A 120,290-nucleotide genomic window follows, 5' to 3' on the forward strand; every position below is an offset into this window, starting at 1 on the left:
AAATCTGGGCTCTGCAGCACCCTGAAGGACAGATGCTGAGGGGTGGGGTAGAAGACAGAAGGAATCCCAGAGTTGGAGGTCGCTGGCCTTACATGAGTGTCCTTGGTGCCAAACTGCCTGACATTCTGAAGCTGAGCTCTCTGCCCTGGAAATTTTAATCCCAGTGCAGGTGTCTGGTACCCCCAGGGTGAGATAAAGACAAGGAGCAGAGCTAGCCTGAGCCCAGGAAAGTCCTGCCCATCCATCCACCTCCCCAAGTAGAGTAGTGGAGCTGCAGCCCCAGAGAGGTACCTTTGATATGAGTGCTGTCCAGCATGGGCACCAAAGCCTCCACCTGCTCCAGAAGCGCAACCTGGGAGAGGATAAACTGCTCCTCTGAGGCATAAACAGAAAAAGCAGTGGCAGTGAGGCGAGCCTGGGCACAGCCACTCCCATGCAAGGGGCCGATGAGATGGCTGAGCCTGGAGCTTGGGGCAGCTAGTCTGCCCACTGCCCCCTTCGCTATGTGCACATTCCCCCAATCTGCCTCCACCTCTCTTGGATGCCTCTGGTCTGACCTATCTTGAGCCCAAGGAGCCTCTAAGTTCCTCCAAATCCTACCTTTCTCCAAGTTTTAACTCTGAGGCCCCTTCCTCTAGCTTCCTATCAACAAACTCAGAGCCCCTCCTAGGCCACAGGAAACAAAGTACTTCAGACTTGGGTACCCACATGCAAGGGCTCCTGGGAAGGTCTGAAAGAGGAGACGTGGAAAACTACCAGGCAGGTTCTGCTCAGTGGATCTGAGAGGCACAGACAATTACAAGTTCCTGGAGAGCTGGGACACTAACAGGACAGTCCAGTGAGGAAAGCAGGACTGGAATGACCCTGTGCACAGGGGGTTTCAGTGGCTGCAGAGTGGGAAGGGCATTCAAGAAGGGAGGACTGTTATGTCAAACATTTGGAGGCAAGAATGCTTGTCAATTAGTCGAGGAAAAAGAATTCATTTGGATGAACTGGAGCAAGGAGAGCACAGGAAACAGCTAGATGGGAGGGTAGATCTGGAAGTCTATAGAAGGCTTGGAATGGCATGCTAAGGAATTAGGAATTTATCCTAATAGGGAGAGAGACACACACACACTGAGGTTCCAAACTAAACAAAATGGCATGTTGGAAATGTGCTTTGGGAAGATGATACTGAACCACATGCAAGAAGGGGAAGACTAGGGTCAAGAAGAGGACTTAGGAGACTGCAACTATTCATGTACAAGGGGATGAACACTGAGGCAGTGGCGACAGGGAGGCATGGAGAGGCTGGACTTAAGAATCAGTGCAGGAGGGACCTCCCTGGTAGCGCAGTGGTTAAGGATCCACTTGCCAACTCAGGGGACACGGGTTCGAGCCCTGGTCTGGGAGACCATGCCGCAAAGCAACTAAGCCCGTGCGCCACAACTACTGAGCCTGCGTGCCACAACTATTGAAGCCCGTGCGCCTAGAGCCAATGCTCCGCAACAAGAGAAGCCACCGCAACTAGAGAAAGTGCACGCGCAGCAATGAAAACCCAACGCAGCCAAAAATAAATTAATTAATTAATTAAAGAAAATAATAATCGGAGCAGGAGAAGACCTCCTGAACTTGGTGTCTAAGCCACAGCAGTGGCTCAGGTATGTTCTGGTTCGCCATTGTATACCTCACACCTAGGATAGTCTGGATCACAGTAGATGATCACTTTTGAATGCATGAATAAACACAGGTGCTTGGCAAACCATACCTCGTGGAGTGGCTAACTAACTGATAAGCAGACATTGCTAAGACAATAGTTCCTGCCTAGAATTCTGAAATCCCAGCGCTTTCTCACATGAAAGAAAGATGTTGAAACTCATGCCTATAACCTCGCCTCTCCCAAATGCAATGCTCTCTGCCCCTACCCTTTCTTAGAAGCTCCTATGTCTACTGAGCAGAAGTAAGGAAGGTTCCGAAGGAAAATCCTAGAGGCAGGCCATAGATAGAATACCGGAGTAGCTTCCACTGTGGCAGGCACCATGGTCTGCAGCTGGCTCTGAAGTATACTGTACCCAGTGCCTACTAGAGGACCACAGGACCACCTCCAGCCTCAGTCCAGAACCAGGCCAGATTCCAGAAAGCAGCTTCCAGGGCTGTATCCAGGAGAGGGCGGGCAGGGAAGCTATCTCTGTGCCCGACTTCCCCCACAATCCACATCCCCAGATGCATATGCACATACTGTCCAGCACTACCTGCTAAGATGAACTGCAGCTTAGAGGCATCAGGTATGGCAATGCGGTCAATGTACTCAGGATCCAGGTATTTGATAAGGTCTTCAACTAGAAAAGTAGCAAGATGGAAAATGGAATAAGGTTGGGGAGTGGGGATCTGTCTTGTGAGGGATATTAGGGGAGGTGTCAGCCTTGGGGAGACCCTTGAGTGAGGAGCTGACACCCTCAGCGTCCAGCAGGCCTCCACCAGGGCCCCTATCCCCACTTCCCTGTCTCTACCCTCTGATCACCTGCTGGCCAGCCTCAAACTTTAAAACCCTGGGGCCCTCAGCATTCCCACTGATCTATCCTCAAGGCTGGAAGGCACCTTGCCCCTCAGTGCCACCAAGACATGCCAGAGCTTTATCTGATTTCTAGTTCCTCAACAGGTTGCTAGCTCTGACTGGGGCTCTCAGTGCCTGATTTCTTTCCTGCCTCTGAACCTTGCCTGTGGAAATTGCATACCCCTCGTCCCTCCTTCCCCCAGGGAACCTTTCAGGCAGAGCTCTTATCCCATAACTTAGGACATTGCCATGGGCTTGGGGTTTCACCACAAAGTAGAAAGCACACCCCAATTCACCATTTCATCAGGGCAATGTCTTCACCTGCTATCCCCAAAGGGCAACTCTAGTGACCTACTAGGCTGAAGAGCCTGGGCAGGGAACCAGGAAGCACAGGCTTGGGAAGGAGAACAGGCAGACACCTCATGGAAGCACTTACTCTTTTTGTACAGAATCTTCACCCTCTCCCTCTTGCTGGCGATGTTCCCCAAAGCCACCTGCACCTTGACCAGGCCATCGGCCACCTATTGGGGGAGTGGAAGTTAATTCCATGATTTACCACTTGGCTCAAGTCTTGGAAGACATAAGGAACCCTCATTCCCTCAGACTCCCAAACCTCCTGGTCCCAGCTATCGTCCCCTTCTCTAGTATTAAAAGAGATTCAACCCTACCTTCCGGGAATCCTCAGTGTGAAGGGGGAGATAATCATGTACTCCTTGGGGAGTTTCAAGTGTGACTGGGGAGGTGATGAACTACCTTAGAGTTTATGGGGCACTAGCATATACTATCTATTCCCTGATTCCTCCTCTTGGATGAACCTACCTAGGCTTTAAGGGTAGAGGATGAGGAATTCCAATATTAAAGGGTTGAATAGAGGGAGAGGCTACGGAAGTGTATGATATCACACAGGTTTTAGGTTAGAGGGTAAGGAATGACAATATTCAAGGGTCAGATATATGGGGAGGCAAATAAGACTGCGTAGAAGCAGCCAGAGACGTAGGAGGAAAATCAGGAGGATTTGCGTCATAGATGTGAAAGGGAGAGAATGTTCTGAGAAGTCAGTTCTCACATGGGACACAATCTGTTAGTGACAACTAATTCCACAAGAAGTGTACAAACAGACATCATTACCTCTGAGGCACTCAACTCCAGGGTGTGCCTGACACTCCACCTTCAGTGAAAAGTCTTTCCATAGTTAAAAAGGGGATGGAAGGGAAACTGAGCTGCACAGTTGTCAAAATTCAGTCACTGGTGGGAAGGAGTGCCAGTCCGTATCTGAACACTCAGTATCCAATCCCTTCCCCTCCTAATCCCGGCCCTCCCAGATCACACCTCTAACCCCCTGAAGCCTTCTTTATCCACCTCCGGTCTGCCTCTTTTGGGGTCCTATGGACCTCTCTTTACACAATTCACTTAGCAATTACGCAGGGCTCCACAACGGCCCTTCCGGGCTTCAGCTCTTACTGAAACTCTGATTAGTCAGTTTCTCGAATGTGTCAGGTCTCCCCAACTACCCCGCGAGGGCAAAGGCGGAGTCTCCACAGTGAGCCCACCTCAGACTCACAGTGCCCTCCGTGGGAATGGCCTCCGAGGGCCCGATATGCTCCGGGAGGTCTCGAACCTTTGTTATTTCAAAGGTCGGGCTGCGGGCAACGGGACTCTGGAGCGGTAGCATCCATCTCGAGGACCAGGCCAGTAGACGGCTGTTGCTTTGCCCCAGAGAGGGACCATTGGACCCCAGATAGCTCACCTTCCGCGAGCCGCGAGACCCGCCCGGCCCGTACACCCAGCGCTCCAGCTCCTCCACACGGGCCTGTAGCCGCTGCACATCTGTCACAGCCGCCATAGCTCCCGCCGCTCCGCCTCAGCCAGGAACAGCCAGAGGGCGGGACGTCCGTCCAAATAGAGAAGGCGGGCCAATCCGAGTGGATGGGCTCCCCTGCATACAGGAAGTGATGCCACGATTCAGCCCTTCGATGCCGGAAGCGGCAGGCAGGGCCGACGAAAGTTGTCAAAAGCTGTCTTGTAACCTAGGCGACGGCTACCCGTCAGGCTCTACCTTAACGTCCAGCCCCTGCTCGTCAAAACAAACTTTGCCTTTATTCCAGGGTACCAAATTCCAGGGTACCAAAGAGGTTTCCCTACCCCATTCTCCGAGGTTGCATATATAAATATACCCATTATTCTAAGATTGGTCCATTCCCATAGAATAGTAGGAAGCCCCGTGAGTCTTCCTAAGGTTCAAGTTGGAGTCTTCTAAGGTTCAAGCGATTACGTGTCGTGCCAAGGACACTCAACATTGTAGTGGCAGAATCGGGATTTGAACTCAGGCAGTCTGATTCATGAGACTGAGCTCTCCTACTCATGGCCTTTGCTATTCTGTCTTCTCTGAGAACCCCTGGCCCAACACAGCCTGTGCATACCACATAATTCCTCCCCGACCCACAGGCCCAAACAAGAAGGAAAGGAGGCACTGGAGAGGGAGGGACCGCAGCTTTATTATGCAGATGTGACCTGAGGGACATCTTCACAACACCCCAACTCAACCCTTCACCTGGCTCCTGAAGAGAAGCAGGTCTGACTTGAAGAGGTGGAGTCCTAGAGATGATATTGACACAAGGGAGCACATGAGGAGATGATGGGGGTTACCGGGGGAAGAACTCTTTGGTAGATGCTGCTGGAGTTGGCCAGGGAGGAGATGCCCTCCTTTTGCAATGAGGTAGATGTAACATCAGAAGAAATCTCTTTGGCTTCAAGTCCACATGGCATGGTTGAGGGGGGGAGTGGCCATTCCCAGGTCCTAGAATGGGCACCTTGGAAGAATGGGTTGGAGGGGTGTCTCCTCCCCCCCTCAGCAATGGGGTTGGGACTCTCAATTTCAGGTGTGAGCTCTCAGGGTGAGGCGCTGGAAGGGGGCCCCATCAGGGGTGGGGGTGCAGGGTTGGCTGGGCCCTGGGAAGCTGGCACGGGCTGGCAACGGGCAAACAGGACGCCTGGCAAAGGGGTGAGGAGATGGTAGAGGGAAAACACAAGCAGAAAAAGGCGAGGCAAAGAAACAGAAGAGGGAAAAAAAAAGTCAGTGTCCTGATTGCTAGAACACCACACACAGAGCCCTGCCGTAACCAATGACGAAAAGCCCCTCGAGTCAGTTAGAGACTCCTGTGCCAATACAGATACCCTCCAACAACTAAACAAGAAATATTTACACTGATACATAGGCCCATGACAAGACATCCCATGGTATTCATGCCAGAGAGGTCATGCCTTGGATCCCATGCCATGTAGACACCCCCTTTAATCCATGCCAGTGTAGCAATCCCCTGAACCCCATGTTACCCATGCAAGTTTGGATATCTCTGAACCTCATGCTAGTAGAAAAAGTCTAAAATCCCCATGCCAGTGTAAATACCCCTGACCTCATGCCAGTATAGACAGCCTGCAGTACCCATACCAGTGTAGACCACCCCGTTGATCTCTAGGGCCATGTTGATACTGCTGATACCACTGCCTGCCAGATTGAGAGGCCCATCCAACTGCTCTTCTGTCCAGGAGGGGGCAGGGGAGTCACATTTTGGGGAATCAGACTTCAGACTTACAAGCTCCCCCCTCCATCCCTATAGAGAGCCCCCATTCCAATTCCGCCCCACACCTGTAATCACAGAGTTGTCTACTGAGGGATCTATCTGCCCCACCTCCAATGCCTATGGGGTGATGGGTCTGTCCTCCCTCATTGTACAGGCCCTAAGCCCTCTCAGCAACAAGCCCCTCCTCACCCCTCAAGGGAACCTTGCCACGGGGCAGGAAACTGGGGGGTGCGCCGTGTCGAGGTGGGTCCATGGGCCCCATCAGCACAGCCCTCTTCTCTGGGGGCTCCTCTGGTGCCACCTTCTCACGTGCAGGTCCAAAGGCTAGGCCCACAGGCAGTGCCAGTCGAGGGGTTGGAATTCTGCTCTCCTCTGAAAAAACAGGTCATTTAGCTCCCCTGACCCAACCAACCCTGTCTCTGCATCTGGTTCTCCCCACAGGCCTGGGACCAAGGGAGGTCATCCAAGCTCAAGCACCAAGTTCAATCTCCCCTCCCTTCCAGTCTCCGAATAGAGGCTCTGAAGTTGGAGAGCCCCAGAAGGCCAATATATCTGACTAGGTTTGTCCCAGACAATTTGGGGGATTTCCTTGCTTTCGGTTGTTAAATAAGCCAGGAGAAACAGGAGGCATAAACCACATGCAAATAGGAGCCCTGGTGTTGAATGAAGCTGCTCTGGATAAAGTACCTTTTCCTGAGCTTCAGGCCCACACCGCAGTAACCCATAACCCAGAGCTCCCAAGGCTTCATTGACCCCAAACATCAGGACCCCTAAACCTAAGCATGCACCAAACCTCAGTGCCCTGTCAGTCCTTACTGTCCCCATACTTCGATGCTCCCACACCTCAGAGTTTCCACGTTTTAATGTTCCCTATATCTCAGCCTCCCCCCAGGTCTCCGAGACCCTCAAAGTTCAGCCGCTCTCCCCTCACACCTTTCTTAATGGGGCTCGGGCTCAGCTGCGCGCAGGCGTGCGCCGGCAGGCCGGAGGCGGAGCCCCGAGCAGTGCGGGGGCCGGGCGTGGGCGCGGGAGGGGCGGGCCCGGAACCCGAGGCGGGGCCAAGAGTGCCCCAAGGGGACTGCCCCGCCAAGCCGAAGAGTGGGGCGTTGGTGTAAGCTTGACGACGGCCTTCCCGCCGGTTGCTGTCGATGGCGGCCTGGAGCTCCCCCGGGGAGCTGAGCGCCCGCGTCTCGCACTCGTACGGGTACAGATACTTCATGTACCTAAGGGCGGACGGGGTGGGGTGGGAGGCTGGGCCCAGCTGATCAAGCCCCACCCCCGGACACGAACCCCCGGGGCCCTCCGCGCCCCGCGCCCCACCCCCGCTCCCGCGCCTTGCTCCCACCGCTCGCGCGCGCGCGCTTGGCCTCACTGGGTGCGTAGAGTGAAGGCGGCCGACGTGATGGTGGTGGGCAAGCTGAGGCCGCGCGTTACCTCCCGCCACACCTTGCGGTTGATGACTTCCACCAGACCGCCCTTGGCCGTCACCAGGCGAAACAGCGCGTACAGGTCCAGCACCTGCTTCGCCATGATGGGCACACGGTTCACTGGCGTCCCTGGTCGGGGGGTTGGCAGAAAGTCAGGACACTAAGACGGAGACCCTGTCTGCGGGCATCCTCAGGGACTCGAGGAGTCGGCTGCCTGGACCTGCCTGGGTGAGCCCCAGGTACAGGGCGGGACCGTCAAGAAAGGCGGGGAACAGGGAGGGATGGGGAGGTGGGATTGCAGGCAGAGCCCACAGAGCCCCCAAGGCCTCCATTGTAGTAGGAAGGGTGGGAGGCTAGACCAGGGGTTGGCAAACTTCTTCTGTAAAGGGCCAGATAGATGGTAAATGTTTTAGGCTTTGCAGGCCAAACAGTCTGTCAGAACTAATCCACTCTGCAACTGCAGCCTGAAAGCAGCTATAGAGGATATTTAAAGGAATGAACGCGGCTCTGTTCCAATAAAACTTTATTTACAGACTCTGAAATTCGCATTTCACACGTCCAGAAATGTTATTCGTCTTTTAATTTTTTTCACTATTTAAAAATGTGAAAAACATTCTTTTCTCATGGGCTGTTAGATTTGGCCCGCAGGCTTTAGTTTGCCAGCCTCTGGGGTAGACCATAGGAAGGACTTCCTGACTGTGCTGAAGAGCCAGACTCCCCTAAGCAGCGGCCCGGGGTGGCTGCCAGAGGCGGGAGGATGGTGGATGGGAGAAGAAGCAACCCCCGCCTCGGCTCGCCGACTCCGCAGTCTCCGCCGCCCCCGCCGGCCAGTCCTGACAAAGGGGCCTGTCTGCGCTGAGCGATGGGCCCCAGTTAATTCCTTACCGATCCCGTCCCCTTCCGCTGCCGCCTTTGGACCCGAACAATTAGCTGCGGCCTGATTAATGGGGGGAAATTATCGGTCCCGCGGGATCCCCTCCCCCCGCACAGGGAGCAGAGGAAGGCAGGGACCTGAGGGAAGCAGAGCTGGGAGGAAGGGGGCGCTAGGATCTGCTGAGACCACCCTACCCCACCCCCCAGTGGAGGGGCGACCAGGAGGAAGGGGCAGGGAGGGGACGTTGGGACCAGAATGACCGGGCCTTTCTGGGGAGCCAAAGGACCTGGAGCCCCACGGAGGGTTCCTGGATAGGAAGGGACCCGAAAGGGGTTCTGGGCCTGCGGTGGGGGCCTGAGAGACTTTGGCCAGCAGCTGCACTAAGGGAGGGGGGCAGTGAAGCCAGTTAATTAGCAGCTTATCAGGCCGCACTCGTGGAGTGAGTTAATTAGCTTTGTAGAGAGAGATAATGAGTCAGTCTTCCGACCCATGAATCTGGGGAGAAGCCTAAGTGATGGACTGCCGCCCAGCCTGATCCCCTCCTGGACCCTTCTTGCATTCACTTCTGGCTCTGAGATTCCCGGAAAGGAATTCCTTCTCCTCCACAGCCCCTGCCTACCCCTTGAGAAGTCCTCCCTTCAGTCTAATTCCAGTCCTTCCTGATGCAGAACACCTTGGGTGTTTCCTGCCTGAAGCAAGGGGAAACTGAGGAGAGACGAGCCTGGAAGAGGACCAAGGCATTCCGATCCCACTCCCCCAATTCTGGGAACCCCCCCCACCCCAGGCCAGCCTCCTGCCAGTTCCCCCTCCCATCCTCCCAATTGATCCCACACTCATTAACCTGCCAGTGGGCTGGCCACTAATTAATCCCTGGGTGGAGAAGGGGGGCAGGGTCAGAGGTTAAAGACGCTGTTGAGGGCCCAAAGGATACATGCTGCCAAGCCCAGGCCTCTGCAAAGAGGACCCAAACTGAGGACTAAACCCTGGGGTTTCCCTTCCTCAAGCCTGGTAAGTGGGGGTCCTTCCCTTACATCAACCCACTCACCCCTCTTCTGCATGAAGCTAAACAGGTCATCCAGAAATTCTTTCCTCTTGGGGTCTGCATCGAGCTCGTACAGCTGGGGAAAAACTGAGGTCATTTTCCAGCTCTGCTACCCAGCCCCCACCCCACCCCGGGACCCTTTGGACTCCAACCCCCAGATTAAGGATCCCCAGCTGAAGGGGTAAGTAAGTTCTGAAATGTAGACTTCCTGAGAGAGCATTGGGTTCTCTCCCCTGGGGGCAGGTGTGGGCACTTTTTTTCCTGATACACAGAGACCCCTCTACTGGCCAGTGGTGCCCTGGGCAGCTCAAACCACCCATCTGGGAAGTAGGGGAAGAGAGAAAGCTACGGAGGCTTAGCCTGCCTTCCAGAGCCCCTGGGAGGAAGTCAGGCTGGCGCTGTGTTCCACATTGAGGAAACCGAAGATATATCTGAGCCACTCGTTCCCTCATTCATACCTGCAAGGGCTTCTTGCTGTTCACATGTTTGTGTGCCAGGGGTGGGGATGAGGGGCAGAGATGCCTCTAACCCATCCCTCAGGCAAGGTGGATGCTCAGAAAAGCTCCTGGATGGAAACCTTGGGCCCCTCAGCCCACATATCTTCCAGGAACAGCTTCCTGCACTACAGAAGCTGCCCCACAGAGGCAATGGCCCTGAACCACCCAGGATCTGTAGGGTCAGGACTTGAAAGGTCCAGGGGTTATCCCACCTATTCTCAGTCACCTGGAGCTCTACTTCCAGTATCAGCTCTCAAATACCCCCCAGGAGGGACAATCCCTAAAGTAACAGAGTCTTTTACCCAGAGTGACAGTCCCTGCATAACACCCATAGGTAACACTCCACCTGCCAATAAGAACTCTCAGAGCAAAAAAACACCCATGAGTAACAAACCCCAAAGATGCACCTTTAGATCTACACTCCCACAAGAACTGAGCCCTACGTCTTAAATGGATACCCACAAAAAACACACACAGTCTCCAAGTAATAATCCCCAGAATTACACCCAGGAGAAACAGTCGCTAGAGTCACATCTCCACGGTAACAGAGCCCCGAGTAACACTATCAGTTTTACACTAACACCACAGAGTCTAAGCATAGATGAACACTTCTGGAAAATACCCAAAACCAACACCCTACGAGTAACACCACCAGAATAGCACACCTAGAATCTCAGCCCTGCATAACATCTTCTTAATGACAGCCTAGAGTAGTGCCTTCGAATAACATCCAGATGGGTTCCGCAGGGATGAAGAACCTCAAATTAAGGCCCTGTGAGTAAGGTCTTATCATTCCCAGCTGTACAGGAGCCCTTTAGTCACACTGCGGCTGTAGTGGCCATCACAGGCTGGGAACTGTCACCCATAGAACTCAGGCCAGGGAGAGGACATGGGTGGGGAGAATGTGACAAGGAAGAGATGAGGTGGGTATCAGCTTGCCAAAGGAGCGGCAACCTCCATTCCACTTCCAAGACAGAAGTAGACAGCCCAGGACACCCCCACTGGTCACTGGAATATGACCTTGTGACTTGATGTGTGAGAAGGTATGGTAGTGCTGGCACTGGAATCCCCAGATCCCCCTCCCTCAGAATCCTTGAAGGCTCCTGCACCCCTCCCACTTTCCCTTCCAGCTTCACCAAGAGCCTCCAGTCTGTCAGCCTCCATGTTTCTGGGCGTCTCCTGCACCTCACGGTGTGTGCCTACGCACTTCTTTCCATGTCTCAGTATGTCTGTCTCTCCCTCCCAGTCCCCGTCTAGCCTTCAGTCTTCCCACTGTCTCTCTCCAGGTCTCTATGTCTCTGTCTTTCCATCCTGCAGAGCGCAGTGGGGTGGGGGTGGGGGGCTACTGATCACCTTGCTCTGCTTTTGCCCAGAGAGTAGGAAGGGGGAGGGCCTGACACTGAGAGGGTCCTACCTGCTTGAACTGCTCCTCATAGGTCCACTCATGGGGATGAGGTCCAGGGGGCTGGCTGGAAGGTGAGCTGGTGCCCCGGGTCCCTGGGTGGCTCTCCTCGGCTGCCTCCTCTTCTGTGCCAGCTTCCTCTCCTTCCTCATCCTCTTGGGCATCCTCCTCTTCCTCAGCTCCAACCTCCCCCAAGCCCCCGTCAGGGGCCTGCAGGGTCCGGGATCCAGGAAAGGAAGGCCGCGGCGGTGGTGGTGGTGGGCGTGGAGGGGCCAAAGGCCCCACCCCCTGGGCCAGTCGGGCTGCCTGCTGTCTCTGCAGGGCCTCCATTACAGCTTCCAGGCGCAGTCCCCCTACTGGTGGGCCGGCTGGCACCAGGCGCTGCCCTGAGGAAAGGGCTGCCTGTGGAGGAGAGAATTATGCGTGTTGCACCCGCTCCCCCAAAGCCCCCAACACAAGGGGAGGTGGTTATGGATTCAGGGAAGTGCAGGGGGGCCATAAGGAAAAAGACAGAAAGACAGCTTTCTCAGAGGTGGACAGAGAGGTAAAAAGAGCAGGAGAGACAGAGACCAGACCCAAAGAGACAGAAACAGACGTTGACCGAGGACAGGTAGAGACTGAGCAGATCAAAGAGGGTGACAGGGACCAAGAAACAGAGAGAGATGGAGGAGAGAGAGATCCAACAGAGAGGGAGAGAGACGATGACAGGGAGATATGGGGATAGAAATGAGAGATGGCGAGAGACAAGAGACTGAGAGGGACCAAGGTGGAGGGTGACAGAAATATCAGACAGAGACAAGAATGGAGAAACAGAGACGGGGAGAGATGAGATTGATAGAGATATCCGGTAGAGAGACCGGGAAGGTAAGAGAGATAGAGGAGCAAGAGATAAATATCAAAGACCTGAGTGACAAGCAGTCCAGGGAGACTGACAGACAGACAGAGGCAGAGGGAGACAAATACTGAGGCCGGGGTTGAGAGAGAACAGGCAAAGACCGACGCAGCAGGAGACAGAGACAGAAGAAAGAGATTAGAAATAGAGACCGGGCAAGACAGTAAATAGAGAGGGAGAGAGACAGGGAAAACAGACGGAGAGACGGGGCAGAGACGCAGAGGACTAGAACCGAGGAGGAGAGGGAACAGAGGATGCCGGGGGTAGAGCCCGGGACGGGGACAGCAGCGTCTCCACGCCCGCTCTCTGGCTCCCCGCGGCCACACTCACCAGCCTGGCGCGGCCCGCTGCCCCCGGCGTCTCCACGGCGCTCCCTCCGCTCAGCCCGCCTGTCGGGCGGCCCCTGTCTCAGCTCGGTTCCCTGTGCGGGGCCCCTGCCGTGCGCTCCTGCAGTCGCGCGCTCCTCTGGCCGCGGGGCGCTCACTTGCTGCTCTGCCGGCTGCGGCCGCGGGGGCGGGACCCGCGAGGGGCAGGGAGGGCGGGGGCGCAGCGGAAGAGGCCCCGGTGGGCTCTGACGCTTCCAGCCCCCCAACAGGTGTCTCCCACCCTCCATACAGCCAGATTCGGGGGTAGGGGGGAGAGGGCGCTGGAGTGCTGCTGGGAATCGTGCAAAGGAGAGTGAGGAGTCCACCACCACCGAACTCCGGAGCAGGGCCCCTCCCAGCCTCACAAGTCGGGGGAGGGGGGGTCCCCACACCCTTACTCAGTGCCCGGCATCCACATACAAACATTCGTGTTCACACACCAACACACCCTGTCACAAGTTCAAGGTACACAGCCGCCCTATCTCACATACTTGGTTACATAAATACTACAGCGCCAAAGGCCTGGACAGGCTGTGATCTGAGGGGACTCACTCTGTGGGGTGCTGGGATGAGACTGGAGGGCCTGGGCAGAACAGAAGCTTCTCCCCTGCCCTGCCCAGGTGCTGTCCCCAAATGCACGCACGCTGCAGTTTGCACAATACGCGCACATGGTGGTGAACTCACTTCTGCACCCACACACTCAGAGGTCTCTGAGCTCATTCCACACCAGCAGCAGGGCACACATACCACCTGCAGGTACAAAGCCACACGGCTTTTAGCTCATTTGACGTTCTATTATGGAAATTTTCAAACATATACCCAAGAAGAGTGAATAATATAATGAACCTCTGGCAATCCTCAGAATTTCAATAGTGATCAGCATTTTGCCCATCTTCACATACATCCTCCACCCATGTTTGCATGACTCCCCAATCTCTAGCTCCAGACACCTTTAGCCAACTGCTCCAGGCCCACCCTACTCCCAGTTATCCTCCAGATGCTGAGATGCTGTTCCTCAGCAGTCCTGGACCCCACTCCTCTTAAGCACCCTCATCCGTTCCCCAGTTTCTTCCTGTGCGGAAGGGAATCGACCTACTAAAAGCATTGAGAGTCACCGGGAGGTGATGCCAAGTGTGTGAGTGAACAACACGCCTCTGTAGGAGTGATACCTGGCATAGGTGTGAAACTCTGCTGTATCAAACTCAGCACCAGGGAGCACCACCTGACCTCATTCATACCCAGTGAGGCACACTGGTCTCAGGGCCAAGATTCCTCTAGGGGGCAGAAATTCAGAGGTAACTTTTGCCTCCTCCCCAACCCTCTCCCAATGAGTCTGCTCCTCTCAGACCCAGCTTGCCCTGGTCTGGACCACCAGCTCTTCTCACCAGGATCTTGTGGTGGGTGACAGCCCCCTGCTCTGTCTCCAGCCTCCACCCTTGTCCCCAGCCCAGCTCCCACTGTGGCACTAAGTCCACATTCTCTGTGGCCCATCTCTGGCCAGCCACACTGAGGCTCAGTCCTGCTCACACTCCAGTGCCCACCCGCTCAGATTTCAGGTCTGACAGCCAGTCAGATCCCTCTTCCATCAAGAGGCATTGGTGATCCAACCACCTTCAGATCCAATGCCCCTGCCCCCATAGCTTGGCGTGGTATAAGTTCTCCTGGGGCAGAGTCCAGCCTCCTCCGCTGCCATCCCTCTCCAAGGCAACTCCTGTGCTCAGCTTGCCTCCCCACTGCGCCCCCCACCCAGCTTCCCTAGCTGCTCAGAAGAGAGAAAGTGCCTGGAGAGAGATGAAGGTAAGATTCCTGTTGGAAAGGTAGGAACTGGCTTGGGGACATTCCAGTTGAGGGTTTGGAGATTGCTTTGGAGGGGGTGGAGAGGGGCAAGGGACTTGGACGCTACTCCCAAAAGAAAAGAATCAATCAAGCATAGTAAATTCACCTTTGGGGTCTGAGCCAGGAGGGTACAACTGGGGAGGGCAAAGGGGAAGGAATAACCTGACTGGAACCTGGTTTCTCTCTCTCTCCATCTGTGAAGAGGAAAGGCTGTCTCAAACCCACACACAGCCCCCTCTGATCCTATACCTCACAGAGACAGACAGACTGACCTAGACATCCATTAATCCAACACATACTTACTGAGCACTTACTTTATGCAAGGCACTGTTGGACACAGGAGTAAATAAAACAAAGTCCTTATTATAATGGCATAATTCCAGTGGGGGAAATGTATATTGTGTCACATGGTGGTAAGTAAAATGTAGAAAAATAAATCTGGGTTGGGGGGAATAGAAAGGGAAGGGTGCCATTAGTTACCTATTGCTGTGCAACAAATTACACTCAAACTTAGAAGCTTGAAAAAACATCTGTTTTCACAATTCTGTGGATAGGGAATTCGAGAGTGGCTTAGCTGAGTGGTGGTGTCTTTCATGAGGTTGTAATAAACATGTTGGCTAGGGCTGCAGTCATCTGAAGATTTGACTGGGACTGGAAGATCCACTTTGCTCACATGCTCTGTTGGCAGGAGGCTGTTCTCCCTAGGTGGGCCTCTCCATGGGAGAGGACCTCATACCAGAGTGTCCTCCCAACATGGCAGTTGGTTTCCCCCGGAGAGAGTGACTAAAGAGGGAAGAGTGCTTTTTATGGCCTAGTTTTAGAAGTCTCACACCATCACTTCTGCCATATATTGTTAAAAGTACATAACTAAGTCCAGCCTGCACTCAAGGGGAACGGAATTAGGCTTCACTTCTTAAAAGGAACAGTATCAAAAATTGTATGGAGGTATTTCATTTTATTTATTTATTTATTTGGTTGTGCTGGGTCTTAGTTGCAGCAGGTGGGCTCCTTAGTTGCGGCTCGCTGGCTCCTTAGTTGCGGCATGTGAACTCTTAGTTGAAGCATGCATGTGGGATCTAGTTCCCTGACCAGGCATCGAACCTGGGCCCCCTGCATTGGGAGCTTGGAGTCTTAACCACTGCGCCACCAGGGATGTCCCCTGGAGGTATTTTAAAACCAACACAGAAGGGCTGATATTACCCAAATGTTAAGGGAAGGACTCGCTGAGCAGAAACTGAAGGAGGGGAGGAAGAGCCATGCAGTCAGGAGAACAGCAGGTGCAAATATCCTGAGGTGGAAGTGTGATGTGTCAGAAGAAAAGCAAAGAGGCCACTGGGCTAGAACACAATGGCCAAGGTGAACGGTTGGATGTTTGGTCAGAGGTAACATAGACCTTGGAGCAGGTTCTTGGAGGCAGTGAAAGGCCTGAATGAGATGGGAAGCATTGCAAATGTCTGAGCAAAGACTGAAAGTCTGACTCTGGCTGTTGTGTGGAGAACCCTCCACAAGGGATGCAAGCATGAGGCTCAATTAGGAGGCCTTTGCAGTAATCCAGGCAAGAGATGATGCTGGCTTGGACCAGGGTGATAGCAGTGGGGGTGGCAAGAAGTGGTTAGATTCTGAATATGCTTTGAAGATAAACCAGACACGATCTGTTGATGTCTTGAATGTAGAAAGTGACAGAATGGGAGGTATCCAAGATGACTCCAAGGTGTTTTGGCCTAGGCAGCTGGGTAAATGGAGGTACCCTTAACTGAGGCAGTAAAGACTACAGGAGGTGCAGGATTGGGAGAGAAATCAGTTCGCATTGAACACTTTAAGTTTGAGATGCCAATTAGATGACCAAGTGGAGATGTCAAGTGGAGATGAAAGTGGTCAGATATCTGAATCGAGCTCAGAGGAGGTTTAGACTGAGACAAAATATTAGGCATAAGATACATAGATGGTCCTCAAGATCGAAACATGTTGTTGCAAATAGCAGGGTTTCCTTCTTTTTCATGGCCGAATAATATTCCATTGTAGATATATACCACATTTTCTTTATTCATTCATCCTTGAGGGCATTATGCTAAGTGAAATAATCAGATAAAGACAACTGCTGTATGTTCTCACTTATATGTGGAATCTAAAAACAAACAAACAGGGCTTCCCTGGTGGCGCAGTGGTTGAGAGTCCGCCTGCCGATGCAGGGGACACAGGTTCGTGCCCTGGTCCGAGAGGATCCCATATGCCGCGGAGCGGCTGGGCCCGTGAGCCATGGCCGCTGAGCCTGCGCTCCTCGACGGGAGAGGCCACAACCGTGAGAGGCCCGTGTACCACACATACACACAAAATAATAATAATAAAAATAAAAACAAACAAACAAAAAGACTCAAGTCACAGAAACAGAGAACAGATTGGTGGTTGCCAGAGGCCAGGGGTGAGGCAGGGCCAGGGGGAAAATGGGTGAAGGTGGTCAAAAGGTAAACTTCCAGTTTTAAGATAAATAAGTCCTGGGGATGTAACGTACAGCATAATGACTATAGTCAACAATACTATATCGTATATCTGAAAGTTGCTAAGAGAGCAGGTCTTGAAAGTGCTCATCACAGGAAAAAGCTTTGTAACTATGTGAGGTGATGGATGTTAACTAAACTTATTGTGGTAATCATTTCACAATATAGACATATATGAAATCATTATGTTGTATACCTTAAACTAATAAAATTTTACATGTCAATTGTATCTCAGTAAGACTAGTATATAGACATATAGATGGTATTTATCTATTTATTTATGGCCACACCGTGGGGATCTTAGTTCCCTGGCCAGGGATTGAACCTGGGCCCCAGCAGTGGAAGCATCCAGTCCTAACCATTGGACCTCCAGGGAATTCCCTAGATGGTATTTAAAGTCATGAAATGGTTGAGATCACCTCAGAGCAGTGTAAACCTGGGAAGTGAGAGGTTGAGGAAATGAGCCAGATCTAGCAAAGGAGGCAATGAAGGAAGAGAGTAGTGTCCTGTAAGCCACAGGAGTCTTTTAAGAGTAACTGTGTCAAATGAAAGTGAGAAGAAATAAACACTGGACTTAGCAACAGAGATGGGGAGGGGCCTGGGAGCCTAGTCCTATGTGAAAGGTAGGGATGACAAAGGGAGCTGAGGCATGTGTAACAGGTGGGGGCTCTAAGCCTAGAGGCAAAGCTGGGTTACAGGGTGGGAGAAATCCTGAGGCTTGGCTTTGCAACCTGTGATCAAACGGAGAGGCCCCAGACAGGACCTGTCACGGCCAACACTGTGGTGGTGGTAAGGTGTCAGGATGGCCACCTTGCCTGGGCCTCACATTCATTCTGAGCCACATATTTAGACTTTTGATGTTGCTTCCAGATGGTTATACATGTAGTCTTTTATATTTTTACTCATTAGAATATCAAATTTTTAGAATGTACATTTTTTTATAATCATGTTCCTTCCATTTTTAATATAACAGAATCCTAAGAAGTGAGAGGCCTGGGCCTTGCTCATCTTCAGAACAGGGCCAGGAGGAGGGTGAGGCCAAGTGCAGGACCCTTGGGAGTGTGTACTTCAGGCACCTCTCTGGCCTCATCCTAGCCCCAGCCCCCCACTACCTTAGACACCACCAGATAGTGTGCCTGCTCCCCAGCCCCGGGAGCCTCCACAGAAGTGGGGGGTCCTGGAAAAGGCAGACTGGAGAGAAAGAACTGCTCTGGGTGGACGTGGACATGATACCCTGGAAACCTAGAAAAAAGGAGTTGGAGAGTGACTATGCCTTTCAGCCCAAAAGTGGCTGCACACTGCCACCCCGTGGTCATCCAGGGCAGGAGTCCCGGGACTGTGCCCAGAACAGCACTGGCAGAGAGGAGACCAAGAGCAAGACACACACCACCTCACCCAGCCATGAATTCCTGAAATTGTGGCATTCAAACCTGGTGGAGAGAATCTTATTAAACATGCAGATCTCAAGGCCTCAACCCAGAACTGATCTCTGGGGATTGGGCACAATAATCTGTAGAGTCAACAAGCCTGCCAGGTGATTCCTGGGAACACTAAAGTATACAGTAAAAAGCTGCTGTCATAAACTGAATCACACAAGGGAGAGGCCTTCCTGAGGCCCCCAGGAGTTAGAGGTCCTCCTGCTGCTCAGACACGAAAAGAAATGAAACTGTTCAACAGGTCTTTATTGACAGACACAGATAGATGGACAGAGAATGCAGCAAAGGCAGTGTCTGGAAGCTGTAGTAAGTGTCTGTGTGTGTGCGTGCAGAAAAGGCTTTCTCTAGGCCAGCGGCAACCCCTTGGACCTGGGCCCACCTGTCTAGGTCCTCACGCCAGCACTGGGCCCTCAGCTGAGGCCAGCCTCCCCATTATACCCTGGAGGGAGGTATAACCTCAGCATTTGCCACATTCTTCTGGTTCTCCAGCTAACTTGGTTGCGAGGGTGGGGACAGGCCATGAGGGTACTTGCATAGCAGGGGAACAGAATGGGGTAAGGCATATGGTGAGGACAAGGAGATGAAGGGGAAGGGCATCACAGCTGCAGGTGAAGGGAGCCTCCACAGGCAGCTCCTCTTCTCCCTCATCCCCCCCAATGGCTGCTGGGTTGAAGGGTCAGACCCAGGCAGTTTGTAATAGCCACCCCCATCCCTAACTCCAGAGCCTGACTAGGGGCAGAGAAGCTCTGGAAAGGCCTGAGTTAGTGAGTCGAGCTTGTGGGATATGTGCTTGAACATGACTGGCCCCTTTGGTATACGTGGGGGTCCCTCTCTGCATGGGTGTGAATGCGTAATGCTGCCATACACACAGGATTCAGTATCTGAATGTGTGTCCCATGTGTTCCCATGACTATGTTTGGTTGTATGCATGTGTGTCCCTGCTCATACACCAGGAACTCAGTATCTGCATGTTGTGAGTATGTCCATGTCTTTTCACGTGGGCTCCAGCAAGTGGATGTGTGCAGGCCTGCCCGCTCCTGTCCATCCACAGGTCCTCCTTCAGGCCTGGCTGGTCAGGCGTCCTGGCCAAAGAGGTAGGTGGTGAGTTCAAGCCGGAGGCCCCGGGCATAGGCTTGAAGAGTATAGAAGAGGGTGAGGAAGTCCTGGGTGCTGAAGATTGTGTCAGCCAGCGCGAAGGCCAGGGTAGATGGGATGACACCCCGGCCGTACTCCACCATCCATGTGTTTGGCCCCCACTCCACAGCCGTTGCCTCACCAGGCCCGTGCACCACTGTCTCCCCTGGGGGGACAGGGAACACCCACATGAAGAGCCTGGCCCTGCCCTCCCATTGCCACCACCTCCCTAGCCTGTGGGCTCTCTAGGGGTAGGGAATGGAGAGGGAGCTTCAGGAAAGGAAAAGCCTTACCTCACTGGCCTGGCTGCCCATCTGCAAGGGTACGAGGCTAAGGTGGCCACTCTTAAATTTTCCTGTGTGGCATCACCTGGCTCATGTCCTCTCTTGGGGGAAGCTTCACCTGGCCCTGCACCATTGTTTGGGAGTCATGGAGGTCTGCATTCCCAAGCCTAACTCATGTCAAGCAGAAGTTTAGCTAAACTTGGGCCTGTTAGATAGGGAGAGGTGAATATAAGACCTGCCAGGCTTTCTGAGAAATGTACCTGTTCAGTGACAATGTCGTAACTTGTAATATGCTTGTAATATTCAACCTCAAACTTACTTATAAGTCCAAATGTTTCATTATACGAAAGAGGGAAGACAACTGTCTGCCTTGTCTTTGGGGACATGAGAGCATTTCTGATCTCCCCAACAACTGCTGGAATACTGGATCATTAAAATCAGACGTGGTTAACAGGGAGCTGTTATGTTTTGTTTCCATTTGACAGAGGAAGGCAACAGAGACCCTGAACCCTGCCTCAACCAACCACCTGGGGCTTAACTAGAGGGCAAAGGAACTAGGACGAGGGCCCTTCAACGCACCCCTTTTCCATGCCATGGCTCTTTCCTCCAACTATAGGCACCCAAGAATGAAGAGACCCACCTCTCTAACAGAGCCACCTTACCCACCTGGGTAGAAGACCTCGCTTTTGGTAGTGCCCTCTCTCCACTGGTGGAAGGTGCCAGAGATGATGGTATCCGAGATCTCAGCCCAATAGCGCCCTGAGAGACAATCAAATGGACACTGAATATCAGGGTATCCGCTCCACTCGATGGCCTGGCCGAACATCAGGAAGGAGGGCATGGGCCCTTGTACAGCCCCAGCCTCCCAGTCCGGCCCGCCGCCAGCACTGACCCGAGTGGCCGCTAGAGCCCAGGGCGGTGCCGAAGAGCAGCACGTACTCGGACAGGGAGGCGTGCAGAAGGCACATGGCGCCCATCCAGCCTCCCGCGTTCACGAACACCCACTGCAGCTCCTCGTCGGGCAGCACGTGGCCTGGGTGCAGGCGCCGCAGCTCCACGATCAGCCGAGAGAAGGCCAGCTCGTGGTCCAGCCCTGGCGGGGGCAGAGGAACAACCAAGTCAGGGCCAGCATCGATCACGAACTGGGGAACGGTGCCCCCGGAACCTCCAGCTACGCCCGGCCCTCCCCAGCCCCCTGCCCTCCACCCGCCGCCTCACCGGCGTACTGCCGAGCCAGCTGCGCGATCTCTTCATGCTGGAAGACGAAGCTCTGAGTGCCCAGCCAGTGCCAGACCACCTGGGCCAGCACAGCCGCGGCCGCCAGGAGCAGCGCGGCCCACGCCCACCGCCGGCCCACGGCCCACTGCATCCCAGAGGGCGGCCTGGCCCAGCGCAGCGCAGAGAGAGGTGGGGGCCTAAGGCTGTGACCCTCACTGCCTCCGTGTCTCTTGGCGCGCCGTCTACGACCCGTTCCCCCGCCACCGCCGTGGTACGGCTCGCCCTGGCCAATCGGAACTGCCAGGGCACCGGGGCACCGCCTCTCGGGTCGAACCATTATCTCTCGGGGAGCCGGGTGCGCCGAAGGGCGGGGCGGTGCCGCGCGCGTCAGGAAAGGGGGCGGGGCCAAGCTCTCCTAGCTGCAGGCGTTGGGGTATCTAGGCACGGTCTCGCCTAGCGCCGTTCTACTTGGGGTTGCGGGGGTGGCGGTGAGACCCAGAATGGACTGGCCCGCCTGGGCTCACTGACTGGTGAAGCAGGCAACCCGGAAGCAGGGCCTTCCGGACTTGTGATGGTTAAGGCCCGCCTTTGCTAGCACAGGAGGTGGGAAGGAGGCTCTTCTACTTGGGAACGTTACGGACGGCTTTTGGAGGCGGTGACACCTGAGCAGTGTCTTTAAGAGCGATGGGAAGGGCATTCCAGTGAGCCAGTGAGACCTACTCCAAGAGCAAAGGCACCAAGGAGAGACAGCATGGGGTCTTCCGGGGGCCAACAATTCATTCTTTATTCTGAAGTACAAAATATGAGAGGAGGGCCTTGTAAGCCAACTGAAGGTTATCGGCGGCGGCGGGGATTGGGGGCGGGGAGTGAAAAAGGAAGAGAAGCAGAAAAGAAACAGAAGAGAAAAGAGGCAGCATAGTGCAGTGATAAGAAAGACACTCTGGACAGGATTTACTGTGTTAAAAGCCTGGCTCCCGCCACCTACTGGTTGTGTGATCTTGGGCAAGTTACTTAAACTCTTTGTGACTCAGTTTTCTCATCTGTAAAATGGGATGAATAAAAGTACATACCTTTATTGTGATGAAGACTAAATGAGTTAATATTTACAAAGCAATTAGTGTCTGGCATGTGGTGTCATATGTGTTAGTTATATCAATAAAACATAAAGCAGAAGAGAACTGGAAGAGTGTAGCCTCACATGTGAGAGTAATGGAATGGTCAACACAGTCAAATATAATTGAGTGGCCCTATGAAATGACTGGAAATGGTCATTGGGTTTCTCAGTATGGGCATGTAGCAGAGATTATGCTATACATTCACAAATCCATTCCTTTTGCTCTTGGGCAGCCAGTCTACTTTGTAGTTAGGTGAGGCCATGTGATTGTGTTCTGTCCAATGAAGTATAGGCAGAAATGACATATGCCATTTCCAGGTCTGGCTCGTAAAATCTGTGAAATTCTTGACACTCACTTTCTTGTCTTATCTAATATAGTTACATACAATTAAGTAGTGGAGAATTCCAAATGCTGCATGGGACAGAGCTCTCCCTCTCTCCCACAATGGACCATGGTACTAAGCCACTGAGTTTGGAGGTTGTTTGTTACAGCAGCTAAGATTATTTACGCCGACTACTACAGGGCAAAAAACATGTTATAGTGTACTGTGCGGGTAAGAGTAGAGGCTGGGAAGATGAACTAATTTTTGAGAAATTTGACCAAGAAGGGAATGATAAAAAAGGGATTATTTAGGGCTTCCCTGGTGGCGCAGTGGTTGAGAGTCCGCCTGCCGATGCAGGGGACACGGGTTCATGCCCCGGTCCGGGAAGATCCCACATGCCGCAGAGCGGCTGGGCCCCCGAGCCATGGCCACTGAGCCTGCGCGTCCGGAGCCTGTGCTCCGCAACGGGAGAGGCCACAGCAGTGAGAGGCCCGCTTAACGCTAAAAAAAAAAAAAAAAAAAAAAAGGGGATTATTTAGAGGAAAATGCAGGATTGAGGGAACATGATTTCGTATTGGCTCTGGCTTCTGTGACACTCCTGAGTTGACCATTCTTTAAGAACCCTGCGTAGCAGGGACTAGCAAATCTGGTCTCTGCCCCCTTGTTTCAGACAGAGTCCTCTGGGACTGTCTAGGTCTGCAGCTCCCCTACCTGGTCTTTCAGAAATCTTCTCCAGCACACACTTTAATTTTTGTTTAGTTTTATTTATTTATTTTGTACTGTTTTGTATTTTTCTTTTTTTAAAAATATCTTTATTAGAGTATAATTGCTTTACAATGTTGTGTTAGTTTCTGTTGTACAACAAAGTGAATCAGCTATAAGTATACATATATCCCCATATCCCCTCCCTCTTGAACCTCCCTCCCATCCTCCCTATCCCACCCCTCTAGGTCGTCACAAAACATTGAGCTGATCTCCCTGTGCTATGCAGCAGCTTCCCACTAGCTATCCATTTTACATTTGGTAGTGTATATATGTGAGTGCTACTCTCTCACTTCATCTCAGCTTCCCCGTCCTGCCCTGTGTCCTCAAGTCTGTTCTCTACAACTGTGTCTTTATTCTTGTCCTGCCTCTAGCCTCTTCAGAACCCTTTTTTTTTTTAGATTCCATATATATGTGTTAGCATACGATATTTGTTTTTCTCTTTCTGACTTACACTCTGTATGACAGACTCAAGGTCCATCCACCTCACTAAAAATAACTCAATTTTGTTTCTTTTTATCGCTCAGTAATATTCCATTATATATATGTGCCACATCTTCTTTATCCATTCATCTGTCGATGGACATTTAGGTTGCTTCCATGTCCTGGCAATTGTAAATAGTGCTGCAGTGAACATAGTGGTACATGTATCTTTTTGAATTATGGTTTTCTCAGGGTATATGCCCAGTAGTGGGATTGCTGGGTCATATGGTAGTTCTATTTTTAGTTTTTTAAGGAGCCTCCATACTGTTCTCCATAGTGGCTGTATCAATTTACATTCCCACCAGCAGTGCAGGAGGGTTCCCTTTTCTCCACATCCTCTCCAGTGTTTATTGTTTGTAGATTTTTTGATGATGGCCGTTCTGACTGGTGTGAGGAGATACCTCATTGTGGTTTTGATTTGCATTTCTCCAATGATTAGTGATGTAGAGAATCTTTTCATGTGTTTGTTGGCAATCTATATGTCTTCTTTGGAGAAATGTCTATTTAGGTCTTCTGCCCATTTTTGGATTGGGTTGTTTGTTTTTTTGATATTTAGCTGCATGAGCTGCTTGTATATTTTGGAGATTAATCCTTTGTCAGTTGCTTTGTTTGCAACTACTTTCTCCCATTCTGACGGTTGTCTTTTGGTCTTGTTTATGGTTTCCTTTGCTGTGCAAAAGCTTTTAAGTTTCATTAGGTCCCACTTGTTTATTTTTGATTTCATTTCCATTATTCTAGGAGGTGGGTCAAAAAAGATCTTGCTGTGATTTATGTCAAAGAGTGTTCTGCCTATATTTTCCTCTAAGAGTTTTATAGCGTCTGGCCTTACATTTAGGTCTTTAATCCTTTCTGAGTTTATTTTTGTGTATGGTGTTAGGGAGTGTTCTAATTTCATTATTTTACGTGTAGCTGTCCAGTTTTCCCAGCTCCACTTATTGAAGAGGTGTCTTTTCTCCATTGTATATTCTTGTCTCCTTTGTCAAAGATAAGGACACACCGTTTTAAAAAAGAGAAAGGCGGGCTTCCCTGGTGGCGCAGTGGTTGAGAGTCCGCCTGCCGATGCAGGCGACACGGGTTCGTGCCCCGGTCCGGGAGGATCCCACATGCCGCGGAGCGGCTGGGCCCGTGAGCCATGGCCTCTGAGCCCGCACGTCCAGAGCCTGTGCTCCGCAACGGGAGAGGCCACAACAGTGAGAGGCCCGGGTACCGCAAAAAAAAAAAAAAAAAAAAAGAGAGAAAGGCTAATTATTAGAGAAATGCAAATCAAAACCACAGTGAGGTATCACCTCACACCAGTCACACCGGCTATCATCAAAAAATCTACAAACAGTAAATGCTAGAGATGGTGTGGAGAAAAGGGAACCCTCCTGCACTGTTGGTGGGAATGTAAATTGATACAGCCACTATGGAGGACAGTATGGAGGCTCCTTAAAAAATTAAAAATAGAACTACCACATGACCCAGCAATCCCACTACTAGGCATATACCCTGAGAAAACCATAATTCAAAAAGAGACATGTACCACTATGTTCATTGCAGCACTACTTACAATTGCAAGGACATGGAAGCAAGCTAAATGTCCATCGACAGATGAATGGATAAAGAAGATGTGGTACATATATACAATGGAATATTACTCAGCCATAAAAAAGAATGAGGGGCTTCCCTGGTGGCACCGTGGTTGAGAGTCCGCCTGCCGATGCAGGGGACACGGGTTCGTGCCCCGGTCCGGGAAGATCCCACATGCTGCGGAGCAGCTGGGCCCATAAGCCATGGCCGCTGAGCCTGCGCGTCCTGAGCCTGTGCTCTGCGACGGGAGAGGCCACAACAGTGAGAGGCCTGCGTACCGCAAAAAAAAAAAAAAAAAGAATGCCATTTGCGGCAATATGGATGGACCTAGAGATTATCATACTAAGTGAAGTAAGCACATAATGCTGGGACTTCCCTGGCGGTCCAGTGGTTAAGACTCCACGCTCCCAATGCAGGGGGCGCAGGTTGGAAGCCTGGTCGGGGGATTAGGATCCCACACGCTGCACAACGTGGCTAAAAAAGAAAAAAGAAAAGAAAAAAAAGCATTTACAAAAGTAAATAAGCAAATAGTTAAAAAAAAAAAAAGCTGATAATGCTTCCTGTTTTTCTCCATCTTGAATTCCCCTCAGGGCGCACCACAGTTGTGGGGGCAGCTGCAGCGCTGATGCTGTAGCAAAATTTGTTGTTTACTGAAATAGCAAGGCAACATTCCCTTTCCACAAAAAGTGTATCTTTTATCCCCCTTACATCCCTATTACACGTGCAGCCAGTGGGACATGTAAAACTCTGGTTTCTTAGCTCCCTGCTCCCTGCCCTCTACCTAGTGGCCTCTTTAGATTCCAGTCTGAGGCCCCTGGGCAGAGATAAGGTAAATGACCTATGACCCAGTTTTTACATCTGAGCTCAGCAAAACACCTGGCTTGTCCTGGCCTGGTTTGGGGGAAGGGCCCTCACTGCTACTTCCCTAGCTCCTAGCTCCTAGCTCCTAGCTCACTAGGTTTCTATCTTAAGGCTCACTGAGGGAGTTTCCTGGTGGCCTAGTGGTTAGGATTCTGGGTTCTCACTGCTATGACACAGGTTCAATCCCTGGTCGGGGAACTGAGATCCTGCACACGGCATGGCCAAAAAACAAACAAACAAACAAAAACTCACTGAAGTCTCAGAGGCATTTCAAAGTATCAGGAAGAGCTTGGAAACTTGGGTTGAAAGCTCAGCTTGCCACTTATCCTCTGGGTGATCTTGAGGCCTCGGTTCTCCACTGTGAAATGGGGAGGAGGTTCAGACAATATTTAGATGGCTCTATAAAGTGTCAGGGGAGGAATTAATTTGAAGTTTATCCTAGTGTTAGCCAACTGGTTTGTTCCAAGGAAAAGTTGGAGAAGGGACAGGGGTGTGCAAAGGAAACACCTCTGACCCCACCCAGATGGTGGTTGGAGCTACTGATAGTCCTGTCCTCCCCACATTTTCAGATTTCTTATAGCCCTCTTACCCTGACCACTTCTTGTGCTTTGTGTGTGTGTGTATATGAGAGAGAGAGAGAATATGATTACTTAGCCCTTTTTTCCCAAACCCGTTTCTGCTGCCTGGTGGGGCTAGGGCATGGTTACGGTGAGGTACCCACTCCTCCAGATAGTACCTGAAGCCAAGGTTTAGCTGAAGCAAATCAAGCCCCACAGCCCCTCCCACCTCCTTGCCTTTCCTCTGCCAGAGCCACCAAGCAGGTGAGTGAGGTGACTGTGGATCCAGAGTTATACCCTGACTTACCCTAGAATGTAAGCTCTGGGAGGGCTGAGTCTATGCCTGACTCGTGCACACAGGGACATCCCTTTGCGCCATGTGGAGCCTAGGGGCCTGGCACGTGGTGGTAGATAGTAAATATTTGCTGAATGACCAAATGAATGACTTTAAGAAAGCAAATAACTCTTGTAAGCATCCTGGAGCCGAGGGATCTGTGGTAAGCAGCTTTCACAGAGGTTCTTCCAGGGTAGTTAGTGGCTTTGGCCCTAGAGTGGGATCATCAAAGTCGACCCCTGTAGCTGTAGGCAGTCCTGAACTCCGCCCCTAGGTGGCCGGGCCGGCCCTCAGACAGTCACGTGCTTGCGGCTGTCCAATCAGCGAGGGCGGGGCGGAGCCGGGCCGACTAGGCGGTGGGGGCGAGGTGAGCAGGTAGAAGTTACCGAAGGTATCTCCACCCGGTGGCCTCCTGGCGCGCAGGGGAGCGTGTCCTGAGCAGCGCCGGCAGGCGTCGGAGGCGGACGCCATGGCCACAACCTTCCGGGCGAGCGGTAACCGCAGGGCGGCCGGGACTCGCTGGGAAGCAAAGCTGAGCCCTCCCCTTCCTTAGGAAGTTGTCGTCCCTGACCGCAGGTCGGCGCGCCCACCCGTCCAGGCACGCGCGGCGAAGGGACACGCCGGTGTTGGGGCTGCAGGCTGATTGGCGCTGGGAACGCCCAAGCTCTGGCCTTTAGCTCCTGAGTAGGGGGGGGACAACAGGGTGCATCCGAGCTTGGGCCTGCTGGTGGGTAAGACCCAGGGGAGAAAGGGGCATAGGGCTTTGTGACTGATCTTGACAGTTTGCCTCCAGAGCATCAGCATATCCGCTACAACCCGCTACAAGATGAGTGGGTGCTGGTGTCAGCGCACCGCATGAAGCGGCCCTGGCAGGGGCAGGTAGAACCCCCGCTTCTGACGACAGTACCCCGCCATGACCCCCACAACCCTCTGTGTCCGGGGGCCACACGGGCCAATGGAGAGGTAAGTCTTTAGATCCTACATCTGCAGGCTGGGCCCGGGGGGAGTAGTTCCCCATCCACTGCCCTTAGAGCTTCCCTTCACCCTACAGGGAAGTGGACCCTAGCCCTTCGCCCCACAGGGGAGTGGACCTCTGAGTCATATCCCACCAAGTCTTTTTGACCTCAGAGTGGCCTTCTTCCCGCCTTGTAGCCTTGAAGCCCATCAGATGACTGGTGTTATGGGCCAGCAAATGCTTCTAGCCCATCCTTGTCTGTAGGTGAATCCCCACTATGAAGGCACCTTCCTGTTTGACAATGACTTCCCAGCTCTGCAGCCTGATGCCCCTAGTCCAGGTAAGTTGGATCTAGCTGCTATTGGGGAGAAAAGAGGCTGGACCTTGTTGGGGGACTTCTGTTGCAGAGAGTGATATCCCTTTATCTTAGGACCCAGTGATCACCCCCTTTTCCAAGCAGAGGCTGCTCGAGGAGTTTGGTAACTATGAATTTCCACTCTTACACCCTTCAACCCGAGGCCTGGACTGAGCACTGGGGTTGGGCCCTGCCCCCAGCTCAACGAGCCCTGTATCTCTGTCATCTCTCCCTCCTTTACCACCTAGTAAGGTTATGTGCTTCCACCCCTGGTCGGATGTGACACTGCCACTCATGTCAGTCCCTGAGATCCGAGCTGTCGTTGATGCATGGGCCTCAGTCACAGAGGAGCTGGGTGCCCAGTACCCTTGGGTGCAGGTCTGTGAGGTCGCCCCCTCCCCTAGATGGGCAGGGAGGGGGTGGTGCAGTTTGGTTTTGGGAAGTGGCATTTTTATTTCCACAGGTTGTGTTTCAGAGGGGTTGACTTGCTGTCCTTTTGGCTATAAAGCTCCCTACCCCTACTTCATAGATCTTTGAAAACAAAGGAGCCATGATGGGCTGTTCCAACCCCCATCCCCACTGCCAGGTATGTGTGTCAGGGGCTTCAGTGGATATCTGGACTGAGTCCAAGACAGTGTGGGGTGGGGAACTGGAGTAAGGGAAAACAGAGGAAGTATGCTAGTGATGTGGAGGCTTGGAGGTGAGGGATACTGTCTGCTCTTCTCCTCCCCCTTGACAGGTGTGGGCCAGCAGTTTCCTGCCAGATGTTGCCCAGCGTGAGGAGCGATCTCAGCGGGCCTATCAGAGTCAGCACGGAGAGCCCCTGCTAATGGAGTACGGCCGCCAAGAGCTGCTCAGGAAGGTGGGAGAAAGCTGGATCTTGTGTCCCCAGGAAGCCCGTAACCTCACCCCAAAAAGGAGAGGTGTGTGAAGGAGGAGGGTAGAAGGGAAGTAGCAGAGAGACTTGCTACGAGGACATAGCAGTAAGCTAAAGGAAAGGTGATGATGGCTTAGACTAGGGTGGTAGTGGTGGAGTGGTGAGAAACCATCGGTTTCTGGGTACGTCTTCTCTTCTCCTTCCCTTGCCTATTTGCTGACCCCCCCTCACACCCACCTTGATGACCTCATCTCCATTTGGTCGGCCTAGGACCGTCTGGTCCTAACCAGTGAGCACTGGTTAGTGCTGGTTCCCTTCTGGGCAGTATGGCCCTTCCAGACACTACTGCTGCCCCGTCGGCATGTGCGGCGGCTGCCTGAGCTGACCCCGGCTGAGCGTGATGGTGAGTCTCCCAGGTGGGACCCTGGGGCCAGGCTTTGGATGGGGATGGTTCTGGTGGGGCCAGCATCTGGGCCCCAGACTGAGAGTCAGGCTCTGATTCCAGATCTAGCCTCCATCATGAAGAAGCTCTTGACCAAGTATGACAACCTATTTGAGACATCCTTTCCCTACTCCATGGGCTGGCACGGTGAGGCTTTTTGAGTACCCATATCTAACCCCAACACCATTTCTGGGCTCCTGGATCCCAGCTTAGTGGACTGCAACTCCCAGCAGGCCTTGGAACACTTGCTGGGGAAGTGTTCAGGGCAGGGATGCTGGGACTGAGAGTGGAGAAGTGAATGTGGTGAAACTATGTCTCCCAGTGGGCTTTCCAATGCCTTGTCTCCTCTCTGGCAGGGAATGCTGGAAGATGTAGTTTTCAGGTACCTGCTATGGTCTGGGGGTAAGAGCTAGGCTGAAGAACTAAGAAAGAACCCTTCCCAACTATCTCTGCCTTCTTCCCACCAGGGGCTCCTATCGGATCAGAGGCTGGAGCCAACTGGGACCACTGGCAGCTACATGCTCATTATTATCCTCCACTCCTGCGCTCTGCCACAGTCCGGAAATTCATGGTTGGCTATGAAATGCTTGCCCAGGCCCAGAGGGACCTCACCCCTGAGCAGGTGTGGACTTGGAGCACCCTGGGTCCTTGGGTCCCCTTTTCCCTCCTATTTCCTCAAGGGATCCCAACAATCATGACCCTGAGAATCCCCACAACCTGGGTATTTCTAGGGACTCAGGAGCTGACTCCTTCATCCTCTGGCTATTCCAGTGGTCCTTCTCACCAGCCTCCCCACCCTGCATGCTCTCCCCCAGTGTCTAGCGTCTCCTAGCACTCACCATTCTGGGCAGCCCTTACCCTCTCTGATTATCTCCTTCCCCCCTTCCAGGCTGCAGAGAGACTAAGGGCGCTTCCTGAGGTTCATTACCGCCTGGGGCAGAAGGACAGGGAGACAGCAGCCATCGCCTGACCACACTGACCACAGGGCCTTCTGCCTGAGGGAACTAGGGCCTAGGGTTTGGGCAGATGTGGGATCAATAAAACTGTGCTTCTCAAACTTTAATCACATATTCTAACACCAGAGGAGTGTGAACTCTGATCCTTGGGGGTCTGGGGTTAAAGGCCGAAGGCGTAGCTCCAGCCACAACTTTTCTTTGCCAACAGATGTGCAAAAACTTAAGGGCACAACCTCCCCACCTCTTTGCCCCAAATCTCTGAACAAAATTAATACTCAGTGTCATGTCTGGCTTTTACTCCTAGAGTAACAAAGGCATCCCAGTTTAAAATGGTTTTAGAAACCTTTGTTCTTGTCTCTGGCTGAGGCTTTGGGAAGGCCAGAGTCCCCTTTACTACCATCCCTAGGGTGTCAGCTCACCAAGCTTGGGACTGAAGGTTTGGTCGGAGTGGGTGAGCAGGATCCTTGTCCCATTGGTCAGTGGCTAGACCCTAGGCTCCTGGCCAGAACCCTGGCTTTGTGAGTGGCTGCAGCTTGGCTCTGCTCCAGCCCACAGAGGCTGAAGGGGCGGGTAGGGAACGTGTACGTGGCTTTGTGTCCTTGGCCTTTCCAGACTCCCACGTGCAGCGTCTATGCACGGGCTCTGTACACCTCTGTTGCCCCTGTGCCCCAATCATTGCACAGGGCAGAAGACAGCTCTGGCAGGGAAGGGGTGCCAGAGTTAGGAGCCTCAGGGCCATGGTAGGAGGGGATGGTTTTTGGAGTGACCCTGGGTCTACCCCCTCCCCTCTGGAGCTGTTTCCCTGGCAAGACTGTAACTGTGGGAATAACAAGTCATACAACCCAGGAGACACGATGCCACCTAGGGTCCTCCAAACTTTTAGGTGAGGACAGGAGCTTGTGAGTAATGCGGGAATGGCCAGAACACTTTTTGTCTCCATTCTTCTCAAGGGAATTGAGTCTCTGGGAGGGGAAATCACACAAGGCTGGACAGTGATGATCTGACCCAGGAGAACCTTGGCTGCCTGCCTTCCGGTCCAGGATTCTTTCTTCCTAGAGACCCTGGAGGGGAAGGGTCAACTTGGAGTGTTACCCTGGTTTGGAAGAAGCTCAGACAAATGTACACATTTCCCTTGAGCCCCCATTGGCTGGGGAGTGGAACCCTGGATGGGAGACATACATAGTTACACGCACGCACGCACACACACACACACACACACACCCCTGATCCTACACCTTTTATTTGCCTGCATTTTGGAATCACCTGGGGAGTTTTAAACAGTACTGATTTAATTGGAGTGTGGCTTGAGAGTTTTAAAACCACAGTGTCCAGCGACGTTTGAGACCCACTGCCTTACAACCAGTCCACCTCCTTATCTGGAGTCAGGGGCACCTTCAGCTTCTCTGGTCACCTGCCCAGTAGCTCCTAAGCCACTGAACTTGAGGCTTTGTTTGAGGACAGCTGGGGGGTGGACGGGGCGGGGCCTGAGAGCTCTGGTCCTGCTGTCCCAGGAGGAGAGGCTTTCAGGCCAGAACCCAGGAACCCGGCTCTAAACTCGGTCCCCGGCAGCCTCCTCAGTCCCGGACGGGACAGGAAGTGTCCGGCAGAGGTGGGTGTGGGGATGATTGGCAGTTGGAGGCTCCAATGGGTCGAGCCCCCCCTATTTCACCCCTCTCCTTCCATTGGTGCCTGGGTGGAGCCGCCCCACGGCGTGCCCCAGGGAGGCAGGGAGTAGAGGCCGGGGCAGAGAGTGAGGACTGAGGGCGTTGGCGGCGGCGGCCGCAGAAGGTGAGGCGTGATGGGGCCGCGGGTGAGCTCGAGGGAGCCTTGCCAGGAGAGGGCGGGGCCTGGGGGTGTGGGATTTGAAGGGCCCGGAGTGACTGACGGAATGTCAGTGCGTGCGTGCGTGTGTGTGTGTGTGTGTGTGTGAGAGAGAGAGAGAGAGAGAGAGACTGCAAGGCTGTGTGTGACGCTCTCAGTGTGCGAAACTTCGCAAGTGTCGCTTGGTGAAACTCAGCTAGTGTGACTGCGGGTGTCGCTGTGCTGAGGCTGAGTCTGCATGTGGCTGTGCCTGTGTGGGATTATGTGTGTGTGTCAGTGTGCAGTTTGCGGGCAGAGACCGGGTCGTGCGTTTGTGTGTGTGTGAGAGGGCCTGTGACCACATCAGGGAATGTGTTTTGGGAAGGTCTCTGCGGAGTTTGAGACTGTGTCTGACAGCGTGAGAGTGGATGGCTGGGTTTGCGTGTGCCAGTGTGTGACTTCAGCATGGCAGAGGAGGAATGAGACTTGCACTCGGCGTGTGTTCTGTATCCTGTTAGACTGAGGAGAAGTGGAGCTGGGTTTGCATTTTGGGGACCCACTTCAGTAGCCAATGGGACTGACCTTTCTACTTAGTGGCCAGGGTAAGCAGACCATCCCCAGCACACTTGGCTCTCCCTCCTTCTTTTAGTGCTTGAGAATCCTTGTCACTGGTCCAGTGCTCCTTATTTTCTGTCTCCCTGTCTGACTCAGTTTCCTTATATTTCTTTTTCTCTCTCTACTACTGTCTTCCTAGAGCTAGTGCTCTGTGTGTCTTCACACTTTCGTCTCCCCAGGTATCTCTGTGTATCTGCTTTTTAGTCCTGCCTCTCATGTTCTCTGCATCTCTGTTTCTCTCTCTGTGCCCCTGTGCCTGACTCCCCTGTTCACCTTTGTCTCTTTGGCTACCTGGGGGCCTGAAATGGTGATGAGATGGGGGATCTGCCGTGCTAAGAGCTCCCTGGAAGAGGGGGCTTACACTATGATGAGGAGTTGCTTTCAGAGAGTGCTGTGACCCCCCCATCCCAGGGCGGAGTGCTAAGTGTGTGTGTTTGGCTGTGCAAGGAAGAGGGAGATGTGTGTCTGTGTGTGTGTCTGGGTATGTGTAAATGTTTAAGTGTCTGAGCCTGGGTGAGGATGTCTGAGTGTATTGGTGTAACTGTGAGTGGCTGTGTCTGAGAGTGTGTGTCTGAGGGTAAGTGTGGGTCTTGTGTATCTGGCACCAAGGGACCAAAGGCATTTCCTGGTGCTGGGGCCTGAAGAGTAGCGGGGGAGGTGAGAAATGGCTGGAACGTCCAGGGGAGGGGGAAACTGGACTCTTTGGCTTTTCTTTATATCCCCCAACATGGGGCCCTCTTCCCCTTAAAATACAGACAGCTGTGCCCTAAGGAAATATTTGCTGGGGAGTGAAAAGAGTGGGAGCACGAGTATGTGTCTGCTTTTTGATTTGACTGTGTCCACGTGTGTTCAAGGGCGTATCTTTGTTGACTGTGCCTGGGGAGTCCACGCGTGAATGTGCCTGTGTTCTGCTGTGTGAAAACACAGGAACCTCTTGCTGACAGGGACACAGCAGCTCTCCTTTCCCTCTTGCTGTGCCTGGCTGTGCCTGGCTCTGCCTGTGGCTTCCTTTCCAGACTCGGGGGAGGCCTCTTCCCTTCCCAGGGCCTTGGGTGGGAGGGGGTGGGAGAGTAGGAGGGAGGAGAAAGGAGAGAGGAGGGGGCCTGGCTAGGGGCGGCTGAGCTCCATGGCCCAGAGGGGCGGGGGCAGGGAAGGGGAAGGAGGGGACGATTCTGGGGTCCCAGAACTGAGTAGAGCTGAGACGGGTGCTGTAGCTGGTGGGAGGAAGTCCTGGAGGCCATGGACAGTCAACCACTGGAATCATAGAGGTAGGGCAGGGCTGAGCAGGGTAAATGCGGCCGGGAGGCCGGGGTGAGCCACTAGACACACTCAGACAGACACACAGACACGCGGAGGTCACTGCTCAGCTCTACCTGGGAGGGATTTGGGCTCTCCCTCTTCTGGAGCCCTCGCCCAGGGCCCTTTGCCCATCTGCGCCTTCTCCCACCCCCCTTCCCTCTTCCCCACTGCGTTCCTCATCCTGCTTTCTCCCATCCAGGATTCCCTCTCTCCTAGCACCTCCATCCCCTGTACACACATGGTTGGTTACCTTTTTGGCCTCTCTGAGATCCTGCTGCCCCAGCCCAGCCCTCACCTCGTTGAGCTCTCACTGCCTCCCAGTCCTGATCTCTGAGCATCTCTTTGTCCTGTGGCCTCCACCCCAGCCTCCTGTTCCTGCAGCCTCCCAGCTTCTCTCAGCCTCCTCTCCTGTCCCGCCACCCTGTCTCCATCTTCTGGCTCCTCGCCCACCCCCAGCCTCTGGCAGCAGTCAGGGCATCTGGATCTGCTTAACTCCGCAGCCTCAGCCTGCACCCTAGCCCCATCCGGCCTCACAGGCTCAAGACCAGCAAGATTCCAGAGTCAGGCCCAGATGAGCGGCGCAGAGCAAGGAGCCAGGCCCAGGCGAGAAGAGGCTTGGCAGCCAGAGCAGGGCTAGGCCTCATGGCAGGGGTACAGGGTGGGCTCAGACCCACCATGACAGTCCCACCCCAGGGTGATGAGGGCTGCCTCAGGTCGGTCAGAGGCAACGACTATCCCTGGGCCAGGTGGGATGGACACGGAATTCCCAACAGCTGGATTGGAGGAGTTAATGGGAGTGACTGAGCCGGTGCCAACACTTGGTGCCAGGGGTGGGTGCCAAGGGTGGTGCAGGGGGCGGTGCTAGCACAGTCTGTCGCCTCCAGCTTTTGTTCTGGGCCCTAAGCCCACGACTGAGAAGGGGGGGTGTGAGGGTGTGTGTGCGTGCGTGTGTGTGTACTCACACACAGCGCTGGGCGTATGGTGGAAAGGGGACCTTACATCAGAGCCCCCAGTGATGTCTGATGTCCTTATCCCACTGGGCACCTGGTTTCCTCCTAGAAAGCCTCAGTCTGGAAGAGGGGGAGGCAGACTTTAGCCTCCCATCTTGGGAATGGGGGATCGCTGACCTTGCCTCTCTCCCCACAGATGAGCAGCAGCTACTCAGGGCTGAGCAGCGTCCTGGTGGCCGTGGCTACAGCCCTGGTGTCTGCCTCCTGTACCTGCCCCCAGGCCTGGGGCCCCCCAGGTGAGAAAAACTCTGCTCTATGACCCAACTCTGACCTGTGACTTGCCACCATCACCGTGGCCCCTCTCATGCCTAACCTGTCATCCTCCCAACCCCTGAAATCCAGTCTGGCAACATCTCTCTACCCTGCTCTCTGACCTCTGTCTCCAGATTATAACATGATGTTTTGACCCCATGACCCCACTCAGGTCTTAAAAGTCCACCCCTTATCCTGTCACTGTCACAAAGTGTGGGGTGGGGTGGGAGAGAGGGAAAGGAAGAGCCTCTGCTCAGAAGTGCCTTCAACAGGGGTCCAGTATGGGCAGCCTGGCAGGGCCATGACGCTGTGTTGCCCTGGAGTGACTGCTGGGTAAGTGCTCCACCAGCCTGCTGGGCTGACAGGACCCTTTCACGACCCATTTCTTGACCTTGCCCAGTCCTCACACCCCTCCCATCCTTGCCCCTGTATCTGTAATCCTCACCTCTTTGTCTGTCTTAACCCTCAAACCATCCTTATTCAACAGAACATTCAACCAACATGTATTGAGCACCTGCTAAGTGCCTGGTCTATTCTAGGCCCTGAGATGCAGCAGTGCACAAGCCAGGCAAGATGCCAGGTAGTAATACCTGCAGGGCAGAAAATCAAAAGAGAGTGAGGTAGAAGAGGGTAACTGAGTGACCACTTTTTATTGGTAATAAGGGAAGGCCTCTCGGAGGAGGTGACATTGAAGCTGATTTCTGAAGGTTGGGGTATAAGCAAGCATTCCTGACAGAGAGAACAGCTAGTGCAAAGCCCTGAGGTGGGAGTGAGCTCTGCACTCTTGAACCAAAAGAGGCACAACCTGACTGGAGTGCAGTGGGGGAGGGGGAGACAGGAAGGTGATGAAGAAGGAAAGGAAGGCAAGGGCTAGATCACCAGGGGCTTTGTAAGCCAGCAAAAGGAGTTTGAGCTTTACTGCAAGCACTGAGAAGCCAATGGAGAGCTGGACTCATAGTTTAAATCTTCCCTCTATCTGTCATCATCTCATCTCACCCCCAGGGCCCCGGTGTCCTGGTTTCGGGACGGGGAGACAAGGCTGCTCCAGGGACCTGACTCTGATCTAGGGCACGAACTGGTCCTGGCCCGGGCAGAAAGCACTGACGAGGGCACCTATATCTGCCGGACCCTGGATGGTGCACTTGGGGGCATGGTGACCCTGCAGCTGGGCTGTGAGTTGGGGAGGGAGTGTTGGCGGTAGCAGTGATGAGACATGGGGCTCCTGAGGGAATCCAGGCCCTGAGTAAGCCCTCTGGGATGGGTAGGGGCTGGGAACTTCTCGGTCTCCAGCTGCACCCTCTGCCTCTAGACCCCCCAGTCCGCCCTGTTGTCTCCTGCCAAGCAGCTGACTATGAGAACTTCTCCTGCACTTGGAGTCCCAGCCAGGTTAGCGGTTTACCCACCCGCTACCTCACCTCCTACAGGTGTGTGCATGATCGGTGTGTATACCTATATATTTGGGTGTTTAGCAAAACGTGGGTATGGGAGGTAGGTAAGGAGGTCCTAAGGAAGGCCTGAGAGAGAAGGAGGACCCTCCTTTCCTTCCTGACCTCGGATGGCCTCCTCCCTGCCAGGAAGAAGACGGTACCAGGAGCCGATGGCCAAAGGTAGGACATGAGGGGGAAGCTGGGGGCTCTAGCTGGGTACCACAGTGAGCATTTCCAAAGCTCAAGACCACATCCTCTCTCCTAGGATGAGTCCATCCACAGGGCCCTGGCCATGCCCACAGGACCCCCCAGGGGCTGCCCGCTGTGTGGTCCATGGGGCAGAGTTCTGGAGCCAGTACCGGATCAATGTGACTGAAGTGAACCCCCTGGGGGCCAGCACACGCCTGCTGGATGTGAGCTTGCAGAGCATCTGTGAGTACCCACTCCTAGAGCTCTCCCTAAATCCCTACCACAGAGACCCCAAACGGACCCCAGAGTACAGGTACCCCCCAAATTCAGAACTCTCCTCCCCTGAGCTCCCACATAGCTCCCTCCCAACATAGACCCATTTCGGCACACAGATGGCCCCCATGGAGACTAAGAACCCAGGGAGATCAGAGCCTAGGAGGCAGGCTTACATCAGCTTCTAGAGACTGCTGCCACTACCCCCTTCCCTACTAGTCCTTCCTGGCTGCCTAGCCCCAGTGCTGCCTCTCTGCTTCTAGGCCTTGTGCTGAAGGCACTTCTATCTCATGTCCTCCCTGCCCAGTGGAAGCCCTTGCTGGCCTCTCCTTCCTCTTGATCTGTGTGTGGAAGGGGGTCACCAAAGTGCTGGCTGGAATTTGGGCCAACTCATCTTCCTTGGATGGAAAGCAGAGTCACTCTTTTTTAAAAAAATTTATTTTATTTATTGATTTTTGGCTGCATTGGGTCTTCGTTGCTGCATGCGGGCTTTCTCTATTTGTGGCGAGCGGGGGCTACTCTTCCATCGTGGTGCGTGGGCTTCTCATTGCGGTGGCTTCTCTTGTAGTGGAGCATGGGCTCTAGGCGCGCGGGCTTCAGTAGTTGTGGCACGCGGGCTCAGTAGTTATGGCTCGTGGGCTCTAGAGTGCAGTCTCAGTAGTTGTGGCACACGGGCTTAGTTGCTCCGTGGCATGTGGGATCTTCCCAGACCAGGGCTCGAACCCGTGTCCCCTGCACTGGCACGCGGATTCTTAACCACTGAGCCACCAGGGAAGTCCCAGAATCACTCTTTAACTCACTCAACAAACATTTCAAAAATCCGTCCTCAGATCTTAGCTTACTTTATAATAGGGATGACAGATAGGTCCTGTGCCTAATGGATGATCAAGCTTAAGATTTCCCCAACCTCCTTGGAAGTGCCTCCCCTCAGGGACCTTTAGGCACACACCCATCTTCCCTTGGGAGGTGGTGGGGAAGGGATGAGTACCTGTCTTGTGCCCTGAATTTGTGTCTCCACTGCCCCCAGTGCGCCCTGACCCACCCCAGGGGCTGCGGGTAGAGTCGGTACCTGGCTATCCTCGCCGCCTGCGTGCCAGCTGGACGTACCCTGCCTCCTGGCCCCGCCAGCCCCACTTCCTGCTCAAGTTCCGGCTGCAGTACCGTCCAGCACAGCATCCAGCCTGGTCCACGGTGAGGCCCTTGGAGTGCGTCCCAATCTGGGGCTGTGGGTCCTGTCTCTAGTTTCATGTTCCTGGGTGTTCTGCGTGACCAGATCTGGCAGGTAACTGACGCCCCGTGGCCTTCCCCTACAGCGTACTCTCCATGGGCCAGGCCTTGTGCTGGGTGCTGGGGTTGTAGCAGAGCCTGAGGGACCGAGCCTCTGCCCTGCAGGGCTGTAGCTGATCTCAGCCCATCTGTGGGAAGACAGCAGTGATTTTTTAAAAATAACTTTTCTAGGAAAAGGAGTGCCTTTCAGCCAGAGGCACAGCCGCATACAAACACTCATATACTCAGATGTGGATAGAGGTGAAGTCCCACATCTGGAGATGGCAAAGATTGGCCAGCATCAGGCCTGCGGAGCCGCTGCCTCAGACAATAACCAATATTTATGGAACACCATCTGTCCGCCAGGCACTGTGCCACACATTTTACATGTATTATCTCATTTAGGTGTATTCACCTCTATTTTACAAATGAACAAACTGAGGCACAGAGAGAGGTCCAAGGTCACTCAGTAAGTGGTACAGCAAAGATTTGAACCCAGGCAGTCTGAAGTCACAGCCTGTCTACAAAACCACTGTGCACTTTTGTCTTCTGAACACTAGGTGTAGACCTGACACCACCAGCCACCCTACGTGAGGCCCAGACGGCTGCATCAGGCGGACAGGGACAGGACTGGGAGGAAGGGGTGCTCTTTGCAGACTGGCTCTGGGGGGCAGATAGGCTGAGTGCTTATAACCTGGATATAAGCAGGTGGTTGGTGCCGACGAACCATCTGCACTGACAGGTGGAACCGGCTGGATTGGAGGAGGTGATCACGGACGCTGTGGCTGGGCTGCCCCATGCCGTGCGGGTCAGTGCCCGGGACTTTCTGGACGCAGGCACCTGGAGCGCCTGGAGCCCCGAGGCCTGGGGTACTCCGAGCACCGGTGAGAGACAGAGCCTAGGGAAAGGGCAGAGGCCCCGCTGCCCAGCATCTATTGGCGGAACTGCAGGCGCTACGGGCGGCGTGGCAATTGCGGCCCCAGGCTTCACCTGTAGCTGCCTGCAGCCCCGCCCTAGCTTAAACCCTGCCCCAGATTAAACCCCGCCCCTCAGCCTCCGCCCTTCAGCCTCCACCCCTGCTTACATCCCCAGAAGCTGGCTCTACCCTTTCATGCTCCGCCTCCGAGGCGCCCCTGTGTCCAACCCTGGCCCTGGCCTCGCCTGGCGGGCCCTGGCCTCCGCCCCGACCCCGCGTGGATAGTTCTCCTCAGGTCTCGTCTCCCTCCAGGACCCCTACCGAAGGAGATACCAGCTGGGGGCCAGCAACACGCGCAGCCAGAGGAAGAACCTCAGGCGGTTAGCCCTGCTCCCCCAAGACCGTCCCTCCTACCAGACCCGCGGCCACTTGGTGAGCTTGGGCAGATGGGCAAAGGTGGTAGAGGATGGGAAAGCCCCAGAGAGAAGAGGGCACCGAGTTTGGTCAGGCAGGCTTGCTCTCACAGCTGGCACGTGACCCTCCCCCTCAGACCACAGAGACGCCCTGGAGCAGGTGGCTATGCTGGCATCTTTGGGAATATTCTCTTTCTTGGGACTGGTGGCTGGGGCCCTGGCACTGGGGCTCTGGTAAGTGACTGCCATTGGCCTCTCATCCTCTGATCCCACACAGGGGCTCTGATACCCATAGACCACACTCGTTGCCACCCCTCATGACTTTGCACTGAACGTGTCTGATTCTGGAACCATTCCTCCTTCTTCTCCCACCCCCAACTTCATGATTCTCACCCTTTCCTCTCTTGACCCTTTACTAACAAACCTTTTTGGAAGAGACTGAGATGCCCCACATTGTCAGGGAGACAGCTTCCTTTTTGTGCTCCAGGCTGAGGTTGAGACCATGTGAGAAGGATGGACCCCAAAAGTCTGGGTTCTTGGCCCCGATGATTCCGGTGGACAAGCTTCCAGGTGAGTATGACCTCTGGGAGGTTTGGACTTGGAGATGTGTGCCCTCATTTTGAGTGTCTGGATTAAGAGCCAGGTGCCGTAGTCATAAGGGTTTTGGGAATCAGAGTTGGGTCTCCTCATTCTTGTAACTTCTGGACTCAGGGATGGGCCTTTCGTTCTTGAGTCCCGGGCTCAGAGTTGGGTCTCTTCTGTCTCTTGCAGGATACTGGGGCTCCTAGATGGATTCCCTCCTCATTTTCAGGGTATTAGGCTCAGAGCTGGATATCCATCCTTATTCTTGGGATGTCTGGATCAGAGCTGGATCCCCTGCCTTATTCTTGACGTGCCTGGGCCCAGAGCTAGGTCCACTCCCTCATCTTCAGGGTATTGGGGCTTACACAGAGGTGGGCTCCCCTATTCATTTTTGGAGTGTTGGGCTCAGAGCTGGGTCTCCTCCCTCATTCTCAGGGAATCTGGGACAAGATCCAGTCCTACTATCTCCCTTGATTTTCCTCCTTCTTCTAGGAGTCCCAAACCTGTAGAGGATCTTGGAAAGCTTCAGCTGATGCCACCTATAACTCTGTCTTGCTGGTGTGGATGGACAGACAGGTGGAACCCAGGCAGGACAGTAGATCCCCACGGAGTGGGGTTCTCAGCTGGAAATTCTGTTTGGAGCTCATTTCTATGAGACTCTGTGTTCCCAACTTGCCAGCTGAAAGGTGCCTGGACCTCTGGCTTCATCTCAGAGTTGGCAGCCCACCTGAGGAATGTGTGTAGATGTGTATGTCTGTGTCCATGTGTGTCCACGTGTATGTGAGGCAGGGAACATGTGTTCTCTGCATGTATGTATATAGGTACCTGGGGAGTGTGTGTGGCTCCTTGGCTCTCGGCCTTGCCCCTGGCGGGGGTTGTGAAGGTGTGAATAAAGAGAATGAGGAGGTTCTTCTGTTTATTGACATGTCTCACAGCTCCGGATTCGGGACTCACAGGAGAATACACAGAACTTGGAGACCACAGTCAGAGACTACTGGGCGATGCTGCTTTATTATTTTGGCTACTGGGGGCCCCGGCCCATTTTCCCTATCATCTCCAAACTCAGTTGGGCAGAGTCCCCTGGAGCCTCTTCCCTTGGCAGTCAAATCACAGAGTCAGGCTGCGGTTCTGGGGGTGGATGCAGACGCTGGTCGAGACAGGTGAAACCTGGGAAAGGAAAGGTCCAAAGCCATGGTCGTAGCTTGGAGATGAGGGTAAGGCCCAGGGGTTAGAGGCAAAGGCCAGATGAAAACCTGAGTTGGCATCAGAATTAGCAATTGGGGTGGGGTTGAGATCAGCATCAGGGGTTGGGACTGAGGTCAGAGTCAGGGGTCAAATCAGGGGCAGAGTCAAAGCTCACACGAAGGCCTGGAGGTGACAGTCCCCATCAGCTTCCTGAAATTCCACTCGGATGACCTTCCTCAGTAGTTTGCTTGAGAGTGGCTGTCGGTAGAACTGAGTACAGCATGATGTAGTGCTGGGTGCCAGTGGCAATGCTAGGGGACAACAGGACCATGTGTTCGGAGGGCTTCTGACCCTAAGCTCCATCAGATAGCTGGAGGCTGGGCTTCCTGGGCCCCTTTCCCTCCATCCCATTCACCCAGACCCCTGGCCTTCTAGACCCCCAAACACTCACCTCCTCCAGGGTCTGGGCTTAGGAGCAACAGTAGCAGCAGGAGGCTGCTGGTGGGTGAGGGCCCCTTCATGATGCTCAGCCTGGATACTTCCTTCTTTCTCTGCCTCCTTCCCTACCTTTTATCTGGGTGCCTTTTACCTGGGGCACCAGGTGAGTCAGCGGCAGGTGAAGATGTATTGCTCATCCTGTGACACTCCTGGGCCCTAATTACCAGAGACCCCTGTGCCACAGACCCCCTCCTCTTTTAGGACAGTAATTTCCCATGGGCTCCTAAATCCTGGGCAGAGAAGCTGGGGAGGGGGATTGTGCACATGGGGACTGATGGTACAGTAACTAAGGGCGGCCAAGGATCCACAGTGGCATCCGATGATGGACAATAACACTCACATACTCATAGTTACACATTCACAGTCACACCTCAGTCACTCGATCAACCTCACATGGTCAGACAACCCCGGATGGAATCATACAGTCCCAGTTATACTCAGAGTTCCACTCCCACACGGTTGTGTTTTCACAATCGTCCAACCACACAGTCACACTAGCACACCCAGATTCTGATGGGGGAGTTGTGGGTGGGCTGGGAGCAGATGGCAGGCCAGCACCAACTTGCCTTCATTTCCCCCTGCCCGCTTCCTGCCCTAGCCTGTTTGTCTTATTAGGAAAAATTGATGGGAATGGCTCCCTAAAGCAGGCCCTTCTGACTGAGGAGGAGTCTTGCCTGGGCCAGTCACATTCAGACTGCGAAGCTGGGAGAAGGCCCTTTTTGGTGGTAATGGGTTGCCTTGGGGATACTGAGGTGTGGGTTGCTTTCCCCAGGAAGATGAGATAGGGAGGAAGGATGGGGTGGATATGGAGGGCAGGTGAGGGAAGATAAAAGTTCTTTGGTGCCAGGTTGCTGCTGTCCAACAGGTAAGAGACCCAAGCAATCTTACGTTCCTGTTTTTGCTTAGTCCTGTCCCAGACATGCCAGCCTCTTACCAGCAGGGACCTGGGGTTTCCAGCCCCTGGCTTATTGAGACATAAGATTCAAGAGCTCAGTTACCTCTCCTTTGTTCTATTCAAATGCCAGTTTCTCTCTATTGTGGGCCTGGAAGAAACCCCCCCCTCCCCAACCCCTACACCCTCTGCATCCCATCCTCTTGCTAAAGCCCCGACCTCCCTTTACCTTCCTGTCCCTTCTTTTTAAATCCCATATCCAGCCCTCACCCCCTCTTCCCCTAGCCACCCCCCTCCCCACCCAATGCAAAACTATTCCTTATCTTCCTCCTCCTGTCCTTTCCAGGAAGCTGGGGACAGCCTAGGGTGGGGGCAAGCTGCTAAGTTTAGTGCCCCTGGCACCCTGAAGAATTTCCCACTCCTGGTCTGGAGATTTGAACCCTCCTGTCCTGCTCTATATTTTAAACATAAACTGATCATCACCCAGTAATCCAGCCCTTATCTGGTTGTTGCAGGGGTACCTTCTACAACCTTCTGCTCTGTCACCAGCTACCCTCTATGGGGCAGGCCTACTCTTGGGATGGGGACTCACACCTCCCTGGGCATCTTTCTGCTGCAGGGCAGCTGCAACAATCAGGAGCGACCCTAAGCTCGGAGAGTAGGGACTAATCCCCCTCCCAGGCTGAACGACTCGAGCTTCTCCCGCTCCTGTCCAGGGTAAGGCTTGGAGGCTCCTTCCCTGGAGCTTGTCTTGTGGATACTCAGGAAATCTGAGTATCCTGAGGGATTCTGAGGTGTAGGCCCAGGGCTGGACAGGGTACTCTTTTGTCAGGGTTCTCAATGTAGACATTGTGAGGAAATGCCTCAAGAGCCTGGGTCCATTCTTGAAGGTGGCCACAACCCAGAGGTCACTCATCTTGAATTTCTAGTACCAGAGGCCTTAGGATCTCTCACCCACCCTCCAGTCTGGACTTGTACCCCAGAGCTCGGGTGCACCCACTGAGGCACCATCATCTTGTCACAAATCTTCAGCTGGCTGGCTGTCACACACTTTGGAGTCTTTTCTGGACCAGTCAATCCAGAGGCCTGGGAAGGAAGAAACAAATTCTTCCAGGTATGCACCCATCTCTCCCCTTTGGCTTCTCCAAAGATAGGGCCAAGTCTCTTTTTTTTTTTTTTTTTTTTTGAGGTATGCGGGCCTCTCACTGTTGTGGCCTCTCCCGTGGCGGAGCACAGGCTCCGGACGTGCAGGCTCAGCGGCCATGGATCACGGGCCCAGCCGCTCTGCGACATGTGGGATCTTCCTGGACCGGGGCATGAACCTGTGTCCCCTGCATCGGCAGGCAGACTCTCAACCACTGCGCCACCAGGGAAGCCCGGGCCAAGTCTTTTTCCCAGCTACAACCTGCTATGGCAGGGTCAGCACCAGGCTGGAAGTTAGCTCTGACCCCACCCACAAACTGGGCAGTCCCTTTAACTTAATTCTGTGGTGCCCTCCCTGGTGCTGGGGCCAGTCCCTAACTGAAAGCAGACCCACTAGGAGTCCCTGACCCTTCATCACTTCAGGAACTAGTGGGTTTCAGCCCAACTCGGTGACAAGACCGAAAGGAAAGGTAGGGAGCAGTGGCCCTTGGGTTCTCCTAGGGAGGTTACACTTCGGGGGGCTGATGCCAAGTATCTATGTACCTTTGTTTTTTTTTTTTTGGCTGCGCTGTGCGGCATGTGGGATCTTAATTCCCCAACCAGGGATCGAACCCATGCCCCCTGAAGTGGGAGCATGGAGTCTTATCCACTGGACCATCAGGGAAGTCCCTGATGCCAAGTATCTTTAAACTTGGGATCCAACTGGAGGAGCCAGAAGCTGGGGTGTTAACTGTAGGAAAGACCTCCAACAGTTCTAAGTCATTCCCCTATGGCAGGCCGAGGGTAGCAGCTTCTAGGAATCTTTCCCTCCTCTCACAGCCTACTTCCTACAACTATGGGCTTAAAATATTTTAGATCCACTCCCAGGAGAAGATTCTTCAGGCACCTGGCAAAGTCCTGTCTAGGAGCAAGGTGGAAGCAGAGAGCTGGGATTGTGAGGATTTATGGATGTGGGGACAAGGCTGGGAGGAAGATAAAGCCAGGATTATTTAGCTCCCTCCATACAGACCACTCATAGAGATGAGTGTGTGTGTGGTGGGGCGGGGGGCTTAGGTGGTGGAAGGCAATCACTGGTAGTAAGGGGAGGCCTGACCCTGATGAGAGACCCTTAGGAATAATGGGAGCCTGGACACGGACGGACACCCTATCAGGGACAGAGGCCCTGTCAATACGGAAACAGCCGGCGTGGAGAGGGGCTCCCAGCCCGAATGGCGGCAGCGGCGGCAGAATCAGGAGGGCAGGACGGTGGCTTTGGTTTAAATCTTTAATGCACCAGCTGGCTGGGCAGTGGCAGCGGGGGTGCGGCGGGGGAGGCTGCGACCGGAGCGCTGGGGAGCAGTGCCCAGTCCACTTGACAGACAGCTCATTAGGCCCCGCAGAGGCTCCAGCTTCTGCTCCCGAGGGTGCGCTGAGCTGTGGGGCGACCCGACACAGGCATGAGGCGGGGCGGGGGCTCCCGGCTTCCCCGCGATCGGTTCTCCCGGACTGAGCCTCGTCCATGCCCCGGGCGGGTCCGCGGTATCGCAGCCCCCTCACCTCCGCTCCCTTCGCCACATGCGCAGCCAGGGGAAAAAGTAGAAACAGCCCCAGTAGATCCTGCAAAGAGAAGGCAGAGCCGGGCGGGGCGGGGCGGGGCTGACCCCACCGACTCCGCCCCTTGGACGCCTCGCCCCTCTCGTGGAAGGCTCCGCCCCGTCTTTTAGAGGCGGTTCCTCCAGCCCACGCCCCCTAAGAGGCCCCACCCCTCCCGCTTCTCCCGCCCCAGAAACCTCGCGCCCTCCCCGCCCCTCCCCCACCACCCCGGAGCGGCTAGGTTCCTCCTCCGCAGAACCCCGCCTCCACTCACTCCTCCTCAGCCTCCAGCGCCACCTCGTATCTCCTCAATCCCGACATGTCCTGGGTTCCGAACGTCTCCTGGGGAGCGGCATGATTGGATCAAGGATTCCCCAATCCCGGATCCCCTTCTCTGTCATTCTCTGGACCAGTCTGACTTGTTCTCGGGTAATATGAGACAGGTGCCCCCGGGAAGACTCAGTTGCCACATCGGGACAGGGTAGGATTGAAGATTTGGGAGGCACTAGACGTTAAGGGATTGGGAGGTCGGGCACCTCGGGGGCATGGGGCATTTAGGGGGTTAGAGCCAAAGGCCTTCGAGGTCATGGGGCTGGGATATTTGGGGCCCCGGGTGAGGATTTTCGGGGATTGGGGTCACCTGGAGGGGGGCTGAGGGGTCGACGCAGCCTAAACGCCCACCCTCCCTGGCTCCACCCCGGAAACAGGCCGGTACGTTACGTCACAAGGACACCGTCACGCACTAGGGGTGGGGCTTGCCTATTACCCGGAAGGGGCGGAGCCAGGGCATTTCTTCAGAGGAGGCATAGTGCAGAAGGTGGAGCCAGAGCCTATCAATAAAGGGGTGGAGTCAGGGCTTATTACTAAGAGGCAGGGCACGGACCCTCTTTTATAAGGGCGGAGTCAGATTTCGGAGCTCCACCTTGGGAAGACGGAGACCTCAGTACCAGGCAGCAAGAAAAGAGCTTTGGGACGCTTCCAGTACTCTTTTGCCATCCCCTCTCCTCTCTGTCTTCTTGGCTTCTGCTCTGACAATTGCCTTTCTTGTTTGCCCCATTCTATTTTTATGATTCTGGGCAGAGGAGGAATAGGGCTCCAGAGAGGGCCCAGTCTAGACAGGCCAGGCTATGGGAATACTTGTTGGCTGAGTGGCCTTGGCCAAGTCACTTCATAGTTAGAGGGTCACAGCCCTTCCTCTCTGAGCTGAGACCTCCTTTCTTGTGATTTTTGTTCCTGCAGTCACTAATCAACAAATATTTATCGAGTGACTACTATGTGCTGGGTGATGTGCTTGGGCATGAGGATACAGCAGAGAAGACAGGCACAGATTCTGCCCTCAGAGAGCTTGTCATCTAGGTTGGAGGGGTGAGGGCAATCAAAAGAGACAATAAGATCACTACAATAGACGAAGCTGACTGGCTGGGGCAGTAGAGGGTGCTTTGGTAAAGCCAAGAAAGAGCAATTAACCCGGTGTGGGAGGTTGGAAATAGCTGCCCTATTTGGTCTGGGGAGGGGGGAAGGGAGCCTTGTGGCTGGACGGTATGGGAGAGAATGACCAGAAATGAGTGAAGTAAAAGTTCCCTCAGGCTGAAGTGTGGAGAATAGATTCACCTATCCTCTTCCCACCATCCCACACGCTTTTCCCCTCTCATACCTATCTTCCCCTGCCTGGGCTACATACAGACAGGTGACAGACAGATCCATGGATGCCAGTGGGAAGCATTGCAGTCTGGGCATGGAGAAGCTGTGCTTCCACCGCACTCACCCTCACACTCACTCTCACAGTGACACTCCTGCCCTGCTGCAGCTGGGTCAAGTCTGGTGCACGGGAACAGGAGGCCTGGTCCCCAGGGCTTCAGTAATTCACATCCCTTCACTCAGATGCAGGGCTCTGTCTGTTGTATACTAAAGAATTTGGCTTTTGTCCCTGTTCCTGAGAGGGAGACTCTAAATCTTTGGAATATCTCAAGTAATACGCGTGTCTTTGTTATCTATGAGCCCCTTGGGTCACACCTGAGTTGATGCTAAGAGATGAGGTGACTTGGGATGAGGCCTGGTCAGCAGAAAGACCAACCATATCATTGCAGAATTGGGGCTTTGAGCCAGTCCATCAGAGGAGATCGAGTCATGTTGCCTACAATTCATTCATGCCTATGTATGAAATCTCAGTAAAAACTCTGGACACCAAAGCTCATGGAACTTCCTGGTTGGTGAACACATTGATGTACTGGGAGGGTGACATGCCCTCTGTGTCTCCATGGGGAGAGAGCATGGGAGCTCTGCGCTGAGACTCTCCTTGTGTGTCTTTTCATTTGGATGTTCCTGATCTATATACTTTATAAAAAACTAGTTGTCAGGGTTTCCCTGGTGGCCCAGTGGTTGAGAGTCCGCCTGCCGATGCAGGGGACACAGGTTCGTGCCCCGGTCCGGGAAGGTACCACATGCCGCAGAGCAGCTGGGCCCGTGAGCCATGGCCGATGAGCCTGCGTGTCCGGAGCCTGCACATCCGGAGCCTGCGTGTCCAGAGCCTGTGCTCCGCGACGGGAGAGGCCACAACAGTGAGAGGCCCACGTACAGCAAAAAAAACCAAAAACCAAACAAAAAAGTAGTTGTCAGTATAGCACTTCTGAGTTCTGTGAGTCATTCTAGTGAACTATTGGACCTGAGGGGGGTTTGAAGACCTCTGGACTTGTAGCTAGTTAGGCAGAAATGCAGGTGGCCTGGGGACCCCACTTGTGACTGGCATCTCAAGTGGGGGCAGGCTTGTTGGGACTGTGCCCTTAAACCTGTGAAGTCTAACACTAGCTCTGGGTTGTTAGTGTCTGAATTGAATTGCAGTACATGAGTTGGTAGCAGAATACCTTTCCACTGAGTGCATTCCCCACTGTCTCCATCTATCTAGAACATTTTTTCCCTTTCATAACTCCTTAGTAGTCTCCCTGTCCCCATTTCCCACTCTTTGTCTTTAGCTCTGAGAACCTCAGCACTCAACATTTTGGACAAGGGAAGGGGGTTGCATTGTCCCTGTTAGAGGAAGGTTTGCAGTGTCGTCCTCTTGAAGGCATTTGAACATCAGTTTTAAGGCTAGGGGTCAGCGCTTGGTTCAGGATTAGAGGTCAGAGCAAGGTGGAGGGGACCTCCCTCTTTCCCAGGTTTCTCCTTACTCCCACCTCTTCTCTGTGGTCCTAAGACTACTGGAGTGGGAAAGATGGGACCCCAGATTCCCTGAGGACAATCACAGGTAGCAGGGTAAGGCTGGAGAAGATCTCCTCCCAGGTCTCCCTAGGCCTGTCACAGTGACTACACATCCATCATCTGAGACCTACTCCTCTCTTCGACAAGCAGGGCTAAAGGGAAAGTTCTTTGGAAGCAGGTCCAGCTCCCATATCTCACATCTCAGGACTCTAGGGCTTCACCCTCCTGGCCCAGCCAGTACTGTCCCTCTCCCCCATTATTTTCCTGTGCCCCAAACTGAGTCAGAGAATTATCGATAGCATGAGGGGAACCTGGCTTAAAACACCCCCTTCTGCCATGCCTTCCCTATCCTGGGAATTGAGAGGGGATTTCTGAGGAGAGGGGCTGGTTAACTCACAGGGACACAAGGAAACTAGAGACGAGGGAGGGGAGCAAGTGTTTCCCCCACCTGATGAGAGGGACCCAAGAGACAGAGACCAGAGGAGGAGACCTCTCAGGAGACACCAATTGTGGAGCGCTATTCTGTTTCCCATTCCCAGCCCTAGAGCATATGATATGACAAACTTAACTGTGAGCCCTTTTTTGTCTGCCTTTTCTTTCCATCATCCATCCACTTATCAATTGATCGATCCGTCTATCCATGTGTCCATATGTCTCCCCATCTTTGTCTCTTCATCGGTCCATTCTCCCATCTTTCCTTTCATCTATCTTTTCACATCTTCTTCATTTATTCATCTATATGTTTAACCATTAGCTGTCTATTTAATGCATCCATTCATCTATTTATCAGTTATGGTAATAATGAACATTTGTTGATACTTAAGTGCCATGCACCATGCTAACTGCTCTAAAGTCATTTTCTCATGACAAATCTATGAAGTAGAATGCTGTGAGTGATGCTTTTGTTCATGCAGACACTTTTTTTATACTCCTTTTCCTGGTTCCTTTAGGGAATTTCTCTCTCACTTCACGTGGTCTTGGTGGCTGCGTTCACCATAGTGATCTGATCAGAGTACTCCATTCCCTGGCCACTGTAATATATTGAAGAACTGAGTATGTGTCACAAGCACAGTTCAAAGCTTTTCATGAGCTTTGATGTTAGAAGAAAGAGGCCCTCTGTTTTGGATCACTCACTATACAAATGTGGACTTGAGGCTTCCAGTGGCCATATTTTCTGCTGCTAGAAGATCACCTGTCTATAACAGGAATGAGGCCTCCACATAAAAAGAATTAGAGAGAAGTCAAGTTAAAAGATGGAGGTAACATCATTTGAATCCCTGGGTCCAACCAGTGCTGAAGTAGACCAAATCTTAATCTAGTTATGTGATATGACAAATTTAACTTTTTGCTTAAGCTACTTTAAGTTGGGTTTTTGTCATTTGCAATAGAAAGAGCCCTAGATAATGATCATTGTATTATTATCTCCATTTTACAGATGAGGAAACTAAGTTCTAGAAAGATTAATTTACCCAATGTTTCATCGCTTATAAATGGCAGAACATTGGTACATATTTGGAGCAAAACTCTGATATACTACCCATATATGTCTGTCCATCTGTTGGTTCAATCCATCCATCTATCCATCCATCCCAGTTATTTATTTATCTGACCATCCTTCAATGTCTACGACACCAAAGGCAAGAAGACTTGCCAACTCCAAGTTGAGGCTGGGTTTGGATCAGAGGTTAGCAAAATTTTTGTTAAAGGTTCAGCTAATAAATAAGGTTTTGTAGGCCATACTGTCTCTGTAGTCACTTCTTAGCTTTGCTGTTGTAGCCCCAAAGCAGCCATAGACAATATGTAAATGAACAGGCATGGCTATATTCCAATAAAGTTTTATTTACAAAAACAGGCAGCAGGCTGGCTGGGCCATAGTTTGCCAATCACTGATCTGGATCAGTGGGGAAGACACATACGTTCTGTCATTGTTGGGAACATGAGTAGGGAATGGAAACTTATATTCCTTGCATTTGCCATTACTAATGTAGTGGAAACAACAGGGTTTTTATACTCAAACTCTTGTATTTGAATCCGGTTTTAGAACCCTGGACAGTCGAGGGAACGGGATCTGTAAAATGGGAATAATATGTATCTTGTGAGGTAGTCCATGTGCCTGACTCACAGTGGGTGCATTCAGTGGTAGTTAGGTCCATCCCCTTTTCTCATTCATCACCTCCCATATATTACCAGCATCAGGAGGGCGTCCTGGGATGCAGTGAGGGTAGTTCAACCTGGCTTTCTGAGTTCAGGAGCCCAACTTCTAAGAATGCGCTTTCATACGAGTTATATAGATTAAGCTCTTGCAAACTCCAAATTTCTCTTTTTAGTAGCTCTACCCCAACTCTTCTCCGTACTGTTCCACAACTGTAGCCACTCCAGTGCCCAGCAAAACAAAAGGCTCTCTAGTCAACAGACCCCATTAGACTGAGAGGCAGTTTAGGTACCTTCTTTTATTAACTCCACCATTCATGATATTACCCTGTTCCCCAGGTGGCTTTTTAACATATTTCTTCCAAACAAATACTCTTCTCTAGGAGGAAAGATTGTGTCCATGTGTGTCTTTGTGTCTGTGTGCCCATGACGGTTTGTGTGTAATTGTGTATGTGTGTCTATATGTCCCCTTGTGTCCGTACTGTGATTATATGCTTAAATGTCTGTGGTGTGTCCTTGGTAGATGTGAGTGATTGGCACTGTGTTTGATTATATGCCTGTGTATGTGTGTGTGGGTATGGACGTATGTATGTGGGTAAGGGTGTCCCCACTTTTGTGCTTGTGTGTATATGTGTGTTCTGTTTAATCCATCCCATTGTGGCTCTCAACCTCACAAGGCCAGCAGGGGGCATCCAGTGCATGGGGAAAGGGGATGCGAGGCTCCTGGCCTGTGCTCCAACCTCATGGGGCCTGCAGAGGGCATCTAGTGTCTAGAAAAAAATGGGTTGTGTGGCCTGTGGAAGTGGAGCTCTGGTCTGAGGAGCCTGGGCTCTCTTATTCCAGAAAGGAGCTGGAAATGGGCAAGAAGCCTGATGACTCAGCTTCTGAAAGTCCCTGATCCTAGGAGGGGGTCTGCTTCACCCCGCAAATCCTTCTCCAAACCCTCTGTCCATATCCAGAGGGTCCCGGCCCAGCCTGCAGGGCAGAGCTTGTCCCTTTAGTCCAAGTGTGGGTAGGATATTGCACAGCACTTCCGGAGGTGACTGGACATCAGGATTGGGGGAAGTCTTGAGCAACAGTACACCCTCCTTCTCTGCCTCCTGCCCTCAGCAGCTTGAAGGACTGCCTCAGCCACTGCCAGGATTTCCTGAACATCCCCTCTCCTTCATTTTCTGCAGTTTGGGCCACTCTGGGCCCCAGGGTTTCTGGGCCTGGACTGAGCTTTCTCAGGAGACGTGCAGGAAACAAGGGCCTCTGAAACCAAGCAGAAGGTGACCTGTGTCGCTGGTGATGAGCCTGGGGGGTAGGGGGGCCAGAGGGAAGGCAAGGGAAGCTACATGTAACAGGGAGCTCTGCAGAGCCTTGAGGATGGGTGAGGCAGGAGGTAGGACATTCCAGGTGGAATGAACAGCAAGCACAGAGGTTCAGGAGGGACAGGGCTTTGTGATTAATCCTGATGTGTGTGAGGCAGCAGAAGGCAAGTGGTGTGAGAAGCTATGTATGTGGGGGTAATCCCTGGGGTACTTGGGATACCTCCTGGTGATGCCATGCCCAGTGGTCAAAGTTCATGGAAGACCCCTGTAACCTTAATCAGGCAGGACCACCAGGGACCAGTATTCCCTGGGCATGAAGGTTTGGGTCCCTTAGCAGGCATAGAATGTCAACCAGCTGAAGTGCCAGTTGGAGGTAAAGGGAATGAATCATAGAGGAAGTGTGGCAAACAGAATTTAAGATTCCTCCCTCATGGTGTACATGTCCTGTATAATCTTCTCGCTTTGAGGGGATCCCCTTGGCCTCTTGGCCTGTGAATATGATGGGATATCAGTGATGTGGTTAGGTTATGCTCTATGGCAAAAATGAAGGGGCTTTGCAGATGTAATTAAGGACTCAAAATCAGTTGACTTTGAGTTAGTCAAAAGGGAGATTACCCTGGGTGGGCCTGACCTAATCAGGTGAGCCTTTTAAAAAAGTGTCTAGGGCTAAGAAATAAACAGCAGCAGCAGATGCTCTCATGTTGCCCTTGGAGAAGCAAACTGCCATGTTGTGAAGAGGGCCATGGAGCAGGGAGTTGCAGGCAGCTCTAGGAACTCAGGGCTTCAGTCCTAAAACCACAACTGTCAACACCCAGTGAATTTGGAAGAGGACTCAGAGCCTGAGATGAGATGGCAGCCTGGCTGACACCTGAGATTAGCCTGGTGAGGCCCTGAGCAGAGGACCCAGTTAACCTGTACCCAGATTGTTGACCCACGGAAACTGTGAGATAATAAATTTGGATTGTTCGAAGCTGCTGAATTTGTGGTGATTTGTTACACAGCAATAGAAAACTAATATAAGAAAGAAGTAATAAATTCTAGTTAAGCTCCAGGACTAGTTTCAGAACTACTGACTACAGCTTTTATTCATATTTCATTCCTGGCTCTGAAATGTCCCCATTTCTTTAACTAACTCCTCTTTTCTTTCATCCCCCTTTATTCCATTCCTGAATATAGGTTGTTGTGGTAATATTACTACTACTCACCAAGATTCTGGTTTGCTTCTCCTCCTGGCAGTTGCTCCCTTGAAGTTAGGCATGGAGGTATGACCCACTTTGGCCAATGAAATGCATGTGCCATTTGTGGATAGAAGCATTTAAGGAAGGGTTCCCCTTGCTGTCTTGCCTGGCTGGAGTCAGCATGGAAACATGTGTTGAGATGAAAGAACGTGCCAAGAGATCAAAGCAGCCTGGAATGTTGAGCCACCACATGGAGTACAGCTGTGCTAGAGATTGCCTAGACTCACAGCAGGCTTGGTATGTGTGCAGCACAGAATTTTGTTGTGTTCAGCCACTCAGATTTAGGTGTCATTTGTTCTTGCAGCCTCACCCAACCTATCCTGACCAATCAGGTGTGCTGCTGGTGGTCACCAGGTGTTGTAGAATAGAGAGATGAGATTACAGCAAAACTAGAGGAGGAATGGATGTCATTCTGAGTTCGTGGATTTAGATTTGGCTTTTGCTATGGGCTGAACTGTGTCCCCTAGAATTCATATGTTGAAGCCCTAACCCTCAATGTGACTATATCTAGAGATAGGGTATTTAGGAAGTAATTTAGGTTAAATGAGATCATAAGGGTAGGGCTCTAGTCTTATAGGACTGTGGCCTTCAATGAAGAGGAAGGGAGAGAGAGATCTCTGCCATGTGAGGACCTAGTAAGAAGGTGGTCATCTACATGCCAGGAAGAGAGCTCTCAGTAGAAACCTACCATGCCGGCACCTTGATGTTGAGCATCTAACCTCCAGAACTGTGAGAAAATAAATTTCTGTTGTTTAAGCCACTCAGTCCATGGTATTTTATTATGGCAGCCCAAGCAAAGACAGGTGTGGTAATTGCTAAGGCTCTGAAGAGTCTCTTTTTGGGGAGCAGTGAATCTTTTTGGTTGTATAAACAACAGTGATCTTATGTTAGGTGACACCCTTAAAATGTTAAGTCTAGGGTTTGGTAAGAAGGATGCATGTTGATGTTGGACAGCCGTAGGGTGGATTATCAAGGTATTTATCTTTTTTTTCACTGCCCACAATCTTAACCCCTTTCTGTGTTTGAGGAATTTCTTATTATATTAGTCTTACTTACCAGTAGATGTTGCCTTCCATCGTAGAATCCCCAAAGGATTACATTCAGCTCCCTGAATCCCAAGAAGATATCTGTCTTGCTTACTATTGTACTGTCAGCACCCAGAACAGTGCCTGGCGTGAATAACTATTTCTGGGTTCCAGACAGTGATGTAGCGTCACTTTAAACACAAGGGTTTGCCAGGGCTGGGACTCTATGTCATGGCAACCCTAAGACCATTGGGGACTCTGTGTTAACAGATGCTCTGACACTTAGGGCTGCCATGCCAAGAGGTGCCATTTACATAGACTACATGGAAAATGGTGTTCCTGGAGTGGTGCATCGCTGCTGTCCTGCCTGACGGGCTTGGGTATTCCTGACAGTGATAGGATTTCCCAAGAGGAATGGTGGCCTGATAGTGATGGGGGGACCTTGACATGAATGGGGCTCCTGTCAGCAGTGGGGACGCCAACAGGTGATGGGATGTCCTGCCAGGATTCCTGAATTGATGGAGAGCTTTACAGTGTTGGGTCCCTGGTAGGAGGGGGTGTCTTCCTCTTGGGGGAGGATCCTTGAAGTGATGGTCTGACAGGTATGAGGTCGGCAAGGTGATTGTGGTTTTGATGGTAATGGGTCCAGATTTCCAGTGAGTGCGATTCTGAGATCCAGAACTCTGGGGGGTGGTGGGTGGGGGGTGGGTCCTGTTGTCTGATAGGGCAGTGTCGAAGCTGCTGGGGTTACAGCCATCCTACTTCGGCCGGGTTGGAGCCCAGGGCAGCTCAGGTCTTATGCTTCCCCTCCGGAGCCATGGAAGACTCAAAGGTCCTAGGAATAGAAGTGGGCTGGGAGGTCTGACTCCCCCATCTACTCTGATCCTCAGAGGTTCCACCCCATGCTTGGCCCCTCAGGAGATGGAAGCAGCCCTCAGAAGCAGGTCCTTCAGGATCTGATCCGACGCTTGCAGTCCCCAGAAGCTCTGCCCTGCAGGGGCCCCAGCCAGGCTGGCTCAGAGGCCCCCTGAGAGGCCCACTCCTTCCAGAAGTCTCGCCCACAGACCCCTAGTCCTTCCCCTATCCCTGCCCTCCAGATCCCAACCCTGCCCTCCATTCCTCCTTTCCTTTCAACATTACCAGGTCCTGGCCTTTGCTCTTCCCCTGGGAATGGAGGTAAGAAGGTGGGCATAGTTGTAGGTTGAGCCCTTTCTCCACTGCTCCACTCCTGGAAAAACTGAGGCCTGAGCAGACCTTGAGAACCTGTGCCCACTTCCTCCCGGAGGCTCTGGGGAAGCAGGCTCCCCTTCTGCTGGAGAGGCCGGCCCAGGAGGCCTCCAAGGGGCATATCTGTGTCTGAGCTCAAGCACTGGGGGCCTGCCTGAGACCTTCAGCTTCTTCTCTTGTTTTTTTCCCAGCTCTTCCTAGGAAGCCAAGCCTTTCTACCTCATCTGGACATCCCAGCCCCCAGCCCTCAGCTTAAGTGCTACCCATCAGGCAGACGGGCTGCAGTCTCAGCTTTGCCACTAACCAGCTGAGTGGACTTGGGAGATCACTCTACCTCTCTGTGCCTCCATTTCCTCATACATAGAATGGGACTAGTGATCCCCACCTCGCAGGGTTGTTTGAGGATGCAATGATAATGCACATAAAGGACTCAGCTTGGAGCCTGGCACATGGTCAGCACCTCAAAGGAACGGTTTTCCCTGTTCTCTGAGGGCCACTTCCTCAGACCTGCACCTGCTGTACTATTTCCCATTTTTATTTAGGAGGTGGATCAACTCAGAGAGGTGGTACGTGTGGTAGCTAAGAGTCAGATTCTGGAGCCCGTCTGCCCAGCCAGGACCCCCAGCTCTGCCACTTTACCGGCCATCCAGCCTGGGTAAGTTATTTAACCTCTGCACCTCAGTTTCCTCAGCTGCAACATAGGAATGATAATAGTGCTTAAAGCAGTGCCCAGCACCTAGTAAGCACTAGTGGTGATATAGCTAGTACTACAGAGCCAAGCCCTCCCACGTGGACAAAGCCTCAGGAGCCATCACGAAAGTTCTCTGACCAGAAAAGTGCCTGTTTCTTCTGACAGAGGGCCTCTTGGAGGAAACTCCCCACTTGGGAATCCTGCTCCCTTGTGAAGCTCTTATTCCCAAGGTTTTCTGGCTGTTTCTGAGTTTCCCGGAGGCCGGAGAAGGGGGTATGTCGTGGAGGCTTGCCGAGAAATTGAACATGAGATGATGAAAATCTGATAAAAACCGTATGGAGCTGGCTCTGACCAAACACTTAGCCATGTAACTGAGACAGCCCCCATCCCGAGAACTGGATGTGCTCCAGGTGTGAGCGGTGGTGGGGTAATCGTGGGAAAGGGTCATGTTCAATTCCATTTTCTGTTACTCAGATGTGTACTAGGCCTTGTTCTGTGCCAGGCCCTGGGCAGAGCAATGTTGGCAGTTCCCTGGGAACTCTATCAGGGAGCCTTTTTTTTGGGGGGGGCTGAGAGGCTTGTGTGATCTCAGTTCCCCAGCCAGGGATTGAATTGGGGTCCCGGCAGTGAAAGCACCAAGTCCTAACCACTGGACCATCAGGGAATTCCCCCGTGGATAGGAAGCTTTTTGTCTGCCATAGGGGTGGACAAAAAGGCTGGAAGCTCTCTAAGTAGGGATGTCAGGTCCCTTTAGGGAGATGTTGGCTAATGGGACCACAGGACTTCAGGTAGGGAAGTGTCACTCAGCTGCCTGCCTTAGACCTGTAGCAAGTGCCGTGTGCCCGAGAGAGGAAGGTGTCTACTTAGAGGCAGGCAGCAAGGCCCCCATATCCTGGTTAGGGAGCTAGGAGTCCACCCCACCCCTCAGAGAGCGGGCAGCTTCATCATTGTCAGGTAGGCAGGCCCGTCAGAACTTGAAATAAAGACTCAACACTTGTCAGTGAATCATAGTGAAACAGGGCAGGTGTTGATTAGATGAAATCAGAGTGCTGAGAATGTTTAAGTGGATCAGGACAAGTCACAGGTTGCTGGGCTAAGCCCTCCTGTGTCTGGCAGGGAGGTAAGGGAAAAAGACCTAGTGTCTGGGAGGGTTGGTGGCTGGGGGTGGGAAAAACAGGGAAGGAGAAAGCTGGGAGGAAAGGCACTGGCTGGAGAAGAGGTGGGGAGGGCTCAGGCTTCTTCGAAATTCTTCACCCTCCAGGCCTTCAGGGTCCAGCAGGGGGCTGTTCCAGCCACTTCACCAGCACCTAGATTATTTTCTTTCTTCCTGAACCTCAGCTTCCCCTTTATTCCCAGAGGGTGGTCCCTGGGGCCCCGGGAAGTGAAGACTTTCCTTTCTTTCTATTTTTTAAATAAATTTATTTATTTATTTTTGGCTGCGTTGGGTCTTCTTTGCTGCGTGCGGGCTTTCTCTAGTTGCGGCGAGCGGGGGCTACTCTTCGTTGCGGTGCGAGGGCTTCTCATTGCGGTGGCTTTTCTTTGTTGCGGAGCAAGGGCTCTAGGTGTGCGGGCTTCAGTAGCGTGGCATGTGGACTCAGTAGTTGTGGCTCACGGGCTCTAGAGCGCAGGCTCAGTAGTTGTGGCACACAGGCTTAGTTGCTCCGCGGCATGTGGGATCTTCCCGGACCAGGGTTCAAACCCGTGTCCCCTGCATTGGCAGGCGGATTCTTAGCCACTGCGCCACCAGGGAAGTCCGAGTGGGGACCTTTCTGAATGTGCATGACTTTGGGGAGACTGTGTGAATGCTGGGGAGGGTTAGCCTAAGATCCAAAGATTTAAGAATTAAGTCTTTGTTTGGAGGGGCTCTTAAAAGTGAAGCCCCCTATCCCCCACCTGACAGATGGGGGAAGTAAGGTCTTGGAGGGGGCAGTGAGGAAGGGACTTCCCCAGAGTTGCACAGTCAGGGGCAGAAACAGGATTGGGGGATTGGGGACCGGGCATTGAGCTCATGACCTGTTCCTGCATCCCTGCCCCCCCCCCCCCACCTGTGGCAGTGTCAGGGAGGTGGTGTCCAGGTGCCTCTCTCCTGGTAGCACCTCCTCAGTGCTCCCACCCTCACCTTCTCTACTCCATCTGTGTGTTTCTGCAAGTGTCCAGAGGGTGAGTTTGTCTCTGCCTCTGTGGCAGGCTGAACTTTGCTTGGTTTCACTGGGGACCCAGAAGGATTTGAGGGGATGTACCCCCTCCTCACACCTGTGTTTGTCCTCTGCCTGCTGCGGTGCAGGACATAGGTCCAAAGAGTGTCCACAGCTGTGACCTCTGGAACTCCATGGTTGGCTGACTTAATGGATGGATGAGTTGGTGGGGGGTGGGTGGATGGATGGGTGGAGGTCTAATGGATCAGAGACAGCTAGATGGATGGCTGCATGCATGCATGAATGGATGGGTAATTTCCCCAGGTAGCGGAGCCAAATTTCCTGGCTATACCAGTTGTTCTTGCAAACTTTCCCCATTCCACCCACTCCTGTGACTCCAAGACCTGATTTATCTGAGGTTCTGGACACCTCGTCCTAGGAGCAGAGGTGAGGAAGAAGCTGCTATGCTCTCAGCTCAGTGAGGAGGGACTGGCACAACCCCTCACTGCTGCTTCCCTTCCAAGTTTGCCCAAGCCTGCCCAGGCCTGCTTTTGTTACCAGATAAGGTATATGGTGTAGTGGTGGCCCCTGTTCCCAGGTGAGGATGCTCAGTCTGGTGTACTAGCTGTCATCCCAACCCCAGGGGCACAGACTTGCTGCTCCCAGCTGGACAGGCCCTTAGGGGCCATAGTTGGGCAACCAGCCAGCTTTCCCAGAGGACTTCCCGGGCACGAGGAGTTCATTCCTCCCAGAGCAGTCTTGTGAGATGTTCCAAGAGTCGAGGGCTTTTGTCTCCCAGAGCTGAGACTCCTTCCCTGTGACTCCTCTGGTCTCAGTGTTGCCTTGGCCCTGGAGCCCATGTGGCTATGAGGTGGTGGGGGTCCCCCCATGCTGAATCTCCCCAGCTCTCTGGCTGTTCCTTTTTCCTTCCTCTCCCACTCTGACCTCTGGCTCCCAGGTCTGTCTGTCAGTATCCCTGAGAAGCATGGCTCCAGGATTGCCACGTGGACCCAGATGGGGCTGGACCTGGCCCAGAGTGACTGGGTGAGAGAAGAGGGCTGGACTGGAGGTCAGATTCTATATGGACAGATGGGCCCTCATCTCTGGCTGCTGACCCTTTTCTTACATATTTATCTGCTCTCAAGACAAATATTTATTGAGTGACTACCTTGTGCCAAGCCGTGTACTTCATACCAGGGAGACAGTGGAAACCAAAATAGACAAGATCCCTGTTCAGGAAGGCTGACAAACTAACAATTATAACTCAGCATCTTGAGTGCTGCAAGAGGAGAGGAGCAGAGGGCTCTGGGAGCTTGGGAGGGAGGGAGGCTGCCTAACCCAGTGTGCAGTCAGGGAAGACTTCCTGGAGGAGGAGTCATCCAGACCCAGATGGGAAGCCAGGCAGGCAGAAGAGAGAGAAGAGTGTTCCAGACAGAGGGAATGGCTTGGGTGGATGGGTTCTTTCTCCCCAGGCAACAGAGTTGGGCCTCCTGGCCCTCCTCCAGCCATGAGAGCTGGTTCCCAACAACTCCCTTCCCCGCCCCCAGTGACACCAGATCCCTGAGACACCTGGATGCTTGAGCACCTGTCCTGGAGGGCAAAAACTCAGAGGCCTGAGAGAGTTTGGGTCATTCAGGGGACGGGCACAGGTTTAGTGTTGCTGAGCCGTGGAGTGTGATAGGGCTGTGAGGAGATGTGAGGTGGGGCCCTGATCGTGGGAGCTCATCCTGAGAACACAGCATATTAGGTGGAGGTCAATGAGGACGTTGCTTGGGCTGCAGGGTGGAAACTAACCCGGCCATCCCACCTCCCCCTTCCTATCACAGTCCTCCTGGACAGACAGCAAACAGACGCAGACAGACGGATTCGTGGGTACCAGCTGGGCTTTATTGGAAACACTGCAGTCTGGGCATGGAGAAGTTGTGCTTCCACCACACTCATCCACACTCACACTCACACTCACACTCCTGCCCCGCCCCAGCTGGGTCAGGTCTGGGGCAGGGGAGCCGGAGGCCTGGTCCTCCCTTCTGGTCCTTGGTTCCCCAGGGCTTCAGTGATTCACATTCTTTCCCTCAGACACAGGGCTCCCTCTGGGGCTATCATGGGCTACCTGCTGTAGCGCTTTCCCTGGGAGAGGAAGGAGAGGCAAAGTCATGGGCTGGGGTCTTGGACAGGGGCTTGCAGGGAGGAGGCAGGGCTGGGGAGGGCCAGGCTTGCCTTGGCTGAGTTCTTCCGCAGTCTCCGGATGATGCGGTCCACCCAGGGCTGGTCTGGGGGTGCACAGAGCTGGTGACCTCTCAGTGTGGTGAACCTGGAGACAGAGGTCAGAGGTCAGAGAAAATAGAGCCCTGGAACCCAGCTTCCTGGCAGACCCTGGTGTGAGGGGCAGCGGCTGGGGACCACACCTAGGAACCTGTTTCAGGGGCTTCCTTGCAGAGGTTGGGCTTGGCAAAGAGAAGAGAGATAAGAAGGTGGGGGTGGGTTTCCCCAGGGGCTGATGGAGGAGGTGAGGTTAGTCAGGCTTGTCCCGCAACTCACACAACGGCAGACACACTGCAGCCATTGTTGATGAGCAGGTAGCGATAGGCTCGCACCAGGAATCCAGGGATGGGGCGCCGGGCCACAGACAGGCAGCAGTCTTCAGCGTCGTTGGCATCTCCCAGAGCTGGGGTAGGATTAGTGTCAGGACACAGGGACACTGAGGAACGGAGGCCACAGCCCTCACTGGCATTAAGGATGCCTGTCTGTGTGTGGCGGCAGCTAGACCTGATTGATATTCGCTAAATATATTGAAGCACTTCTAAGCAGTTCGGCAAACGACCGCTGTCCTGAGCCCCACAAATGCCCTCCTGCTGATCACCCCAACTTCTTTCCCAAGTCCTTTCAACTTCCCCACAAATGGAGAGTTCACGCTGGTTACAGTGTCAGTTGGGGGAAGAATGTGGGGTAGGGAAGGGGGTGGGGTGGGTAACAGGAGGGTGGCATTAGCAGAACTTAGGAGTTGTTAAATTTTTTGACCCTTCTTAGACCAGTGTCTCCCATTCTCTCCACCTTAAGAAAGTATATACTGTTCTCTCCTGCCTGTGAAACTGAGGCAGCAGGAAATAGAGCCTGAAGAGAGGGGGGTAGTCATAGGCCCTGGATACACCAAGAGACAGATACACATGGGAATTCAGGGACCCAGGTACACCGCCACTCACAGGCACACACACGGGGCACAACCCAGGTTCACTGAAACATGCAATCCTAACTCACAGAGTCCCTCACGTCCAGCGTCAAGCAGTCTGAGCCCTAGACACCCCTGTTACTTGCCCCCCACCCTAAGCCTCCCCTCAGCCTTACCAGGGGAGGTCCAGAGAATCAGCAGGCTGAGGGCTAGTAGTGCAGCTGCATGGGATGCCATGGAGGATGAGCGGAGACTGACTGCCAGCAAGCTGTGAGCGTGAGTGAATCTGGGCAGAGTCTGTGTGAAGCCGAGGCCTGGCTGGGAGTGGGTGAGAGTGCCGAGAAGTGCGGTGTGTGAAGGGGTCTGGGAATGCGAGAGTGGATGAAGCTGGAGGAAGCTGTCCGTTCCACCCATTTATGGCCCGGAACTTTCACTTTCTCTGCTCAGAAATTCCCCTCCAAGTCCGTTCTGTGGATTCCCCTCTGCCCCCCTCTTTCTGATGGAAACTGACCCTGCCCTCCCTCTTTTCTTCTCTTCTGCTTTCCTTGGTTTCAGCTCTAAGAACCTAAGCAGCCTGCAGTCTGGCCAAGAGAAGGGGACCTTGTGCTGTCAGCTCCAGAGAGAGAGTCTGCACTATCACCTCCCTGGTGGCATTTGTGTCATCAGCCACAGGGCTGGCCTCTAGATGATGGTTGGGATGGAGGGGCCTGAGTGAGGAGCTGCGTGCCCTTCCCTAGGTTTATCCCTTATCCTCACTCTCTTCTCTGTGGTTCTTCTCTCTAGTGCTGGTGGTGATGAAGAAGACTCCCTGGTGCCCTCAGAACAAACATGGAGCCTGGGGTAGCCTCCCCAGGTCATTACAGTGCCTGCCCATCCATGGTCTGGGAACCAGTCTCTCCCTTGAGACAAGCAGAGTTGAGAAGGAATGTTCCTTGGAAGGAGGCCCACCACCTCTTCCCACATCTCAGACCTCTGGGATTCAACCTCCTGACTCAGCAGCACTGTCTCTTTCTTGAGTTACCATTTTCATATGCCCAACACCTGGGTCAACAGAACAGCTGGAGGGAGCCTGGCCTGGCATAACTCCCTTCATCTTTCCCTTCCTCTGGATCCTGGAAACCAAGAGGGGATTTCTAAGGAGAGGGGGCTGGCCAGCTCATATTCACACAAATCCCCAAATTCCAAGGAATAGACAGATGGGGGTGGGGACAAGTGATTTCCCATCTTTATGAGAAAAACTGGAGATAGATCAGAAGTCCTCAGAAGAGAAATTAATATGTGGGACACCCATTCACCCATCCCTACCCAAGCTCTGAACCCTCTTTTGGATGGGAGAGTGTTTCACTCATAAGTTTCTGACTTATTTTCCTTTCCATCCATTAATAATAATAGTAGTAATAGTATTTCTGATGTTTACTAGGTGCTAGACTTCATACCAAGGACTTGACCACTGTTACCTTGCTTAACTTTCCCCCAAAAACTAGGAAGTAGTTTTTTTTTTTTTTAATAGATTTATTTATTTTTGGCTGCGTTGGGTCTTTGTTGCTGCGCGCGGGCTTCTCATTATGGAGGCTTCTCTTGTTGCGGAGCATAGGTGCGCGGGCTTCCGTACTTGTGGCTTGCAGGCTCTAGAGCACAGGTTCAGTAGTCGTGGCGCATGGGCTTAGTTGCTCCGCGGCATGTGGGATCTTCCCGGTCCAGGGCTCAAACCCTTGTCCCCTGCATTGGCAGGCAGATTCCTAACCACTGCTCTACCAGGGAAGCCCTAGGAAGTAGTTTTTATTATTATCATATTATTATCTCTTTTAACACATAAGGAATGAGGCTCAGAGCACAAGGTCACAAAGGAAATAAGTGTCTTGAACTGAGGCATCTTTAAGATTTACACTCTTTCCTACCATTCCACACTGCCTGTCTGCCACTGATCACACAACAGCACAGGGGAGTGAGGCTCTACACATAGCATGCCTAGGTTGGGATTTAGATTACATTACTTGCTAGCTGTGTGACCATGTGCAAAGTATCTAGTTTCTGTGTCTTAGTGTCCTTATCTGTAAAAGAGGAATGGTAATAGCTTTTAATTCTTAGGATTAAATGAGGTAATCTGAGCAAAACCCTTAGTTTAGAGGCTGGTACACAAGGAACACTTAATATTAACCATTATTATTATTCTATCCTTTTATTCAGATGTCTGTCAGTGCATCTATCTCTCCATCTTTCCATGGATCCTTGTCTTTATGGTGGTTCTGATTATTCTCTGTTGCCCCACCCCCGTCCATTCTCCACTCTTCTCTGCCCTGCTCTGTTCTCTAGAAGAGTGACCTCTACAGACAGTATTACTCAGGATCCCTTATCCTTTAGCTTCTGTTTGGGCTTGGCCATGGGAGACAGCAGCAGGATATAAGTGGTAGGAGAGAGAGGTTGGGGTATTAATTCTCCAAATCCTTCATCTTGCTATAGTTCTGACAGTGAATAATTTACTCTGTGGCAGTTGTTCTTAAAGAGTGGTCTTTGGGGGCTTCCCTGGTGGTGCAGTGGTTAAGAATCCGCCTGCCAATGCAGGGAACATGGGTTTGAGCCCTGGTCCGGCAAGATCCCACATGCTGTGGAGCAACTAAGGCCGTATGCCACAACTACTGAGCCTGTGCTCTAGAGCCCACGAGCCACAACTACTGAGCCCACATGCCACAACTACTGAAGCCCGTGCACCTAGGGCCCGTGCTCCGCAACGAGAGAAGCCACTGCAATGAGAAGCCCATGTGCTGCAATGAAGAGTAGCCCCTGCACACTGCAACTAGAGAAAAACCCACGTGCAGCAACGAAGACCCAACGCAGCCAAAAAAAAAAAAAAAAATTAATTAAAAAAAAAGAGTGGTCTTCGGACAGCAGCATCAGCATCACCTGGGAGCTTGTTAGAAATGTAAATTCTCAGGTCCTACTCCAGACCTACTGGAGCAATCCGTATTTAACACACCCTTGATGACTCTGATACATGCTGAAGTTTGAGAACCACTGATCTACAGTTAGCTTCTTTTGGGCTGCCTCCTCTCCGTGGGTTTATCTCTGAGGCTCCCAAAACACTGTTCCTTCCTCTGACCCCTTCAGGCCTTGGTATGGTAATGGTTTCCCACTATTGCTGAACCCTGAGTGCCTCACTCTTCCTTGTTGGTTCCTTAATCTTGACCCCCACCTCTTAAATAGCCCCTTTATTAAAATCTTTCTGGTTAGACTTTTTTTGAGTGTGCCATCTGTTTCCTGCCAGGATCCTAACTGATACAGTAAATGGTACCAGAAGACATCCCAGGAAATAGATTTCCAAAATGGGATCCTGGGATTGTGTTGCTCATATATTTGCTGAGCACACAAACCTCCTTGCATGGGGAAAGAGGACACGAGTAAATCCAGAACATGAAGAAGCATCACCATCACTTAAGACTATCACTAAGTGAGGTGCAGTGTGGGATGCTGATGGAGGGAAAGACATTAGGAGATAAAATGCCTCAGGTACTTAATTGCTATGGCCGCAAATGGTGATTTCAAAGGGTCTTACATATATGGTTGGGTGGGCTGCCTGTTTCTGATTGTGCTGGCACAATTACAGAAGAAAAAGAAAAGTTTAAGAACATGAAATTCTATAACTGATTCACTTTGTTATAAAGCAGAAACTAACACACCATTGTAAAGCAATTATACTCCAACAAAGATGTAAAAAAAAAAAATAAAAAAAAACCCAGTAAAGGTTAAAAAAAAAAAAAGAACATGAAATTCTAATTCAAGTTATGGGTAGAGATTCAGACAACTTCTATGGAATTTTTTTTAATTGAAGTACAGTTGATTTACAATGTTGTATTAGTTTCTGGTGTACGGCAAAGTGATTCAGTTACATGTATATCTATGTATCTATTCTTTTTCAGATTCTTTTCCATTATAGGTTATTACAAGGTATTGAATATAGTTCCCTGTGCTCTACAGTAGGTCCTTGTTGTTTATTCATTCTATACGTAGTAGTGTGTATCTGTTAATCCCAAGCTCCTAATTTATCCCTCTCCTCCTAATTTATCCCCCTTCACTATGGAATTCTTAAGTCATCTTTAATTTATGTCATCCATAGCCACATGGCAGATATGGCTCAAACCCCAAAACCGATTGTATGTGTGGTAGAGTTGCAACACCGGATAAATGCACAACCCCACCATATTCCTAATATTAGAATAAGCGCACTCTTGGGAAGGAGAAGGGCTCTGAGACTTGGGATGGGGACATTTAGGCAGAGATGAACAAAGCTGAGAATTTTGGACCTTTTAATTCCCTTAAACCTTCCTGGCTGGCAGAAGAACACTCCTCCCCCTGCAAACCATGAATGATCCAGCCTTCCCATCCATTAAAAAATATTTTTAATAACTCCCTGGCAAAAGGCATGCAGGGGTCCTCTTCAGGATCCACCCTCACCACCCTTCATAGCCTCCAGGCCCATAGTGCGAGTTTGATTCTAACATAGCCTGGATGGGAATGTACAAGGTATGCTCCAAGAACAATAGCGTGTACACTGAAGGAGTTGCAAGAACTTGTCAACCGTATTGGGAGAATCTCGGGGACCAGTGTGGACAAATTTGTTGATATGTATGCTCTTATCCAGGATTTGGGTATTACTGTATTAGCTGAGCACCTGGGAATGGTGTTAATAATCTGTTGAGTTGGTTACTGGAAGCCTGGACTCAACAGTGGCCTATGATCAGTTAGGCTGGGGTGCTAGAACCTCACTGGCATATTGTAGAACAGTCTTCCTCAGAATTTGAGGTGCATATGATTTACTGGGAGGTCTTATTAAACTGCAGATTCTGATTAAGTAAGTCTGGGTGAAGTCCAAGATGTTGTGTTTCTAACAAAGTTGTAAGTGATGCTGATGCTGCTGGTCCTCAGAATATACCTTGAGTAGCAAAACAGAGGAAAGAATGCAAAGGTTACAGAGATGGGAATGTTGGAGGCCCCTCTTATGTGCAACCACTAACTCTGAAGGGTCCAGGAAGATAATTCCTTCTCCAAGGCCATAAGAAAAGCACTGGTGATGAGAACACTAACTATGAAAAGCACTGTAGTGGTTTCTTTTTTTAAAAAATAAATTTATTATTTTTTTAAAATTTATTTTTGACTGTGTTGGGTCTTCGTTGCTGCGTGCGGGCTTTCTCTAGTTGCGGCGAGCGGGGGCTGCTCTTCGTTGAGGTGCAGGAGCTTCTCGTTGCGGTGGCTTCTCTTGCTGTGGAGCACGAGCTCTAGGCACGTGGGCTTCAGTAGTTGTGGCTCGCGGGCTCTAGAGCACAGGCTCAGTAGTTGTGGCGCATGGACTTAGTTGCTCTGCGGCATGTGGGATCTTCCCAGACCAGGGCTCAAACCCGTGTCCCCTGCATTGGCAGGTGGATTCTTAACCACTGCATCACCAGGGAAGCCCTGTAGTGGTTTCTTTAGTAGGCAGGAGATGAGGATGGGAGATGTTCTCTTGGGACTGGGCAATCTCATTTCAAGGAGAATAATGGAATCTTTGAGTGGTAGAGTCTAGATGCTCACCTTCTGAGCAATAAGATGAATGAAATTATTAAATAAGCTGCAGGGACAAGTGGTAATCATTGTGCTTTGCCCATAAGGATCTGTGGTGGTAGCTAATTGATCATAGTTTTCCTAGGAATGAAATAGATGGACAACTTACTGACCCATATAAGTGTAAAATGTCTAGGCCTGGTAGGGAGAAACTTGATTCAAATTGTATTGGGGATTTACAGTGTTTTACCCATTTCCTTGACTTAGATCAGTTCCCCAGACCTGAAGCCCCTTGACTGGATGGTGGGGGTGGGTGGGAAGGCTTGAGTCTTTTCACAGGTGGACTCTATATATCTTTCTTCTAGTCAGTTGTCCTCAAAGTGTGGTCCCTGGACCAGCAGCATCAGCATCAGCTGAGAACTTGGCAGAAATGCAAATTCTTGGGCTCTGCCTCAACTCCATTGAATCAGAAACTCTGGGAATGGCCTAACAATCTGTATTTTAACAAGCCTTTCTGGTGATTTTGATGTATGCTAAAATTCGAGAATCACTTCTCTAAGCCTTCCCTAGAGAGATCTGTAGCCGTTTGCCAGGGTGAATATGAATGGTGAACAGAAAATATTCAGATCTTTGGGGGATTATTAGATACTGTCTCATGTTAATACTAGTCTTGGGGACCCAAAACCCCATTGTGGTCCACTAGTCAGAGTAAGGGTTTATGGAGTTCAGGTGATAGAAGGATCTTGGTTCAGGTCCATCTCACAGTGAATCTGTAACACCTATCCAGTGGTTATTTCTCTAGTTTCAGAATGCATAGTGGGAATAACTATACTTAGTAATTAGCAAGGTCTCCACACTGGTTCCTTGACCATGGAGTGAGGAAAATTATGGTAGGAAGGGCCAAGTGGAAGTCCTTTGAACTGTGCCTGCCCCACCATGTTCCCCCCTACAATAGTAAACTTAAAGCAATGCTTTGTTGCTAGAGGACGTGCATAGAATAGAGCACCTTCAAAGACTTAAAGATGCTTCAGCCCTTGGTACAGCATATTACAGCTAATAATCTAACACGTGCCTTCTTTCTGTAGCTGTCACTTAAAGACCATTGAAATCCATTCGTTTTCTATAATGACAGAAATACACCTTCACTGTTTTACCTCAGGGATATTATCAGCTTTCCTGCTCTGATTATCATAAGATAATCTGGATATCTCACAGAATATCGAAGCAGTCCTTTAAACTGATGACATTATGTTTACTGGCGCACAAGAAATAGCAGTCGCCCTAAATGCCTCAGTAAGACCTATGTATGTCAGAGGGAGAGAAAGAAATCTTCCAAAAATTCAGGATCCTGCAACATAGGTAAAATTTCTAGGCGATTAGAGGTAGGGAGAAGCTGAAAACCAGTGATCTGGGGAATGTTGCACATTTACCGTGAAGAGGCACAATGCTTAAAGAGCTGTTTGGATTTTGGAGGCAACATACATCATAGTTAGGTGTAGTACAGCAAAATGTTTATTGGATGTGGCATAAAGCTGACAGTTTTTTTTTTTTTTTTTTTTGCAGTACACGGGCCTCTCACTGTTGTGGCTTCTCCCGTTGCAGAGCACAGGCTCTGGATGCGCAGGCTCAGCGGCCATGGCTCGCGGGACTAGCCGCTCCGCGGCATGTGGGATCTTCCTGGACCGGGGCACGAACCCGTGTCCCCTGCATCGGCAGGCGGACTCTCAACCACTGCGCCACCAGGGAAGCCCCAAGCTGACAGTTTTGAATGAGGCCCAGAGCAAGGAAGGGGTCTGCAGCAGGTCTAGGCTCTGGGGAAAAGTTGCCTGTCTACTTGGGCCTTATGACTCACAAATCCAGGGAGTTTCAGATTGTCTGTGGCAGAGAAGGGTGCGACAGGAACCCCAGAAGGAGCATTACAGGAAAGACCCTTAGGGTGTTGGAGTAAGGACATACCTCTTCTGCTAACGATTATTTACTCTTTGAAAATCAGTCCTGATTTGCCACTGGGCCCTGGTTTAAAACTCAGACTATAGATCACCCAGTGACCACACAACCTAGGGTGTTATCTATAGCAAGTCATATAGTTGGATGTGCATGGCCAGCGTTCCACTTCAAAGGAACATTGTACATTTGAGACCAGGCCTTAGAAATTTCAGAAGGCATGAGTAAAAGCGTGGGGAGGTGACTCAGATTCCTACTTTTATTGTTTTCTGCTTCTTCTTCTGATTATACTTACGCCTTCATGGAGAAGTTTTCTATAAACAGTTAACAGAGAGAGGAAGTGTATGGTCTTGATTTTCAGATGGGTCTCTAAGGTATGCTGGCATCAGTCAAAAGGAGACAGTTGCTTACATTCAGGTGTGGCCCTGAAAGACAGTGGTGAAGGGAAGTCCTCTCAGTGGGCAGAATTTCAGGCAGTACATTTAATGTCCACTTTGTCAGAAGGAGAGATGGCCTGAAGTTTGGAGCTATACAAAATCATGTGCAGTGGCTTCCCACAACAACCTTGCCCTCACCTCTGTAAATTGACCCTTCACTAAATTCTTTTCTATTAAGACTTTTGGGTCATGCCATTTGTTTCCCTCCAAGGTCTTATATGATACAAGAGTATAGTGCAGAGCTGGCATAAAGGTTTCACATAAATTTCAATACTGTCTTCCTGGAATGCCTGTTGGGAAAGATCCTGAGAATCAGCAGCAAAGGGTGAAATAATGAACTAATAATAAACAAGGGATTTACACCACATTCATTCAATAAATATTTATTGAGGGCGTCCTATGTTCCAGACACTGTTCTTGGCACTGGGACACAACAACATGGGCCAGATAGTGTAGGGCTTTGTAGGCCATTGCAGAGTTTATGTTCTACTCTGAATGAGTTGGGGAACCTTTGGAGGGTTTTGAACAGTGACATGATCTGGCATGTGTTAAAGGCTCCCTGTGGCTGTCGGATGGAAGATAGACAAAAGTGGTGCAAAAATGGAAGCCTGGAGACCAGCTTGGAGGCAATTGCAATAATCCAGGGAGGACATGAGGTTGCTGAGAGTTGGTGAGAAGTGGTCAGATTCTGGAGACATTTTCAATGTAGAGCCAGTGGGCTCTGCTGAGGGGTTCAGCATAGGATATGAGAGAAAGAAGAGAAAGAGAGACAGAGAAAATACTTCAATGTTTTTGGCTTGAGCAATGTGATTGTTGGAGTTATATTTACCAAGATGTGGACGACTGTAGAGGAGTGGGTTTGTGAGAAGGTCAGGAGCCTTGTTTTTTTTTTTAATTTTTATTGAAATATAGTTGATTTAGAATGCTGTGTTAGTCTCAGATATACAGCAAAGTGATTCAGTTGTATATATACAGGGGACCGCTGGTCCGCTGGTCTTTTTTAGATTCTGTTCCGTTACAGGTTATTACAAGATATTGAGTATAGTTCCCTGTGCTATACAGGTTCTTGTTAGTTATCTATTTTATATATAGTAGCATGTATATTTTAATCCCAAACTCATAATTTATCTCGCCCTCCAGGAGCCTTGTTTTGACTTTTTAAGATGAAGCTGCATTTTGGACATATAAGTGGAGATGTTAAGTACGTAGTTGGTAGTATGAGTCTAGAGTTCAGGGGAGAGATTCTAGCTGAAGATAAAAATTTGGGAGCATATGGATGGTATTTAAAACCATAAGACAATGAGGTCATCAAGGGAGTGAGTGTAGATAGAAGGGGTCAAGTTCCAAGGCCTGGAGCTCCCTAACACTGACAGATCAGGGAGAAGAAGAGGAATCGGGGAAGGTGACAGCTGTCAGGTGTTCTGATGGTACCTTCTATCATGGCAAAAAGGGGGAGGGCATAGGCCCTATGGGTGGAAGGTTTAAGGCACCAACTCCCCAGCCATTGGTTTAAATGATCCAGTGGTGGGGTGGTGGAGACCAGGGAGGTGGGTTTGAAACAGTTTCTGACCACACCCATAGAGCCCTCAGTGTGCTACCTGCTTTGCCTAGTTCACCCTCTTCTCAGCCACGTGGCCTTCTTGGGGTTCCTGGTTCAGTGTGAGTTTTGGACAAATCTCCCAGCTCAGGGCAGTTCAGCTCATCTTGGCACCACACTCTCCCAAGGAGCCCGCTCAGCCTTCATGCTCCCTGGTCTGATCAAATCCATGCCGCAGGGGTGGGAGATCTTGGGTGGAGGGCACTTTAGCCATCGAGGCAGGTAAGGCAGCAGCGAGGCCGGGAAAGTCAACCAAGGCCATGGTAGGAGTGGGAGTACCAGGGAGTAAACGGTTGTGGAGAGCATCTCGATTAGATGCTTAATAAATGTTTGTTGAATGGATGAATGTGAGTATCAGGAGCTGTGTCCCTGGGGCTGAGCGTGACTGGTGTGCCCGTCATCCGCGTGTGTGTGTGTGTGTGTGTGTGAGAGTGAGAGCGAGCGAGAGCTGTGGCTCTGTGTCCACGTCTGTGCCTGATGTGTCTCCTCTCCCAGGCCTGCAGAGGGCGCACCAGCCTGGGAAGGGAGGCTCTGGAGTGGGCGCCGGTCTGGCTGAGGGGTGGGTGGGCGCTGGCGGGTGGGGGGTGCTCTAGCAAGGGCGGGATGCGGCCCTGACCCGGCGGGCTGCTCAGAGAGACTGAGAAGGGCGTTGGGCCCAAAGTCCGTGGGCCTGGCACGGCCTCTGGTGCTGTCCCCGCTCCAGGCCCCCCTGGTCCCGAGGCCGAGGGTCCGGCCCCGGGTCCCAGCGCGCAGGTCCCGGCACACGGGCGGAACGTGCAGAAGGGAGACTCGGGTTGCGGGTGGGACCCGCAGCTCCAGGACCTGGGGTCGGCGTGGGCTCGGGAAGCCCCCGAGCGGCGATTACCCCGGGCCGAGCACAGCGGCTGTCCCGCCAAATCTCTGCCACTCGGGCCCCTGAATCCGCGGGTACTCGGCTGGGCAGGCTGGGACGCATGGGCGGCCGGAGGCCGGTGTTTTTCCGTGAGTATTTGTCTTCCCCACCCCAAGTATTCCCAATTTATCCTGAGGCCAGGGCGCCCAACGTGGAAGACAGGAAGCAATGTTTGTCTTAAAGGCTGAAGGAAGTTCACATTACCTCCGGGACTTCCTTCGCAACATAAATAGCCCGCACCCGATTGATTCCTTAAACCACGTAATTACGGTGCCAGCTCTAAGAAAGGTTTCTTTCAACCTTTAGGTTGAAACCATAGGCTTTCAAGGTTTATTGAAAGCCTAACTGTGTGCCCGGCGCGACGCTCGCTCGCTCGGTGCCGGAGGATGAAGTGCTTTCACCTGGACAGGGACGGAAAACGAGTTTGTCCTGCTCATCAGTGGACATGGGAAAATTCTAGACCCCTGGTCTAGCATGAGACACATTTGAGGACAAATAATAAAGGGGGAAAAAAAAATCCCAGAAAGATGAAGGAAATGAGAACAGTAGTGTTCAACCCACAAGCCTGTTTGCCTTTGGAGGACGGAGGACCGCGACGACGATGCTGCCTCCTAGTGGCGGAGTCGGGCAATGAGGCCAAGTGGAGTTTAACATCCCGTCCGCTGTGGGTATTCTGAACCGAAATTGGCGCCGGCTGCTCAGGTAATCACAGGTGGAGTTCGGTTATTCATTTAATATTAGATTGAAATTTATTATTAGCACAATCCAGGACTCTAAAACAAAAGTCTTCAAGAACATGGCATCAGAGTTTCCCTGGGGTGTTTTTGTTTGCCACCAACTGGGAAATGGATTTCTTGAAGAAAATGAAGTTTTCGGCTTCCTGACATAGCTAGCTAACACAATCTCTGTAGGGGAACTGCAGAAGAGCCACCGCTAGAAGAATACCAAATATAGGCATTAGAAAAAGGCTTGGCAATTTCAACACTCATAAAAGTCGTAATTCATTGATGGCAAAGGAAAGATACATTGATGATTTTTAACAAAATAGCATCACTTTGTCCCCAAATACAAGGATAAATAACACCTGGACATGCAAAGAAAAAGAACTTCACAAAAGAGGTCAGTTGAAGCTGAAGACATTTTCACAGGTAAATGATTAAAGCTAGGAAACAAATTAATTTTGAGCTTTCATAAATAGCAAGTATAGACCCAGTCCCCCTGACCTTCCTGTGCCATAAAGCTGGGCAGAAGATGCCAAATATGTCAGTGGTGCTGTGCTGGTAGCCCCATAGTACCCCATTTTTGAAGATGTCAAAAGAAAGATCCTGTCATTGGTGATCATGTCCCTCTAATGACTGATGAGTAAAGAATGAAATAGTGGCTAGCGAACATGTGGCCCAGGTACCATGGAGGGAGAGGAGTGTTAAGAAATCTGGTTGCTCAGTTTGGAATTAGTTTCCAGTTCATATGACTGAGGTTGTTAAGACATTTCTATTAGCTGTAATTCTGGGAGCTCTTACTAGCCCCGTCCATCCTTTACATTTGTGTTAAAGAGGCCCTTAAAGGATTTACAAAGAAGGAGTGAGCCAGGGGAAGCAGAAGGCTTCAGACTTTGAGGCAACACTGACAAGAGGGAGCTGGCCCACCATTTCGTAATTGTGTGTGGGTGTGTTATCATTTCATGGAAGAGATAGTGCTGAAATCATTTGAAAACATGGTATTAGTAATTTTCTGAATGGCACTGAGGGTGACATTGTTAGAAGATAGTAATTACTGTTAAAGGAAATTCCAGGGGTTACAGTGAGTTTTCATGTTTGTTTGATGATGGTTTTGTAAATTTGGGGGATGACTGATCTTTGGAATTTTTTTCTTTTCACATTTCTAGTAAAAGCCATTAATTGTCTTTCTGTTGAACACTGGCAGACTAGTATTCAGTAAAATATTTCTTTTTACTGTATGCATGAGCATCAATTTGGAAGTCCTCCAACTTTATAATTTCATTTTATGCTTTATACTTATTTTTACTGAAATATTTACTTATCTAAACAGCAATCTTCTGGAAAGTTACTTTTATCTCCCCTCCCATTCGGGTCTTTGTGATTTGATGCCTTTACAAATGTATACACACACCAGAAACATTTACTTTATTTATTTTATTATTATTATTATTATTTTTTGGCTGCGCTGGGTCTTTGTTGTGGAGCGTGGCCTCTCTAGTTGTGGAGCGCGGGCTTAGTTGCCTTGTGGCATTTGGGATCTTAGTTCCCCGATCGATCCCACGTCCCCTGCATTGGAAAGCGGATTCTTAACCACTGGACCACCAGGGAAGTCCTTAGAAACACTTACTTTAGTTTTAGTTGGGGCTCAAGAAGGAGTGAAAATAAATTCCTGTGTTTAATTTGCCATCTTTACCCTGAACTCCTACTTGTCTTTGAATTCGGTGGTGTTGATCTTTCCCCCTGTGGTTTGTGTTTTATGGTTTTATGTTTAACAAGTTCTTTTTCTACCTCAAGGTTATAACCACCCTCACCTATATTGTCTTCTATAACATATATTTTAAACATTAGGTCTTTAATCCTATGATGAAGTGTTTGAAAAATACTGAGGCTATGATAATGGGAAGGTAGAGGTATTTTAAATAAAGGAAGAACAACTTGAATCTTTATGAAAAACAAAAAGCTCAGTGACAAAAGGAAAGTAAGCACAGTACGCTACCTTGCTCTGCAGTGAACAACATTTACATGGTCATCATAATGTAAATTCTGATCATCGTCTAAATATAGTGGTATAGCTATATTTAGAGGATAGGGTGACAGGAGAAGAGGGTTCGTAAGAGAGCTAAATCTCCACTTTTTATAATAGGAAGTCAATAGGTAACTTAAAAAAAATTTAATTATTTTGTTGCGCCGGGTCTTAGTTGCAGCAGGTAGGCTCCTTAGTTGTGGCTCACCAGCTCCTTAGTTGTGGCATATGAACTCTTAATTGCGGCATGCATGTGGGATCTAGTTCCCTAACCAGGGATCGAACCTAGGCCCTCTGCATTGGGAGCGTGGAGTCTTAACCGTTGTACCACCAGGGAAGTCCCTCAATTGATAACTTTAAAAATAGGTAAATGAAGAAACAGAGGTATGAACAAAGTATTTAGACATATGGCACTAAGTCCTAGAGGAAGTAGCTTGAAAGTTGCAGGAAATGGTTGTTCAGAATAAGCCTTTTGGTACTTTCTGATTTTTTTTAACCATGAGTATGTATTATTTGATTTTTTTGAATTATGGATCTTACAGAAAGAAGAAAGAACAGGACGGTATTGTCAAAGATGAAGGCAGAAAAGGACAGTAGGGACTCATTCTCTGATAAGATAGATATTATATTGCATGCTAATCAGGGCAGGGCTTGAGGCAAATACCAGCTATGCAGTGTGGCAGGATAATTTAGTGAAATATGAAGTTTTGTTTTGTTTTGCCTATGTTTTCCTTTTTTTCTCTTTTTGCTGATGATTTTCTTTTCTCTTTAGAGCAAGCGAGGGTTTTGGTAGGGCTGAGAGTAGTAGCACCCTGATATTAGAGTCCCTTCTGTCTTTGTAAAAGTCTAAAGCAAACCTGGGAAGAGGTTATACCTTGGAGGGACTGGGAAGAGGGAGGGTTTTGGAGAGAGTTCTTGAAGACTGTGGAGGGGATTGGTGTGTATGTCCAGCCAGTATGGGCAGTGGGCTTTAATCCTTGACTGGGATGAAGCAAGCAAGCCACCTGAGTAGATGGCTCTAGGGAGATGTCTGGGGAAGCTAGGTCCAAGCCCGGAGGCTCTCATAGCTGAGCTCCCATGGCTCAAATGTGGCACAGAGCTAAGAGTTTGAGAGTCCAGGACCTGGGGAGTCATACCTGCTGGGAACACAGGGGCCAAAGCATTCACTGGTGAGACTGATGTCCAATGATGGGATGAGGTAGAGGGCATGTAGGAAGCCTCTCCTGTGCCTTGCTGTTTCTTTGACCTTTGCACAGCCCTTGGCAGATGGGACCCCAAGAATGCCAGCGCTCTGGTGCAGGGGCTTGGAGTAGGTTCATTGAAAGAACATTTTATTTTATTTTTTGGCCATGCCATGTGGCTTGCAGGATTTTAGTTCCCTGACCAGGGATTGAACCCCGGCCCTGGCAGTGGAAGTGCCGAGTCTTAACCCCTGGACTGCCAGGGAACTCCTGAAAGAACATTTTAAAGTACAGTAAATCTTGAACATCTGAGTTTGTAGACTAAGATCACACCTGCCGCATGATGATAGGTAGGGAGCATCCCCTGTCTTCACTGTACTCAGAAGGAGCAGAGAGCAAATATTTTAATGACTATAATAAGCGGTAAGTGCTGTGGCATGCGCAGGCCCCGGTGGAAGGAGAAGGTGGTGGCAACCACCTCTAGTTCCTTGCCCCTCTCCCAGGATCTGTTCCCTTCTTTCCCACGTGGCCTGGCCCCATCTAATGGTCCTCTCTCTCCTAGCCTAAGGGCGAAGCGGGGAATTGGAGGATCTCTGCTCTGGGGAGGGAGAGGTAGAGGAGAGTTAGACTGGAGCCTTCTTGGAGAGGAGACTAATTTACATCTGAGTTCTGGGGTTCCAAATTCCTGCCATTGGAGACTTATTCCTTGGCCTCAAGAGGTTAAAGGGGCTAAAGTGCCCCAGGCCCCGCCTAGGGGAGAAAGGAGAAAAGGGAAGGGGAGGATGCTTTCCCAACTGGAAGGAAGCTGAGGGAGGAACAGAGAACTCAGGAATAAAGAGCACATAGCCCCATCAAACAATAAGGAGAGGTCATAGACCCTGCTTCACCGGTCAGGGCGGAAGGGAGTCCTCTGGGGTCTTTGGGAGGAGATAGGGGCTCTCGAGGGCTCCCAGGGCTGGAACTCTGCGTAGGGCAGGTTTCAGTAGAACTTGTGTTCACCTGTGTTACCGGCAGGCCCAGGCTCCCGCCTCCCTCCAGTAGACCCCAAGGAAAGGGGAGGCAGTCCCCGGTGAAGCTGGGAGTGAAAGAATGCTGGGCAGAATCAGGGAAGGGATCTCTTCAGGGTCTCAGAGGCCTATGGAGCTGTTGGGGACATGTGCCTGGGATCCACTGTCTCTTCATTGGCAGGGATTTCTCAGAGACCAGGGGCAGCCCAAGTCCCACCCTGCCTGTCAGCCTCCCTTTTATTGCCCACAGGTCTGGGCACCTGGGAAGCAAGGAAACTCTTGGGGTGGGTGAGGATATAGAATTTGCCAGCCTGAGCTCTTGGCCAGGACCCCAGAGTGTGTGACTCCACCCTGTGGTGACAGTGGCTTCTCTGTGGACACAAACACACAGGAACAGATACTTGGGAGGAAGGCCAGAATGGCTGTTTATTCAGTTAGGTATAAATCATATTTACAAAGACGAGGTGGGTGCAGTGTGGAGCACGGTCAGGTCCAGGGCCCTGGGTGACCTTTCCTCAGAGGGGACAGTCCTGCTGCCACCTCTCACATTTCCTATGGGACTTTCCCTTCTCTGCCTCTCTAGGCCTGGCCTGATGTGGGCAGCTCAGCCGTGCAGGGTAGGGTGGGTATACAGAAGGGGTGGTTGAAGCTGGAGAAGGGGTGAGGGGAGGCCAGCATGGGGTGGCTGCTCTGGGCCCCCTGAGTCCTCCTTCTCTCCTAGCCCACCTCTTGTCCCTTGGGCTGGGGCTCCAAGCCCTGATGAGACTGGTGGGGACCTCCTGGGCTCCGGGCTCGTCACTGGGCTATGGCCCTTTTGGGGTCTCAGTCCTGGGAGGGCAGAAGAGGGCTTTGAGGGGATGATCAAGGCTCCCCTTCACTTCCCACCCCCCGTCCCTTTAGCTTCCTTACCTCTTACAGCCTTTGGAGCTCTTTCCCTTCTTGCCAGACTTGGTGGCCCTCTTGTCCTTCTTACAGTCCTGGGCTGGTTTCCATGGGGCTGCTGGCTTGTCCAGACGCTGCATCAGCTGCTGCACCCAGGCCTTTTTAGGGTCTGCACATAGCTCTGGCTGAGAGCGTTTCCGAGGTGAGAACCTAGGGTTCAGGGGTTAGCAAGCCTGTCTTAGTCTTGCCCATCATGCCTTCCCACTCAGCTGCCAGCCTGCACCCACCCCCTTGTACCCACTTACAGGATAGCTGGGAAGGGGCAACCCAGGCTTGGTTCCTGCTTCCGGTAGCTGCGGACAACGTGGGTGGGAATCTTCCTTAGGCTGTACTTGAGGCAACAGTCCTGTGCTCCTCCATCACTGCCTGCAGGTGGGGTTCACAGGGAGTGAGGGGCTGCTTGGAGGCTCCTACCCCGGCCTCTCCACCCCCTTGCCCCCATCCTAGGCAACTCCCTCCTTGATACCTTGGGTCTGGGGGATGCAGAAGGCCAGAACTAGGACAAGGATGCTCAGAATCAGCGACTGACCCATGGCCACGGTAGAGCTCGGGCGAGGTGGAGAGCTCCAAACTGGGGGTCCGTGTGTGGGCTGGGACTGGTGTGCCGCCTATTTATGCAGGCAGACACTTTCACTTCCCCCATCCCCAGCTACTCTGTCCAGGCAAGTATAGGGATCTCCCTCCTTTTCCTTCCTGAAAGACAGATCCTGTCCTGGCAACCAGCCTCACTAGTATGCGGAAATGAAAACTTCACACAGCCATTCAGTCCCCCAAGCTGCCTGAGTCTACCTCCTCAATATTAGTTGAATCTGAGAGGCTCTCCTTTTTTTTAAAAATTAAAATTTTTTTTAAATTTTAATTTTTTTGGGCTGTGCCAGGTGGCATGCGGGAATCTTAGTTTCCTGACCAGCGATCGAACCTGCGCCCCCTGCAGTGGAAGCGTGGATTCTTATTAACCACTGGACCACCAGGGAAGTCCCTGAAAGGCCCTCCTTCTATCCCCAGCCACTGTCTTGGTGCAGGCCTTACCGCCTCTCCTCTGGAACACTTGTTTCACTCCAGGCTCCACACTCTCCTGTTCCTTCAAGCAGGCTGAGGACTGTTCCTAAAATACAAATCTGACTAATGAATTGTAAGAGTTCTTTGTACATTCTGGATAATAGACCCTTATCAAATATATGATTTGCAAATATTTCCTCCCATTCTGTGGGTTGTCTTTTCACTCTCTTTTAAAATTTTCATTGGAGTACAGTGGCTTTACAATGTTGTGTTATTTGCTACTGTACAGCAAAATGAATCAGCTATACATATACATATATCCCCTCTTTTTTGGATTTCCTTCCCATTTAGGTCACCACAGTGCATTAAGTAGAGTTCCCTGTGCTATACAGTACATTCTCATTAGTTGTCTATTTTGTACATAGTATCAATAGTGTATATGTGTCAATCCCAATCTCCCAATTCCTCCCACCCACCTCCCTTTGCACCTTGGTATCCATACATTTGTTCTCTACGTTTCTATCTCTATTTCTGCTTTGCAAATAAGATCGTCTATACCATTTTTCTAGATTCCACATATATGTGTTAATATATGATATTTGTTTTTCTCTTTCTGACTTACTTCACTCTGTATGACACTCTCTGGGTACATCCACGTCTCTACAAATGACCCAATTTTGTTCCTTTTTAGGGCTGAGTAATATTCCATTGTATATATGTACCACCTCTTCTTTATTCATTCCTCCGTTGATGGACATTTAGGTTGCTTCCATATCCTGGCTATTGTAAATAGTGCAATGAACATTTGGGTGCATGTGTCTTTTTGAATTACGGTTTTCTTAGGGTATATGCCCAGTAGTGGGATTGCTGGGTCATACGGTAGTTCTATTTTTAGTTTTTTAAGGAACCTCCATACTGTTTTCCATAGTGGTTGTATCAGTTTACATTCCCACCAACAGTACGTGAGAATTCCCTTTCCTCCACACCCTCTCCAGCATTTATCGTTTGTAGATTTTTTGATGATGGCCATTCTGACTCGTGTGAGGCGATACCTCATTGTAGTTTTTTTTTTTTGCGATACGCGGGCCTCTCACTGTTGTGGCCTCTCCGATTGCAGAGCACAGGCTCCGGACGCGCAGGCTCAGCGGCCATGGCTCACGGGCCCAGCCGCTCCGCGGCATGTGGGATCTTCCCAGACCGGGGCACAAACCCATGTCCCCTGCATTGGCAGGCGGACTCTCAACCACTGCGCCACCAGGGAAGCCCCTCATTGTAGTTTTGATTTGCATTTCCCTAATAATTAGTGATGTTGAGCATCTTTTCATGTGTTTGTTGGCCATCTATGGCCATCTATGGTTTGTATGCCTTCTTTGGAGAAATGTCTATTTTGGTCTTCTGCCCATTCTTGGATTGGGTTGCTTGTTTTTTTGATATTGAGCTGCATGAGCTGCTTGTGTATTTTGGAGATTAATCCTTTGTCGGTTGCTTCATTTGCAAATATTTTCTCCCATTCTGAGGGTTGTCTTTTCGTCTTGTTTATGGTTCCCTTTGCTGTGCAAAAGCTTTTAAGTTTCATTAGATCCCATTTGTTTATTTTTGTTTTTATTTTCATTACTCTGGGAGGTGGGTCAAAAAAAATCTTGCTGCAATTTATGTCAGAGTGTTCTGCCTATGTTTTCGTCTAAGAGTTTTTTAGTGTCTGGCCTTACATTTAGGTCTTGAATCCATTTTGAGTTTATTTTTGTGTGTGGTGTTAGGGAGTGTTCTAATTTCATTCTTTTACATGTAGCTGTCCAATTTCCCCAGCACCACTTAATTGAAGAGTCTGTCTTTTCTACATTGTATATTTTTGCCTCCCTTGTCATAGACTAGGTGACTATAGGTGTGTGGGTTTATCTCTGGGCTTTCTATCCTGTTCCATTGATCTGTATTTCTGATTTTGTGCCAGTACCATACTATCTTGATTACTATAGCTTTGTAGTATAGTCTGAAGTCAGGGAGCCTGATTCCTCCAGCTCCATCTTTTTACTCTCTTGATAGTGTCCTGTGATGCACAAAATTTTAAAATTCAGTTTATCTATTTTTCTTTGGTTGCCTGTGTTTTTAGTGTCATATTTAAGAAACCATTGCCAAATCCAAAGCCATGAAGATTTCCCCTTATGTTTTTTTCCCCCAGCTTTACTGAGGTATAATTGACAAAACTGTATATATTTAAAATATACAACGTGATGATTTGATATATGTATACATTGTGAAATAATTACCACAATCAAGTTAATTAACACCTCCATCACTTCACATAGCTATACCTTTTCCTTTTTTTTTTTTGTAGTGAGAATGCTTGATATCTACTTTCTTAGCAAATTTCAAGTACACAATACAGTATTATTAACTACAATCACCATGCTGTACGTTCGATCCTCAGAACTTAATCATTTTATAACTGAAAGTTTGTACCCTTTGATAGACATCTCCCCATTTTCCCCACCCCCAGCCCATGGCAACCACCATTCTACTCTCTATTTCTATGTGTTTGGACCTTTTTTTTTATTCCACATGTAAGTGATTCCATACAGTATTTGTGTTTCTCTGACTTATTTCACTTAGCATAATGCCCTCCATGTTCATCCATGTTGTCACAAATGGCAGGGTTTCCTTCTTTTTCTTATGGCTGCATAATATTCTATTGTGTGTATATATATATATCTCTCTCACATCTTCTTTATCCATTCATCTATTATATTAACAGTCACTTAGGTTGTTTCCATATCTTGGCTCTTGTGAATAATGATGCAAGGAACAAGGGAATATATCACTTTGAGGTAGTGATTTCATTTCCTTTGGATATATGCCCAGAAGTGGGATTGCTGGATCATATGGTATTTCTTTTTTAATTTTTTGAGGAACTTCCATACTGTTCTCCATTATGACTGTACAAATATACATTCTCACCAACAATGCAAAAGTGTTCCCAGTTTCTCCACACCTTTTCCAGCATTTCTTATCCCTTATCTTTTTGATAATAGCTATCCTAACAGGTGTGATGTGATATCTCTGTGGTATTGATTTGCATTTCCCTGATGATTATTGATGTTGAGCATCTTTTCATATACCAATTTGCTGTTTGAATGTCTTCTTTGGAAAACTATCTATTCAGGTCATTTTCCCAGTTTTTAGTCAGATTTTTTTGTTTGTTTTGCTATTGAGTTGTAGGAGTTCCTTATATATTTTAGGTATTAACCCCTTATCAGATATATGGTTTGTAAATATTTTCTCCTATTTCCTCTGTCCCTAGGTTGCCTTTTCTTTTTGTTGATTGTTTCTTTTGCTGTGTAGAAACTTGCTTATTTATTTATTTATTTTAAAGAGCCAAGTCTTTAATTTGTTCATTTCTTGCATTTGAAGTACTTCTTGATGACACCCTTGACCTGAGAATCTTTGCCATAGTCCTTAACCACCACACAACTGCAACCAGCCGCTTTACAGGGTTTTCCCTCTCTGTCAGTTTTACAGAGTCCTACCCACTCCCCTAGTTCCTTGCTGTCATCAACCTTAATTAGGTTGATTTGATGTTTAGCATGGAGGGCCTCCACCAACTTGACTTATACAGGCTCATCACAGTTGGATGCAGGCACCCAAAGATGGGCTTGGCACTGGTCTAACACTTTGCAGCTTTGCAAATTCCATGTGCTAGGCCATTGCGGATGAGGGTGGTCTTCAGCACCTCTTGCAAAACAGTATTAACGTCCATTGCACCTCCAGCACCAGTGCCATCCTCGGCCATGGTGGTGGGTAATGGGTGGAACTGAATCTTGAATGTACCCCAACCTCCACCTCTGAGTTACTCAGCGGAGGCAGGGAAAGAGTATACAGAAGCTTTTTAGTTTGATGTACTCCTACTTGTTTATTTCTGCCTTTGTTATCATATCCAAAAATATCATTGCCAAGACTGATGCCAAGGAGATTTTCTTCTGTGTTTTCTTCTAGGAGTTTTATGGTTTCAGGTCTTACGTTTAAGTTTTTAATTTGAATTTTTGTGAGTGGTGTACAGTAGGGGTCCAGTATCATTCTTGTACATGTAACTATCCATTTTTTTCAACACCATTTTTTTTCTTAATTTATTTAATTTTTGGCTGAGTTGGGTCTTCATTGCTGTGCATGGGCTTTGTCTAGTTGCAGTGAACGGGGGCTACTCTTTGTTGCAGTGCACAGTCTTCTCATTGCAGTGGCTTCTCTTGTTGCAGAGCATGGGCTCTAGGCATGTGGGCTTTAGTAGGTGTGGCACGCAGGCTCAGTAGTTGTGGCTCACGGGCTTAGTTGCTCCACAGCATGTAGAATCTTCCTGGACCAGGGATTGAACCCGTGTCCCCTGCATTGGCAGGCGGATTCCTAACCACTGCGCCACCAGGGAAGCCCCAACACCATTTTTTGAAAAGACTATCCTTTCCCCATTTTGTGTTCTTGATCCCCTTTCAAAGATTGGTTGACCGTATATGCATGGGTTTATTTCTGGGCTCTGTAAACTATTCCACTGGTCTATGTGTCTGTTTTCATGCCAGTACCATACTGTTTTGATTACTGTAGCTTAGTAATATAGTTTGAAATCAGGAAGCATGATGCCTCCAGCTTGGTTTTTCTTTTTCTTTTTTTAAACTAATTAATTAATGTTTATTTTTGGCTGCATTGGGTCTTTGTTGCTGTGTTTGGGCTTTCTCTGGTTGTGGTGAGTGGGGGCTACTCTTTGTTGCAGTGTGTGGGCTTCTCATTGCAGTGGCTTCTCTTGTTGCAGAGCATGGGTTCTAGGTGCGTGGGCTTCAGTAGTGTGGCATGTGGGCTCTGTAGTTGTGGCACGTGAGCTTTAGAGCACAGGCTCAGTAGTTGTGGCGCATGGTCTTGGTTGTTCCGCGGCATGTGGGATCTTCCTGGGCCAGGGCTTGAACCCATGTCCCCTGCATTGGCCGGCTGATTCTTAACCACTGCGCCACCAGGGAAGCCCCTTGGCTTTTCTTTCTCAAAATTACTCTGGTTATTTGGGGTCTTTTGTGGTTTTACATGAATTTTAGAATTTTTTCTGTTTCTGTGAAAAAATGCAATTGGAATTTTGATAGTGATTGCATTGAATTTGTAGATGACTTTGGGTAGTTATGGACATTTTAGCAATATTAATATGCCAATCCAAGAGCACAGGATATCCTTCCATTTATTTGTGTCTTTAATTTCTTTCATCAGTGTCTTATAGTTTTCAGTGTATAGGTCTTTCACCTCCTTGGTTAAATTTATTCCTAAGTATTTTATTGTTATTGATGCTGTTGTAAATGGGATTGTTTCTTAATTTTTTTCCAGATAGTTTGCTGTTAGTGTATAGAAATGCAACTGGTTTTTGTATGTTGATTTTGTATTCTGCAAATTTACTGAATTTGTTTCTTAGTTCTGACAGTTTTTTGGTGAAGTGTTTGGGATTTTATGTACATATATAAGTTTTCTTGCCTAATTGCTCTGGCTAAGACTTCTAGTCCTAAGTCGAATAGAAGTGGTGATAATAAACACTCATCTTTTGTTCTTAATCATATGAGAAAAGCTTTCAGCTTTTCACGTTTGAGTATGATGTTAGCTGAAGGCTTGTCATACATGGCTTTTATTATGTTGAAGTGCGTTCCTTCTATACCCACTTTATTGAGAGTTTTTATCATAAATGGGTGTTAAAACTTGTCAAATGCTTTTTCTTCATCTATTGAGATGATCATATGATTTTTATTCTTCAATTTGTTAATGTGGTGTATCACATTGATTGATTTGTGGATGTTGAACCATCCTCATATCCCTGGAATAAATCTCACTTGATCGCCATGTATGACTCTTTTAATCTGCTGTTGACTTTGGTTTGCTAGTATTTTGTTGAGACTTTTTACATCTATGTTCATCAGGGATATTGACCTGTACTTTTATTTTCTTGTAGTGTCCTTGTCTGACTTTGGTATCAGGGTAATGCTGCCATCATAAAATTAGGGAATGTTTCCTCCTCTTCAATTTTTTGGAAGAGTTTGAGAAGGATTGATGCTAATTCTTCTTTAAATGTTTGGAAGAAAAAAAATATTTGGTAGAATTCACTAGTGAAGTCATCTGGTCCTGGGTTTTTCTTTGTTGAGATGTTTTCATTACTGATTGAAGCTCCTTACTTGTTATAGATCTATTTAGATTTTCTATTTATTCTTGAGTAAGTTTTGATAATTTTTGTGTTTCTGGACTTTATCCATTTCATCTAGATTACCCAATTTGTTGATGTACAATTGTTCATAGTATCCTCTCATAACACTTTTCATGTCTATGAAATTGTAGTAATGCTCCCAGTTTCATTTCTGATTTTACTGATTTGAATCTTCTTTCTTTTTCCTTAGTCAGTCTAACCTCAATTGTGTCAGTTTTGTCGACCTTGTCAAAGAACCATCTTTTTGTTTTGTTTATTTTTCTCTATTTTTTGTATTCTCTATTTCATTTGTCTCTGCTTTAATCTGTATTAGTTCCTTCTTTCTGCTATTTTTGGGTTTGGTTTTATTGACTTTTTCTAATCTCTTAAAGTGTACAGTTAGGTTATTGATTTGAAATCTTTTTATTTATTTATTTATTTATTTATTTATTTGGCTGCATTGGGTCTTAGTTGTGTCACACAGGGTCTTTGCTGAGGCGTGTGGGATCTTTTTGTTGCGGCCTGGGCTCTTCATTGCAGTGCGCAGGCTTCTCTCTAGTTGTGGTGTGTGGGTTTTCTCTCTCTGGTTGTGGTGTGCAGGGCACGTGGGCTCTGTAGTTATGGCACTCGGGGTCCAGAGCATGTGGGCTCTGTGGTTTGTGGCACGTGGACTCTCTCATTGAGGTGCACAAACTCAGTAGTTGTGGCGCATGGGCTTAGTTGCCCTGCGGCATGTGGGATCTTAGTTCCCTGACCAGGGAATTGAACCCACGTCCCCTGCACTGGAAGGTGGATTCTTTACCACTGGACCACCAGGGAAGTACCTGAAATCTTCTTTTTAAATGTAGACATTTACAGCTATAAATTTTCCTCGTAGCACTGCTTCCACTGAATCTCAAAAGTTTTGATATATTATGTTTTTGTTTTCATTTGTCTCAAAGTATTTTCTTTCTTTTTTAAAAAGATTTATTTATTATTTATTTTATCTATTTTATTTATTTTTTGGCTGCATTGGGTCTTAGTTGTGGCATTCAGGGTCTTAATTGTGGTACGCAGGCCTCTCTCTAATTGTGGTGTGTGGGTTTTTCTCTCTCTAGTTGTGGCTCACAGGCTCCACGGTGAGTGGGCCCTATAATTGTGGTGTGCAGGCTCTAGTTGAGGTGCGCAAGCTCAGTAGCCCTGTGGCATGTGGGATCTTAGTTCCCTGACCAGGGATTGAACCCGTGTCCCCTGCATTGTAAGGTGGATTCTTTACCACTGGACCACCAGGGAAGTCCCTGAAATCTTTTTAAAATGTAAACATTTACAGCTATAAATTTTCCTGTTAGCACTGCTTTCACTGGATCTCAAAAGTTTTGATATATTATGTTTTTGTTTTCATTTGTCTCAGAGTATTTTCTAATTTGCCTTGTGATTTCTTCTTTGATGCATCGTTTGAGTGTGTTGTTCAATTTCCATATATTTCTGAATTTTTCACTTTTCCTTTTGTTACTGATATCTAGTTTTATTCTATTGTGATCAGAAAAGATACTCTGTATGATTTCAGTCTTAAAATTTTATTTAGACTTGTTTTGTGGCCTATCATGTCGTCTGTCCTAGAGAACGTTCCATGGGAACTTCAGAAGAATACGTATTCTCCTGTTGTTGGGCAGAGTGTTTTTGGTGTGTATATCTATTAGGTCTAATTCATTTATAGTGTTGCTCAAGTTCTCTTATTTCCTTCTTGATCTTCTGTCTGGTTATTCTATCCATTATTGAAAGTGAGATATTAAATTCTAAAACTATTATTGTAGAACTGTCAACTCTCCTCTTTGATTCTGTCAGTTTTTGCTTTATATATTATGAGGCTTGGCTGTCAGTTGTTTATAATTGTTGTATCTTGCTGTATCAAACAGTTTATCAATATATAATGTCCTTTTGGTCCCTTATAACCTTTTTTGACAAAAAGTGTATTTTGTCTGACAGTAATATAGCTACCACAGCTCTCTTTTTGTCACTAGTTGCATGGGATATTGTTTTCCATCCTTTTTCTTTAAAGCTCTGTATTTGTATCTCAAGTTAGTCTCTTGTAGATAGCATATAGATGGATCATGCTTTTTTTTAATCCATTCTGATAATCTCTGCCTTTTAATTAGAGAGTTGAACTCATTTACTTTATTTTTTCATGTTGTTTATTTTTTCTTCCAGTTTCATTGAGATATAATTGACATACAGCACTGTATAAGTTTAAGGTGTACAGCATAATGATTTGACTTACATACATCATGAAACGATTACCACAAATAGTTTACTGGATATCCATCATCTCATATAGATACAAAATTAAAGAAATAGAAAAAAATTTTTTTCTTTGTGATGAGAACTCTTAGGATTTACTCTTAACAACTTTCATATACAACATATAGTAGTGTTATGCAGTTATGTGATGTACAACATAATTAATATAACTGAAATTTTGTACCTTTTGAATACCCTCATCCAATCCCCCCTTCCCACACCCCCACCTCTGGTAACCACAAATCCAGTCTCTTTTTCTATGAGTTTGTTTTTGAATTACAACTGACCTACAACACTATGTTAGTTCCTGGTGCAGGAACTATTTCTATACATTTCAAAATGATCACCACAATAAGTCTAGTTACCATCTGTCACCATACAAAATATTACATAATTATTGATTATATTGACACTGTACATTTCATACTCGTGACTCATTTATTTAAATCACTTATAAGGAAGGATTTATTTCTGTCAATTAGCTATTTGTTTTCTGTATGTCTTATATGATTTTGTTCCTTATTTCCTCCATTACTGCCTTTCTTTGTATTCAGTTGATTTTTTTAGTGTACCATTTTGATTCCCTTCTTTTTCCTTTTCTGTATATTTTTAAGTTATTTTCTTAGTAGTTAGCTTGGAGATTGAAATTAACATCTTAAACTTATAATCTAGTTTGAATAATACCAACTTTGTTCCAATAGTACAAACAAATAGTACTCTGCTCCTATACATCTTAGTTCTACCTCCTTTATATAGTTATTGTCACAGATTACATCTTTATATATTGTGTACCCATTAACATCAATTTATAATTATTATTTATGCCTTTTAATTCTCAAAGGAAAAAAAGAGGAGTTATAAACCAAAAATATAATATACTATCTTTTATATTTACCTATGTGGTTACCTTTGCCAGAGGTCTTTATTTTTTTGTATTGCTTCAAGTTACCATTTATTGTCCTGTCCTTTCATCCTGAAGGATTCCCTTTAGCATTTCTCATAGGCAATTCTACTGGTAATGAACTTCCTGTACTTTTGTTTATCTGGAAATGTCTTAATTTTTCCTTAATTCTTGAGGGATGGTTTTTCCAGATACAGAATTCTTGTTTGATAGTTTTTTCTTTCAAGATTTTAAATATATCATCCCCCTGCTATCTGGCCTCCATAGTTTCAGAGAAGAAATCAACTGTTAATATTACTGAGAATACCTTGTATGTAGTGAGTCACTTCTCTCTTCTGCTTTCAAAATTTCAATTATCTTTGGGTTTCAACAAATTGACTATAATGTGTTTTGGTATGGATCTCTTTGAGTTTATTCTGCTTAGAATTTTTTGAACTTTGTGAATATGTATATTCATGCCTTCATCAGATTTGGGATGTTTTCAGCCATTATTTCTTCAAAAAAATTTTTTATGCTCTTTTCTCTCTCTCATGGGACTCCTGTGGTGAGTATGTTAGATGATATCCCATAGGTCTCTCAGACTTTGTTCGTTTTTCTTTATCTTTTTATCCTGCTCCTCAGACTCAATGACTTTAATTGCCTTACCTTCAAGTATGCTGATTCTTTCTTCTGCCTTCTCAAATTTGTTGTTGAACTCCCTCAGTGAATTTTTTCACTTTGGTTATTGTATTTTTGGTTCTAGAATTTAGTTGTTTGCCCATGGTTTCCTTCAGCTCTTTGAGCATATTTAAGACAGTTAATTTAAAGTCTTCATCTAATATGTCCAATGTGTGGGCTTCCTTAGGAATGATTTTTGTCAAATTCTTTTTTTTCCTGTGAATGGGTCATACTTCCCTGTTTCTTTGTATGCTTTGTTAATTTTTTGTTGAGAACTATACATTCTGAGTATTAAAATGTGGTGTCTTTGGAAATCTGATTCTTCCACTCCTTAGGGGTTTCAGATATTTACTTGTTGAGGGCTGTAGCTGTCCATTTTGACTTTTCCAAATAAGTTTTGCCAGGTGTATTCTTTGTTGTGTGTGGTCCCTGAGGTTTCTGTTCTCTTACTTCTGTGGTCAGCCAATGACCTGATAAAGATTTCTCTCCCCCTCTCCCACAAAAGAGTTATGTCCCCTTAAATATTCTGATATATGCCACTGTGGAAGCTACTGCAGCCCAAGAGGGCTAAAACCAAGGCAAGCATCTGCACCTATCTCTCCGGGAACCCCCAGACCAACCAAAATGTAAAACCCCCAATATTTGGAGGACAAGGTTCTCTGCCACCAGCCAGCCACTCCGGGAATGTGGGCTGCCGTCCCTACAGCATTGACTAGTAGCTAGTTCATGCATGACGTTCTCTTATGAAAGATCAACATCCTCTGCCTTCATCAAGCACTCCCCTGATTGTTATGTGCTCAGTTAGGTTCCAGAATTCTGAAATAGGTGATTCCAATTGCTCTTTTCAGCTCAGTGGTTGCTTCGGTGGAGGGACTGACCCCAGAGCTTTCTAGTCTGACATTTTTCATGCTGTCATTTCTGTATTTAATTTCTAACATTTTAAATCTTTTATCCATTTGGAATTTTTAAACATTTATTTATTTATTTATTTTTGGCTTCATTGGGTCTTTGTTGCTGTGCAGGCTTTCTTTAGTTGCAGCAAGCGGGGGCTACTCTTTGTTGTGGTGCATGGGCTTCTCATTGTGGTGGCTTCTTTTGTTGCAGAGCATGGGCTCTAGGTACACAGGCTTCAATAGTTGTGGCACGCGGGCTCAGTAGTTGTGGCTCGTGGGCTTTAGAGTGCAGGCTCAGTTGTTGTGGCGCCCAGGCTTAGTTGCTCTGCAGCATGTGGGATCTTCCTGGACCAGGGCTTGAACCTGTGTCCCCTGCATTGGCAGGTGGATTCTTAACCACTGTGCCACCAGGGAAGCCCTCCATTTGGAATTTATGCTGGAGTGTAGTGTGTGAGGATTATCAGGTCCTGACTTAGAATCTATGTTTAAAACCAGTGTAGAACCTCAGAGTTGTGATCACCAGGTTAGGACTGGAAAATCCATCTGGTTCCCAGAGTGCTAAACCCAGCGTGCCCCTCACCACCAGGCTCACTCCAGCTTTATGGAAATGCGAGACCATAGGGAGATATAGAGAGGAGAGATTGGGAGGGATGCAGTCAGGACAGCATGGGCCAGGTACAAGATAGTGATAGAAAGATTGTGCCCATAATAGGGGTGTTGCTGTTGGGGAAGGTTGGGATGCAGAGGGGATGGGGATTGGAGATGGGGATATTGTTGGGATGGGGATGAGGATGTGGTATGGGCCTTCCCAAGGCCCACAGAACAGAGGGGCTGGAACCTGAGTGAATTTGAAGAGAGATCATTGAGATCTTGAGTCTGCGGTTTTACAACAGACTGAGACCTTAAGCAGGGCAGGGAGTGCCCCAGTTGGCAAGTTGGCTGGCATTCCTGGAACAGGACCGGGAAAAAACAAGGAGATAAGATTTCTTGCGTCTTTTACCTGGTCTTCTGGCAAATCCTGGCATGAGAAAGCTTTTAATTCCCATCTCTAAAATCTCCCCTTCCACACCTGCCCTACCTTTTGTGGAAGTGGCTAAGTAAGTAGTGAGCAGCCTATCTCTGAAGAGTTCCCAGAGAGGTGGGATAGCATGGACTTGGGGGGACATGTCTATGATTCCAGAGTTATATCATATTAGATTGTTTACACTGTTTCCAAACTTGGCTGCACTTCAGAATCACTCAGGGAGCTTATTAAAAATACAGAATTAGAGGCACCACCCCAGACCATCTTAAACAGAATCTCAGAATAGGGCCAAAGGATCTGTATTTTTTACCAAGCTGTATATATTTATCTGTATTTTTACCAAGCTGTCCAGGTACTTCCAAGAATTTGGTAGGGTGGGGCTGGGAGAGCCACCTGGGCCTATTTGGCTCCCCATCCCAAATTCCATATGGGCTCAGAGCCAGTGGAAGGGAACAAAGGTGGTCTGGGGGAAGAGGAAGCTGGGATGATGTACCCCCAATCTTCCTGAGGGGAGGACTTTCTGCCCTGGCACAGCTTGTGGAATGAGGGAGAACATGACAGGGAAGAGTTGGGGACTAAGACGTTTCCTCTTCTAAAATCTTAGGTTCCCTTTCTCTCCCAGGACATACTGCCCCATTCCCCTTGTTTGTGCCATCATGAGGGCCTCTTGTTTGTTAGATGGTGTCCACAGCCGCTTTAGGTCCCATCCTCAATTGCCTTTCCTCAATTTGGGAAGCTCTTCCTAGGATCTACCCTAAGTCCCTACCTCTGAACTTGACCCTGTAGTGGTAGACCGGCATCAGGGAGATGTTCCATACTGGAGGCATTGAGACCTCCTTACTTGCTCCTGGGGCTTAGAACCTAAGTTAGGGGCCCTAAAGGAAGGGAAGGAAAGAGTGGGGACTTTGCCGGAGGTAGAAACCTGGCTGGACATAAAGTCAGGGCTGGAAATAGCTACTCTCAGACCAGGAGGATGACAGGAAATCCCTGCCATACACTAGGGTGCAGGTGTCTGAGCCTATGGGGTGGAGGTGGGGGCATGAGAGGGAGGCACCAAGAGAACCTGGAGGGAAGTGGAGCTTAGATGTAGATGCAGCACCCAGGAAAGGACCTGCGATGGTGAGAGGAGTTGTTATCCTTCTCCTTATCTGGGGCCCCAGGTCTGTCATCCAGCCATTCCTCTGCCCTCGGTTGCTGGCTTGGGCTCATCTCACCTCACAGTCCCACCCGAACCTTAAGTTTGCTGTAGGGGTCTGGAGCTTGCAGCCCTGAACCAAGCCCCTCTCTTGTCCTCAGGCCAGCCTGGATGTAGACGGTAAGGAAGGGGACGCAGAGACTCGGATGGCTACACATCTGACCTGTGAGTATCCACCTAAGTGTTCCAGTCTGTTGGGTGAAGGCTTTGGCTTGGTGTGAGCTCTCGAGAGAGCCTAGGTAGCGTTTGACAATCTCTGCGGTGGCCGAGGTACAGAGGACTGCTACACCGGAGGTCCTGGTGCCGAGGGTGAGAGGTGAGGGAGGTGCACGTGGCTCACTTCAGCTTTACGTCTGCTGATGAGCGCAGAGTGAACACACCCTAACGCCAGATTGAGACCCTGGAGCCTGGGAGAGGAGGTGTGCTAATCCACCCCTACTCACCCCCAGGGTCGGCAGACCCACTGCCTCTTTAGGACGGACACCTGGGCCTGGCTCCGGGGTGGAGGTCCTAGGTGCGGGTGTTGCAGGAGTCTGGAATTGTCCACATTGGGAAGAGGCCACATTCCCTTCAGCTCCAGGCCCCAGGCCCATTTGTGCCTGTCTGGTGGGGCTTTCAGGGCAACAGATGCTCCCAGCTTGGCAGGCAGGAGCCGGGGAGGGGTATGGCAGGAATTTCAGCTCAGAAGCTGGGCTAGAACAGGGCTTGGGGTGAGCTGGGCCCCTGTACGCTTGTATGTGTAACAAGGGTCAAAGGGTCTGGGTGCCTTGGTGCTCCTGGGTTCCCAGCTGAGCACTGAGCCCACCAGGGACCAGCTGCCCTGATGACTGTGCAGCTGTTACTGAGGAAGCTACTGCTTCCTGGACTGCAGATGACCCATTACCTTCATAAGTGTGTGATATTTGTGTGCCCAGCATAGTTGCAGATTTTACTCATAGTGTGGCTACCTAGGGACAGGGTTAGAGTTAGGACTATGCTTGGAACAGCACTGACGTAGTGGTTACGGATTGGAGGTAGGTAGTGGTAAGCATAGGGCTGGAATCACGGTGATGTTAAAGTAGGATTTGGAATTGCGTTTATGGTTCCTGTTGATAAGAGCTAGTGCATCTTGTAGATCTCACCTATAGTAGCTGGAGAATCTGCTTATCTACATGGTGAGAATTGAAACGGTCTATAAAAGTCTGCTTTCTTCTCCAGCAGTCTGAAGTGTGGGTGGAGTAGGGGTGTCCTATCTGAGTTGATCTGGCACCATTTCCCTGTTAAAAAAGAAATGACAGGCCCCAAATGGAGTCACTTATGCTAAAAGGAAGACTTAATACCTGACCTTATTGAAGTTACAGCCTTCTCCAAGAATGTAATCCAAACTGATCGGTGTGGAAATTTCTGGTCCGCACCAGTGAGGTAATCCTTTCCATCCCCCAAAGGAAGATGAGGTAACCTGGCACATAGATCTCCTTCATCCCCTATAGATAGATTACCTAACCCTGAAATAATCTGTTTTTGTTTTTGACTTCCTTGTCATACTCTTAAAAACCTCTCTTTTTCTATAGCCTTTTAGAGCTCCCCTCTACTTGCTAAACGGGATGCTGCCCAATTCATGAACTGTTCAGTAAAGCTAACTCGATGTTTAAAAAAAAAAAGAGCTAGTGCATCTTAGATTAGGATTGTGTTAGGGTTGGAGTAGGGTACTGTTTGAGTTTAAAATTGGGATCAAAATGGGTCAAGGAGATAAATGTTGTGTTGGGGGTCAGTTTTAAGCTTCTGAGATGGTCTGGAGAGGGACTTAACCTTATGCGTATTGTGTGATATTGATCTGGTTTAGATGAGAGGTTTTGGACATTTTCTGGCCTTCTGCACTTGAGAGTTATAAATGGCCCTATGATCCCTGAAGCTGCGATCGACTAGAGGGAAGTAGGCATCTAGCTCCTGGGGAGAGGGAACATCGCAGTTTTCTATCCTGAACTTACCTGGCCATGTAAACATCTTTTGGGTAATACCCAGCAGCATTACCTTTATGAGGTACAGTTATTCTGAGGGTCTCACTTGAAGGACTGGTTTTAGAGTTGTTTGTGAATGGGGCTGGAGTTGAGGTTAGGGTTAGGGTTGAAAGGCATGGACTGCAGTTGAAGTTTGGGGTAGAGCGACACATGTGGTCATGCCCTGTATCAAGGGCTCCTTCCTGACGAGTCAGGAGCTGGTTCTTCACAGTTTCCTGAGGGGGATTTTGACAGAGTAGGTCTGTCTGGTTTACTCTTCCTTTAGATTCTGTTTCTGCTGCATCGGAGAGACTGAGGGTCAGGAGCCTGCGGTAAACTGGGGACGCTCCCGGGGGTAGGGATGGGAGTGTAGGTGAAGGACGGGGCTGCTGAAGAGGGCAGGGGACTGACTTGCTGACCGTGGCGTTCCTTTAAAAGCACACAGCCAAGTTGTTGAGACCAGGGGTGTGTGCGTGGATCCAAGACTGTCCTTATTAAAGGACAGGCAATGGGACAGAAATTACAAACCAGAGTTTCGAGGTGGATAAACAGACCTGGCCTGAGGTGGCCTATTAGTTTTATCGGGGAGAAAGGCTGGGAAGGATGGATTGGGAATGCATTTGTGTTTGTGGGTGTGCAAGATGGGCTGTGTCTGTCTGCATGTGTGTGGTGCCAGAGTCTGCTGGGGCATGTCTGACTCAGGGTTTTCATGAGTCTATGTAGGTGTGTTTCCTGAACATGTCTCTGGGTACTCTGAGTTAGCTTCTGAGTGGCATTGTTGACTTTATGTCCTCCTGTGTATGTGTCTGTGTGGCTAGGTGTCTGTACGCATGTGTCTTTGACTGTGTGTGAGACTCTGCTCTGGCCTCTCACTTTCCCCTGACCCTCTCCCCTGATGCACCCCAGCTGCCAGCACTATTTACTGCAAGAGATTGGCTTCCTTTCCCTTCCCACTCTCTGGATTCCCATGTGTCCGGCTGCCTGCCCAGGGCCCTGCCCCTGAGGCCTCTGTGTGGGGCTTGACCTTGGGAATGCTACACTCTGGAAAGCCCCCGATATGCTCTTTGCCCGGCTGTGGACCCAGAGAAGTTACAGTGGAGGAAGGGGACAAGGCGGGAAAGGGGGGCAATTGGCAGCATGCACCCCTCCTTCTGGAAACAGAGATCTCCTTCAGGCCCCCTCTTTCCTCCCCACGCTCTCATCCAGATCAAGTATTCAGGGTCCTGGCCTCACTGTCTGTGCGCATGGGAATGGACAGTCCTCCACAAGCCCCGTTAGGCATCTGGTCCTCTGCGTCCCCCAGAACCTTACAGGCCTGCCTGTGCTCATTCCTCACATCCCCACACACCCTCACGGCTGTCCTCCCTTATTTCCTGTCCCTGCCGTAGACACAGGAACCACTCTTGTCCTTAATTCTGTGACAGCCCAGGCCTGTGCCGTGGAGCAGGTGGGGCAGCAGGCTTTGGATGAATGGTGAGGAGCAGAGGCTCAGCCCCTCTCACAGGTGCAGGAAGCAGCAGCGCCTTGGGGTTTACCCCTGTGCGCATCCTGTGGTTGTTGCCCTCCCTGCGTGGGCTGCAGTGAGGAGGTACAGTAACAAAGCAGCCACGGTCCCTATTTGCTGGGACTTGGTGTTTAACAAGAGAAGTGATTTTGTGGAGAAGCCATTCTCCCGCACTGCAGGCACTCGGTTGCCTGAAATGCTCTCTGTAGAATTCTGAAATGCTCTCTGCAGAGCCCAGAAGAAGGGCTCCAGAAGGTCAGAGCCATTCGCCACGACAGTATGGTATCTCAGAGGGCAGAGGCGAACTCCAAAGTTCCCAAGCAAGCATTGCTATATCCCTAGCATCTACCAGCAATTCTGGAGCAGTGAATACCTGATTTTGTGCCCTGCCATGAGAGTTTTCATTCTGATTTTACTTCTTGAGCCGAGGGGGAGCTGGAAGGTGGGGCTTGTGCTAGGGTTATAGGATGGGATGAGCAAGGCTTCATCCTTCTCCAACATCCTGCATGAATCATAGGCTCTGACTCTGTCTTCTCTCAGCTCTTGATTTTGCTGAGAACTGAGAATCCTGAAGGTCTTGGTTCCAGCTCATCTCTGTGCCCCTAGCCCTTTGTTGCAAAACTTGGTCAGCAGCATAAGCCAATGCCGGCACGTGGCAGGTGGGATACATGGGAAGGACCCGCTCCACCTAAGCCAGGATGTGTGCACATTAACCTCAGCTTCCCACGTGATGCTGCTGTGACCCTTCTGAGTCAATTCCCTTCATTCCGGGCCTCCCTCTCCTCTCCTTGCTCTGTGGCTCTCTGCCCAGCTCTCACCAGGCATGGAGGATGTGCCTGCCACAGGACCCCCTATGATCTTTGGGGATGCTTTAGGAAAACACTGGAGGGTGTGGCTCAGCAGGCCTGGACCTTGTGCCTCCTCAGCTTGGGGGGCCACAGCAGGGCCTGAGCTCCCATCTGTTAGGCACAGAATCACCCTTCAGAGCAGGGACACAGTCATGCTTCTTCGCATCCTGGCTTTTCTGCATCCTGCTAGCAGGACACATTGTGCTAAGTGCTGGGTCCTATCAGAGGAAGAGTCGTGCCCCACGTCCTAGTTTGATGGTATGTTGAGCCATCCTGGATTTCCTTAGGAATCAGTGAGGCAGGGGCATCCCACAGTCCCCATACCACAGCACGAGGAAGCTACAGCACTTCCTGCCCTTCCTGCAGCTTTTGGCTCCTCTGTGGTAGGTCAGAAGGTGGAAATGCAGACGTGCCACCTTCTGAGAGAAATGAGGTGTCCAAAACAGAGGTCCCTTCCATCACTCAGGGCAGCCTCTTTGTCTTTCTGCTTCCCAGTTCTCTCCTCCTACCCTCAGACATCCCCAGTCTCTGGATGAACACTAGGATGCCACACCTGCCCTTTTTCTCAGTCTCAAGCCCCATCCTCTTCATGCTCTGTGCATCTAGAGCTTTTTCTGACATCTCTCCCCCTATATTCCAAGACCACCCTCTTCACACATGTGATCACCAACTTCAACTATTTTTTTTTTTGCCCACCTGGGCTCACATGCTGCTACTGACTTCTTAGGCCCTAAAAAACCTCTTGCCATGGTAACTTCCAGCATTCCTCTTCATCTCTGGCTTTGGCTCTCTGTATCAGCCCTCCCCCCAGCCACGACCCTTCCCAGTTCCTCATTCACCCCTTTAGGTATTTGCCCTGTTCTCTTTTTTTTTTTTTTTTTTTTTTGCACTACTCGGGCCTCTTGCTGCTGTGGCCTCTCCTGTTGTGGAGCACAGGCTCTGGACGCGCAGGCTCAGTGGCCATAGCTCACGGGCCCAGCCGCTCCACGGCATGTGGGATCCTCCCGGACCAGGGCACGAACCCGTGTCCCCTGCATCGGCAGGCGGACTCTCAACCACTGCGCTACCAGGGAAGCCCCTGCCCTGTTCTCTTAATTGTAGGGAAACCGTTCTTTTCATGATACACAAAGTCCCTCCTCATTACTGATTACTGATTTTAGCCAAGGCCAACCCCTGAACCTGGGGACTCACTCCTATTCTGTTACTTCTGCACCATGACATTGCTCTAGCAGTTCCCCCTTTCTCTCCTGCATCATCAGTTTATTCCTCTTGACTGGTTCTTTTCCATCAACATCCAACAAGCTATATCTCCTACCTTTAAAAATCCCTCTTGGGGCTTCCCTGGTGGCACAGTGGTTGAGAGTCTGCCTGCCGATGCGGGGGACGTGGGTTTGTGCCCCGGTCTGGGAGGATCCCGCATGCTGCGGAGCGGCTGGGCCCTTGAGCCATGGCCGCTGGGTCTGTGCGTCCAGAGCCTGGGCTCCGCGACGGGGGAGGCCACAGCTGTGAGAGGCCCGCGTACCGCAAAAAAAAAAAAAAAAAAAAAGCCCTCTTGATTCTATCTCCTCATTTTTCTGCACCTCTGTGGAACAAAACTCCCTAAAGCAGTTGATTACACTTGCTATCACCAGTTGCTCTTCCTCTCTGTCTTGGATCCACTCCAGTTATGCCTTTGCCTCCGTCTCTGACCTTAGTCTAGTCTTCTCAAGGCTATGAATGATCTCTTTGTTGTTAAATCTAATAATCAACTCTGAGTCCTCATCTTACTTGGCAGATTGGCAACTTTTCATGCAGCTGACCACTTTCTTCTTGAAACACGTTCCTCTCTTGGCTTCCAGTATGCCACACTCTCCTGGTTCTCCTCCTACCTCACTGGCTACTACTTCTCAGTCTCTGCTTATTGGTTCCCACTTTTTTCTCCAATTTCTTAATGTTGGGGTATCCCAAAGCCTGGTCCTAGATCTGTTTTTCATTTGCAGTCATTGCCTTGGCGATCTTATCCAGTCTCATGGTTTTACATCTCCATTTATCTATCTATCTATCTTATTCTTATTCTCCTAATTCTTCTCCTCCCACTCCCCTCCCCCTCATTTTTCCCCTCCCCTCCCTCACCCCTTCCTCCATTTCTTCTTCATCATCATCATCATCATCATCATGATGTAATCTATCTTTCTATCTAATCATCTATAGCCAGGACCTTCCCTGAGGACCATCAAGCTTCTTTGTTGAGAAAAGACTGTTGGAAGTGTGGTCTCAGGCAGAAGCTGGGAGATTAGTCATGATAATACTGCAGTAATCATAGCAGCAGAGAGAGTGAGAAGTGGTCATGTTCTGAATTCATTTCATAAGGTAGAGACAACAGGATGGATTGGATGTGGATGGTTAGAAAAAAAATGTGAAGGATGACACCAGTGTTTTTGTTCAGAACTGGAAAGATGGAGTTGCTATTAACTGATGTTGTGAATACTGTGACTGGAGCATGTATGTGTAATTAGATGATGGTTGGAATAGGGAATCAGGAGTTCACTGTTCTATAGAGGTGAATTTTGGACATTCAAGTATTTATGTTGATTAGACAATTTGGGCAGGTGAGACTGTCTATCACATCAAATCATGAGCTCTGTGGTGTAAGTCCTGTGTCTTTGTTGTGTTTACTGTAGTACCTTGCATATAGTAAGTAAGCAAATATTTTAATTGAATATAAGACACATCTCAAGTTTTTTTTTTTTTTTTTTGCGGTACGCGGGCCTCTCACTGTTGTGGCCTCTCCCGTTGCGGAGCACAGGCTCTGGACGCGCAGGCTCAGTGGCCATGGCTCACGGGCCCAGCCGCTCTGTGGCATGTGGGATCCTCCCGGAACAGGGCACGAACTCGTGTCCCCTGCATCGGCAGGCGGACTCTCAACCACTGTGCCACCAGGGAAGCCCTCAAGGTTTTTTTTTTTTTTAAGTTTTTTTCTTCCAGTTTTTTATCGGCCACGCCGAGCGGCTTGTGGGATCTTAGTTCCCTGACCAAGGATTGAACCTGTGCCCTCTGCAGTGCAAGTGCGGAGTCCTAACCACTGGACCGCCAGGGAATTCCCCTTTCTTCCAGTTTTGAGATATAATTGACATTCGGCACTGTATAAGTTTAAGGTGTACAGCATAATCAAGGTTCTTTTTATTGTGACCCTTCTGGGGTCCTCATCAGCTGAGTACCCCAGTAATCCTGTGGCAGTATTCCCTATTCCATAGCACTCATCATACGAATGTAATGATTTGTCTGCCTCCCCAGCCCCGACTTTGGATTCAAGTACTATTAAGGTATTATTATGCACCAGCCGCTATCCTAAGTCCTGGGGTTATAACACACTATTGTATTACTCAGGCAAGAATGAGATACCTATGGATGAGAAACCTAACAAGCAGAGGCAGTAAACACAGGAGAAAGGGGGCAAAATTGAGATATATCGAGATTAGAACACAATGACTGACTTCATGTTTGGGCTGAGCAAAAACATGGATTTATAGTTACACCAATCCCTGACATTGGGAAACAGATTTGTTGGGTGGGGGGTGAGTGTTCAGAAATTTTGAATTAATTTGCATTTCCTTTGGACAATAAGGCTCAACTCACTTCTTTTCATCACACGATGGACAACAGACTAAAACTCAGTTTATTCCTCTCCATGCTCTAAAAGCACTTGGGTATTGGGTTGGCTTCCTGGCTCAACTTCTTTTGAGTACATAGCAAACCAGCCTTTTCTCTTATCATGCCTTCTTCAGGAACATGTCAGCTTCTTTTTAAAAAAAATATTTATTTATTTTGGCTATTCTGGATCTTAGTCGCAGCACACGGGATCTTCGTGGCAGTATGCGGGTTTCTTAGTTGTGGCATGCGGACTTCTTAGTTGCGGCATGCAGACTCTTACTTGCAGCATGCGGGATCTACTTCCCCAACCAGGGATTGAACCTGGGCCCCCTGCATTGGAAGCGTGGAGTCTTACCCACTGGACCACCAGGGAAGTCCCAGGAACATGTCAGCTTCTATCTCAGGGACTCAGACCCCCATCTACATGGTCTTCCTCTCTGCTTCTGTCCCTGCCTACCCTTGGGGGTGGGGGACAAGCCCCTCTCCATGTCCTACTGTGATCTTCATTCCAGGTGTCATTCATTCCATGCAGCTGTTAGGCAGTGGAAGTGGGATATAGGCAAGAGAGCTACAGCAGCCTCCTAGGTGAGTTCTCCAGAAAGATCTAACGAATAACCAACAGGGAGCAGAGAGGGGAGATTCTACCATTTGCTTTTGACGTTAGTCATATTAGCTACATGCTGTTGGTAAACAAAGCGCCTCCTCAAGGTTGGAAGACTGGCACTCCCCTCCAGATTGTGGGCATATATAGAAGTCATCAGTGAATTTTGCCTGTGGGATTCCTGGCCACTCCTTCTTGACAGTACTATGCTCATGTCCACATGGCTCCTCTGGGCCCAAGGTCGCCATAATAGAAGTCAAGCCTGACCTTTACCTTCAGTGTACCTTAGACAAGGGCCTTCCTTCTCTGCTCCAGTTCCTTTATCCACAGTCCGGGGAGGGGGTGTTGTTGTGTGGAGTGCGACCCAGCTTAAGTGTGAGTTAAAACTCCTTCCCTAGATAAAAAGGACATTTACCTCCCTTATGCCTTCCTTGAACACACCACAGTAGAGAGGAGGAGTAGACAGACACCTCTCTGCTTAGAGATATAGAGTATATTTTGGGGGGCACTCTGCCCACCTGTACATTAATGAAAATGACAGTAGCAGTCCTCTTCAAGGGACGCAGACGTTGAGGAGACTACAGAGTCTTTCGAATGCACTGGGTCTTCTTGAGCAGACCAATGTTTCCATCTGAGGTGAGAGGTGAGAGTGAGGGCGGGTCCCCTGGTTGGATGGCACAAGCCACTCGTGGACAGTGCCGAGGGCAGCGGCGGGGGATGCCCAGGACTGAGGCAGAGTGGAGTTGATGGGAGTGGGAGCGGTGCCGGAGCTTACTGTCTGGGGAATGGGGACCATCCAAGAAGGCCAGGCCCACCTGCTTCTCAGTAGGCAGAAATTGGGCCTTTGGGTCCGCTCTTGTCTCCTCTGTCTTAGTTCGCCCCTTGGGACTTTTGGCTGGAGCCAGGCTCTTTGCTACATTTTCTTTTCTTGTGTTAGCCACTTTCTCACATGGGGAGGACATGGATTCCTCATGCCCTTTGCCTTTGGTTTTGGGGTTAATACAGTGTAGAAAAGATTTCATCTTATTTCTCAAGCCAGATTCTGGAAGGCTGGGCCTCTTGTGAGTATAGCCTAGCATCATCTGCCCCTGCAAAACCTGACCTTGTAAAGTTTGGCCCTGCAATGGCTTACCTGGAATGAGTTGGCCCAGGAAAGGCTGGCCCTATGATGCCTGGGGCACCACAGGCTGGACATTCTCAGGAACGCTTGCTGGTTTGAGGATGACATTGAGCTTGGCTTGACTGTCTTGCAGGTCATTCTTCTCAGAGTCTTTCCCCACAGGGACTCCAGGAGGTATCTCTGGGAATTTAAGCTGAGGGTGATGCTGGGGACTGTGCTGACAGGGAGAACCAAGGTGATAGCGATGTCTCTGTTGCCAGGGGCTGCAGGGTGTCCCGTTCAGAAGCATCCCTTCTGGCCTCTGGGCTTCAGCAGAGTGGCTTTTTTCTCTTGTGGAAGAGACTGCAAACCCGGCATCCCCTTCTCCGTGGTCCCCTGTCATTTTGGGTTTGCCTGGCTTCTCTCTCTTTTCTGCCAGTGTGGGGTCTTGGGCTGAGTCCTTGCTCTTGTCAGGGCTTTGGGGCTCCTCTAGGCTGGGGTTGTTCACACTGGCCTCCAGCTGAACACAAAGTGCCTGGGTCTCTGTCATGTCCCCACTGGGTTGTGAGATCTTGGAGGCCCAGTGGACAGAATCATGGGGTACTGCCCTGGACCTGGGTTGTTTCTGTTTCTGATGCACTGCCTTTAACTCAGTGGCCAGTTGTTGTTTGAGGTGGAGCCATTCTGGATCCAGGGCACGTGGCATATCTGGTGGGATGGGGAGCTCCTGGAGCAGTGTTTTTCCGTGGTTGTTTAGACTCCCAAGAGACTCCTGTGTCCATATGTTCTCTGGCATTGCTACAGTTTGTTCCCAGGGCTCCCTTGCCTTTAGGGGAATTCCCAGTTGTATCTCTAGGATCTTCTTTCTCAGATGGAAATTTAGTTTGGCCAAGATGGGTTCCCCGAGTGAGTATGGCTTCGCAGGCTCTGACTGGCTTTCTAGAGGCACCATCTTGATTATTCCTTCCCTCTGCACTTCAGCCTGGAATTCACCTGCAATGTCTGCACAAGTCTCGTTGGCATCTTGAAAGCCTGGCCCAGGACTTAGACCCTGCTCTTCAGGTAAGGTCACCTGAGTCAGAGGTTCTCCTGGAAATTCGACAGGCCAGGCACCATCTCTGTTTTCACAGCTTGGGAAGTTATTGCTGGGGCCATGGCCGTGGAGAGAGCCACATAATAAACAGCAGGCATCCCTGACAAGAAGGCCAGATCCTTGTGCCGTAAAGCTGTCTCCAGTGTCTCAGTGGCTCCCTCGGACAGGGCTTGGGGCAGCTTAGGATGTTCAGTGTTAGCACCTGGTGAGGTTTGCTGCTGCTGCTCAAGGGCCGTTGGCATCCAGGGTGTAATTTTCTGTTGTTTGTCTGGATCATTTGCTGCCTGTAGTTCTAGGGGCTTGCTTTCTGGGGTGCAGGTAAAGGGAGCCACTTCCAGGACCCCAGGAATTCTGCACTCCCAGGAGCCACATACGCAGACAGGAAACTTGCCCTGGTGAATCTGCCCACATTTGGAGTTGATGTAGCTCTGCAATATTGCCTTGGCCTGGTCAGACAAGTGCGGCATAGGGACTGACCCTGGGTCCTTGACGGCTGGGAATGGGTTGCCAACGCCAGTGCCCTCTAGAGCTGTAGGGTGGGGGACGTCCACATTGTCTAGGGCTGTGCTGCTCCAGGAGAGAGTCTGCTCGTCAGCAGGGGACAGGAGCAAATGGATGGACTGCTGGATCTTCTGGGGCAGGCCCCGGCGATGGTGAATCAACTGTCACTGGAGGTGGAATTCCAGCAGCCTCCTGGCATGCTCTGGGAACAAGAGTAGTTCCCTTGTGAGGACTGAGATGGGCTGCCCTGGCCAGGAAGTTGTCACAGTCTCAGAAGACTGGGCTTTGTCACAGGGCTTATACTGCATGGGGCTCTGGGTGTGCTGATTTCTCTGGAAAACATCTGGCAAGCCCCACTGAAGCTGGAGCTGCCTCTGCAGCAGGTGCCACTCCAAGGCTTCACACTCATCCAGGGTCAGAAACGGGATATTGATCTGAGCTTGTTGGTGCTCAGTTGGAGCAATCCAATTTGGGGAAGATGGAGAAGAGGGTGGAGCTGACTGGAGTGGAGTTTTAGGCATCAGAAGGAGGAAGGAGAGCTCCTTGAAGAGAAAAGGATGCTTCAAGGGGGGCTTGGACATGCTCCCGTTCATGGAGAGGCCTTGAGAACCCAAGAAAGTGTCAACCCGGGACTCACTGTGCAGAGAAGGGAGGCCACAGAATGGCTGGCTATATTTCGGCTGCACATGGCCCACTGGGTCGTTAGCCTGTTGCCCAGGCATTAGATAAAGGCCACTTAATTCTTTAAGGGCTGGAGAGGGCAAGGCTAGAGCCATATTGTCTGGGATTTGCTGGTAGTAGTGTCTTTGTTCTGGGTCCATAATGGACCACTTAGAAACCCAGAAGGCCTGGCTGGGCTGGCCGACCGTACGTGAACCCCAGTTCTGGTATGAAACGGTCCCAAATTTCTCAGTAGAGAACTGAGAAGTATCATTCTGGATGAAAGAGTCTGGTTGGTTACGTACAGGGTGGTAAAATAATGGCGGATCTGGTATAAGCTGCCTCAGGGACTCTTCCACACGTCTGGGGAGCCCCCACCTCTGGAAGTGCATCAGTCCTTTTACATGTACCTCAAGAAGCCTCCGGACTTCAGTACTGAGGAATAACAGGTGGGCAGGGAGGACAGTGACCACATGTAAGGCCATAGCATGTGTCAGGGCTGTGACTTCTCGGTTCAGGGTCCGTAGAGAGACCTGAGAATTCAAGGGCTGCTGGCCTTGGTTCCCATAGACAAGGTTGGGGTTGCTCTGCATCATCTCCTGCAGGTTCACTGAAACCTTAGTTTCCTCAAACCTTGAAGAAAACATAGTCTCTGGGCCCCTGGGCACCTCTGGTACTTGAAATCCCTGCCTTAGCTTGAGGTGTTCAGCCCAGTAATCATGGATGCTAGCTGCACCTGTTGACTGGGCCGATGACTGGGTTAAGGATTTCTCTGACACTGTGAGGGTTGCAGATGTAAGTGAAAGGTCTTTGGAGTGTGGGGAACGATGCTCCAGTCTCTGCTCAGAAGACACTTTAGACGTGGACAAAATCTCTAGGTAAGAGCAGCCCTGTGACAGCCTCCTTGAAGTGGGGGAGATCAGGGTGTTCTCACCCACCACCACCTGCTGAATCTCCAGAGCCATGGCATCGCAGGTTTGGCAGCAGGAATCTGCACACAGGAGCTGCTGCACACTCCCCTCCTGAGGAAGCCAGCCCCGGCTGGGAGGGAAACATGGCAACTGTTTGTTACTGATGGAGTGACATCTGCCTCTTCACAAGTGTGTGGCCTGGAGATTGTGCCTGCCCTCCCCTAGTCCTGTAAACCCTGAGGCCTGCATCCGCTGGGTGTTTACTCATGTGCTTTTTTTTTTTTTTTTCCTAGGGAAATGCCATTTGGCAAGTTATGGTGGGCTGGGCTGATGGCCTGGGGCTTATTGGGCGAGGTCTCAGACAACAGCTGGGAGCACAGGGCCTTGAGAGACTGGGAGGTGGGTGAGTTCCCTGCTGACCTGTGTTGAGAAGCTGAACTAGGAGAAGGAACCAGGTAGATGGGGGAGCCAATGGTTAGCTGATGGGGCAGCACCAGGAACATCACCAGGTAGAACCTGGAGTCATTCTCTTTTCGGGCTTAGGCCGCAGCCTGGTATTCAGTATTTCTAAACTGTAGAAAAGGAGATCCTTTTGGGAATTCTGTGTTCTGGGGATTAAAGGGTGTACACAACATCTCTTGAGAGTCCATCCCCATTCTCTAGAGATCTAGAGAAGAAGGGTATAATATATGACAAGCTCCTGTCTGAGGGCTGTCCCAGGAACTGGCTCCGCTGAAGACAGAACCAGAGGAGGTAATGTCAGCAGGGTCCAGGGGGCTGCCCTTGAAAGGGTGTAGCTGTAAAGAGAATATGAAAATGATGAAAATTATTCACTCAATTATCCATCCTCCTGACTGTAAAACTTGTCTTGTGGCTGAGTGCAAACCCATGTAGAGTCTTTTATGAACTATGCACTAGTGAAATTCTGAATTCCAGGGCCACTGTGAGCCTAGCACAGAGCAGAACTAGGGAACTCCTCTCTCCTGAAATATCTGATCCCCCTCTGCCCTGGCAACGCTCTCAACCAGTGCTCCAGGCTCCACTGTCTGGCTCCCTCTCAGCCACTGTCCTTCTCCCCAACCCTGCCCCAGGCCAAGCAGAGAAATGATCACAGACCAGGCTGGGAGTTGGGAGACTGCAAAGAGCAGGAGATCACCTTTTCATGACAGAGAGCAGCTCCCATGGCTTTTCAGCTTCTTCCTGGGAAATTCTCCTAGCTGAGAAACCAGGTGACAGTGTTACATGGAGCAGGAGTGGACCCAGGGACATCCTATAGGAAGCTGAAGGCCTCTGAATGAGAGGAGACCGCAAACCCCAACAGTTAGTGCTGTGAGGCACGTCTGTGTACCACTCAACCAGGTATGGTGTGCTCTCCTGGACCTGCTCTCATTTGATCTTCACAACTACACTGTGAGTGAGGCAGGATCATCAGATGCCCATTTCATGGTAACAAGACTGAAAGATGAAGTGACTTCCACAGGGAAGTGGAAACTAGTAAACATAAAACTAGTAAATGACACAATTAAGGACTTCTTCCCTGTTTCCTCACTCTTCATTCCCAGGGGTAAGGTAGAGAATTTTGGAACATTTCCAGACTCTGATTTCCCACCCAAAACAGTTTTCTGGCAGATTTTGTCAACTTGGAGAACTGAAGCCTTCAGTGGTTAGAGCACCTGGCTCCTGGCACCAGGGGTCATCGAGGGACAGGGTTCATGGGAATCTCACCCACAGTGGAGGGGAGTCAGAGCAGAGACTGGGACTTTACCTCTTGATGCTGCATCTCTAGCCCTTTGTCTGACTTTCCGGTGACGCTTAAAGGTCAAAGAGAGTGTGAAGCTGGGACACGATTTTCTTTTTCATGTCTAAAGTGAAACAAAGGAAATATACATTTCCCAGTCTGTTTCTATATATTTGTCTGTATGTTATACACTGTCCTATATTGCCTTCCTGTACTCCACCCTTTCACCTGAATATTTCATTTTTCTATTTATTGTGTGCTTACTTCAGGGCTCTCCACATTCCATACCTCCTGTCCCCTTTCCCAGGACAGTATTTTCAGGGGATTTAGTGTGACACAGGAGGAATAATGGAACTGATTAAATGGTCAGTGGTTCTCAGCCAAGGGCTTTTGCTTACTAAGTCCACCAATCAGAAAAATCCCCCATTTTGGGAGGTCAGAAGAGATCCAGTGAGGTGGATTCCACTTTACCTAGGACTCAACCCAAGCCCGATAGAGAGATTCTTGATTTTTCAATTAGAGTACACTGCAGGGATGGCCTGGCAAAGAATTATTTCTAGGCTCTGAGAAAGAGAATTACTATAAAGAGTAATTGAATATATCTTATCTGAGGCTTGATTGGTTCAGCCATGGTCATCGTGTTTCCCTACCAGGCAGCAGCTCCTTTTAGGTTCCAGTGTTAATCCATGGTAACTCTTTTTCACCTGCCAGATAATTAGGATAATAATGAAGATGGAGCCATAGGTATATAAGGGATACCCCAAATCCCACAGAACAGAAGTCAGGCTCAGCATGGTCTAAACCTCATTAGCATAAGGAGACCAACCATCCCTATATGTAGGCATTCAGGGTCCTGGTGCCTGATGACTCCCAGTGCTATGCCTTGTGGCCTCCGCCTCACAGATGACAGAACCAGGCCACCAGACTGTATCACAAAGCCCTCCTGTTTCACAAGGCAGGTGTGGTGTCAAAGACCTTTACCTGTCTAGGGAAGCTCACTGGTGATTCAGTCTGTAGATGAGGGTGTCTGGTTGTCTGTAAGGACTGAAGGCGCCGCTCACAGGCAGTGTCTGTGCTCCCACTTTGTCTTCATTCTCCACACCCTCCACCAGCCTGACAGCTCGGCTCTTCCTTCGCAACAGTTGTCTGGTCACCCATCCCCCGAAAACTGAGGAAGAGTGGCTGGGACAGAGGAACCTCTATAAACTCCTCCACCTGTACTGGAAATATATGTGCAAAGCACACATGAGTTTAGGGACAGCAGAGTCTGGTATGGCTTGGGAATGGAGAACTTTGATGTTACAGGCAGTGGGTGATGGGAAACCAGAGGTGCATGAAGGGGACCATAGTTGATGTGGCAGGGAAAGGCCAAGGTGGCAGCATCTTTAAATTTAAATATGTGGCGGAAGGGAAGCCTCTATTCTGTGTGGTGGGAAGAGAATGTAAACACTGCCTTCAATGGAGGCACATGAATCTGGTTCACTTCTGGAGGACTATCCAAAGCTTTGTGTTCCAAAGCACCTCTACCCATGTGACAGCATTCCACTTGCTCAGGAAGATGACTTCCTACAGAGATAAGTGGCCACTTCCAACTAAGGATTATTGGAATATATGGCCACTTCCATATATCTACTCTGGATATATGCTGTTTACCTGAGGAGTTCGTTTTTTTTTTTAACCTGGATTTTGCTAACTTTTAGGAATGACAGGTGTTTTCCAACCAGCCCCAGGATCCATCACTCCTACACCTTGACTATTGATTTAGACATTATGTTACCTGCTTGGCTGTCTGTGGATATCGTGATATGACTCCAATATCTCAAAATTTCTGAATTTCCTTGAGAGTCTTTCCCTGGTAAAAGTGGTCTCCCAGCCAAAAAATTCTTGGCCTCAGTATCTCTGAAGTTACTACTTGGTCCTTCCTCCAGCATCCAGTCCTTCACCCATCTGGCATGGTGAGCCATCAATCTGTGCTTAGTCCTAAGCTGGGCAGTGTCAAGGGTACAAAGATATTTTAGTCATGTTGCCTTCCTACTTTCAAGACACTTCACTATCTGGTTTCCAAAAGAAGACTAATCCACACAAAGTAAGAGCCAGCAATGGAATTATTTATTTATTTATTTATTATTATTATTTTTTTTGCGGTACGTGGGCCTCTCACTGTTGTGGCCTCTCCCGTTGTGGAGCACAGGCTCCGGACGCGCAGGCTCAGCGGCCGTGGCTCACGGGCCTAGCCGCTCCGCGGCATGTGGGATCTTCCAGGACCGGGACGCGAATCCGTGTCCCCTGCATCGGCAGGCGGACTCTCAACCACTGTGCCATCAGGGAAGCCCAACATCCCATTCTTGAGGGGAAAAAGCATCGATGGATAGTCAGAGAAGGCTCCTGGGTGGAGAGACATTGGAGTTGAATGTCTAAGGGCAGGCTGTGGGTGAAAGGAGTGTGTGTAGGAGAGAAACTTACCAGTAGATGCATGGGCCATGGAGTTCATTTGGCAGTAAGAAATGCAATCTACCTCTAGCAGAGGTGCAGGTGGGTGGACTGGATTGGATTGAGGGGAAAGGTTGGAGGAGCAGGGATGAGGTCTTTTGATGGAGGCATTTATTTTATTTCAATAACTAAAAGTAATTGCTTTTTTTAAAAGTAGGCACACATATACATGGTACAAAATTCCAAAGGCAGAAGAAGGTATGTAGTATGTCTCTTTCTTACTCTTGTCTGCCGTTTTCCTTCCCTGTGTATCTTTCAGAATTGATTCGGCATAGGAGGCATAAATAAAGTGATATATTTTTCTTCACAAATGGAAACATATTACAGACACTTCTTATCCTGTTTTATTTAATAATATGAATATATCTTGTGTATCTTTTCTTTGATGGCTGTACAGTCTTCTTTGATAGAGCTACAACACAATTTATCTTCAATGTCACATTCGGTTATTTAGTTATATGTAAATTTAGTTAATTATAGTTTTTTTGGCTCTGAATAATAATGCTGACACGAACCTCATATATATGTCATTGTACACAAGTATGGATATATATGTAGGAGAAATTCCTAAGAGTTGAATTGATGGATAAAGAGGTTTGAGTATTTTAAGTGTTGATATTGCCTAATTGCCCCACCAGTTGTATGGATTTGTATCCTCACCAAAACTGCCTACGGGTGCCTCTATTCCCATACATGTCACATTTTTTATCCTTGTCAACCTGAGAAGTGATAAATGTATCTTGTATATTTACAAATTTATTTTAAGGTAGGCTAGGCACCTTTTTGTATGTTTATTTCCTTTTTTGTTAATTCTCTGTTACTATTTTTTGCCAATAGATTATTTATCTTTACTTATTGATTTACAACTACTTTTTAATATTATGAAAATTAGCTCTTTGCATATGCATTGCAAATATTTTTTTATTTTTGAATTTTTAAAATTTATTTTTTATACAGCAGGTTCTTATTAGTTATCTATTTTATACATATTAGTGTATATAGGTCAATCCCAATCTCCCAATTCATCTCACCACCACTGACCCCTGCCCTGCCCCGCTTTCCCCGCTTGGTGTCCATACGTTTGTTCTCTACATCTGTGTCTCTATTTCTGCCTTGCAAACTGGTTCATCTGTACCATTTTTCTAGTGCACATATATGCATTAATATACAATATTTGTTTTTCTCTTTCTGACTTACTTCACTCTGTATGACAGTCTCTAGGTCCATCCACGTCTCTACAAATGACCCAATTTTCGTTCTTTTTTTATCTCTGAGTAATATTCCATTGTATATACGTACCACAACTTCTTTGTCCTTTCATCTGTCGATGGGCATTTAGGTTACTTCCATGACATAGCTACTGTGAATAGTGCTGCAGTGAACATTGGGGTGCATATGTCTTTTTGAATTATGGTTTTCTCTGGGTATATGCCCAGTAGTGGGATTGCTGGGTCATATGGTAATTCTATTTTTATTTTTTAAGGAACCTCCATACTGTTCTCCATAGTGGCTGTATCAGTTTACATTCCCACCAGCAGTGCAAGAGGGTTTCCTTTCCTCACACCCTCTCCAGCATTCGTTGTTTGTAGATTTTCTGATGATGCCCATTCTAACCGGTGTGAGGTGATACCTAATTGTAGTTTTGTTTTGCATTTCTTTAATAATTAGTGATGTTGAGCAGCTTTTCATGTGCCTCTTGGCCATCTGTATGTCTTCTTTGGAGAAATGTCTATTTAGGTCTTCTGCCCATTTTTGGATTGGGTTGTTTGTTTTCTTAATATTGAGCTGCATGAGCTGTTAATATATTTTGGAGATTAATCCTTTGTCCGTTGATTCGTTTGCAAATATTTTTTCCCGTTCTGAGGGTTGTCTTTTCGTCTTGTTTATGGTTTCCTTTGCTGTGCAAAAGCTTTGAAGTTTCATTAGGTCCCATTTGTTTGTTTTTGTTTTTATTTCCATTACTCTAGTAGGTGGATCAAAAAAGATCTTGCTGTGATTTATGTCAAAGAGTGTTCTTCCTATGTTTTCCTCTAAGAGTTTTATAGTGTCCAGTCTTACATTTAGGTCTCAAATCCATTTTGAGTTTATTTTTGTGTATGGTGTTAGAGAGTGTTCTAATTTCATTCTTTTACGTGTAGCTGTCCAGTTTTCCCAGCACCACTTATTGAAGAGGCTGTCTTTTCTCTATTGTATATCCTTGCCTCCTTTGGCATAGATTAGTTGACCATAGGTGCGTGGGTTTATCTCTGGGCTTTCTATCTTGTTCCATTGATCTATATTTCTGTTTTTGTGCCAGTACCATATTGTCTTGATTACTGTAGCTTTATAGTATAGTCTGAAGTCAGGTAGTCTGATTCCTCCAGCTCTGTTTTTTCCCATCAAGACTGCTTTAGCTATTTGGAGTCTTTTGTGTCTCCATACAAATTTTAAGATTTTTTTGTTCTAGTTCCGTAAAAACTGCCATTGGTAATTTGATAGGGATTGCATTGAATCTGTAGATTGCTTTGGGTAGTATAGTCATTTTCACAATATTGATTCTTCTAATCCAAGAACATGGTATATCTCTCCGTTGGTATCATCTTTAATTTCTTTCATCAGTGTCTTATAGTTTTCTGCATACAGGTCTTTTGTCTCCCTAGGTAGCTTTATTCCTAGGTATTTTATTCGTTTTGTTGCAGTGGTAAATGGGAGTGTTTCCTTAATTTCTCTTTCAGATTTTTCATCATTAGTGTATAGGAATGCAAGAGATTTCTGTGCATTAATTTTGTATCCTGCAACTTTACCAAATTCACTGATTAGCTCTAGTAGTTTTCTGGTGACATCTTTAGGATTTTCTATGTATAGTATCATGTCATCTGCAAACAGTGACAGTTTTACTTCTTCTTTTCCAATTTGTATTCCTTTTATTTCTTTTTCTTCTTTGATTGCCATGGCTAGGACTTCCAAAACTATGTTGAATAATAGTGGTGAGAGTGGACATCCTTGTCTTGTTCCTGATCTTAGAGGAAATGCTTTCAGTTTTTCACCATTGACAATGATATTTGCTGTGGGTTTGTCGTATATGGGCTTTATTACGTTGAGGTAGGTTCCCTCTATGCCCACTTTCTGGAGAGTTTTTATCATAAATGGGTGTTGAATTTTGTCAAAAGCTTTTCATGCATCTATTGAGATGATCATATGGTTTTTATTCTTCAATTTGTTAATATGGTGTATCACATAGATTGATTTGCATATACTGAAGAATCCTTGCATCCCTGGGGTAAATCCCACTTGATCATGGTGTATGATCCTTTTAATGTGCTGTTGCATTTTGTTTGCTAGTATTTTGTTGAGGATTTCTTCAGTGATCTCTTGGTTATTTAGTAACGTATTGTTTAGCCTCCATGTGTTTGTGTTTTTTACGTTTTTTTCCCTGTAATTGATTTCTAATCTCATAGCATTGTGGTCAGAAAAGATGCTTGATATGATTTCAATTTTCTGAAATTTACTGAGGCTTGATTTGTGACCCAAGATGTGATCTATCCTAGAGAATGTTCCATGTGCACTTGAGAAGAAAGTGTAATCTGCTGTTTTGGATGGAATGTACTATAAATATTAATTAAATCTATCTGGTCTATTGTGTCATTTAAAGCTTCTGTTTCCTTATTTATTTTCATTTTGGATGATCTGTCCGTTGGCATAAGTGAGATGTTAAAGTCCCCCACGATTATTTTGTTACTGTCGATTTCCTCTTTTATGGCTGTTAGCAGTTGCCTTATGTATTGAGGTGCTCCTGTGTTGGGTGTATATATATTTATAATTGTTATATCTTCTTCTTGGATTGATCCCCTGATCATTATGTAGTGTCCTTCCTTGTCTCTTGTAACATTCTTTATTTTAAAGTCTATTTTATGTGATATGAGTATTGCTACTCCAGCTTTCTTTTATTTCCATTTGCATGGAATATCTTTTTCCATCCCCTCACTTTCAGTCTGAATGTGTCCCGAAGTCTGAAGTGGGTCTCTTGTAGACAGCATATATATGGGTCTTGTTTTTGTATCCATTCAGTGAGCCTGTGTCTTTTGGTTGGATCATTTAATCCATTCACGTTTAAGGTAAGTATTGATATGTATGTTCCTATTACCATTTTTTAATTGTTTTGGGGTTTTTTTTTTAGGTTCTTTTCTTCTCTTGTGTTTCCCACTTAGAGAAGTTCCTTTAGCATTTGTTGTAGAGTTGGTTTGGTGGTGCTGAGTTCTCTTAGCTTTTGCTTGTCTGTAAAGCTTTTGATTTCTCCATCGAATCTGAATGAGATACTTGCTGGGTGGAGTAATCTTGTTGTAGGTTCTTCCCTTTCATCACTTTAAGTATATCATGCCACTCCCTTCTGGCTTGTAGAGTTTCTGCTGAGAAATCAGCTGTTAACCTTATGGGAGTTCCCTTGTATTTATTTGTCATTTTTCCCTTGCTGCTTTTAAAAATTTTTCTTTGTCTTTGATTTTTGCCAATTTGACTACTATGTGTCTCGGCGTGTTTCTCCTTGGGTTTATCCTGTATGGGACTCTCTGTGCTTCCTGGACTTGGGTAGCTATTTCCTTTCCCATGTTAGGGAAGTTTTCGACTATAATCTCTTCAAATATTTTCTCTGGTCCTTTCTCTCTCTATTCTCCTTCTGGGACCCCTATAATGTGAATGTTGTTGCATTTAATGTTGTCCCAGAGGTCTCTTAGGCTGTCTTCATTTCTTTTCATTCTTTTTTCTTTATTCTGTTCTGCAGCAGTGAATTCCACCATTCTGTCTTCCAGGTCACTTATCCGTTCTTCTGACTCAGTTATTCTGCTATTGATTTCTTCTAGTGTATTTTTCATTTCAGTTATTGTATTGTTCATCTGTCTCTTTGTTCTTTAATTCTTCTAGGTCTTTGTTAAACATGTCTGCATCTTCTCGATCTTTGCCTCCATTCTTTTTCCGAGGTCCTGGATCATCTTCACTATCGTTATTCTGAAGTCTTTTTCTGGAAGGTTGCCTATCTGCACTTCATTTAGTTGTTTATCTGGGGTTTTTTCTTGTTCCTTCATCTGGTACATAGCCCTCTGCCTTTTCATCTTGTCTATCTTTCTGTGAATTTGGTTTTTGTTCCACAGGCTGCAGGATTGTAGTTCTTCTTGCTTCTGCTGCCTGCCGTCTGGTGGATGAGGCTATCTACGAGGCCTGTGCAACTTTCCTGATGGGAGGGACTGGTGGTGGGTAGAGCTGACTGTTGCTCTGGTACACTGGAGCTCAGTAAAACTTTAATCCTCTTGAATACTGATGGGTGGGGCTGGGTTACCTCCCTGTTGGTTGTTTGGCCTGAGGCAGCCCAACACTGGAGCCTACCTGGGCTCTTTGGTGGGGCTAATGGCGGACTCTGGGAGAGCTCATGCCAAGGAGTACTTCCCAGAACTTCTGCTGCCAGTGTCCTTGTCCCCACAGTGAGCCACAGCCACCCCCTGCCTCTGCAGGAGACCCTCCAACACTAGCAGGTAGGTCTGGTTCACTCTCCCCTGGGGTCACTGCTCCTTCCCCTGGGTCCCGATGTGCACGCTACTCTGTGTGTGCCCTCCAAGAGTGGAGTCTCTGTTTCCCCCAGTTCTGTCAAAGTCCTGCAATCAAATCCCAGTAGCCTTCAAAGTCTGATTCTCTAGGAATTCCTCCTCCCGTTGCCAGACCCCCAGGTTGGGAAGCCTGACGTGGGGCTCAGAACTTTCACTCCAGTGGGTGGACTTCTGTGGTATAAGTCTTCTCCCGTCTGTGAGTCACCCACCCAGCAGTTATGGGGTTTGATTTTACTGTGATTGCGCCCCTCCTACAGTCTCATTGTGGCTTCTCCTTTGTCTTTGGATGTGGGGTATCTTTTTTGGCGAGTTCCAGTGTCTTCCTGTCGATGATTGTCCAGCAGCTAGTTGTGATTCTGGTGTTCTCGCAAGAGGGAATGAGAGCACGTCCTTCTACTCTGCCATCTTGGTTCCAAAACTACCACATCTTCTTTATCCATTCATCTGTTGAAGGACATTTAGGTTGCTTCCATGTCTTGGCTATTGTAAACGGTACTGCTATGAACATTGGGGTGCATGCATCTTTTTGAATAAGAGATTTTCGGATATATGCCCAGGAGTGGGGATTGCTTGATCATATGGTATCTCTACTTTTAGTTTTTTAAGGAACCTCCATAATGTTCTCCATAGTGGCTGCACCAATTTACATTCCCACCAACAGTGTGGAAGGGTTCCCTCTTACACACCCTCTCCAGCATTTATTATTTGTAGACTTTTTGATGATGGCCAATTCTGACTGGTGTGAGATGATACCTTATTGTAGTTTTGATTTGTATTTCTGTAATAATTAGCGATGTTGAGCATATGCCTGCTGGCCATCTGTATGTCCTCTTTGGAGAAATGTCTATTTAGGTCTTCTGCCCATTTTTTGATAGGTTGTTTGTTTTTTTGGTATTCAGCTGTATGGGCTATTTGTATATTTTGGATATTAAGCCCTTGACAGTCGCATTGTTAGCAAACATATCCTCCCAGTCTGTAGGTTGTCTTTTTGTTTTGTTTATGGTTTCCTTGCTGTGCAAAAGCTTATAAGTTTGATTAGGTCCCATTTGTTTATTTTTGCTTTTATTTCTTTTGCCTTGGGAGACTGACTTAAGAAAACTTTGCTATATGTCAGAGAATGTTTTGCCTATGTTCTCTTCTAGAAGTTTTATGGTGTCATGTCTTATATTTAAGTTTTTAAGCCATTTTGAGTTTTTTTGTGTGTGTATTGTGTGAAGGAGTGTTCTAACTTCATTGATTTATATGCTGCTGTCCAGCTTTCCCAATACTACTTGCTGAAGAGACTATCTTTTCCCTATTGTATATTCTTGCCTCCTTTGTTGAAGATTAACTGACTGTAGGTGTGTGGGTTCATTTCTGGGCTCTCTGTTCTGTTCCATTGATCCATATATGTTTTTGTGCCAATACCAAGCTGTTTTGATTACTCTAGCTTTGTAGTATTGTCTGAAGTCTGGGAGGGTTATATCTCCAGATTTGATCTTTTTGCTCAGAATTGCTTTGGCAGTTCTGGGTCTTTTGTGGTTCCATATAAATTTTAGGATTATTTGTTCTAGTTCTGTGAAAAATGTCATGGGTAACTTGATAGGGATCACATTAAATCTGTAGATTGCTTTGGGTAGTATGGCCACTTTAACAATATTAATTCTTCCAATCCAAGAGCATGGGCTGTCTTTCCATTTCTTTGAATCATCTTCAGTTTCCTTTATCAATGTTTTATAGTTCTCAGCATATAAGTCTTTCACGCCCTTCGTCAAGTTTATTCCTAAGTATTTTATTTTTTTGATGCAATTTTATTTTATTTTTATTATTTATTTATTTATTTATTTGGCGGCTTGTGGGATCTCAGTTCTCTGACCAGGGATTGAACCTGGGCCATGGTATTGCAAGCCTGGAATCCCAACCACTAGGCCATCAGGGAACTCCCTGATGCGATTTTAAAAAGGATTGTTTTTTATTTTCCCTTTCTGATATTTCATTGTTAGTGTAAAGAAATGCAGATTTCTGTATGTTAATCTTGTATCCTGCTACCTTGCTGAATTTATTTATCAGTTCTGGTAGTTTTCGTGTGGAGTCTTTAGGGTTTCCTATATATAGTATCATCGTTTTATTATTTATTTTTATTGGAGTATAGTTGCTTTCCAATATTGTGTTAGTTTATACTGTACAGCAAAGTGAATCAATACAAAGAAACAATTACTACATGCTATTTTAAAAACCTCTTATTATCTATTCAAAACCAAAATAGATCCTTACATTTAAGATAATTTAGGAATAGTCCCACCTGAACCTGGGATGGATTTTAACCTTCAACAACTTCCTTGAACTTGAAAATTCCGTAATACAAGAACAAGAAGACTTTCTACCAAACAGCACTGAATGATTGGTTAATAAAAATCAAATAAGGTGAATATACAAGGAAAAAGCAGCTTGTATTAGCTTTTAAATAGCAGGTCAGGAAACCTACAAAATAGCTTTTATTCCTTCCCTATATGTAGGGACATCTTTGAGCCTTACAGGGTCCCTTTGAGCCTTGACATCTTTGAGCCTTACAGGGTCCCAGAGGCCTAACCATGAGTTCTACTCTCACCAGATATGCCCCTCGCCCAGTGGGAAAAGTCCCCTACTCACTAGTTTCCCTGTCAGCTGGACCAGCTGAACGCGACCCGTCCTCAACCTAATGGGCTTCACCTCCCCACAGCATGTGGATTATTCAAACAAACCAATCATATCCTCCCATGGGAACCAAGGGTCACCTCACCCTCTTGTTACTACAAAGCCTGCCTCTTGTAGCCCGTTTGTTCAGTCTATTTCTGAGAACAGTGCAGTGTGGCACTACATGGTGTTTTGTGTCCTCCTCCCCTGGGCTGTGAATATATGTGATTAATAAATTGCTGTCAATCACATAGGTCCAGTGTCAGGTGTTGTGTGTTTGGCCATTCCCAGAACCCTAGGGTCGGACTCTCCCACACCAGTGGGATGAAGAGAAGGTGAACAGAATACTTTATCTCCTATCCAATCAGCTCCTGCTTCCTGCAGCTACTGCCACCTTTTTGTTGCTGCAACATTTCTCAGTCTCCCATTAGCCTGACCTCTTGCCCCAGACAAAATCATCAGATTCAGCAAACTTGGCACCAGCTCCAACTGGTGCACTGTTTACCTTACAGATAACCCACAATCACTGTCATCCCACTAAGCCATTAAAACCATCTGCTGCAAACTCCTCTACGGCAACTTACCCAGCCCTTGCTCCTCTGTCTCAGAGCTGAGGAGTCAGAGCCAAAGCCAATCTTATGCCTTTTTGTAGACTAGGCATTTAGTACAGGTTTACTTATTGATTTGGTACCTACTGACAGAGGGTACTTGTGTGGATAGGACAGTGGGATCAGTGTCTTTCTAAACAAGGGCAGACTCATGTAATGAACACACTGGCGGAGCACAGGCTCTGGACGCGCAGGCCCAGCGGCCATGGCTCACGGGCCTAGCCGCTCTGCGGCATGTGGGATCCTCCCGGACCGGGGCACGAACCCGTGTCTCCTGCATCGGCAGGTGGACTCTCAATCACTGCGCCACCAGGAAAGCCCCCAGCACCATTTATTGAAGAGACTGTTCTTCCTCATTGAATGGTCTTGGCACTCTTGTCAAAAATCAGTTGGCCATCAGTTGGCCATAGATAGTTTATCCCTTGACTCTTAATTCTATTTCATTGATGTATATGTCTCTCCTTGTGCCAGTAACACACTGACTTAGTTACTGTTGCTTTGTAATAAGTTTTGAAATTGGGAAATGTGAGTCCTCCTACTTTATTCTTTTTTAGAATTGTTTTGGTTATTCAAGGTCCCTTGAAGTTCCATGTGTGTTTTGGAATTAGCTTGTCAATTTTTACAAAGAAGTCAGCTGAGATTCTGGTAGGTGTTGTGTTGAATCTGTAGATCAATCTGGGGAGTATTGCCATCTTGATAATGTTGTCTTCCAATCCATGAACCTGAGATTTTTAAAAAAATCTTTTTTCCTTAAATTTCTTAAAAAAAAAAGAGTAGTTGATTTACAGTGCTGTTAGTTTTGGTATATAGTGAAGTGATTCATAAAAAAATCCTTACTTAGATCTTTTTTAATTTCTTTCAATAATTTTTCAGTTTTCAGAGTGTACATTTCGCACTCCTTTTGTAAATTTATTCCTAAGTATCATTCTTCCTGATGCTATTAAGAATGGAAGTTTTAAAATATTTCATTTTCAGGTTATTCATTGAAAGTATGTAAAAATACAACTGATTTTTGTATACTGAGCTTGTAATCTGCAACCTTGCTGAACTCATTTATTAATTCTAGTAGTTTTAAGTGCATTTCTTACGACTTTTCTATGTATAAGATCATGTGTTCTGTGAATAGATATAGTTTTACTTTTTCCTTTCCAATCTGGATGCCTTTTACTTCTTTTTCTTGCCTAATAGACCTGGCTAGAACCTCCAGTACAATGTGAATATAAGTAGTGAGAATGAACATTCTTTTCTTTTTCAAGATCTCAGGGGGGAAAGTATTCAGTCTTTTACCATTAAGTGATGTTAGTGGTGGTTTTTTCGCAGATGCCCTTTATCAGGCTGGGGAAATTCCCTTTTACTCCTAGTTTTTTGAGTGTGTTTATCACGAAGGGTTGTTCCCTGGTTGCTCTTACGTCATGCTGGAAGACAGATGGATAATCCTGTGCCATGGGATTGCTCTTCTTGACCAGCCAATGGCCTTTCACCTATTCTCCCTGCTGGTAGCAGTGTGAGTAAGCTAGGGGTTCAGTCAGCACTAAAAGATTATTCTAGGAATGTTGTGCTTATGGCCTAAAGAATTCAAGAAAAGACATGGTTGGAGGTACATTGTTCTACATTTACATTATAAAATTCCAAAGGGTAAATTTAACAATCTAGAAAACAAATTACCATTCAGACTTGACTATATACTCTGGGTAAGATTTGCATTTGTGCTCATCATTAATGAAACACTGTAGCAACCAATGAAAGAGTCTTTAGAAGCCTGTATTCGCAGGTGGCAAGATGGATGATGTGGTGGCATAAGTAATGATGTAACTAGCGTTAAATAAATGGTATTAGGAAACTAGAGAGGCAAGAAGATCTATATTGTTTCAAAACAAAAAGGTTCTGAAGTTATGACCTTGTGAGTAATAATACCATCATTACCT

General features: G+C 49.0%; 10 protein-coding genes, 1 long non-coding RNA gene and 1 pseudogene across 25 annotated transcripts in view; 3 read left to right on the top strand and 9 right to left on the bottom strand.

The window, feature by feature from the left end:
* The window catches only part of DCTN3 (dynactin subunit 3), a 7,249-nt gene extending 2,811 nt beyond the window's left edge, over window positions 1-4,438 (bottom strand). For both annotated transcript variants that reach the window (XM_030832745.2, XM_030832744.3), the window contains exons 1-4: window positions 4,281-4,438; window positions 2,970-3,054; window positions 2,232-2,318; window positions 292-375 (exon numbers count right to left, since the gene is read on the bottom strand). In XM_030832745.2, coding sequence (XP_030688605.1) covers window positions 292-375; window positions 2,232-2,318; window positions 2,970-3,054; window positions 4,281-4,376 — 352 coding nt within the window. In that variant the 5' untranslated portion in view covers window positions 4,377-4,438. The remainder of the gene's footprint in view (window positions 1-291; window positions 376-2,231; window positions 2,319-2,969; window positions 3,055-4,280) is intronic.
* A 984-nt stretch (window positions 4,439-5,422) lies between these two features.
* ARID3C (AT-rich interaction domain 3C) lies at window positions 5,423-11,686 on the bottom strand. 2 transcript variants are annotated; one of them, XM_030832742.2, is made up of 7 exons: window positions 11,369-11,686; window positions 9,461-9,533; window positions 7,487-7,670; window positions 7,048-7,337; window positions 6,304-6,486; window positions 5,982-6,071; window positions 5,423-5,523 (listed from the first exon to the last, which is right to left on the bottom strand). In XM_030832742.2, exons 1-7 carry the CDS (start codon window positions 11,684-11,686, stop codon window positions 5,423-5,425), a joined length of 1,239 nt encoding a protein of 412 aa, XP_030688602.1. The 2 variants fall into 2 exon arrangements, with proteins under 2 accessions (XP_030688602.1, XP_060155993.1); XM_060300010.1 differs by lacking the exon at window positions 6,304-6,486.
* A 7,626-nt stretch (window positions 11,687-19,312) lies between these two features.
* SIGMAR1 (sigma non-opioid intracellular receptor 1) lies at window positions 19,313-21,408 on the bottom strand. 2 transcript variants are annotated; one of them, XM_030832750.3, is made up of 4 exons: window positions 21,017-21,399; window positions 20,691-20,891; window positions 20,465-20,557; window positions 19,313-19,680 (listed from the first exon to the last, which is right to left on the bottom strand). In XM_030832750.3, the coding sequence occupies exons 1-4, from the start codon at window positions 21,351-21,353 to the stop codon at window positions 19,454-19,456; spliced, it is 858 nt and encodes a 285-aa protein (XP_030688610.2). In that variant the 5' UTR covers window positions 21,354-21,399; the 3' UTR covers window positions 19,313-19,453. The 2 variants fall into 2 exon arrangements, 1 of the variants encoding a protein (XP_030688610.2); XR_009564359.2 differs by having other exon boundaries at window positions 19,545-19,680; window positions 20,738-20,891; window positions 21,017-21,408.
* Window positions 21,409-27,353: 5,945 nt separating this feature from the next.
* On the top strand, window positions 27,354-30,721 carry GALT (galactose-1-phosphate uridylyltransferase). 4 transcript variants are annotated; one of them, XM_030832754.2, is made up of 11 exons: window positions 27,354-27,513; window positions 27,813-27,982; window positions 28,239-28,314; window positions 28,405-28,453; window positions 28,578-28,707; window positions 28,859-28,915; window positions 29,069-29,191; window positions 29,477-29,609; window positions 29,712-29,795; window positions 30,116-30,270; window positions 30,538-30,721. In XM_030832754.2, the coding sequence occupies exons 1-11, from the start codon at window positions 27,489-27,491 to the stop codon at window positions 30,616-30,618; spliced, it is 1,083 nt and encodes a 360-aa protein (XP_030688614.1). In that variant the 5' UTR covers window positions 27,354-27,488; the 3' UTR covers window positions 30,619-30,721. The 4 variants fall into 4 exon arrangements, with proteins under 4 accessions (XP_030688614.1, XP_060155994.1, XP_030688617.1 ...); XM_060300011.1 differs by having other exon boundaries at window positions 27,355-27,386; XM_030832757.2 differs by having other exon boundaries at window positions 27,370-27,617.
* Window positions 30,722-32,295: 1,574 nt separating this feature from the next.
* Window positions 32,296-41,555, top strand: IL11RA (interleukin 11 receptor subunit alpha). Of its 8 annotated transcripts, none has more exons than XM_030832759.2 (13): window positions 32,296-32,392; window positions 35,465-35,564; window positions 35,853-35,913; window positions 36,583-36,752; window positions 36,890-37,004; window positions 37,155-37,187; window positions 37,273-37,439; window positions 38,497-38,660; window positions 39,478-39,619; window positions 39,964-40,083; window positions 40,202-40,298; window positions 40,552-40,634; window positions 41,139-41,555. In XM_030832759.2, the coding sequence occupies exons 2-13, from the start codon at window positions 35,465-35,467 to the stop codon at window positions 41,153-41,155; spliced, it is 1,269 nt and encodes a 422-aa protein (XP_030688619.2). In that variant the 5' UTR covers window positions 32,296-32,392; the 3' UTR covers window positions 41,156-41,555. The 8 variants fall into 8 exon arrangements, with proteins under 8 accessions (XP_030688619.2, XP_060157049.1, XP_060157045.1 ...); XM_060301062.1 differs by lacking the exon at window positions 41,139-41,555 and adding an exon at window positions 40,836-41,130 and having other exon boundaries at window positions 32,364-32,414; XM_060301061.1 differs by having other exon boundaries at window positions 32,365-32,414.
* Window positions 41,556-41,667: 112 nt separating this feature from the next.
* CCL27 (C-C motif chemokine ligand 27) lies at window positions 41,668-43,325 on the bottom strand. Its single transcript, XM_060301403.1, is given in 5 exon segments — window positions 41,668-41,714; window positions 41,717-41,797; window positions 41,800-41,813; window positions 42,007-42,142; window positions 42,283-43,325. Coding segments are annotated over 5 exon segments (348 nt in total). The 5' UTR covers window positions 42,353-43,325.
* Window positions 43,326-45,619: 2,294 nt separating this feature from the next.
* On the bottom strand, window positions 45,620-46,643 carry LOC115840205 (uncharacterized). The gene is made up of 4 exons (XM_030832767.2): window positions 46,577-46,643; window positions 46,211-46,278; window positions 45,901-45,960; window positions 45,620-45,777 (listed from the first exon to the last, which is right to left on the bottom strand). The coding sequence occupies exons 2-4, from the start codon at window positions 46,255-46,257 to the stop codon at window positions 45,621-45,623; spliced, it is 264 nt and encodes an 87-aa protein (XP_030688627.1). The 5' UTR covers window positions 46,258-46,278; window positions 46,577-46,643; the 3' UTR covers window position 45,620.
* On the top strand, window positions 46,169-71,851 carry LOC132597498 (uncharacterized). Of its 2 annotated transcripts, none has more exons than XR_009564361.1 (3): window positions 46,169-46,365; window positions 56,628-56,740; window positions 69,173-71,851. It is a non-coding gene; the product is annotated as an uncharacterized lncRNA (long non-coding RNA). The 2 variants fall into 2 exon arrangements; XR_009564360.1 differs by lacking the exon at window positions 69,173-71,851 and adding an exon at window positions 62,861-65,843.
* On the bottom strand, window positions 61,026-62,335 carry CCL19 (C-C motif chemokine ligand 19). Its single transcript, XM_030832763.2, has 3 exons — window positions 62,254-62,335; window positions 61,450-61,576; window positions 61,026-61,222 (listed from the first exon to the last, which is right to left on the bottom strand). Exons 1-3 carry the CDS (start codon window positions 62,312-62,314, stop codon window positions 61,063-61,065), a joined length of 348 nt encoding a protein of 115 aa, XP_030688623.2. The 5' UTR covers window positions 62,315-62,335; the 3' UTR covers window positions 61,026-61,062.
* A 6,073-nt stretch (window positions 71,852-77,924) lies between the features above and the next one.
* Window positions 77,925-78,947, bottom strand: CCL21 (C-C motif chemokine ligand 21). The gene is made up of 4 exons (XM_030832765.3): window positions 78,818-78,947; window positions 78,597-78,717; window positions 78,319-78,501; window positions 77,925-78,237 (listed from the first exon to the last, which is right to left on the bottom strand). Exons 1-4 carry the CDS (start codon window positions 78,882-78,884, stop codon window positions 78,213-78,215), a joined length of 396 nt encoding a protein of 131 aa, XP_030688625.1. The 5' UTR covers window positions 78,885-78,947; the 3' UTR covers window positions 77,925-78,212.
* A 3,789-nt stretch (window positions 78,948-82,736) lies between these two features.
* Window positions 82,737-83,134, bottom strand: LOC115840203 (small ribosomal subunit protein eS12 pseudogene; annotated as a pseudogene).
* Window positions 83,135-101,618: 18,484 nt separating this feature from the next.
* LOC115850201 (protein SPATA31F3-like) lies at window positions 101,619-107,836 on the bottom strand. Its single transcript, XM_060301404.1, has 5 exons — window positions 107,693-107,836; window positions 107,070-107,115; window positions 106,461-106,521; window positions 105,338-105,434; window positions 101,619-102,098 (listed from the first exon to the last, which is right to left on the bottom strand). Exons 1-5 carry the CDS (start codon window positions 107,834-107,836, stop codon window positions 101,619-101,621), a joined length of 828 nt encoding a protein of 275 aa, XP_060157387.1.
* Window positions 107,837-120,290: the final 12,454 nt, after the last annotated feature.

The sequence above is a fragment of the Globicephala melas genome, chromosome 6 (genome assembly GCF_963455315.2).
Source record: "Globicephala melas chromosome 6, mGloMel1.2, whole genome shotgun sequence".
NCBI classification, from domain to species: domain Eukaryota; kingdom Metazoa; phylum Chordata; class Mammalia; order Artiodactyla; family Delphinidae; genus Globicephala; species Globicephala melas.

Excerpts from the sequence above, each read along its gene's own strand:
- LOC115840205 (XM_030832767.2), bottom strand. The coding sequence starts at position 46,257 with ATGTCGGGATTGAGGAGATACGAGGTGGCGCTGGAGGCTGAGGAGGA. Across the intron at positions 45,961-46,210 it reads GCGCTGGAGGCTGAGGAGGA|GATCTACTGGGGCTGTTTCT; the intron begins GTGAGTGGAGGC and ends TTCTCTTTGCAG. Across the intron at positions 45,778-45,900 it reads ATGTGGCGAAGGGAGCGGAG|CTCAGCGCACCCTCGGGAGC; the intron begins GTGAGGGGGCTG and ends GTCGCCCCACAG.
- LOC115850201 (XM_060301404.1), bottom strand. The coding sequence starts at position 107,836 with ATGCTGAGCCTGACTTCTGTTCTGTGGGATTTGGGGTATCCCTTATAT. Across the intron at positions 107,116-107,692 it reads CTAAAAGGAGCTGCTGCCTG|CGTCACCGGAAAGTCAGACA; the intron begins GTAGGGAAACAC and ends TTGACCTTTAAG. Across the intron at positions 105,435-106,460 it reads CTGCTCTCTGTCATGAAAAG|CCGGGGCTGGCTTCCTCAGG; the intron begins GTGATCTCCTGC and ends TTTCCCTCCCAG.
- SIGMAR1 (XM_030832750.3), bottom strand. The coding sequence starts at position 21,353 with ATGGTTCGACCCGAGAGGCGGTGCCCCGGTGCCCTGGCAGTTCCGATT. Across the intron at positions 20,892-21,016 it reads GCTGGCTCGGCAGTACGCCG|GGCTGGACCACGAGCTGGCC; the intron begins GTGAGGCGGCGG and ends TGCCCCCGCCAG. Across the intron at positions 20,558-20,690 it reads GGGCTCTAGCGGCCACTCGG|GGCGCTATTGGGCTGAGATC; the intron begins GTCAGTGCTGGC and ends ATTGTCTCTCAG.
- GALT (XM_030832754.2), top strand. The coding sequence starts at position 27,489 with ATGGCCACAACCTTCCGGGCGAGCG. Across the intron at positions 28,315-28,404 it reads GCCTGATGCCCCTAGTCCAG|GACCCAGTGATCACCCCCTT; the intron begins GTAAGTTGGATC and ends CCTTTATCTTAG. Across the intron at positions 30,271-30,537 it reads GGGACCTCACCCCTGAGCAG|GCTGCAGAGAGACTAAGGGC; the intron begins GTGTGGACTTGG and ends CCCCCCTTCCAG.
- ARID3C (XM_030832742.2), bottom strand. The coding sequence starts at position 11,686 with ATGGAGGCCCTGCAGAGACAGCAGGCAGCCCGACTGGCCCAGGGGGTG. Across the intron at positions 7,338-7,486 it reads GCCTTCACTCTACGCACCCA|GTACATGAAGTATCTGTACC; the intron begins GTGAGGCCAAGC and ends GTCCGCCCTTAG. Across the intron at positions 5,524-5,981 it reads CAACGGGGTGGTCTACACTG|GCGTCCTGTTTGCCCGTTGC; the intron begins GTATGGGTACTG and ends CCCCTTTGCCAG.
- CCL21 (XM_030832765.3), bottom strand. The coding sequence starts at position 78,884 with ATGGGTCAGTCGCTGATTCTGAGCATCCTTGTCCTAGTTCTGGCCTTC. Across the intron at positions 78,502-78,596 it reads TGCCCCTTCCCAGCTATCCT|GTTCTCACCTCGGAAACGCT; the intron begins GTAAGTGGGTAC and ends CCTGAACCCTAG. Across the intron at positions 78,238-78,318 it reads AGCTCCAAAGGCTGTAAGAG|GACTGAGACCCCAAAAGGGC; the intron begins GTAAGGAAGCTA and ends CTGCCCTCCCAG.
- CCL19 (XM_030832763.2), bottom strand. The coding sequence starts at position 62,314 with ATGGCATCCCATGCAGCTGCACTACTAGCCCTCAGCCTGCTGATTCTC. Across the intron at positions 61,577-62,253 it reads GATTCTCTGGACCTCCCCTG|CTCTGGGAGATGCCAACGAC; the intron begins GTAAGGCTGAGG and ends ATCCTACCCCAG. Across the intron at positions 61,223-61,449 it reads TGCAGTGTGTCTGCCGTTGT|GTTCACCACACTGAGAGGTC; the intron begins GTGAGTTGCGGG and ends CTCTGTCTCCAG.
- IL11RA (XM_060301062.1), top strand. Across the intron at positions 37,005-37,154 it reads CGCTACCTCACCTCCTACAG|GAAGAAGACGGTACCAGGAG; the intron begins GTGTGTGCATGA and ends CCTCCCTGCCAG. Across the intron at positions 37,188-37,272 it reads CCAGGAGCCGATGGCCAAAG|GATGAGTCCATCCACAGGGC; the intron begins GTAGGACATGAG and ends CCTCTCTCCTAG.